At 45.6% G+C, this 123,053-nt stretch overlaps 2 protein-coding genes and 2 long non-coding RNA genes across 7 annotated transcripts; 1 reads left to right on the top strand and 3 right to left on the bottom strand.

Moving 5' to 3' along the window:
* Nucleotides 1-8,032: 8,032 nt before the first annotated feature.
* Nucleotides 8,033-10,723, bottom strand: LOC122426662. The gene is made up of 2 exons (XR_006265209.1): nt 9,867-10,723; nt 8,033-8,999 (listed from the first exon to the last, which is right to left on the bottom strand). It is a non-coding gene; the product is annotated as an uncharacterized LOC122426662 (long non-coding RNA).
* Nucleotides 10,724-18,567: 7,844 nt separating this feature from the next.
* Nucleotides 18,568-41,227, bottom strand: LOC122426661. 3 transcript variants are annotated; one of them, XR_006265206.1, is made up of 5 exons: nt 40,662-41,084; nt 33,074-33,283; nt 26,254-26,304; nt 20,109-20,225; nt 18,568-19,012 (listed from the first exon to the last, which is right to left on the bottom strand). It is a non-coding gene; the product is annotated as an uncharacterized LOC122426661 (long non-coding RNA). The 3 variants fall into 3 exon arrangements; XR_006265208.1 differs by lacking the exon at nt 40,662-41,084 and adding an exon at nt 36,540-37,398; XR_006265207.1 differs by lacking the exon at nt 26,254-26,304 and having other exon boundaries at nt 40,662-41,227.
* Nucleotides 41,228-41,231: 4 nt separating this feature from the next.
* On the top strand, nt 41,232-47,269 carry PLA2G2E (phospholipase A2 group IIE). Of its 2 annotated transcripts, none has more exons than XM_043445750.1 (4): nt 41,232-41,757; nt 43,094-43,232; nt 43,409-43,515; nt 45,343-47,269. In XM_043445750.1, exons 2-4 carry the CDS (start codon nt 43,132-43,134, stop codon nt 45,483-45,485), a joined length of 351 nt encoding a protein of 116 aa, XP_043301685.1. In that variant the 5' UTR covers nt 41,232-41,757; nt 43,094-43,131; the 3' UTR covers nt 45,486-47,269. The 2 variants fall into 2 exon arrangements, with proteins under 2 accessions (XP_043301685.1, XP_043301684.1); XM_043445749.1 differs by lacking the exon at nt 41,232-41,757 and adding an exon at nt 41,948-42,181.
* Nucleotides 47,270-51,266: 3,997 nt separating this feature from the next.
* On the bottom strand, nt 51,267-83,852 carry OTUD3 (OTU deubiquitinase 3). The gene is made up of 8 exons (XM_043445162.1): nt 83,498-83,852; nt 75,818-75,966; nt 70,720-70,832; nt 64,825-64,947; nt 59,640-59,771; nt 58,863-58,959; nt 57,132-57,316; nt 51,267-56,277 (listed from the first exon to the last, which is right to left on the bottom strand). Exons 1-8 carry the CDS (start codon nt 83,716-83,718, stop codon nt 56,101-56,103), a joined length of 1,197 nt encoding a protein of 398 aa, XP_043301097.1. The 5' UTR covers nt 83,719-83,852; the 3' UTR covers nt 51,267-56,100.
* Nucleotides 83,853-123,053: the final 39,201 nt, after the last annotated feature.

Below are 123,053 nucleotides of genomic sequence, written 5' to 3'. Positions count from 1 at the left end.
GTGGGTTGGCATTTCCTTCTCCAGGGGATCTTCCTGACCCAGGGATGGAACTGTCTCCCACATTGTAGGCAGACGCTTTACAGTCTAAGCCACCAGGGAAGTCTGGCAAAGTAATGTCTCCACTTTTTAATATGCTGTCTAGGTTGGCCATAGTTCTTCTTCTAAGGAGGAAGCGTCTTTTAATTTCATGGCTGCAGTCACCAAGAGTAGTGATTTTGGAGCCCCCCCAAAAATAAAGTCTCTCCCTGTTTCCATTGTTTCCCCATCTACTTGTCATGAAGTGATGGGACCAGATGCCATGATCTTAGATTTCTGAACATTGAGTTTTAAGCCAACGTTTTCACTGTCCTCTTTCACTTTCATTGACAGGCTCTTTAGTTCCTTGCTTTCTGACCTAAGAGTGGTGTCATCTGCATATATGAGGTTACTGATATTTCTCCCAGCAATTTGATTCCAGCTTGTGTTTCATCCAGCCTGGCATTTCCCATGATGTACTCTGCATAGAAGTTAAATAAGCATGGTGACAATATACAGCCTTGACATACTCCTTTCCTAATTTGGAACCAGTCTGTTGTTCCATGTCCAGTTCTAACTGTTGCTTCCTGACCTGCATATAGGTTTCTCAAGAGGCAGGTCAGATGTTCTGGTATTTCCGTCTCTTGAAGAATTTTCCACAGTTTGTTGTGACCCACACAGTCAAAGGCTTTGGCGTAGTCAATAAAGCAGAAGTAGATGTTTTTTTGGAACTCTCTTAATTTTTCAATGATCCAGCGGATATTTGCAATTTGATCTCTGGTTCCTCTGCCTTTTCTAAATGCAGCTTGAACATCTGGAATTTCAAGGTTCAAGTACTGTTGAAGTATGGCTTGGAGAATTTTGAGCATCACTTTGCTAGCATGCAAGATGAGTGCAATTATGCAGTAGTTTGAGCATTCTTTGGGATTGCCTTTCTTTGGGATTGGAATGAAAACAGAACTTTTCCAGTCCTGTGGCCACTGCTGAGTTTTCCAAATTTGCTGGCATATTGAGGGCAGCACTTTCACAGCATCATCTTTCAGGATTTGAAATAGCTCAACTGGAATTCCATCACCTCCACTAGCTTTGTTCATAGTGATGCTTCTTAAGGCACTCTTGACTTTGCACTCCAGGATGTCTGGCTCTAGGTGAGTGATCACACCATTGTGTTTATCTGGGTCATGAAGATCTTTTTTTATATAGTTCTTCTGTGTGTTCTTGCCACCTCTTAATATCTTCTGCTTCTGTTAGGTCCATATCATTTCTGTCCTTTATTGTGCCCATCTTTGCATGAAATGTTCCCTTGGTATCTCTAATTTTCTTGAAGAGATCGCTAGTCTTTCCCATTCTATTGTTTTCCTCTATTTCTTTGCATTGATCATTGAGGAGAACTTTCTTATCTCTCCTTGCTATTCTTTGGAACTCTGCATTCATATGGATCTTTCCTTTTATCCTTTGCCTTTAGTTTCTCTTCTTTTCTCAGCCATTTGTAAGCCCTCCTCAGACAACCATTTTGCCTTTTTGCATTTCTTTTTCTTGGGGATGGTCTTAATCCCTGCCTCCTTTACAATGTCATGAACCTCCATCCATATTCATCGGGCACTCTATGAGATCTAATCCCTTGAATCTATTTCTCACTTCCACTGTATAATTGTAAGGGACTTGATTTAGGTCATACCTAAATGGTTTAGTGGTTTTCCCCACTTTCTTCAGTTTCAGTCTGAATTTGGCAATAAGGAGTTCATGATCTGAGCGACAGTCTGCTCCCATTCTTGTTTTTGCTGACTGTATAGAGCTTCTCCATCTTTGACTGCAAAGGATATAATCAATTTGATTTCAGTATTGACTATCTGGTGATGTCCATGTGTAGAGTCTTCTCTTGTATAATTGGAAGAGGGTGTTTGCTATGACCAGTGCTTTCTCTTGGCAAAACTCTATTAACCTTTGCCCTGCTTCATTCTGTACTCCAAAGCATAATTGGCCTGTTACTCCAGGTATCTCTTGACTTCTTACTTTTGCATTCCAGTCCCCTGTAAGGAAAAGGACATCTTTTTTCGGGTGTTAGTTCTAGAAGGTCTTGTAGGTCTTTATAGAACCGTTCAACTTCAGCATCTTCAGCATTCCTGGTCAGGGCACAGGCTTGGATTTCTGTGATATTGAATGGTTTACTTTGGAAACGAACAGAGATCATTCTGTCGTCTATGAGATTGCATTCAAGTACTGCATTTCAGACGTTTGTTGACTATGATGGCTATTCCATTTCTTCTAAGGCATTCTTGCCCACAGTAGTAGATATAATGGTCATCTGAGTTAAATTCACCCATTCCAGTCCATTTTAGTTCATTGATTCCTAAAGTGTCGATGTTCACTCTTGCCATCTCCTATTTGACCACTTCTAATTTTCCTTGATTCATGGACCTAACATTCCAGGTTTCTATGCAATATTGCTCTTTACAGCATCGGATTTTACTTCTATCACCAGTCACATCCACAACTGGGTGTTGTTTTTGCTTTGACTCTGTCTCTTTATTCTTTCTGGAGTTATTTCTCCACTGAGCTCCTGTAACATATTGGGCACCTACTAACCTGGGTAGTTCATTTCTCAGTGTCCTATCTTTTTGCCTTTTCAACTGTTCATGGGATTCTCAAGGCAAGAATACGGAGGTGGCTTGCCATTCCCTTCTCCAGTGGACCACATTCTGTCAGACCTCTCCACCATGACCCATCTATCTTTGGTGGCCATACACAGCATGGCTCACAGTTTCATTGAGTCAGACAAGGCTGTGGTCCATGTGATCAGTTTGGTTAGTTTTCTGTGACTGTGGTTTTCAGTCTGCCTGCCCTCTGATGGAGAAAGATAAGAGGCTCATGGAAGCTTCCTGATGGGAGAGACTGAGGGGGAAATATGGTCTTGTTCTGATGGGTGGGGCCATGCTCAGTAAATCTTTAATCCAATCTTCTGTTGATGAGCAGGGCTGTATTCTCTCCCTGTTGTTTGACCTGAGGCTAAACTACGATGGAAGTAATAAAGATAATGGTGACCTCCTTCAAAAAGTCCCAGCACGCACTGCTGCACTCAATGTTCCCAACCCTGCAGCAGGCCACCGCCAACCCACGCCTCCACCGGAGACTCCGGGGCACTCCCGGGCAAGTCTGAGTCAGTCTCTTATGGGGTCACTGCTCCTTTCTTCTGGGTCCTGGTGTGCAGAAGCTTTTGTCTGTGCCCTCCTAGAGTCTGTTCCCCAGGCCTATGTAAGTTCTGGCAGCTCTTTGGTGGGGTTAATGGCAACCTCCTCCAAGAGGGCTTATGCCATACCCAGGTCTACTTTTATTTATTAGAACAGATAAAAATCCAAAAGTATGACAATGCTCTATTGGCAAGGCTGCGTGGGGAATCAGACCTCTCATGGACGGCTGGTGGGAGAGCGCAATGCCCACAGAGACTAAATTGCCAATATCTATCAAAATTAGATACGCAGTTATTCTCTGGTTCAGGAAATACACCCTATGAAAGTACATAAGCACTTGCACAGTACTTTGTGAGCAACTTTCATCATTGCTACATTGCTCTTAATTGGGTTGGAAATACACCCAAGTGTCCATGCAGATAGGAAGAGTTAGATAAGCAAGGGTACAACTTCAAATGGAATATGATATACCTGCTTAATGAGGGACATTTCCTCTGTTACAATACAGAAAATCTCCAGGATATGGTGGCAAGCAAAAAGAGCAGAGTGGAGGAATATAAATGGTGTGCTACATTTATGTAGGAAAGGGTGGGAATATGAATATGTGTTTGCTAATACTGACATAAACATTTAAAGAAAAGATCAGAAGTTAATTTCAATGCTTGCCTATAAAGAGCAGTGCCGTCAGGGAGGGAAATGTGGTGGGCACAGAGGGGAGAGATCTCTCAATATATAATTTTTCATATTGTTTTGTTTTTTAGCAGTATGAATGTACTTCCCATTTAAAAATTAGCATCATCAAACACATACAAACATTTCTCTCCCTAAGACAAACACCAATTATTAGAGACACTATAGTCTAATCCAGGGATTGGAAAACAGCCTGGCCAAATCTATCCACTGCCTGTTTTTGTACAGCTTGCAAGCAAAGAATGGCTTTTGGTTGAAAAAACATCAAAAGAAGAATAATATTTGTGATACATTAAAATGACATAAAATTTAAATTTTAGTGACAATAAATAGTCTCATTTGGTTTCATTTTGTCCAAAATCCATTTCATGTGGCTGCTTAGATGTTACAACAGCATAGTTGAAGGGCTGCAACAGAGAATGTGTGGCCTTCTGCAGGAGAAGCATGCCAATCCTTCGTCAAATCTGGTGCTTCCCAAACTATCTTTGGTGAAAGACCAGACCTTCTGGTCTTTGATCTGCTCAGATCACTACTTTCACAAAATAAAACACTTACAAAATATAAACCCAAATGTTCTACTATTTGACTCAATGAATATAAAATTCCTCTGTCAAATTGCCAAGACCAGATAGTTTCACAGGTGAATTCTACCAAACATTTATAAAAGAGTTAGTACTTATCCTTCTTAAACTATTTGAAAAAATTGAAGAGGAAGGAATACTTCTGAACGCATTCTAGAGACCATCAGCATCACCCTGATGTCAAAACCCAACAACGATATCACAAAAAGAGAAAATTACAGGCAAATATCACTGATGAACATAGATGCAAAAATCCTGAACAAAATATTGGCAAGCTGAATTCAATAAAACATTTAAAAGATTATACACAGTGATCAAGTGGAATTTATCACAGGGATGCAAAGATAGTTCAATATTTGAAATTCAATTGAGATGATATGCCATATTAACAAATTGAAGAATAAAAATCATATGATCATCTCAATAGATGCATTAAAACCTATTGACAAAATTCAACATTGATGTATGATTAAAAAAAAAAAACTTTCCACAAAGTGGGCATAGAGGGAACATACCTCACCATATTGATGCTTTTGACTGTGAACAATTAATGCTTTTGAACTGTAGTGTTGGAGAAGACTCTTGAGAGTCCATTGGACTGCAAGGAGATCTAACCAGTCCATCCTGAAGGAAATCAGTCCTGAATATTCATTGGAAGGACTGATGCTGAAACTGAAGCTCCTATTCTTTGGCCACCTGATGCAAAGAAGTAACTCACTAGAAAAGACCCTGATGCTAGGAAAGATTGAAGGCAGGAGGAGAAGGGGATGACAGAGGATGATGAAAGATTGTTGCTGAGCCGTGAAAGACACTGGGATTCTTGGCCTCCGGAGGAGAGGAATTCAATCTGGGGCCAGTGAAAAGGCTTGATCACTCAGAGCTTTTTTTAAAGTATAAAAGAGATAGACAAAGCTCCTGACATATAAACCAGAAGGGGGCAGAAAGAGTGCCCCCTGCTAGTCTTTAGCAGGAAGTTATATACCTACTAGCAGGCTGCTAATTAGAGAAAGGAAATGTCTCAAATCTCAGAGAGTGGCACCAGGCCCCTCACCTACAACATGCATTTTGAGATAACATTGGCAGAAGGTGAGTCATCCCAGGCCATAAAATGATTGACATGAATCTTGAAGAAAGGCAGGTTTCTAAGCAAATACATAGTCTCATTAACATAGCTTAAGAGAATATTTGCAAGAGTAAAACATACTGGTTTGTTGAGTAAAACATATTGATTTGTCAAGTCAGTTCTGAGTCTTAGGCAGAACCAACTTGAAGAAAGACAGAATCTAAGGTAAATGCATAGTTCACTAACATAGCTTAAGAAAAAACATTTTCATAAGAAAAACGTATTGGTTAGCTCAAGGTTTGAGAAAAGTTCAGCTCAGGTGGAACCAAGTGTCGTCATGGCAACACAGAATTTTAAAAGAAACTTCCTTTTAATTTTGTATAGAGCATGGAAAAAAAATCTGACACTTGCAGCCTATTTTCTCCATTTGGGGGCCCCTAGCCTTCCTGCCTGTTACCTTCTCAATGAGATGGTTGGATGGCAACACCGACCCGATGGACATGAGCTTGAGCAAGCTCCAGGAGTTGGTGATGGATGGGAAAGCCTGGTGTACTGCAGTCCATGGGGTCACAAAGAGTCGCACATGCTGAGTGACTGAACTTAACTGAACCTCAGCGTAATAACGGCCAAACCTACAGGGCTTCCCTGGTGGCTCAGAGGTAAAGAATCTGCCCGTTAGTGCAGGAGATGCAAGTTCAAACCCTGGGTGGGGAAGATTCCCCTGGAGAAGGAAATGGCAGCTCACTCCAGTATTCTTGTCTGGGAAATCCCGTGGACGGAGGAGCCTGGCGGGCTAGGGTTCATGGGGTCGCAAACAAGTCAGGCAGGGCTTAGCAACTAAACAAGAACAATGGCAAACCTATAGCTAACATCAGACTCAACAGTGGAAAGCTGAAAGTATTTCCTCTTACATCAAGAATAAGACAAGGATGCTTACTCTCACTACTTTTGTTCAAAACAGTATTGGAAGTTCTAACCACAACAATCAAACAAGAAAAAGAAATAAAAAGAATTCAAATTGGAAGGGAAAAAGTAAAATTGTTACTGTTTGCACATGGCATGATACTATATATAGAAAACGCTTAAGATCCCACAAAAAAAACCACATCAAACTAAGAAATGAATTCAGTGATGTTATGAGATACAAATTAATGTGCAGAAATATGCTGCATTTCTATACACTAACAATGAACTATCAGAAAGAGAAATTATGAAAACCAATCCCATTTACAATTGCATCAAAAGAATAAAATACTTAGGAATAAATCTAACCAATGAGGTAAAAGACCTGTAGTCATAAAACTATAAGATATTGATGAAAGAAATTGAAGATGACACAAAAAAGGGGAAAATATATGGTGCCCACTGGATTGGAAGAATTAATATTACTAAAATGACCATACTACTCAAGGCAACACAGAGAATCAATTCAATTCCTATCAGAACACCAATAGAATTTTTTCACAAAACTAGAACAAATAATTTTAAAATTTATGAAAAACAAAAAGACTCTGAATGGTCAAAACAATCTTTAGAAAGAACAAAGCTAAAGAAATCAGGCTCACTGATTTCAAACTATACTACAAAGCTACAGAGGGTAAACACTGTATGTTTCCAAAATGTCTGATACTGGCACAAACACAGATTCATAATCAGTGGAACAAAACAGAGAGCCTAGGAGTAAACTTATACTTAGATGGGCAATCAGTCTACAGTGGAGATGACAAGATTATATAACGGGGAAAAAGACTCTTCAGTAAATGGTGCTGGGAAAACTGGACAGTTGTGGGCAGAATAATCAAACTGGACTGCTTTCTGATACCATACAGAAAAATAAACTCAAAATGAATGAAAGACTTAAATGTAAGCCCTGAAACCATAAAATTCCTGGAGAGAAACATAGGCAGTATGCTCTTTGACATCAGTCTTAGCAACTTTTTTGGGTCTGTCTCCTCGGGCAAGGAAAACAAAAGCAAAAATAAATACATATCAAATGGAAAAGCTTCTGTGCAGCAAAGCAAACTATCAACAAGATGAAAAGGCAGCCTACTGAATGGAAGAAGATATTTGCAAATGACATATCTGATAGGGAGTTAATATCCAAAATATACAAAGAACCCATAAAACTCAACATTATAAAAACAACCTGATTAAAACATGGGCAGATAACATGAATAGACATTTTTCCAAAGAAAACATACAGACAGCCAACATCACTACTCATCACAGAAATGCAAAGCAAAACCACAATGAGGTATCACTTTACATCTGCAAAATGACTGTTATCAAACAGACAACAAATAGCAGGTGTTGGTGAGAATGTCGTGAAAAGGGAGCAGTTGTACACTGTTGATGGGCATGTACGTTGGTGCAACCACTGTGGAAAATAGTACGGAGGTTCTTCAAATTATTAAAAATAGGACTACCATACAATCCAGCAATTTCACTTCTGGGTATTTTTCTGAAGAAAACAAAATGACTAATTGGAAAAGACATTTGCATCCCTATGTTTATTGCAGCATTGCTTACAATAGCCAAGAGACGGAAGCAACCAAAGTACCCATCAAGAGTTGAGTGAATAAAAAGGATACAGTTTACTTGTACAATGGAATATTATTTGGCCTTTAAAAAGAATCTTCCTATTTCTGACAACATCAATGAACCTATAGGGTATTATGCTAAGTGAAATAATTTTGACAGAGAAAAACAAATACCATGTGATTTCACTTGAAAGTGGAATCTAAAAACAAAACAAGTGAACAAACATAATAAAAGCAGAAACAGACTTATACACAAAGATTGCCAGAGGGCAGGAGTGTGTTTAAATAGGAGATGAGGGAAATAGAACAGGGACTAAGAGGGGCAAACTAAAGTCCAGTTACAAAATAAATGTCATGAGGATGAAATACACAGCATGGAGAATACAGTCAGTAATATTGCAATAACTTTGTAGTGACAGATGGTGAGTACATGTAACATAGTGATGATCTAGTAATGTACAGTAATATCAAGTCAGCAGGCTGTGCCCCTAAAGCTAACAGGGTACTTCAATTAAGAAAAAGAAGAATTTTCCTCTTTGTCTTTGATGGTCTTAATGCTCATTGCAATATGTCTATTTATCAGTTCTCCCTTATCTTTCCTATATGCATTCTTAGGTCCTTTCACCTTTAAGTACAAGAATTTTATATTGCTTCTTTGAATATTTCCTTTCCGCCATTTTTCCTCTTTTCTTCTGAGACTTCTATTATCTGGATATTGACAAATCTATCTTCCACATGTCTTAGATTTTATTTTCTATTTTCAATATTTTCTCTTTACATTTCTTCCTAGGAGGATTTCTCAATCTATAATCCCTGTGTCAGGGATGTCCCTGGCGGTCCAGTGGTTAAGACTTCACTGTTCAATGCAAGGAGTGCAGGTTCAATTCCTGGTTGGTGAGCTAAGATCCCACATGCCTTGTGGCTAAAAACAAAACAAAACATAAAACAGAAACAATATTGTAACAAATTTGATAAACACTTTAAAAGTCAATAAATAAAACCCGTGTCATTTTTCATCTGATTCTCCCATTTCAACCACTCTATTCTTCAATACTAACATTTACACTTAGATTTTGTTTGAATGATTTCTTGTTCTTGACTTACAGGGCTAATATCTTCCCTTATCTACATACGTAGATACATACATGTCTAACATGCTCATTTTACTTTTCTGCTCATCCATCCTGATAATTCTGCTGAGATGGTCTGCGTTGTCAAGAACGTCTCCTCCTTAGTGGGCGTGGCTTGTGTGCGTCGAGGAGAATCTAGGCCAAGAGGAGCGGATGAGTCCTGGTTTTGGTGATTGCCATTTGCCACCACCCAGGCAGGTGCTCTGCCCAGGGTTTCCTCATTAAACACCCGAGAAAGAGCAGCCGTGGCAGGAAGTCACGTCCTGAGGTTGAAATCAACCATTCCTGGGATTGGGGGATGCGGTGGAGGAGGACGTGGTGAAAGATGAGATGAAAGAAGGAATGATGTCTGGTCTGGTCGCTGAGCAGCCTGTATTGTTTTCAACAGTTTCTCACCCCAGCAGGGTTTTCGGACAGCCCTACTCTTACCTCCCTGGGTCGGGAAGATCCCCTGGCGAAGGAAATGCAACCTACTCCAGGACTGTTCCTTGGGAAATCCCATGGCCAGAGGAGCCTGGCGGGCTACAGTCCGTGGGGTCACACAGTTGGACTGAGCAACTGAGCACGCACGCACTATTACCTCCGGAACCTGAGCACCTCATCTCCGGCTTCTGGGGTGAAGGGGCAAAGGAGAGGAAGAGGAGAACTTAGGAACCTACCCAGCCCGTTCCAGAACTAGTCATCCCCTGCTCCAGGGCAGAGCTGGCCTGTTCCACACACCCACGCCGAATAGCCCAGATCAGCTTCATGCCTCCTTGCAGGACCCTGCGTCAGCTCTTCAAATCCACGTTTCTCCCTCAGATCTGTAGTTTTGCCAGACTGGTGCTGGCAAAGGAAGCCAGCAGCCTGTGCCATTTTTCAATCTTGGCAGAAGAAAAGGGGAAATATACAGTGCACTGTCTTATGTATAATTTAAAAGCATACACACAGAGACACTAAATACTTTTCAAGGAACCACAGATCTAAAAAAAAAGAAAATGTATGAAGGATACTTGGTGGTGGAGATGGAAGAAGAAATGGGGAAAAGGAATCAAATAAAACAGAACTGGTGTCTTACACAGAGCGCTATAAGGAGGAACTATGGTCCAACTGGTCAATTATAAATGCATTAATCCTTTGATCAGCAAAACCACTTCTGGAAATCTCCCCTATAAACACACACACACACCTACACACACAGAGAGTATTGCCTGAGCAGCATGTAAGTGACAGGGTGAGAATTCAAGCCCAGAGCTATCTTGACCCAAAGTCTGTTCTGTCCACTGTCCGTGATAATAGAAATCTCTCCTGGGGTGTTGGTGTGAGTGACCGCCAACACACAGGTCAGCTTGTACCCTGCGTCCTAGTTTATATCATCTGGCCAGAATAAATACCCGTTTCTCAAATAGTACTATCTCTTGGCTATATCAACAGAGATTGTACCTCATTCAAAACTCATTCTTCTTTTGATTCTGTCTTCAGTTTGGGGTTTTTTAAATTTATTTATTTTAATTGGAGGCTAATTACTTTACAATATTGTAGTGGTTTTTGCTATACATTGACATGAATCCGCCATGGATGTACATGTGTCCCCCATCCTGAACCCCCCTCCCACCTCCCTCCCTATCCCATCCCTCAGGGTCATCCCAGTGCACCAGCCCTGAGCACCCTGTCTCATGCATCCAACCTGGACTGGAGATCTGTTTCACATATGATAATATACACGTTTCAATGCTATTCTCTCAGATCATCCCACCCTCGCCTTCTCCCACAGAGTCCAAAAGTCTGTTCTTGACATCTGTCTTCAGTTTTAAGATGGAATTAAATGGGCACACCCTGCCGGATAGTAAGTAGAATAAAGTCAGGGTCATGCTGAGTGGCTGAAAAGTGACCATCTGAGATTTAAAATAGTCTCTACATGACGTAACTAGGTGAATAAGTGAGTGAATGGTAATAGAAACCTCCCCTGGTTCACTGTTAGCAAGGGGCCTGGCCTGGATGCAGCAACCGCAGAGGGTCCAGGACACAGGTGGGGCTGCAAGAATCTGGGGAGACACATAAAAGGTGCCGACCACAGTCACCACCGTGGGCCCCTCAGACCCACTTAAGTCCTTCCTCTATACCCAGCTTTCCCACCACAGCATGGGGCCTCTGCTATCTTGTGATAAGAAGATGCCCGCACTTCTACACTGAAAGGGAGGAACAAGGCCAGTGGGTCCGAGTCCTTCAAATGCAGGTCTCCTAAAACATTCTCATTAAGAAGGGTAGCAAAGGGCGTCCCTGGTGATCCAGTGGTTAAGAATCCGCTTGCCGATGCAGGGCACCTGGGTTCCATCACTCACCGCTCTGAGCAGACGCCACATGCTGCAGGGCAACTAAACTCGTGTGCCCCAGCTACAGAAGCCCGAGTGCCCCAGACCCTGCGACCTGAAACAGGAGACGCCGCCACAGTGAGCAGCCAGCGCGCCGCAGCCAGAGAGGAGCGCGCCATCACTGCCGCTGCCGGCCGCCCAGGCGCAGCGACGGAGGCCCACAGAAGCCAGAGACGCAGTAACATGCTCCAAAAGGCCAGTGAAATAGCCACTGCTGCAGCTACTTCTCAGGTCTTAGCTGATACCCATCATGCCCTTCCTCCCACACCCATTTCAGATTTTCCTCATTCTCTTTGGCTTGTTTTTGCTCATGTGGCAAATGCCACCTTTACTCAAAAGGATAACCCTGAGCAAGCAATCCACTGACCCTAGAGGTGACTCAGGGCCATCTGGGCAAGGAAATTCCAAAGTCACGGGCATCCAGATCATCGTCTAGAAGGACGACCATAGGCTCTGCGCAGGCACTTGGCTTGGCCTGCCCAGTCCTCATCCCAAAGAGGGGCGCTTGGTCTACCCAGGTCTGATAATGGGACTGCTACCTGTCTTGGCTCATGAAACTCTGAGAATGGACTCAGAGAAAAGGATTTGCCTCAAAGAAGAGGCTCTTGCAGGAGAGGATGAACATTTAGGGAAAAAATCAGCCCCTTTCCTAGTCACCTTCCCCAAAGCACGACTTGACTTTATTTCCATGGTTTTTGTTTGTTTGTTTGTTTTTGGCCAATGAAGTGGTGACTCTACTGGTCTCTGAAGACCTGGAAAATCAAGTCTAGACTATCTGAGCTTCCCACATTTAGTTCAAGCCTAGCCCAGGAAACTTTTCGAGGGCAAAGCTTCACTCCGTGATGAATCCCATTCCCTAAGGGAAAGAAATCACATCCACCGCATTGGGCGGCCTTGAGGAGAGGAAAGAGCCTGCTGACTGACAGAGGGACTTGCCCACTTTGCAGCTGGGTCACGGCAGGGAAGTAGTTTCCATTCGAATGAGGGCGTGATGAGAAGAAGGGTGCTCAGAAATCAGGATGCTGACGACGCAGTGACAACCGCAGCAAAAACAATGCGTCTCAACAACTCCCACTTCCTGACGTTTACTTTGAGTCACATCCTCGGCCAAGCATTTTAACTGCATTTTCTCATCTGGTCCTCTTAGCAACCTTACAAGGTAGATAATATTGTTATTTCCACTCTCCATCCATTCAGTAAGACATTTATTGAGTGTTCCATGTTCCAGGCATAAAACCAGGCACTAAGGATTTAACACAAACCAATCAGGCTATCATGGCAAGCAGAAGGGGAAAAAGTGAAAACAGTGACATATTTTCTTTCCCTGGGCTCTAAAATCAAAGCAGATGGTGACTGCAGCTATGAAATAAAAAAATGCTTGCTCCTTGGAAGAACAGCTATGACAAACCTAGACAGCGTACTAAAAAGCAGAGATGCCAATAAAGGTGTATAGTCAAAGCTATGGTTTTTCCAGTAGTCATGTGAGAGTTGGACCATAAAGAAGGCTGAGAACCGATAGAATTCATACTTTTGAATTGTGATGAGGAAGACTAAGAGCAAGAGGAGAGAGGGTGACAGACGATGAGATGGTTGGTTGGCATCACTGACTCAATGGACATGACTTTGAACAAACTCCAGGAGACAGTGACGGACAGGGAAGCCTGGTGTGCTGCAGTTCATGGGGTCACAAAGAGTCAGACACAACTTAGCTACTAAATAACAATAACAAAGGAAGGATCAAGACGGCAGAGTAGGAAAACCCTGAGTTCACCTCCTGCCATGAACACATCAAAACTACATCTACTTATAAAGAAACTCTTTCTGAGAACAATCTGAAGACTAGCAGAATGGCTCTTCCACAACCAAGGTTATAAATACAGAACCACGCAGAGTCTTGTAGGGGGGGAGAAGATAATCTAGTCAGGACCTACACGCCTAGTGAGCACCCCGGAACAGGAGGGAGGTGTCAGGGGCTTGGGGACCCTCCCTAAGGACTGCAGGTCTCGAGCCCCGTATTAGACACCCTGGCCCTGGGGTCTGGCCCTGGGAAGATGAACCCTCTTTAGGCTGGTGTGAAAATCGGTGGGGCTTATCCGAGGGTTACAAGAAGCTGAGACCCTGCTCTTAGAGACTGTGCACACAGATCTGCTCGTTCCCAGGCCCGGCACAGAAGCAGCAGACTGGAAATTGTCGGTGCTCCGGCCAGCCTTCCAGGGCCAGGCCAGTGCACTCCCCAGCCCACACCAGCCTCCTACTCCAGCCTGACCTATGCCCGCCCTGCGCCCCATCCAGGCGATAACCATCATCACACACACCAGAGAGACAGAGAGCCAGCCCAGAAGTACAGCTCCAGCCCCCCAAGCTGGTCCTACACCCGCCCTCTCAGCCAAGGCAGGGACTGCCATCCCGTGCCCAGGGAGAAGGCGGTGCAGCTCAGAACTGCTGCTCTAGGCCCTAGGGCCCCGCCCCCACCCCACCTCCAGGCAAAGCAGAAATCTCTGTCTTTCCAGGGAGAAGTTCATCTCCCTGGGGCTCCTCCTCTAGACCCTCAGGGACCAGTCAAACAGGGCAGAGACTGTCTCTGAGCCTGAGAGAATCTCCCGCATCTCTAAAGTTCCACCTTTAGTCTCTCCAGCACCAGCCACACCTCGCACCATGGTGCTGGCCACCAGTGCCCCCCAAGAGAAGACACTGCCCATGCTCACCTGAGACCCCACCAAAGCCAGCGGGCACACAAAGACTGCAGAGAGAGACTCCCACACAAGGACGCTCCTTCAAGACCCAGGCAGTAAACCGGCCCTCCTAAATCCACAGAGACGACAGAGCAATCACACAAAATAAGATGACAGAGGAATATGTTCAAAATGAAAGAACAAAATAAGAAACCTAGAAGAAAAAAAAGCCCTAATGAAATGGAGATAAATATCTATAGTGAAACAGATCACCAGCCCAGGTTGGATGCATGAGACAAGTGCTCTGGGCTGGTGCACTGGGAAGACACAGAGGAATTGGGTGGAGAGGGAGGTGGGAGGGCGGATCAGGATGGGGAACACATGTAACTCCATGGCTGATTCATGTCAATGTATGACAAAACCCACTTCAATACTGTAAAGTAATTAGCCTCCAACTAATAAAAATAAATGGAAAAAAAAAAAAAAAGAAATGGAGATAAATAAACTGAGCAGTGGAGGACCCTGCATGACTCTCAGAGACTCGGAATGCCTTCTCAGGGGACTGAGTGACTGAACCACAGCAAATGTGACTAAGATACCATATGATATTTGTCTTGGTCTGACTTACTTCATTTTATATGATAATAGCCAGGTGTATCTATGTTGCTGCAAATGGCATCATTTCATTCAAATGTATACTATTTTAAGCCACCAGTTCAGTTCAGTCCCTCAGTCATGTCCGACTTTTTGTGACCCCATGGACTGCAGCACAGCAGGCCTCCCTGTCCATCACCAACTCCTGGACTTACTCAAACTCATGTCCGTCGAGTCGGTGATGCCATCCAACCATCTCATCCTCTGTCATTCCGTTCTCTTCCCACCTTCAGTCTTTGCAGCATCAGGGTCTTTTTCAATGAGTCAGTTCTTCACATCCAGTAGCCAAACTATTGGAGTTTCAGCTTCATCATCAGTCCTTCCAATGAATATTCAGGACTGATCTCCTTTAGGATGGACTGGTTGGATCTCCTTGCTGTCCAAGGGACTCTCAAAAGTCTTCTCCAACACCACCATCGATTCTTCAGTGCTCAGCTTTCTTTATGGTCCAACTTTCACATCCATACATGGCTACTGGAAAAATCATAGCTTTGACTAGATGGACCTTTGTTAGCAAAGTAACATCTCTGCTTTGTAATATGCTATCTAAGTTGGTCATACCTTTTCTTCCAAGAAGCAAACATCTTTTAATTTCAAGCCTGCAGTCACCATCTGCAATAATTTTGGAGCCCAAAAACAAAGTCTCTCACTGTTTCCATTGTTGCCCCATCTATTTGCCATGAAGTGATGGGACCGGATACCATGATCTTGGTTTTCTGAATGTTGAGCTTTAAGCTTTTTTCATTCTCCTCTGTTACTTTCATCAAGAGGCTCTTTAGTTCTTCTTCACTTTCTGCCCTAAGGGTGGTGTCCTCTGCATATCTGAGGTTATTGATATTTCTCCCACCAATCTTGATTCCAGCTTGTGCTTCATCCAGCCTGGCATTTCACACGATGTACTGTGCATATAAGTTAAATAAGCAGGGTGACAATATAGAGCCTTGACGTACTCCTTTCTTAATTTGGAACCAGTCTATTGTTCCCTGTCCAGTTCTAACTGTTGCTTCTTGACCTGCATACACATTTCTCAGCAGGCAGGTCAGATGGTCTGGTATTCCCATCTTTTTCAGAATTTTCCACAGTTTGTTGTGACCCACACAGTCAAAGGCTTTGGCATAGTCAATAAAGCAGAAGCAGATGTTTTTCTGGAACTCTCTTGCTTTTTGATGATCCAACTGATGCTGCCAATTTGATCTCTGGTTCCTCTGCCTTTTCTCAATCCAGCTTGAACATCTGGACATTCACGGTTCATGTACTGTTGAAGCCTGGCTTGAAGAATTTTGAGCATTACTTTGCTATCATGTGAGAGGAAAGCAATTAGGCAGTAGTTTGAGCATTCTTTGGCATTGCCTTTCTTTGGGATTGGAATGAAAACAGAACTTTTCCAGTCCTGTGCCCACTGCTGAGTTTTCCAAATTTGCTGGCATATTGAGTGCAGAACTTTCATAGCATCATCTTTTAGAATTTGAAACAGCTCAACTGGAATTCCATCACCTCCACTAGCTTTGTTCATAGTGATGCTTCCTAAGGTCCGCTTGACTTCACATTCCAGGATGTCTGGCTCTAGGTGAGTGATCACACCATCGTGATTATCTGGGTCATGAAGATTTTTTTTGTATAGTTCTCCTGTGTATTCTTGCCACCTCTTCTTAATATCTTCTGCTTCTGTTAGGTCCATACCATTTCTGTCCTTTATTGTGCCCATCTTTGCATGAAATGTTCCCTTGGTATCTCTATTTTCTTGAAGAGATCGCTAGTCTTTCCCATTCTATTGTTTTCCTCTATTTCTTCGCATTGATCACTGAGGAAGGCTTTCGTATCTCTCCTTGCTGTTCTTTGAAACTCTGCATTCAAATGGGTACATGTTTCCTTTTCTCCTTTGCCGTTTGTATCTTTTCTTTTCACAGCTATTTGTAAGGCCTCCTCAAACAACCATTTTGCCTTTTTGCATTTCTTTTTCTTGGGGATGGTCTTGATCCCTGCCTCCTGTACAGTGTCACGAACCTCCGTCCATAGTTCTTCAGGCACTCTGTCTATCAGATCTAATCCCTTGAATCTATTTCTCACTTTCACTGTATAATCATAAGGGATTTGATTTAGGTCATACCTGAATGATCTAGTGGTTTTCCATACTTTGTTCAATTTAAGTCTGAATTTGGCAATAAGGAATTCATGATCTGAGCCACAGTCAGCTCCCCATCTTGCTTTTACTGGCTGTATAGAACTTCTCCATCTTTGGCTGCAAAGAATATAATTGATCTGATTTCAGTGTTGACCCTCTGGTGATGTCCACGTGTAGAGTCTTCTCCTGTGTTGTTGGAATAGGGTGTTTGCTATGACCAGTGTGTTCTCTTGGCAAAGCTCTGTTAGCCTTTGACCTGCTTCGTTTTGTACTCCAAGGCCAAATTTGCCTGTTACTCCAGGTATCTCTTGACTTCCTACTTTTGCATTCCAGTCCCCTATAAAGAAAAGGACAATTTTTTCGGGTGTTAGTTCTAGAAGGTCCTGTAGGTCTTCACAGAACCATTCAATTTCAGCTTCTTCAGGATTACTGGTTGGGGCACAGATTTGGACTACTGTTATGTTGAATGGTTTACCTTGGAAATGAACAGAGATCATTCTGTTGTTTTTGAAATTCATCGAGGTACTGCATTTCGGACTCTTGTTGACTATGATGGCTACTCCATTTCTTCTAAGGCATTCTTGCCCACAGTAGTAGATATAATGGTCATCTCAGTTAAATTCACCTATTCCAGTCCATTTTAGTTTACTGATCCCTAAAGTGTTGATGTTCACTCTTGCCATCTCCTGTTTGACCACTTCCAATTTTCCTTGATTCATGGATCTAACATCCCAGGTTCCTATGCAACATTGCTCTTTACAGCATTGGACCCTGCTTCTATCACCAGTCACATCCACTGGGTGATTATTTTCACTTTGACTCCATCTCTTCATTCTTCCTGGAGTTATTTCTCCACTGATCTCCAATAGCATATTGGGCACCTACTGACCTGGGGAGTTTACCTTTCAGTGTCCTATCTTTTTGCCTTTTCATGATGTTCTTGGGGTTCTCAAGGCAAGAATACTGAAGTGGTTTGCTATTCCCTTCTCCAGTGGACCATGTTTTGTCAGAACTCTTCACCATGACCTGTCCATCTTTGGTGGCCCTTCACAGCACGGCTCATAGTTTCATTGAGTTAGACAAGGCTGTGGTTCATGTGATCAGATTGGTTAGTTTTCTGTGATTGTGGTTTTCAGTATGTCTGCCCTCTGATGGAGAAGGATAAGAGGCTCATGGAAGCTTCCTGATGGGAAAGACTGACAGAGGGGGAAACTGGGTCTTGTTCTGATGGGTGGGGCCATGCTCAGTAAATCTTTAATCCAATTTTCTATTGATGGGTGGGGCTGTGTTCCCTCCCTGTTGTTTGATTTGAAGCCAAACTATGGAGGAGGTGATGGAGATAATGGTGACCTCCTTCAGAAGGTCCCATGCACTCAGTACCCCCGACCCAGCAGCAGGCCACCGTCAACCCACGCCTCTGCCCCAAGTCTGGGTCAGTCTCCTGTGGGGTTGCCGTTCCTTTCTCCTGGGTCCTAGTGCACACAAGTTTCTGCTGTGCCCTCCAAGAGTCTGCTTCCCAGTCCTGTGTAAGTTCTGGCAGCTCTATGGCAGGATTAATGGCGACCTCCTCCAAGAGGGCCTTTGCCATACCCAGGTCTGCTGCAGCCAGAGCCCCTGCCCCTGCAGCAGGCCACTGCTGACCCACACCTCCTCAGGAGATGCCCAAACACGGTTCTGGCTCAGTCTCTGTGGGGTCTCTGGTTCCTGGTGTACACAAGTTTGTTTGATCCCTCTGAGCATCTCTGGCGGGTAAGGGGTTTGGTTTTAAATGCTATCTCGCCCCTCCTACCGTCTTGCTGGGGCTTCTCCTCTGCCCTGGGACGTGGGGTGTCTTTTTTGGTGGGATCCAACATTCTCCAGTGGACGGTTGTTCAGCAGTGAGTTGTGGTTTTAGAGTTCTCGCAGGAGAAACGAGCGCACGTCCTTCTCGTCCACCATCTTATGCCACAAAAAGTGGTGTCTTCAAGCCACCAAGTTTGTGGTAATCTTCAAGCAGGCATAGGAAACTGAAAGCAAACACAGAGACTGATAAACAGAGGTGGATAACAGAGAGCTCCTGGGGAGGAGAAGGAGATGGGAGGTCCCTGTGCTTGACTGGCAGCTGGGGTTAGGGCAGGCCTTGGACGGTTGAACAGAAGGCCAATTCCCAGTGGTTCAGAGCCTGCTGAGTGCCACCCAGAATAGCAGGCATGAGGGGAGGTGGCTGGCACCTGGGCAGCTTCCTGGATGGGCAGTCCAGAGACTGGGCCTTGCAGAGAACTGGGGAAACAGCATCACCATGGCTGGTGGTCGACTGACCAATCCTCTTGCCACCGTTCAAAGTCCACCCGGACGCTGACCCACCCCTGCTCTGCTTCCTCTTCCTCTGACACCGTTGGCTTCGATCTGGTCTTGGACATGGGCTCAAACTCTGGATCCTCTGCCTTAAGGGCTGAGGAAGGACTTCCTGACTCCCAGGACTGCTAAGCAGATTCCCCAACCATTCCGCAAGGTTGGCGGTGGTGAATTTCACTGGGTTCTGCACCCTAGGTGTTACACCTCCTCCCCACCACACAGACCAGCTCATTCATCTCCATGGCTCGGCCAAAGAACTAAGGAGAGCCTACCCAGTCCCAAGACAGAAACAACCAGGGCTGGGCAGCAGGCAAACTCCCAGCCAGGCTCGAGAGGACCCCTACCTGCCCCCTGACTCAAGGACGAGGAGGCAGGGGTGGGCGGATGGATCCCATCTGGTGGCGAGGGAGAGGCAACGCCCACAGTAGAAGCCCAGGGGCATCTGCTCAGTTGCCCTGGGAATCGGGAAGTTGCCCTGCCCTCTCTCAGACCCTAAGGAGAAGACTTCAAACCTGAGCCCTTGTTTAAGACCAGAATGAGACTGATGCCGACCATGGAAGGAACGGCAAAGCGGGGCACGGGTTTGCTGTTCAATGTGGAGAAGCCACGCACAGCTTCTCACAATGGGAAATCCTCCCAGCGTTGCAGCTGAGCCCTGAGACGCTGGACAGCCTCATCTCAGCGGCTCAGCCGTGGTTCAGCGGTGGCTGGTCTGTGGGCAAATTGTACCCACCCCCCAGCCCTAGGAACAGGGAAGGAAAGGTGTACCTGTCGCTGCTCCATCCGTGGTTATTTCTTCTTCACACTTCTGATTTTGTACATTTGTTCTGTCCCGCTTTGTCTTCCCCTCTGGCTTCCCTGGTGGCTCAGTGGTAAAGTATCCGCCTGCAATGCAGGAGACCTCGGTTCAGTCCCTGGGTCAGGAAGATCCCCTGGAGAAGGGAATGGAAACCCACTCCAGTTCTTGCTTGGAGAATCCCATGGACAAAGGAGCCTGGTGGGCTACAGTCCATAGAGTCGCAAAGAGTCAGACACGACTAAGGGACTAAGCCCGCACACCCTTTGTCTTTATTAAATGCACAGATTTTATTATTAGATATTTTCCCCTCTTAAATCAGCTCTTTGACTTATCAGTTGTACTATTTTTCTTTTTTACTTATTACAGTCTGCTATCTCTATTGTGTCCTTCCTACATTTCTTTCTATTTTGTCTTTTTCTAACTTCTTGCCCAGAATGCTTATTCATTTCATTCTTCCTCACTTATAAATGCATTTAAGGCTATCAATTTTCTCTGTACAGTTTAATCTGTAACTTGTAGTTGTGAAATGTTGTTTTCATTATTATTTCCAGTATTCTGCAATATTAAGAATATCTTCATATATATGAGAGCTATTTAGAAGAATTCCCTTTTCCAGTGAATGGAAGCTTTTCTTTCTTCTTTTGTTAGTTATTACTGCTTCCTATTGTGTTGTAGACCAAGTCTAGACTATTTCTACTTTTTTAAAAAAATGATTGATTTTTTTAATTTTGTTTGTTCATTTATTTATAGCTGGGCTGGGTCTCCATTGCTTTGCAAGGGCTTTCTCTAGTTGGCAAGCAGGGACTACTTGCTGCGGTGCACGGGCTTCTCACTGTAGTGACGTCTCTTGTTGTGGAGCACGGGCTCTAGGCCCACGGGCTTCAGAACTTACAGCGCAGGTGGGCTCAGGAGTTGGGGCACACAGGCTTAGTTGCTCCACAGCATTTGGAATCTTCTCGGACCAGACATCAAACCCATGTCCCCTGCACTGGCAGGTGGATTCTTATCCACTGCACCACCAGGGAAGTCCCTAATTGATGCTTTCTTTGGCACCTAACATATGATCAGTTTTTGTTTGCGTCCCACACATCCTGGACCAGGAAGAATAACCTCTGTTTATTGGGCATAAAATTAGATATATGAGATTCTTGATACAGTCATTCAGGGAACATTTCTTAAGCATTTGCTATGTTCCAGCACTGTTCACGTGCTCAGCTCACACCAGATAAAACAGATGTCTGGCCAAGCTTCCTGCTCTGGGATGAGGGGATGGGTAGGAGGGAGGAGACAGTGAATGAATAAATATAATTAAAAGTAAATTATATAGAAGGAAGAGAAGATGGAAAAGATGCTGATGATAAATAAAAGCTATGCAACTTGAAAATTTTAAGCACTAATATGCAGATGACACCACCCTTATGGCAGAAAGTGAAGAGGAACTAAAGAGCCTCTTGATGAAAGTGAAAGAGGAGAGTGAAAAAGCTGGCTTAAAATTCAACATTCAAAAAACTAAGATCATGGCATCCGGTCCCATCACTCCATGGCAAATAGATGTGAAAACAATGGAAACAGTGACAGACTTTATTTTCTTGGGCTCCAAAATCACTGCAGATGGTGACTACAACCATGAAATTAAAAGATGCTTCTCCTTGGAAGAAAAGCTATGACCAACCTAGATAGCATGTTAAAAAGCAGAGACATTACTTTACCAACAAAGGTCCATATAGTCAAAACTATGGTTTTTCCAGTAGTCATTTGATTTTGAAGCCCAAGTAAACAAAATCTGTCACTGTTTCCACTGTTTCCCCATCTATTTGCAGGAAGTGATGGAACTGAATGCCATGATCTTCATTTTTAAATGTTGAGTTTTAAGCCAGCTTTTTCACTCTTCTCTTTCACCTTCATCAAGAGGCTGTTTAGTTCTTTTCTTTCTCCCAAAAGGATGGTGTCACCTGCATATCTGAGGTTACTGATATTTCTCCTGGCAATCTTGATTCCAGCTTGTGCTTACGGTGTATCTGAATTGCCTTAAATCCAGGTGCATTTAAATGAAGGGGGAAATGTGCATTTTAGAATAAATTAAGAATTAGGTAGTTTTCAGATTTTACTTTCTTCTTGGTAATTTGATCATGGGAGAGGATTTATATTCAAATGAGGAGCATCTCATGGTTGGAATTTGTTATTGGAGTATCTTTCTGATGTCATTTGAGCTCACTTCAGAACCTCCCATATTCTATGCTAGAGAATGAGGCTGAACATGAAATGGGAAGCAGAATGTGAAATGGATTTTCGGCTTTGGTTTTGGAGTAACGTATCAGAATTAGGTTCAGCTGTGGAATAATGGTGTCTTAAACAAGATGGAAGTTTATTTCTCTCTCACAGAAAAGAAGCTCAGAAGCAGGCAGAGTCCTCAGTGTAAACGTGAGGCCACAGTCACGGAGCATGAGCATCCTATGTCTCGCTGCTCTGGTATTCTAACTGTAGTATCTCATGGTTAAATATGGTTGCTTGAGTGCCAGCCATTGTGTCTAAGTTCCATGTACAGAACCTTAGACCAAGCCTGGGGGAACTCATCAAGTCAAGGGGGAGGCCTGTAATGGATATGGAAGAGTGGCCAGTGAGATGAGGAAAAACCAGGACACTGCGGTTCAAAAGAGAGGAAAGAGTTTCAAGAAAGAGGATAAGAATCTGATTCTGTTTAGGGCTACCGTGTCCTCTTGTTGCCTGATTTGCTTTCTGTTCTCAAAAAACATTCTGTTGAAAGATTCACTCTACAGAAACATGTAACATTTCTCATGACTTCATCACTTTTAATTTTAAAAAGTCTCTTTCATTTATTTATTTTTTATGGTACCAATAGCCTTTATTGTTTGCAACAGAAAGTGGAAGAGGGGATACGGCAGATGTGGTTCTTGGGGCAACTCCACAAACTTGGTCGCTGTCCTAGAAAAGCTCTTCCCTTTCATTTAAATCATAGTGTATTCTTTCTCTTCACAGCTATTGAAAATATCAGGCACAAGGGAATTTAAAATGCTGGGAAAACACAAACACAGCAGACCTTATTCCCTCAAAACTGCTCCGTCCTGGAAATTTTCTGTTTGCCCTTCCAGCCCTGTCCCCTGTCTTGCCTGCATCCTGGGAGGCTGACCTCTACGGCTGCATCAATAGATCCCCTTGCTTCCTGTTGGATTTGGCCCCGGGGAGGACCAGCAGGAGAATCGGAGGAGGGAGAGAGTGAGGTCAAGGTGTTTACTCTCCTGGGGCCCTCTCTGTGGGCTGGACGTGTCCCTCCACTGAAGCCCACACCCCCGGCTCCTCCCCTCACCCTCCTGTTGGCCCAGTAACTCTGACTTTGACTTTTCAGATGCAGCCTTGGTAACAACTACCCCACCATAACAACTTTCTTGGTATTTCCCTACACCTGCCCACATCTCTGCCAGAAGTCCCTTTATTAAAGTCTCCTTGAGTCACAATTTGATGGGGCCACCTCTTTTCCACTAGGACTTTGATATACATTCCAATCAGCCAGCCTCACTCCCATGGACTTCACAACACGGCTCTTCCTAAGGTCACCAGCGATGACCATGTTGCTGGTCCAATGGTGAATCCCCAAGGCTCGTTTTAGGGGGCCTGTCACAGCATTTCACACGCTACCCCTTAGCCTCCTCGGCCTGCTTTCTTTACTTGGCTTCTACCACTCTCCTGGTTTCCCTCCCAGCAACTCCTTGTCATCTTCCTCCTAGCCTCTTCTGCAGCTGCCCCAGGGTGTCTTTGATCTCTTCCCACCTCCATACTCACTCCGGTGATGCCATCAACTCCCACAGTTTTTCAGTATCATCTGTTGCCTAACGACTCTCAAGTTCATACCTGCATTTCTATAAATGGAGATGCCTTTATTCAGCTGCCTACTCAGCACGTGGATGTCTAGTAGGCATTTCAAAGTCAACACAGCCAAGAGTGAACTTCTGACCTGCCCCCAGAGAGCTGCTTCACTCCGTCTTCCTATCTCAGTTCAGTTCAGTTCAGTCGCTCAGTCATGTCTTACTCTTTGCGACCCCATGAACTGCAGCATGCCAGGCCTCCCTGTCCATCACCAACTCCTGAAGTTCACCAAAACTCATGTCCATTGAGTTGGTGATGCCACCCAACCATCTCATCCTCTGACGTCCCCTTCTCCTTCTGCCCTCAATCATTCCCAGCTTCACGGTCTTTTCTAATGAGTCAGTTCTTCGCATCAGGTGGCCAACGGATTGGAGTTTCAGCTTCAACATCAGTCCTGCCCATGAACACCCAGGACTGATCTCCTTTCTATCTCAGTCAACAGCAATTTCCACTTCTACGGGTTCAGGCTAAAAGCCCTGGAGTCATCCTTGGCTCCTCATATCCTTCATCTGATTGTTTCTCCTTTCAAATTATGTTCAGAAACTGCCCACTGCTCACTGCCTCCGTGGTTCCTGCTTGTCCGAACCACCGCCATCCCTCACCTGTGTGGCGCCCTCACCTGCATGACTGCGTCTGTCTTTGCTTCCTACAATCTCTTCTCAGCACTTTGGTTGGAGCGACCACTTCATGTGCGAGTCACATCATCTCTCTTTGCCTCGGAATAAAAGACAAAGTCTCACTGTGGGCGACGGGGTCCCACACGGTCCCCGTGCTATGCACTCTTGCTCGGTCTGCTCCGGACACCCTGCTCTCCTGGCTGGTCTTCCAACGTGCCAGGCACCCCCCGGCCCTGGGGCACTGGCCCTGGCTGTTCCCTCTGTCTGCTGGGCTCTGGCCCCAGATGTCCGTGTGGTTGATGCCCTCACGTCCTTCAACTTGTCTCAAATGTCGCTTTCTCAGTGAGCCCCCCTCCAAACCTATTTACAATTACAGTGCCTCCCCCCATCCCATTCCTCTTAACCCGCAGTATGCTTTTTCTATTTTCATAGCGTTTGTCGCGTCCTAACATACTATATAATTTATTTTTTAAAAATCTTCTAGATATTTTTTCAGTCAGCTCAGTCGGTCAGTTGTGTCCGACTCTTTGCGACCCCATGGACTGAACAACAATAACAAGATACATCTTAAAATCAGTATCATTTTACAATCGTCTGACACGTAGGATCCTTGACCTAGTTGTGTAAAACTTCCCATTGACCACTCAGATAAGAAGAACCAGCATCAAAGCATATTAGATTAAACAGAAGACTCTTTTACCTTGCAAGCTAAAAGCTAAGGGGATTATGGCTATTATTTTTCACTGGCTCAGTCTCAGCTAGAGGATTCCAGATCTCATTTTTCCTTTTATGTTTCTAGGCCATCTCCCAAGATCTCAGTCTTTCTCTCAAAGCAGTGGTTCTGCAACCGCAGTGAGCATCACAATTACCTGCAGAGCTTGTAAAAACAAGTTCCAGAGCCCGGACCCTAGGGTTTCTGGTTTAGAAGGCCTGCAGTGGGGTCTGGGAATTTGCCTTTCTAACAACTTCCCGGATGTTGCCGATGCTGCTGGTATCTCGTTTTTGCTTTTTGCTCTTTTCCGGTTTATCTGTCTGCTTATTTAGAGGCTGTGCTGGGCCTTTGCTGCTGCGCCTGGGCTTTCTCTGTAGTTGCGGCAAGTCGGGGCTACTCTTCATTGCGGTACGTGGGCCTCTCGCTGCCCCGGCTTCTTGTTGGGTGGAGCGTGGGCTCTAGAGCGCCGGCTCGGGAGCTGAGGTGCATGGGCTTTGCTCCGAGACACGTGCCATCTTCCCAGACCAGGCATTGGCAGGCGGGTTCTTAACCACTGGACCACCAGCGATGTCCAAGAGACCACATTTTTTTTTACGTTACTTATTTTAATTGAAGGATAATTGCTTTACAATGCTGTGTTTGCTTCTGCCATGCATCAACATGAATCAGCCACGGATATCCACACGTCCCCTCCCTCCGTCCCGCGCCTCTGGGTGGCCACAGAGCACCAGTCTGAGCCCCCTGAGTCATCAGGCAAATCCCCACGGCCCCCTCTTTCACGTAGGATGGTGTACACGTTCCCGTGCGACTCTCTCCATTCGCCCCACCCTCCCCCACTGTGTCCACAAGAGAGACCACAGTTTGAGAATCCCTATTCTCAGGAAATCTCTCCCCCAGACTCACCTGCCTGACTTCCTTGTTTCTGTTTCCCTTCATCCACTGCTCTTGTTCACACTGAAAACAAAAAACAAGCCAACAAAAACCCTGAGGCATACTCCGCAAATCATTCTGGCTCCTGTTTTAATTTCTCAAGCAACTGGACCCCTAGAGACAGAGGGTCACAAAAATGCAGGCCACCTTAATTGCCTTAGCCCTCAAGTTGAAAATAATTTAATTGCATCGTTTCCATGCCTTACTACAGGCAGATGGCATGTTATGTTTAGTAAAATTGTCCATTCCTTTTTATTTTTTCTCCATTATAAAATCTACCACCTTTTCATGGTGGATCTAGAATCGGACCATGGCCTGACTTCTGACACTGATAAACCCAGAGCTAACTTGAGACTTTATGCAGGATTGACCACACTAGACAAGACCTCCAAATTCAGGGCTGATCCCTTCACAGCAGGGTTTTCAACCCCAACACTACTGACATTTGGGACTGGATGCTTCTCGGTTGCGGGGGCTGTCCTGGGTAGTGTAGGATGCTTAGCAGTGTCCCTGACCCGCACCCCCTGGATTCCAGTAGCATCCCCCAGTTGCCAACCAAATACCCCTGCAGACCCCAAATACACCTCCAGGTGTCCCCTGGAGGACGCTGAGAACAGTCCTCTACAGTTTGGTGCCTTGGCTCTGAGGCCATTCAAAACAACATAAAGGGAACGGGATTTTGATGACCCATCTACACTGACCACTTCAGCCTTTAGAGCTAAAAGACAAAGCCTTCGTGCTGTAGAGAGGCACTGCTCACAACGTACCGTGTGTGAAAACCTCCCAGGGAATCTGCTTAAAATGCAGATTCTGGTTTCTGGTCTCACATTTAGGGCCACTATGGAAAATAGTATGGAGGCTCCTCAAAAAAGTAAAAATGGAACTACCATATGATCTAGCAATCCCCAAACTGAGTATAAATCTGCAGAAAACAAGAATAATTAAAAAAGATACCTACACCCCAGAGTTCGTAGCAACACTGTTTATAATAGCCAAGATACGGAAACAGTCTAGGTGTATAACAACAGAGGAATGACAAAGATGTGAGACATATACACAGACAATGGAGCTAGACACACACAATGGTATACCGCTAACCATGAAAAAGAATGAAAAGCTTGCCGTTTGCAGCAACGCGGATGGACTTGGAGGGTGTTAGGTTTATGAAACACGTCAGACAAAAACAAATACTGTATGATTTCCCTTACATGTGGAATCTAGAAAATAAAACAAACCAGTGACTGTAACAAAAAAGAAACAGACACAGATATAGAACAAACTCAAGGTAACTAGTCAGCGGAGGAAAGAGGGAAAGACAGGAGTGGGGGATTAAGAGCTACAAACCACTATGCATAAAATAAATAAGCTACAAGCACATATTGTACAGCACAGAGAATATAGCTAATTTTTTTTAACTTTAAATGGAATATGATCTATAAAAAATATTGAATCACTATGTGTACATCTGAAACTCACATAGTTTATAAATCAACTATATTTCAATTTCAAAACTAATTTTTTTAAATGCAGATCCTGATTCTGGAGTGGAACCTACCTGCGTACTTGAAGTCCAGCCCAACTCAGTGAATCGGAATCTGCCTTTTAAGAAAATCCCCAGAGGATTCATATGCATGTTATGTTTGAGAAGGACTACCTGTAAAAACACATTCAAATTCAGCTGAAGCTTAAGTGCTGGTCTGCAGGGCTGGCTGAAGAAACACAGGAAATGCAGCAAGTCCTACCCCTAGGGTCTGTAGGACGTGCCTATGGAAGACTCATTCCCCCACCGTGAATCATCATGAATCCTTGTTTCAGTTGTGAATACAGCCTGAAGATCCCACAGCTCTCCAGCACCTGCTAAAGACCTCTGCTATCCCACGTGCCTGTGCTAAGGCTGGCTCCAAGTTCAAGGTCAAGGTAAGTTATGTGGTTCACGCTTTTGCTAAGTCCCTCCTCATATACTTGCCCACGTCTGCTAAGAGTGTCACCTGAAGCTCCGCCTGAAACGCAACAGGAGCTTGCCTCAAATGCCGTCTGTATTTTGCTTCCTAGTTCTATTCTTTATTTATTTATGTTCCTAATGAAGATCAGATATGGGTTTCAGAGGAAGGTCATTAAACAGTATTTTTCCCTTCCCTTGTGGGTGGTGTTTGTAGTGAACTTTAAATTCTATCTCTTATTAACCCAGATCCAGACGAACATCTTATTTCACCTGACTCATTCTTTTTTTAACATTTTGAAACATTTTAACACAAATATTGTAGAATTTTACCTCTAAATTTACGGTTCCTATGCCACATATTACTTTCTACTGGGTCAAAGATATTTCTGCACCTAATTATCTCCTCTTTGGGATGACAGACCTGCAGGATAGACTACAGACCTGATTTGTTCTTCATCTGGCTATAACCTTGCACGTAAGAGATGTGCAATAAACATTTCTCTAATGAATGATCATGACTGTTGTGCCCCCTTAGTCTGTTTTTTATGAGTTAAGTAATTATTCAGCTCCTTCTGGTCGTGACATAGAGCCTGCTTCTATGGGGTACCCTACCCTGATCAGACCCTCTCCCACATACAGAACTCTGAAACTATGTCTGGCAGATCTTATGTCATGTGGTCTAATTCACTGACAGATTTTTCCTTGTCGAGTTCTGGCCTTTTGTTACTATTTGAGTACTCTTATCTTATTTGCTTTCATCTGTTCTTAGATCACCTTTGTTCTGTTATCTCAGCAGTTAAGGAGTTTATGGACAAATTATTTCAGATCTCAATCTGACGATGTTTTGTGTCTAACATCAAAGTGTAACAAGGTGACCGTGGGTAGGAAAAGACTTGAAGATATTTTAACCCTTAGTGAGGAAAAACGAGAAACGGATGCGCCTGAGCTTGGCTGTTGGTGTTTCACACATGGAGTCATTTAACACGAAGCAGCATACACTTGGGAGGTGTGATGATAGGGATGGTAAAGATGGATGATGACGATGATAAAGATAAGGAGGAAGGGGGCGGGTCATTAATATGATCTTTCTTACGGCGCTCAAGTCCATATTGCTTTAACTTTCCAAATCAGACCCATGTGGCTCACCTGACCCAGGCTGGTGGGCAATTTAAGTCACGTTTTGGAGGAATCTCTTCCCCCTCCCTTGGATTTGTCCCGTAGTCCTCAGGATTTATTCAGGCCAGGGCATCTGGGAAAGAATCTTGGTACACCATGGCTGTGCTTCCTAGCGGCCACTTGGCCCATATGAAGAGCTGAGGCTTTTCTCTCTCCAAGCCATGGTTGAGCCCACAGACCTTTCTTGAGGTTTCTAACCTCTGCACCTGGTGTTCACCCTCACCTCCATGTTCCACCCAGATACTCATCCTAGTGTCTCCCGAGTACAGGTAGGACCAGATATCTGCTACCCATGGAAACTTTCTGGGTTAGTCTAGATGCTTCTCAGTTTCAAACGACAGAACCTGAAGTCAAAGTAGCGTAAGTCTTAAAGAGAATTGGTTGACTCACATAATTTGAAGGTTCAGAGTGGAAATCAAAGACTGTTGGATGCAAGAATCTCAGCACAACTCTCTCTGTCTCTCTCTGTCTCTCTCAATCGCTCTCTCTCTGTCTCTGTCTCTCCCCACTTCCTCCACCAGCCACCATCAAGCATACTGGCTTAATTCTACACATACCTTCTCCCATGTAGTCAAGGAACATGGTCACTGCCTGGTCTTTATAGCTCAAGGTCCCAGAGAAAGGGGAAACCCATAAATCAAATCTAAGGAAAGATTCTGATTGGTCCAGTTTGGGTGCCTATTCCTGGAAATATCCCTGTGTTTGGACATCTTGGGTCATAAGTCCACTCTAGTGGTATAAAATGCAGAACACCATGACAAACAATTGTACAGGGTCATTTGGAATGGAGGGGAGACGGCTTTTCAAAGCAAAAAGTGTTTATTGCAAAGTGGAGAGATGTTAACACAAACCCTCCCCCACTACACCCTGCTCAATTCAGTCGCTCAGTCGTGTCCGACTCTTTGTGACCCCATGAACCGCAGCACGCCAGGCCTCCCTGTCCATCGCCAACTCCCGGAGTCTACTCAGACTCATGTCTGTTGAGTTAGTGATGCCTTCCAACCATGTCGTCCCCTTCTCATCCTGCCGTCAATCTTTCCCAGCATCAGAGTCTTTTCCTATGAGTCGGTTCTTCGCATCAGGTGGCCAAAGTATTATAAATACACACACCCAGTCATGTAAACACACACACACAAGACGCCTGGTAAGGTAGCAAGACCTCATGAATGGTCTCTATAGGACACTAAGGACGGCATGGCTCCGCTCCATCAGCTGTAAGCCAGTGCACTCTTCCGCGGAAGATACAGCGTCTCAGGAGAGGGTCTGATTGGCTGGCTTGTGTCACGCGCTTGCCTTTGGGGGTGGAGCCTCATTGTGATTGACAGTTCCACCAGGCGCGTGTTGAATGAGAGAAAGAAAAAGGAGAGGAGAGGGGGACTCTGAGCAGAGAAAAGCAAAGATGTCCACAGGACTTCCGAGCCTCTGGGCCTCTGTACCCACAGCTCCTACCGTATTTCCCTCCTCGGGGCTCTCCCAGCAGAGCCCTGCTCACTCTTTGAGGCCCCAGCTCAGCGGCCAGCCCCTCTCTGCAGCTCTCCTTAAAGGCCAGGCTGGCAGAATGAATTGTTCCGTCTTCTGTGACTCTCTCTGCTCCATCCACAGTCTGTTACAGCCGCTCACACATTTGCTTATCTGTCCCCTGGGATCAGCAGGACTCTTTTCATCATGGCAATCAACAGTGTTAGAACCTAAACGTTTGCTAAACTGAATGTGTTGGATTCCTTCTCTCTCTTCGTGAGGACTTGGGAACCATTCATTTGCACCTATGTTGAGTATCTCCAGGCAACACGGGGAGTGTTCTGCTGCCCTGGCAGCTTCTCTCTGACTTCTGGCAGCATCTTCATCCGGGTTTTAAGACCTGCTGAGCACAGCGGAGCCGCTCTGCTTTGTCTCTGAGATGTGCTCTTTGTTCCTGCGTCTTACCTTTCCAGTTCTTCTTCCTAAGGTTGTCATTTCTCTTTGTCTAAGGGCGTCGAATTGCTCTGTCTTCTGGCTAACAGGGAGGCACCTGGCCGATCCTTAGGATGCTGACTTCCTGGATATAACTTGTGCATCTTCCCAACAAATTAGAACAGCAAAATTTATATCTTTACATTAAGACTCTAGGGCTTAGGGCAGAAATCTCCAGAATTACCCAAATCCAGTTGAGGTTCTTCTGGATTTTTCTCTGGGAGTAGTTTCAGCTCCACAATTTTATTGAATCAGTTTGGATTTAGTATTTTCCCCCAACCACACGATAATGCACCCTTCTCTCTACCCACTTCCAATTAAATAGGATTTCTGAATTTACTCTATGTGGTTCTAGAAATACCCATGGAAACATAGTACTGAAAGCAGCCGGCTGTGTGTTTCTGCAGCATCCATTTAACTTCTTGGCAGCGGTCGTTTAGTCGCTAAGTCATGTCGGACTCTTGAGACCCCATGGACTGTAGCCGCCAGGCTCCTCTGTCCATAGGATTCTCCAGGCAAGAATGCTGGAGTGGGCTGCCATTTCATCCTTCAGGGGATCTTCCCAACCCAGGAATTGAACCTGCATCTCCTGTGTCCCCTGCACTGCAGGCAGATTCTTTACTTGCTTAGCCATCTGGGAAGCTCAATCAATTGTTACAAAATAGCTACAAATGATCAGGTCACCCCATATAGAAACTGCTTGCAGTGCAGGAGACCTGGGTTCAATCCCTGGGTTGGGAAGATCCTCTGGAGAAGGGAATGGCAACCCAATCTGAAGTTCTTGCCTGGAGAATCCCATGAACCAAAGAGCCTGGTGGGTTACGGTCCATGGGGACATAAAGGGTCAGACACAACGGAGCGACTCACATTTTCACACTTTCCCTGTCTTCCCCCCGTCCTGGGGCATAGGCTCCTTGGTAATGTGACTGCTGGTCCTCCCACTCAGAGGTGGAATCTGTGTCTCCACTCCTTGCATCTAGACTGGCTCTGGGACTTGCATCGACCGGTAGAATGTGGCAGAAGGGCTGCCATGGGTGGGTTTCAGGACAGGATCCTCAAGAGGGAGACCAGCTTCTGCCTTTGCCCCCTGGGAACACCAAGACTCCCGCGGAAGGAAGCCGGTCAAGCCAAGTGAAGGATGAGTTGCCGCATCTCTCATCCCGATGCAGAAAGAGAGTCGAGGTGTCCCAGCTGATGGCCGGTACCAACTACCAGATCTGGGGTGAGGCCATCTTAGACCTCCCCACCCAGAGGACCCTCCAGCTGATAACAGCCCCATGAGCAGGTCCAGGAGAAACCAGCAGAGGAACCACAGAATCAATCCCCAGAAATATGAGAAAGAGGAAATCGCTGTTGCTTTACACCACGGTGTTTTGGGATGGCTAGTCACCAGCAATAGACAACTGGAAACTGATATCTTTCACATCCGGGATTTTCCTTGCTAAGAGTCCCACCAGGTCCAGGACCATGGCAGGGCACAGGTGTGGTTTAGAACTGCAAGAAAATGGAACAAACTAGGGATTCCCTGGAGGTCCAATGGTTAGGACTCAGTGCTTTCACACCGTGGGCCTGGGTTCAACCACTGGCCAGGGAACTAAGATCCTGTGAGCACTGAGGTGTGGCCAGAAAGAAACCAAAAATAGATAAAAAATTAGAATACATGGAATCTCAGGAAGAGCGGTGGGTTGGTGGCAGAACCCAAAGTCTCGTTTCTCACCTCCCTACCTGGGATTCTTCCCTCCAGCCTGTGATTCAGCTTCTTAAGGTCCGAAGGAGTAGCATTCCTGAGCGCCAGGGCAGTGGTGACATCCAGTGACGGATTCCAGGAGTGAGGAAGTTTGCAGAGTTCCAGGCCCTCCAGATCACAAACCAAGAAGCCCCCAGTGTTGGATTTTGGGTACCTGGGTACCTCCCAGGGGGGCCGAGCAGCAGACTCTGGAAGATCAAAGCACAAAGGGTCAGAGGAGGCGGCTGAGGTCAGCTTCAGTGCATCCACTCCCACCGACTCACGAGACCCTGAGCCTGGGGGCAACTGAGTGAGCAAGGGACGTCAGCCCTGTCCCTGAACTCACCATGGGGAGGCAGCATGGAGCAACAGTGTCAGAGCTGCCTGTGAATGGGGTAGCCTTGGCTGATGACTACCTTGCCAGGATACTGAGTGTAAGTTCCCTGTCTGTGAAACAGAAAGACTGAGACCCACGCCACAGGGCTGTGGCGAAGGTCAGAGGTAAAGCCCCTGGAACGACATAGGAGGTGCTGACCTGAGATGGCTTCACCATCGGCCCTGGCTACCCGGACAGGCAGGCCAAGGAGGCCCTGCCCAGGGCCCCACGCTCTAGAGGACTCCACGTGTCACACACACACACATAATCACATGCACATAAACTCATGTACACAAACAGACACACAGAGAGACACGTAGACACACACGGACACGTGCATACATGCGTGCATGCCCACTGGCAGAGGAACACACAGACACACACACTAAATGTGTGGAAGGCCCAGGAGTGTCTCTGCACCCTGGCAAGCACCCAGCCCTGGGGCAGGACATTCCCAGCCCTCAGCATCCTCCTCACATCCAGCGTCATTCAGGCCCCAGCGAGCATCCTCTGCCTGTGGGCAGTGCGGTAGCCAGGTCATCAGTGGACGCTTCTTCCCAGGGAGGCCACGACCTCATCAGACTCTCCTCTCAGAGGGGATGGAAGCACTAGTTCTTCATTTTTTTTTTTTTGTCAATTTTTGGCTGCACTGGGTCTTCGTTGCTGCCCATGGGCTTTCTCTAGTTGTAGCGACCAGGGGCTGCTCTTCATTGCAGAGCATGGGCTCTAGGCATGCAGGCTTAGTTGCCCCGCAGCATGTGGGATCCTCCCGGACAAGGGATCGAATCCACACCCCCTGTGTTGGAAGCACAGAATCTTAACCACTGGACCACCAGGGAAGTTCTTGCCTAACAAAGTACCACCTCCCATGAGTTCCAAATACCCTTTGCCTGTGTCTGTTCATTTTCAAACCACAGGTCTGGAGGTGCTCGTGAACTAGTAAACTATCCTCCAAGGACCATTTGATGAGATCAAACAATACACATTACTTGTACATTTATAAAAATGGAGGTGATTGTTGGGTAACATCACTGACTCAATGGACATGAGTCTGAGCAAACTCCAAGAGACAGTGAAGTGGACAGGGAAGCCTGGCTTACTGCAGTCCATGGGGTCGCAAAGAGTCGGACACAGCTGAACAACAGGACGTATCACTGTGTCATGAGAGCCACTTCTTATATCAGCAGCTGAATGACATTGAACATTAGAATTGGGAATGGTATTATTCTTATTAAAATATTTGGCACGTGTGACTAAATTTTCACCAAAAACTTTCACAAAGTCAACTTATTCAAATAATTTCATTTAAAATTTTGTAGATCATGTGCTATCATTGATATTTTGCATTTTAAATTTCATAGAGAATTTAGAGTACTTTGGAGGAAAAGCCTTTTTAAAAAGTTGTTGTTGTTCAGTTGCTAAGTCATGTCTGACTCTTTGTGACCCCAAGGACTGCAGCATGCCAGGCTCCTCTGTCCTTCACCATCTCCCAGAGTTTACTCAAATTCATATCCATTGAGTCGGTGATGCTGTCCCACCATCTCATCCTCTGCTGCTCGCTTCTCCTTCTGCCCTCAATCTTTCCCAGAATCAGGGTCTTTTCCAATGAGTCGTCTCTTCCCATCAGGTGGCCAAAGTATTGGACTTCAGCTTCATTATCAGTCCTTCCAATGAACACCCAGGACTGATCTCCTTCAGGATGGACTGGTTGGATCTCCTTGCAGTCCAAGGGACTCTCAAGAGTCTTCTCCAACACCACAGTTCAAAAGCATCAGTTCTTCGGTGCTCAGCCTTCTTTATGGTCCAACTCTCACATCCATACATGACCACTGGAAAAACCATAGCTTCGACTATACAGATCTTTGGCAGCAATGTCTCTGCATTTTAATATGCTGTCTGAGTTTGTCATAGCTTTTCTTCCAAGGAGCAAGTGTCTTTTTTAGTTCCATGGCTGTAGTCACCATCTGCAGTGATTTTGGAGCCCAAGAAAATAAAATCTGTCACTATTTCCATTGTTTCCCCATCTATTTGCCATGAAGTGCTGGGACCAGACCCACTCCAGGTCTCTTGCCTGGAGAATCCCATGGACAGAGGATCCTGGTGGGCTGCGGTCCATGGGGTCGCTAAGAGTTGGACACGACTGAGTGACTTCACTTTCACTTTTCACTTTCAGGCATTGGAGAAGGAAATGGCAACCCACTCCAGTGTTCTTGCCTGGAGAATCCCAGGGACGGGGGAGCCTGATGGGCTGCTGTCTATGGGGTCGCACAGAGTCGGACACGACTGAAGAGACTTAGCAGCAGCAGCAGCAGATGGGACCAGATGCCAAGATCTTAGTTTTCTGAATGTTGAGTTTTAAGCCAGGCTTTCACTCTCCTCTTTCACCTTCATTAAGAGGCTCTTTAGTTCCTCTTCACTTTCTGCCATAAGGGTGATATCACCTGCATATCTGATATTTTTTTTGTCTTTAGATTTACTTTTTTAGGAAATGTAGTTAGATTTCATACACTTTGAATATAATTACATCTTTAAAAATTTTTTTAGATCATTACTGTCAGAGGAACACAAATTAGAGAACATTTTGAGTATAGCATAGTTGATTTTGCTGAAATGAAAGCAAGAGAAACATATTTTATGGAATAAATATGTAATAATTTGTGAAGTGTGTCTGTCTTTATAAGTCATTCAAACATCACCAGCCCATCAACAGAGCACATGAGAATAACCAAACTCAATTGATTTGAACATATTTCTGATTTTCAGTTTTATAAAAACTGTGGCCTTCCATATTTTCTTCAATTTATTGCTGGGAAAGTATATCTAGATGGAAAGGTAGAACGTGCTTTATTTCCCAGTCTGTTGGCTTGATGGATAACTTTTAAATATTTAGGCACACAGTATGAGGACTCATCAGCCCCGAAAAATGTTAAAGTTTTAGGAGTAAGACTGACCACTACCAACCAGGACAGGGTTTTGGGGCCTCAAGGAAAGAAGGGGAGTCCAGGCAGGAAGGGGCTTTGCCAGGGAGGCCCCCAAATCTGTGTTCACGAGTATTCCTGCTGCTAACAGCAACAATATTCGTGCTGTACCTGCAGGCTCCTCTTCCAAGCACTTGGCAGGCTTGTGTTTGTTTTTCTTGGCTGTGCTGGGTCTCAGTCACTGCGCAGGCTTTCTCCGGTTGCAGCAAGCGGGGCTACTCTCCACGCGGGGTGAGGGCTTCTCGTTTCGATGGCTTTGCGCATGCGGCTTCAGCATTTGCAGCACGTGGGCTCAGGAGTTGGGACTCCCGGGCTTAGTGGGATCTTCCCGGACCACAGATCGAACCTGTGATCCTTGCATTGCTGGGCGGATTCTTAACCACTGGGCCACCAGGGAAGCCCCTGCGGGTACTATTTCATTAACTCTCCTAACAATGCTATGAGACGGATGCTACTGATGTCCCTACTGTGCGGATGAGGAAACAGAATGTGGGAAGTGAGGTCATTTGCCCGAGAATACCCAGTTAGTAACACCAGGCGGCCTGACCACGAAGCCCGCAGCATCATCTGACCCGGACGCTATGGTACCTGCAGCAAAGGGGCCCCTCCCAGTGGGCAGGCTTGCATGTCCCCACCCGCCCCCCACCACCAAGCACAGGCACTTACAGACATGCCCCCCGACCGGTGCCAGCATCACCCAGGAGCTTATGCAGCGCCCCGGCCCGTACCTGTGGGGGCGTCCCTGCTCCCCCTCTCCCTTGGACCAGCGGGGGCACTGAAGCTGTCTGGGGCGGAGACTCTCGGCTTCCTCTCCCTCCCGTGACCCTGCACCTGTCCAGCAACGGGTGGTGCCCGGCGCATTCATCACCCTCCCTCCTCCGCTCTGCCACCCACCTGCGCTGTCCCAGGTGTCCTGCCCCCACCCCATCCCCTGAAGCGGGGCCCGCCCTGGAGTCCACGGTACCCCGCTCTCCTGCCTGCTTCTCTTCCTTGCTGCTGTCTCTCCCATTCATTCACCTCTCAGCAGCCAGAGTCATCTTGTCCAAACATAGGAGCAAGTCATTTGTTTCAAACCCTTCAAACCTGGCACTCCACCGTTCCCTGGACAGAGCTCAGCAAGGCTCAGCAGAGCCGCTTTACAAGGATCCTGGCGACCTTATAGACAACAGGCCCAGGCCAAGGATTCTTGTTCTTTACCCGCCATCATAAATGGGAGGACCCAACTCTGTGATGGCAGTTGTACAAAGCCTGTTCCCACTGGAGGGCGGCTCCTCGTTGGGATGAAAATATCACCGAGTCTTTCAGAAAGAAAGTGAAGTTGCTCAGTCGTGTCCCACTCTTTGCGACCTCATGGATTGTAGCCCAGCAGGCTCCTCCGTCCATGGGGTTTTCCAGGCTGAGGTCTTGCAGAGAGGGGCCTTATTCTCATGGGGGACCGCAGGCCCTCTCCTGAATCAGGCAAGCTCTAGGCCACTTTTCCAGCAGACTCAAGTCAAAGGCTGGCTGTGAGGTGAACGGGAGGTCATGGTCCCGGGATCAGCTCCCCAGTGAATCATGCCCTTCAAGACCCACGCACCACCAGCCCAACTCCCCAGGCTTCTTTCAGCCCCTCCCAGGCACCAAGCCCTTCAGACCACAGGACTTTTGCACAGACTATCCTTCCATTTAAACTCTCCCCACTTCCTTATTAACATCTTGAGATTCCTGCTAAATCATTTCTTCCACAGGGAAGCCCTGCCCAGATCAGACATCCCCACTAAATGCTCTCATAAACCCAAGGAACATTTGATCAGACTACTTATTCCTATTTGAAAGTTTCCATTCAGTACACAACGACTAATGTCGGTCTCCCTGCTGGACCGCCAGCTCCATGGGGGCAGAGACTGGGTCTGGCTTTGCTCTCCCGTGGAGCCCCAGCACCTAGAAGATCCTCAGTCTAGTTTATTGACCGAAGAGCAATGAATTCTTTCAGATGAAGGGGATCGCACTTCGCTGGGAGAGGCTGTAGGATGATTCAGGCTCCGGGGTAAGCCTGGAAGTCATGAGATTGAACAGATGACGAGCTCTCCGCAAAGTGCTTGCAACTCTGTAGGAACTTAATAAACGGTGGTTGTTTTGCCTTTTTTTATCGTGATGAGGGTGACGATGATGATGTTGAGAAGGAGGAGGATGGTGACTTCTCACTACAGGGACAGCTTTACGCCAAGAGGAAGACACCATTGCCAAGAGACGGGGCTCTGTTTCCTGTTTCTCCATCATGTAAGTTAGAATCTGGCAAGTGGGGGCAATAACCGCACTGAAATGCAGACAGACCCGACCCAGCTGCGCGCTGGCCTCCAGCAGGGAGGAGGGCTTTGAGCTCCTGGGCCAGCAGCTGCCTCCTCTGTGAGCAGGTTAAGGAGGGACCCAGTGTTTGTGAATTCCTCCCATGGGCATGGCACCCTGCAAAGAGCTTTCCACATTTCATTTCCTTTTCATCTGGTCCCAAACTCTGAAAAGTAGGCCTAATTATCCCCCATTAGAGATGATGCAGCAGAAGACGGGATGGTTAGATAGTATCACTGACTCAGTGGACATGAAAACTCTGAGCAAACCCCGGAAGATAGTGAAAAACAGAGGAGCCTGGCGTGCTGCAGTCCGTGGGGTCATGAAAGAGTTGGACACGACTTGGTGACTGAACAACACAGATGAGGAAACTGAGCTTAGCTGGTGATGGAACTGGCCAAGGTCACACAGTCTGTAAGTGGTGGAGCTTAGGTGGACACTCAAGCCCCTGTCTTGGTGAGGCAGAGATCCAGAGCTTTCAACCACATTGTGCTACAGGTGAGAAAACCATAAAACCAACCACATTTCCTGAATCCCTAGAATTCTCCTCCCAAACGTCCCTACTTCAAACCTCGGCTGGGGACACCTCCTCCTGGAAGCCTGCCTGGACTTCCCTGCCTGACTCTGGCCCCACAGTCCTCAGGTTTCTGCCACAGGTGCACCCTGGCAGAGCTCACAGGGGCCCCATCCTGGCCAGGCCAGGACTCAAAATGGCTCAATAAAGGGACTGTCTCAGAAACCCGGCCCTTCCTTCCTGGGAAACACCCTTGACGCTGCTGGAGGAAGGGCTGTGGGTCAACCCTTCCCCAGGAATCAAAGCTAATTTTCAGTTATTTAGGAGGTAGCTCCCCTGTGAGTCACTGTTTGGGATATAATGACCCAGGCCAGGAGCCCGGGGCTGCCAGGAGTGCCCTCGTTAAAATCAGAAGGCAAAAGTGAGAAGGGGACGCCCCCTCCCCCCGGAGACGGTGACTCGGCACGGCTGGGTGACCCTGGCCAAGGGGACCCGCCCCTCTGGCTCCTTTCCCCCCAAGTCTTCTCCCAGTGGGTGAGCACAGCCCGGCGTGGAAAGGGTTCCAGGAGTCCTGAGCAGGAAACGGGAGGGGCCGGAAGCAGGGCCAAGCAGAATGTATGTCAGAGTTTACCCAGCTTTACTGTCCAGGGTCAGAAAACCTTTAATCCCAAATCACTGCCTGAGATCCCTGCCACCAGCCTGCCCCACCCCGCCCCAAGGTGACACCTCCCCAGGGACTCTATCCCTGACGGGATAGGGAATACTGAGTTGGGCCAGGAAATTTGAGTTGGAAGTCCTCCCCATCTGCAGGCTAGGCCCAGCCTCCTCCCCTGGAAAGGATGCTGAAGCCAGACCCCCAGTCAGCTCCCGAAGGGGAGGCCCTACAGCCAGTGGCTCAGCTCGAGGCTACAGGATGATTTTTACTGTGGACCCTTGGCCACTCTCCCTGTCATGGACCCTCTCCTCATTTAAAAAAAAAAAAAATTGGAAAGCAAATGCTGTGACTACAACGGTATGAAGCTAAATATAACCCAAGCTAGATTATAGTCACTCTGACTTTAAAGGATGGAGAAGATTTTGAGGGCCTCTTTCCCTGGTGGTTCAGATGGTAAAGAATCTGCCTGCAATGCAGGAGAGCCGGCTTCAGTCCCTGGGTGGGGAAGAGCCCCTGGAGAAGGAAATGGCAATGCGTTCTATTATTCTTGCCTGGAGAATCCCGTAGACAGAGGGGGCTAGCGGGCTGCAGTCCATGGGGCCACGAAGGAGTTGGACAGGACTGAGCAATTAACACTTTCACTTTTTTCAAAGATATCACGGGTGCCCGGCAGCCTGCCTACTGTTGGTATTGCCTCCTGTAAGCCCTTTGAACTGTCTGGGCCCCCGTTCTGGCTCACCAGCTCCTTAGGCGTGTGTCTCAGTTTGCTCCTCTGTAAAATGGGAATGATCACCGTGACTGAGTTATGAGGCTGTTTGAAGGTTCCTGGAGATCCCGCTGGAGAAGAGCTTGGCATGGTCCTGCCGCAGAGTAAAGACACGGGTGCGGGGACTGCTGAGCTGGCTGTGAGCGTTCCTTCTTTCCCATGAAGGAGATGGCTTCTTTCCCCATAATAGGGACAGGAAAACCGAGATTCCACACAAGGAAATGTAACAAATGGTGGAATCAGGACTCCAGGGGCACAGACCAAGCAGCTCCCAGGCCCTGGACGTTGACGGAAATAGCTGAGCTGGTTATCCCAGCAGACCAGGAACACGGAAGGCAGGGGGAAGTCGCAGGCCAGGTCCCAGCATCTTGCATCCAGTTCCGCCTGAGTGGACTCCAGCCAGCAAACGAGGCCATGGTGAGTTGGGGGTCGGTGGGACCCCGACATTTCTGATCACAGCAGAGCCGGGTCCCCTCCTCTGTCCTGCTGACCTCCAGCCACGCCCTGAAGCCCAGCCTCCATGGGCTGTCCTGACTCCAGCGACAGCAGCCTCTCTCGGAGCCCAGCCAGAGTAGGAAGCTGCTGTCTCCCCCATGCGGGCCCTAAGATGACATCAAAAGGATGGAAGCTTCCAGTCCCTGCTGGAATGTGGGTTTTCCAGCTGACTCAGACCGAGCCTGTTTCTACGGGAGCCACACTACACCACCGCTCAAGGGTTTTGGGGAGACAGAGTTCACAACCGGGAGGATTTTTGCTGCCCGTCAAACAAGCAGGAGCACGCCTAAGAAAGAACAACAAGGATAAACCCCCAAGCCCAGCTGGCTCAGCTCCCAGCCTTCGGACTCTAGGTTCTTGGACTCAGGGCCCCCAGGTGCCCAGAGCCTTGTCATTTAGCCAAGCTGCCCTCACGGTCTGGGTCCCATGGGGGCTGGTTGAGGGGCAGGGCGGGGAGTCAGAGCCAAGCTGAAGTAGCCAGCGGTGTGGACACGGGACAGGCTCGCCCTTGGGGCTCCCAGGACATCTGAGTTCAGCCTCTCTGAGCCTCGGGAGCGGCGTCGGTAAAATGAGGGTGAGAAAAACACCCCATGAAGGAAAAGCCCCTGGCACGGCCCAGGCTCCCAGCTCCGTGGTGGGGGCGAGCTCAGGGATTCTGGGGAAGAGGGTGGTGATGGGAAGGGCGGGGAGGAGAAGGCCCAGAGGCTGGCCCCACCGCCTGGCTCTGGAAGCAGAGCCGCGGGCCCCAGCCTGGCCCCTCCCCTGGGGACTTGGCCAGAGTGTCAGAGCTGGAAGCATCGTTGCATCACTGGGTGCTCAGGGGTTAATGATGGGGAGTGGACAGGACCCGGGTATTTAACTAATCGGGGAGGTGCCTGGAGATCAGAGGGCCCCTGCTGGCTTCAATCTCTCCCGAAGTCCAGCTTCTCTGCCCCCTGCTCCCCTCCCCACCCCCAGGATGAAGTGGCCCCCTCTTCTGACCTTCCTGTGCCTCCTGGGTAAGTGACCTTCCTGCCAGCACTCCCGCTCTGCCCCGGCTGGGAACACTCCTGGGGGCTCCGGAGCCAGGCCCCAGGGAGGGTGTCATCGGTCACCCTGAGGCCGGTGCTGGCCCAGGAAGAACTGGCCAGTGGAGAGGGGGCCAGGGGGCACGGCTGCAGCCTGGATGGCCTGGGGGGGGAGCAGGGGAGAAGGGCTGGCAGGGGCCCCAGACAGCTCCTGCTGCCGCGCTCCACCCCTCACCCGAGTTTCCCTTTTTGCCTTTAAACTGCCTGGGTGGGCGGGCCCCCACGGCTGCAGCAGCGGGACCCAGAGGAACTGGGGAAGTCTGGGTGGTCAGGAAGCTTATCCAGCGACATCTGATGGGACTTGATGGGGACAGAGTGCTCCTGAGGGGCGGGGGTGGGGGCTGACACCTGGGGAGAGGATCAGGAAACCGGGATGGGAGCCTAGAGGGTGAGTGGGGGGGTTGCTGGGAGACGGTGGAAGGAAAGCGGGGGTGGGAGGTCAGGTGGGGACACGATGTGGGTGAGGACCAGGAGATCAAGGTGCAAAGACGTCACAGGGACATCGCTACTGATTAGCGCTGTCGATCAGTCGCTCGTCGTGTCCGACTCTTTGCGATCCTGTGGACTGCGGCACACCAGGCCTCCCTGCTCATCACCAACTCCTGGAGTTTGCTCAGTTGAGTTTGTCCATTGAGTCTGTGATGCCATCCAACCACCTCATCCTCTGTCGTCCCTGTCATATTACTGATGAGCACTGTCCTCATCGGGAGTGAGGTGCTTGGGGAGGTGGCGGTTCCCGAGACGATCAGAGAGATGCCTGCACTCAGATGTGTGGGGACTGCAGCTGGCCGCAGAGGGTGGGGCCCCGAGGGAGCTGATGCCCTCCCCGCTCCGTCCCCGCAGCGGCCCTGGCTGGCGGGAACCTGGTCCAGTTCGGGGTGATGATCGAGAGGGTGACCGGGAGGCCCGCACTGCAGTACAATGACTACGGCTGCTATTGCGGCGTCGGCGGCTCCGGCTGGCCGGTGGACAAGACAGACTGGTGAGCAGGCGGCCCAGCCGGTGGGGAGCATCCTGGGCAGAGCTGGGGGCGCCTAGGGAGCTGAGACTTGACCCCCCTCCCTTCTGAGCCCCACTGGGCCCTGAGCCCCCCAGGCGGCCCCCGGCCCAGCCCAGCTGGGCTCACAGGCCCCTTCAGGCCGAGCACGACCTTCCCAGGTGCTGCTACGCCCATGACTGCTGCTACGGACGCCTGGAGAAGCTGGGCTGCGAACCCAAAATGGAGAGGTACCTCTTCTCTGCCACCAGGCTCAGCATCTTCTGCGGTGAGTCAGCAGACCTGGGGGTCCCCCAGGCCCCGGGGGAGGGGAGGGACTCCACCAGGAACCCCTCTCCTGATGGAGACCCTTGAGCCTGACCTGGGCAGGAGAAGCGGGTCTTCCATCGCCACAGCGTTAGGGAGAGGCGTGTCCCTGCGCCCAGACGCTCCCGTGGCACCCAGGCTGGAGAGCCCGGGACCCATCAGCTGCTGCCCTGGAACCCCAGGAACATCTCCCCATTCAGAGGTGACCCCCCAGCTCCAGCCTCTGAGGGGAGGAGCAGAGGGACAGCGCTGAGCCCGCCCCAGAGGAGCTGCACCCAGACAGCCCTCCCCCAGGTCTGGGAGGCCGCTAGGGGCAGGTCCCCAGGACAGGGCCTCGAGGGCAGAGCCCCAGGCGCAGAGGCTGGAGCTCGGACGTGGGACCGCAGACCCCACTCCCAAAGGCTGACCCACTGCACCGAGGCGCCTCTTTGCCAGGCCCCACGCCCACTTGGACCAGTTAGCGTTCTCCTCTGCTCCCGGCCTGGAGAAAGAGCCGGACCCGAATCAGAGTGTAGCGAAGGGCTCCACGCAGCCCAGCCCCATGGAGGGAACTCACACCGGAGAGCCAAACCTTCTTCCTGCTGCAAAGCCAGGAGCAGCCTGGAAGGCGGGGGGCAGGCCCAGGGCGGTGGGGCACAGCTCAGCGGGGGTGGGAGGGTCAAAGAAGACTCAGATCTCTGGGGCCTGTCTGGGGGTGGGGCGGGACGAAACCAGAGCCATGGAGGCAGGCTGGGCTCCGAGTTTCCTGTTCCCACCGCCACCCACTCAGCAAAGCGGCTTTGTCAGGTAATGAGCTCCCCGTCACTGGGAGTTCATACGAGGCTGGGAAGCCGCCTGTCAGGGACAGCATTGGAGGGTGAGTGAAGGGAGGGGTCAGATGAACAGGGACACAGGTTCTGGGAGTCCCCTCCCCACCGTGCGACTCTGGGCAAGGGACAGAAACCCTCAAAAGCTTCTGCTTCTTCATCTGTAAAAGGGAGACCTACCTCCCCCTGGCCCAGCCTAGCCCAGCTCCTGGTAAGAAGCCCCAGGGGAGCTGACATAGCTCTTAAGCCCTCGACAAATCTGAGTTCTGCTGAACGAGCAGCTGAGAGCAGAACCTGGAGGGGAAATGTGGCTGACCTTTGCGAGGGACCCTGAGGAAGCCGGACATGTCTGAGCGGGGGGACATCTTCGCGGGGACAAAAAGCAGCCGGAGCGCCTAAGGGCAGACAGAGGCAGTGGAGGCAAGAGGAGGCTTTGAGGCCCCTGGAGCCCACCGAGCTGGTGTCAGCCCCACTCCCCAGGCTGGGTGTGGGCCCTGAGATAAATGCTGGAAAAAGGGGCTCCAGCCCCGCTGAGGGAGGCAAGTGCAGGCCCCAGCTCCAGGCCCTCTGGGGCACGCCCAGGCCACCCGGGACGAGCTGTTGCCTTTCACTAGTTTTCTCTCTGGCTGATGGCTGGCGGCACCATCCATTGCGTGGGAGAAGGGGTCGCCCAGAAACACAGCCCGCCCTGGGCTGGGGCAAGGAACAGCGAACCAGGTGGCCTCCCCGTGGGGAAGGGGCTTGGGGCAGTGCAGTGGGTTTGGGAGAGGGAGGAACAGCAAGGACAAATCTCCAGGCTTCCAGCGTCCCTGGCCCCAGCGGGGCCTCGGCACCCTGCCCGTTCTCTCACCCAACCCTGGAGCATGCCCCCGGTGAGCATGGGCTTCCGGGTGGAGAACGTGGACCCCAGCGCGCTCCCCTGCACATGGCTGGGAGTGGCGGGCCCAAGGTTCCCGGGCCCTGACTGCCCTCGTCCCATCCAGCCGGCAGAACCAGCTGCCAGCGACGGACCTGTGAGTGTGACAAGAAGGCCGCGCTCTGCTTTCGCCGCAACCTGGGCACCTACGACCGCAAATACGCCCATTACCCCAACAGGCTGTGTACCGGGCCCACCCCGCCCTGCTAAGGGCGCGCTCTGCCTCCCGCCCAAGGCCTCCGGAGGGTTAGCACCAAAGGCTCTCCCGCCGGAAAACTCCTTTCCCAGAAGCCCATCCTTCCCTGAGAGGCCCCAGACTCAGCCCTGGACCGTCCCTGGCCTCCCTGGCCACAGCGCCCTCAAGAAGAGCCACACCGGGGGCGGGGCCTGGGACACCCAGAAGATTCTACAACCCATCCCCTGGGCTATCAGGCCCTCTTCTGAATATGTGAATAACGTTTGCCCAGGATTCTGACACCGGCCCTCGGATTTGTCCTAGGGCTTCATCAGTCTCCGGTTCCACTCACTCCTCTGTGTCTTGAGCACCCAGCAGCGTGCTAAGCACGGGACGCGGCGCGGGTCTGGCTCGGGCGGCCCCTGCATGCAGTTCCAACACCCTGTCCTTGCAATTTTCCGTTACAGTGAGTTTTTGTGATTCTCTTTTTTTCTAACGTCTTACCGTCTTATCCAAGATAATAATGGCAGTCTCTAGCAGGAATATTTCTGGCCATATGGCATAATGTGAAAAGCATGCAAAATACCAACCTAAAAATATTGTCCCCACCATGTCATCAGGCTTCAAATCCCTCCCATTAGAATTCTGGCTTAGAGTGAAAAGGGGCTCTCAAATAATCTTATCCAAAGCCCTCCCTCGGCAGAGGGGCACCAGGAGGTCAGAGAGGGAAGAGGGGTGTCCTCACCCCCAAGCCAGTGGGCCTTCTTCTTCATGAGTCGATACCAGTCACTGCCCCTCTGACTGTCATCACGGACAACCCAGAGTGCCCAGGGAAGGTCAGCTGTGCGGATACCCACGCCAGGCCCGGCTCCTGATACGGGGAGGGGAAGAGGCAAGATGTCTACATCCTACATCCAGCATCCTGAGGCTGACTTTGGAGCGAATTTAATGCACCAAAGGATTCCCATCAAACTGGAATGCAGCCTACCTGGCAAGAAATAGGCTTCAGCAGATTCTACTCCTAAATACAGACATGACACTCCACTGTCTGTAATATGCTGAGAAAATCTCCCAGGGTTGGGATGAGCCTATTCAGCGAGATAAAGCACGTGGAGACGCACCGCAGAGGCGCAGCTCACGGTGCTCAGGGAATCAACGCACACTCCCTCTCTCCATTTCTTGGCCTGTGTACAACGTCCAGGGCTCTGAGGGCAGGAAAGAGCCTGATGCCATCGAAAGGATGATCATCATAAATTTTAAAAGGTGAAGAAGTTCTCTGCCGGCCACACAAACAAGAGAGGGGCAGATGCGTGATTTGCTGCTATGACTGACTCAAATCCTGGGTGAAAAATCACCAGGAGATGAGGTCTTCAAGTGCCACGGGGACAGGTGGGGAAGAGAGGACCGCGTTTGTTAGGAAGCGTGGTCCGGAGGTGCCCTCTGGTGCCCATTTCATTCAGGCTGCCGGGAGGAAACAAATTTGGTTTAAACCTGGATTTCCCTTTGTCAGGGGGGCAAAGGGTGTTTCAGGGCTAGTGAAATCAGTCCTCTCATATCTTCAATAATAAACAAGCTGAGAAATAACAAGTCCTTAAAGACATCTCAGAATGATGGTGCCGTTGCACACACGAGAAACACAGGAAGAAGGATCTGACTCGGGAGAGATGAAGACAAGGTGGTGTTCTGGGCGTGAGGCATGGCTGCAAGGACCTGGGGACGCGACAGTTGTTTAACCATCGGACAGGGTGAAAATTAAAGCTTGAGAGCAAGCCTTGGTGCAGCCTGTCTTCCCAGGAATCAATAAACGTTTGGTGAATGAGTCAGTGATTCCGTCTAACTCCTGTTTGTGCGTCTCTATAGTCCACACACTCGATTTCCAGCTGTAGACTTGGTGGAGAGGACTGAACAGAGGAAAGCAGAACCCTGAATTTGATGTTGTTGCAGGTTCCAGGTAGAGCCTTCTGCCCTGCCAGGGAGCAGCAGCGTGTCACTCAAGACCTCACTGCGCAGGAAGCGTGTGAGAAATGCAGAATCGTGGACCTGGTCCCAGACCTGCTGGTTCACAAGACCCCCAGGTGGTGCATATGCACCCTGAAATCAAAAAGCACTGATAGACGGCCACTTCCCCGGCTTCCACACTTGTCAAATGGAACAGTGACACGTCCCAGGCAGGCTGGTTATAGCAAGGTTTTAATAAATCACCATGTATGAATGTACACAAAATAATGCCTAGCACCTTATAAAGAATCCCGTAAGTGAATGACAGTCATAGTAACAATTCCAAACATTTATCAAGCACTTGGCATTCACCAGGCACTGTTATAAAAAAAAAAAAAATGCTGTTTCTCAGTTCATTGAATGAGTGAATGAATGAATGAGGCATGGGACTAAATCAAGGCTGAAAGCTCTGTTACCTCAATGTTTCATAGCTTGCCTCTCCAATTTTGATGATAGGACTTGGGTGAGTTTTGCTTTTGTTCCTACCTAGCCCCTAGCATAAGCTATGAACCAAGTGTTCAATTAAATAACTTGCTGAATAAGTGGTTAGAAGTCAAATCACATTGGAATTTCCAAGTTAAAAGTCCAATTATGATTTCATGGACATTTGTCTGCTTCCTTAGGGTTCTTTGTAGTCTTTGGAGAGACTGCTGGAGAACTGAATACTGTATTAAATTTCATCCTTTCCCTCAATACACTTTCATACAAACGATGCTCCTGGCCCCTCGCTGAATGCTGGAGACAGACAAGTCTGGTGTGGCCAACCGCCAGACAGATACCACCAGCCATGCTACCCTAGTTGAGTGTTGTAATGGAGCCAAAAGCGGGCTCTCAGAACCAAATGTTCCTCAGCCCTTCATTCTCCATCGTCCACCAACACCAGCTTCGTTTCCCAGAGTTTGATTTCCATCCCATCACTCTCCTGCCCTGAACCATCTATGGCTCCCCATTGTCCACTGACCCCTGGCATTCAAGCTTGGTTTCATGAGCTTTTCCAGGCCTTTATCCCGCCACATGTATTTCTCTATGCTCCTCACCACTGCCAGGCCAGGCCCACCTCCCTTTGCAGTTCTGCAATAGCTTCCTTCAACCTAGAAGCCTCCCTCTTCACAGACTCATCGGCACGTTCACATCCACGTGCTGAGAGGCACATCTCAGATGCTACCTCTTCCATGATGTTTTTCCACTTGGAGGAGATCTCGCCCTCCTCTGAAGGACCAAGCAATGTGTTCTTACCTTTCCTAGGGATACTTACCCCAGTTACTTGGGCTCTCATTTTGGGTTCCTACATGGTGCAGACTGCCCTGAATTCAAATCTGTGATCTTGGACCCATCATTTATCCCCTCCTGTGTAAGATGGGGATGGGACCATCAGCCTCACTGGGTGGTTTTAGGGTTTAAATGAGACAACTTACTCAAAGTGCCTGGAGCCTCAGAGAGCTCCATCTGCGCTAGGTCACTTTGCATTTTTGTCCCCCCTACTGAATCCATCTGTTCCACTGAATCCACAGATACATGATCATGGTGATTTTACAGACGTGGCATCATACACATGATAAATACTGTACTGATTTACTTGAAGAGCCCCATGGCTCACTACTCGGAGACTCGTTTATCTTCAATGGACATGTGTTTGGAAATCGTTAACCTTTTGTGCCCTGAACGTATGTCCTATAGAGGCAATGAGGCAACTGGCAATTGGCTAGAGATGGCGTGCAGCGTTTCCCTGGAGGGCTGCTACCTGTGATGTGCGCCAAGGTCGTAAGTGTACACGGAAGCAGACTTGGAACACTGTAAATGTGGTCAGGAGGGATCAGGAATGCCTGATGTTTGGAATTCATTCAGCAAGTGCAGCAATAGTCTTCTGGTGGCAAACGACATGTGACAAGCATTTGAAGAAAGGAGTCCCCAGTCTGTCTCCAAATGAACCGTCCATCCTTAGTAAACTCTGTCCCTAACACATGGGAAATCCCACTCTCTCACTCGAGGGGTTTGATTATGCTGGCCCTTCGGTCCCAAAAACCTCACTCCCCATTTACACCTATTTCCCTTTTCATGCCTCATCTAAATGACACTTCCTCCACGGAGCCTTCCTTGGTTTCCCTTCTGAACTCACAGCCTCTTCCTATCAGTACTTCCTGTTAAGGCCTGTCTTCTCTTGGGTCATAGTTATGTGTCCAATTTCACTGCTGGGCTGAAAGGTTTTCGAGGACAAGGTCCATGTCTGATTCAATGCCCAGAAGTAAAGATTCCAATACAGCACAGGTTCAGTAAGTGATAAATTCCTGGATGCTTTGATTGGTGAATAAATTGAATGAAAGCTGAGTATCTTGATATAGCTAGGTCCCTCTACCTAGGGAATTTCAGACAAGTTTCTCCAAGATGGAAAAGTTTTTCTGCTGCCAAACCAGAATCCACCAATCAGCAGGACTGGCCTAGATCCTATTTAACACAGAAAGTTCTAAATCACTGCGTCACTGCGGTCTGAGGGCGCACTCTGTCCAGCAGTCCAGCTAAACCCATACTGAAGCAGAGCATTTACGACAAATTTTGGTTCTACCTCAAGGGGGACACGCACTTTCTGCCCATCTGGGGAAAGGTAACTTTAATCCTGGGTTTTTCAACCCTGCTTTCTCCTAGACAACCATGACCAGTTACCAAGAGGGGATACGGGAACAGCCACTTTCCCCTTATGGCATCTCAGTCTGGGACCATAAATTATCACTCACCCAGAGTAAGCAAGGTTGTAGCCTGGAGGAAAACCTAAACAACATACCATATTCCTTTAATTGTCCCCTCTGAGGCCTGAGGACACTTCCGCCCTTGCAGACTCACCCGACCTCACAGGTCACCAAGACCCAGGCAGGCAGCCCCAGGACCACCATGCAGCCCAGCAGGCGGCCCACGGCCCCAGCAGAACCACTGAGGAACAGTACCAAGGAGGCCATAGACGTTCTCCACCTGGGAGAGGGGACAGACCCTGCACCATGGCAGCATTCCGGTCCTGGTGGATCTTTCAGAGATTCTCAGCTGAGTGAACAGGGTCCGGAGTCTGGGCCTCACAGGCTCAGGAACTGGATAGCATCTGTGCACCCCAAGGTCTCCAGGTCACGGAATGAGGCAAACATCACACGGGGAGGACAGTGACCGGGAGGGAGGGAAGGGATGGCCTCGCCAGCGGCTGGAGAAGTCCCCATCCACCCAGGGTGGGACCGGACCCCTTTCGGCATCAAGGTACCGTGGGGCCCATTCACAGGCTGCTTGACGAGCACACAGAACAAGATCAGGCGGGAACCTAGAGGCCAAAACCACGAGGCCGCAGTGCGGCTGGCGAGACGGCGGCAACCTCGACCTCAGGACTGGCCCCGACAGTCTCGCCTAGGGGCCCGGCCCTCCGGTGCTCTGCGGCCGCAGCCCCCTCCCCTTCCCGAGCACCCCTTCCAGGTAAGCCTGTGCGGTCATACCACCCACGTGTGTCTGGGGGAAGGCGATCCCTCCTGGAACGGGGTCAAACCCAGCCCCAGAGTCCTGCAGAAACCCTCGGGGCAGCCAAAACACAGCTGCTCTGTATTTAGACAACGGCTAACTACGAGAGACGTTCTCAGACACCCAGCAGTAAGCGGAGGAGGGCCCGGCCAGTGTGTGCGGCCACACTCACCCGGGCGGAAGCTGCAATCAGCTGCTTGAGATCAGTGAGATCCTGAACAACTGTCCGCGTGTGGAACAGGCCCAGCTTCCTGTAAAGTCTCCAAGAAGGACCGGCAGGCTCTCCGCCTCGTGCAAACGGCAGTCAGACAGTGACAAAGACAACTGGAAGCTCTGTCTTTAAACCAGAATTTATTGGTATACAAAACCCCATCTCATAGATAAAGTGGCACATCTCCGCAGCTTCTATTGCACCAAGTATTGAAGATTAAAAACAGACAAAAAAGAAAACATTTGGTTCTGGAGACACTGCGAATAGCCAAGTACAGTACTTTGGTAAATAAAAACCAAAACGGTTCAGAGTAACACAACGCGAGGAAAGAAGGAAGAAATGAACTACGGACATCAGACAATGGTCACGTTTCCCTGTCGAGCTCCACGGATAAGGCGAGACTTGCTCAGTCTCTGGGTCATGACCCCACAGAGGTCTTGGGTATCTCCGGCCTGCAGCGAGAGCAAGTGTAGTGCAATCAGGAGAAAAAGAGAAGGTGGCTGAGCCACAGGGGCTCCAGTGTTCACAGACCCGCCTGCCCTCCCTCATAAAGGGGACTCACGCCCAGCAGCGCTTCCCCGTCAGCTCGAGGAGCACAGAGGTTTGCAGTCAGTCTCCTGGCTCTACCCTTCTCCTGACTGAGCTCAGCATGGCTGGAGGCTGGAAGGGTCGCTCCGGGGAGGCCAAGGGCCGTTTCCCCCACGAAGATGAACCATGGGAGGAACCCGCAGCCGCACTCCTCCGCTGTGGCCGAGGGACCTGTCGGGGATCGGAGCGCAGGCCGAGGTCTGGGGCCGCACTCACACCCCCATCACGGACGGCTGGCAACGGTGTCCCAGTGGATGCCGAGATGGGAAGGGGAGGGCGGGCTGCTGAGCTTTCACCAGCGGTCACGACCGCCCAGCGCTGCGGCTCAGTGAGCACAAGCTGCTCTGGACCGGGGGACGCCCTGCTTACACCGAGGTCACCACAGACGTTCATGCCTTCACAGAAGTCATTCCTCACTGGAATCAGCTCCTTCTCAAGTACCTTTGCAAGGATGCTAAACATTTTAATCGAGTTACAAAGTAGTCTGAACTACGAGAGCAGGACTCTAGAAGGTGATCCCTCAGAGGAAATGGGTAAGAGCCTGAGGTTTTCACAGGGCATGTTACCCTGGACACATGGGGACAGGCAGTGACCAGGCCCAGCTCCTGCCCGGGCCTGGGTTCTGGGGGCGCCTTCTGAGTTCAGTACTGTGCACGCACTCCATGACCGCTGCTCAGCGTCTCTGCTGCAGACCAACTGCCCATCCCCTCTCTCGTAGGAGATGGCAGAAGATCTGCTATCATTTACAATCGAGATCTTCAACTTAACAACATCAGTGGAAACATACAATTTGTTTTAGAGTCAGAAAGACACGCCTTGTAGAAAGTGCCATCATCAAATCACCTCAGAACCACCGTCGGAAGGCCCCGAGTTTGAGCAACGCTTGTTCTGAAAGCTGAGATGAACCAAACAGTGAATGATGAAAATGTCAAAACAAACAAACAAACAAAAACAAAAAAACTGCATCAGACTCTGAGTGTAAAGGTTTGCCATAGATAGACAGAGCCTTGAGGTAAAAAGGTGAAGAGCTACGTGCCTACCCCAGGTGGGGGTCAGAGAGGGCCACGGCCACGGCCCCAAAACCAACAAGCGCCGCTGTCACCCCGCCCACACCGAGCCTCCTGGCCAGGGAGAGCGTGAGTCAGCCCCAACCAGGAATCCGACTTTCCTTCAGCCGACTGCACGCTCTGAGCTGAACGTCTCACAGAGGTAAACCGACAGCGTTCCATGTGGACCCAGTAAAACCCAGGCAGTCTAGAGAGTTTCTCAGAATGAGAGAAACTGCACACTCGCGACAGGGACTCCCTGCGAGGCAAGCGCAGCCCTGTGCCAAGCCCACCTGACCCCCGCCTCTCGGCATCTCCCACCGGCAGAGCTCCCCGGGTGAGGAGGCGGCGCGTCAGAAACCACCCCCGCGAAGCCCGGCCCCAGGTGCCCCACAGCGGAGCTCCCAGAGCCCTCGGAATCACACGGGGTGTGGAAGTGCGTCCAGAGCTTATAGGGGGAACTACAGACAAGCTCGACCCTTCAGACTCTTCTTTCTGCCACAACTCTTCGACCAGACTTCACTCCTAAAAGCATATGCTATTACTGAAAAATTAAATATACATACACAACTTCTAACATCTCCTGGTGGCAACTATATTAATTTAGAAGTTATGGTTCTATGCTGTTTTAATACATCTACCTCTAGTACAAAGCTGTTGCCACTAAAATTTTATTTTGACCTTTAAAAAAATCTTTTTTTAAAAAAATTCATAAAACTTTTATGTACAGCTTATAAGACAAGTAAGCAGCTATGGACCACCACCCCATCCCCTTTCTCCTGACCAAAGCTACCAAGATAACCCCACAGAACAAACATCTAACAGCCACAGAGGTTAAGAAAACTTCACTTCTCACAATGCAGTGCACCTGAGTAACCGCACCAGGTAACCACCACTGACCAGTCATCCTAGGACTAATAAACACGCCAAGCCCCTACTTGGCTGCCAATAATGTGGTTCTCCAGAGCCTATCGAGGCAGCCAACTATCACATGGATTCCATCTACCTCATACTTTGGTGGGACAGAGGCAGGGAAGTTTAAATTTAAACCCTTAGCTAGAAGATATCACCAAAGTTGGATACATGTACCCCATCCCAAATAATTAACATACTCAACACAGGCCAATTATAACTGGAAAACTGTGAAATAGTAATGTAAGTAAACTACTGAAGCCACTAGATTAGTTTTTAAAACCATTTACCCAAGAAAAGGTGAAGCCTATCCTCAGAATTCGGTAATTCATAAATAAATGCGCCCAATATTCTATAGTAACTCTTTAGCAACTTCTAAAACCCAATAGAGCCCAAGGCCAGCTTCTTTAACCATGTAAATAAAGCAATCCTACTACTTCTGACGATAGGTCTCCCTCCGCTATTTCTGACTCCTAATTCTGCTGGATTCCTGGTAACACAATCTTCACTGTGTGAGAGGATCTGGTCTCCTGAATCCTCACAATACAAACATTCAAGAAACAGTGCTCACTCACTCAGAAATGCTCAGCCACAGTGGAAACCCAGGAGAACAGAGCCTAAAGCACTGGACCGCACTCCCTTGGAGTCGGCGAGGCAACAGAGATGGCTGACTTCCTTGTACTGAGCGCCAGAAGCTCTAACTCAGGACTCTGCAGTGTGCAAAGAAAAAATGCTATGCCGTTTCTAAGCCTGCTACATGTTATGAAGTACTGTACCAGGATGTCCTGGGAGCACCTCCAAGAGACTACTGAGGCTCCAACCACAAAAAGTTACCAAAGTCCAACAAACAAAAAATTAAAATACATTATCAAAACCAAAGAAAGCAAATTACTTGCTGATAAAGACAACCTGCTAAAGCCAAGGGCCGCCCACACAATGCTATGTCTACACATGTCAAACCTTCTTATCAGCTTCCCTTTGCCTTGGAACTCTTGTCATTTTGAAATCTCAGATGGAGGAGAAAACCAGTAGCTTACGTTTCAGTTCAGCAAATATTATTTCTCCAAATATTAGGTCTTCAAAAGGCAAAAACGGTCCAAGATTGGCCACTTCAAGGGTTAAAGTTCACATCCATCTAACTGTTTGAGGGATGATGCCTCCCACTGCCCAAACCTGACTATTTCAGCACCGTGGAGCCACTGCAGGGCCTCAGCCCAAGTGCTTTCTCAGCCCAGCTGGTCTACGCTAAGTCCCTGATGACTTCCAGAGGGTGCTGGAGAGTTTTTCCAAGAGCAAAATCCCAAACGGGGCTTAACTAGAAGAAGAAAGTGCAGCATTTTATGGGACTTAGTTTCACAATACTAAGAAACTAAAAAACAGCTCAAGTTACTTTTCCTCTGAAGGAATCTCTCTAAATCTAGGATAGCAAGGAAGAAAAGACAGTCAACTCACTTAAAATGTGAACATGAAAAACCTTAGCAGGTCTTCCAGACACTCTCTCCGTACAAAACAAAAAGAACTCTTCAGACTGCTCCTGTGCAAAACCTCAGACTCTGGCGATCTTTCCCTTCACAACTACAGATTCTGGACTGCATGCTTTCAGAATCCCAGACCTGTATCGTAAGCAGTCATACAGCATCTTCTTACCGTCAAGAAACAAGTATCAAACACTCAGCCACACTACCAATTTTCCAGCAAGGCCCAGGCCTAACTAACAGTCAGGCCTATTTATCATATGGCTTGAGTACAAATGAACCAGCAGTACCTGCAAACCCATCTGAACATCATGATCAGGAAGAGAAATGTGGTTGTTTAATTGCCAACCTGCATACAGGCCACAACCTCCCTATCACATTACTTTGGAAAAACACTTCCTGAATTATTCTCTGATTAACCTGGAGTAGAAGAAAGTTAATTCTAAACATGTACCTGAGTTGGAGATCATTTATAAACTATCCTGCAAATTAATGTCTGTTTGAAAATGAAACAGAAACAAAGGAAACTTGTCCTCTGAATTTCTAGCAATTAATCTAAACTACTTCATGAACAATTACAGCAAACTCACCCCAAGTGTTAAGGAAAGATCCCAGGGTCACCAAACTCTAAATCTTCAGGGCAAATAAAACCACACTTAAAAGTTTTTCTGTTTTGTTTTTTTTTTTAACCTAACTATCCACCCCTAAAACTCGATATTTTAATCACAGAACATGAATGGCTTCACTGTACTTTCATTAAATAAAACACATCACTGGACAAAACTCTGAACAAAAAAGAGGCAGCTTGAAGGAGACTAACTCGGTGAGTGATTCTGTGGGTTGAGTTTTGTTCTGTAAAAGGACGGCCTCACTGGAAAGCCTGGCACACAGCCCTCCACTTTCCATTCGCTCCTGACAACTCCCAGGAGGCCAGTCAGATGCTGAGAGCCGCGAAGGTCTTCACCAAGGTGACCTGGGCGCCGGCGTCCGCCTCGCTCCTGCCGCTGTCCCTGCGGCTGCCCCTGCCCTCCAGGGCCCTGTGGCGCTGCCTCTCCTCCCGTCGCTTCTTCCTCTCCAGTCGCTGCTGCTCCCGCCTCTGTTTGTTCGTGACCTGAAAGAGGAGACTGCCACGTGAGTATACCCCCGTGCTAGGCTCGCAAATAAAGTCAATTCCATTCTCCTCCTGAAGTAATTCAAAACGACCTAAAGAAACATTAACCCTAGGCCAGATGGAGACAATGCTCAAAAATGCCACAGGAGGCCTTTCTGTGCGTAATGCCCCAGGGAATCCTAAGAGAATCCTTCCAAGCTTACTGCATCTTAGCCTCTGCCTGTGACTTTTTACATTACCTTACATTCTGAGCTCAGAATTTCCTGGTAAAAATCTTAACAAGAAGTCCCAAATTCAGTAAATGTCACGGTGTCATATACCAGTGCTGGGCTGGGAAGGGAGAAGTACAACCTTTCTTAGAAGCATCTGACAACTTACCAGAAGATCTTAAAAAGATGCACTTATCTATGCCCTTTAACCTGTTAATTCTTCTTCTGGGACTCTAGCCAAGCAAATCATGCAAATACAAAGATTTACACACAAGGTATTCACTGAAGGTGGTGGCATTTACAACAAATGGGATGCAAGCACATGATCAGCCAAGAAAGCCACCCACACGCTGTGACAGGCAGGAGAAGGAGCCGATCTGTGTACAGAGCAGGAACTCAGAGCATACCTCCTTCCATGCGTCACTGGAAAGTCCAAACAGGACAAGTGGGGTCTTCATTTCGCGTCATGATATACCCCCATGCACTCCCCGTATCTCCTACAATAACCACTTTATAAAATCAAAATAAAATCACATAGGAACACGAGCTCCAAGTTCCTGCCAAATCAGAGGCCCGACTGGGCGACCTGACTCACCCGCTCCCTCCCTCCCTCACCACTTACCCTGGCCGCCCCGTCAGGCCTACCTTCGGGAGCTGGTTTTTGTTCGCGTTGTTTTCCTCAGCAGGGCCGGCCTGCACCCTCCTGTCCTCAGTCCCGCCTTCACCCACACCCTGAGTCCCGAAGGGTCTGCCGCCACTGCCTCCCTCTGCCCATGAGGGAGCACGCTGCGTCAGCACGCCGCCACTGGACTCAGGGTCCTCCTCTGCATCTTCCAAAGAAACACCGTTTGTTAAACTGAAAGCCTAAGACAGCTACACAGCGTGACAAGTGTTAAAGACTCAAAGTACCTGGCTCCCTACATCACTGTCATTCAGAGAGCAAGTTTCCTTGAGGCAAAATTCCAGTATCAAGTCAATACAGTGGGGAACATAAGGAAAAAATTATTGGTAAAATCTGGAAGATAAATTTTAAAATAACCCGTTGACCAGTCTTCTCATCAGGTTCCTACCAGCTGAGTGCTTTATCAGATTAAACCACTTTTCAACATGAATTTTTAGGGGGAAATCTTTCATTTGTACCCCTAAAACAGAAAGGAAATAAGCTCTAAAGCTGTGCTCTCCAATACAGTGGCTACTAGCCACATGTGGTTGTTTAAATTAAAAATAAAGTTAAATAAAATTTTAGATTTAGTTCCTCAGTCTCACTTAGCCACCTGTCAAGTATATACCATAGGCAATAGCACAGACTCTACATAGCGCTGCTTTAAAATCACACGGATCAGCTTTCTAAGAAGGTACAACAAACATATAAGGAGGATAATAAAATGCCCAATCAGAAAGCTACTAATGTAACGCCAGGAACAGCATCTGGCGTAAAATGTCTGGCAATGAGTACTGAAGCCATTCAAAATAAATAACTTGGAAAAACAGATGTTAACATTTCTTTTCCTTCCTCTGAATCACAGAATTAAACTCAGTTTAAGCAAAGAAAAATTCTGAATTATCACCAGTTCATTGACACTAGTAATGTAAGTATTTCCATTAGAAAGGTAATTTTTCTCTCCATTCCATTTCAGTTATCACTTTGGTATTATACTGGAATCTTCTTTCTAAAAGGATAAGTCTTCCTTGACACTGTCCACTCCTCCAAAACTGGCTAGGTGGCCTTCCCGTGCACCCCTAGCCCCCTGTACCCCAACGTCATCACTCACGATTATGCCAGTTTACTCACCGTGCCCTCCCCACCAGACCACACACTCCCTGAGGCAGAGCTAGCACCAGTGAAAACCACCCGCATACACATGGTGCTCAATAAACAACTGCGATATGAATAAATGACAAGAGTTAACTGCCTGCCACTTGATTAAAAATGAAAATTTGATACCATCTATTAATGCACATACGTGGAATCTAGAAAAATGGCACTGATGAAGCTATTTACAGGGTAGGAACAGAGACACAGACCTAGAGAAGGACTTGTGGAAAGGAGCGGGCGGGACACATGGAGATAACAGGGACGCACAGACGCCGCCCTGCGTGGAGGGGACGGCCAGCGCGGAGCTGCCGTGGGGCGCAGCGAGCCCGGCAGCGGTCTAGGGTGACCTATGACCTAGAGGGCTGGGACTGGGGGGAGGCCCCACAAGGGAAGGATGTATGGGTACTTAATAGTTTATGCACGCTGTTCTGCAGCAGAAACAAGTCCAACATTATAAGGCAATTATTCTCCAATTATTAATAAAATTATTAAAATTAAATATTTGAAAAATCACCAACATAATCATCTTGAAAGCTTAAGAATATCAATCACAGACTTACTATTTCTTCTCCCCTGGTTCATCTGCAGCATGGCAATTATCGCAGATTCAATATTGTAATTTTCAGCTTCCAGGTTCTGAACAATCAAATTAAAATCCTATGAAAGAAACAAAGGAACACATCAGAATCTGGGTGTACTTTCTTGTCCATCTCTACATCAACAATTTGACACACAAAACGATGTAATTGAGGCAAGGTTTCAAGACTTTCCATCTAGAAAATGTCTTAATATTCTCAGCAAGGTGAACACCTGAAATAACAGTTTAATAAAGTGAATTCGTACAAAACTGCACTAGTCAGAAAATAATAAATAGACATACTTTCTTCGGATTTTGAACAATACTGGGTAAAGTGGAGAAAACAAGACAGAAATGAATAAACAGCTCTCAGTAAGTTACACGACATAACTAAATCAAACTACATATATCATGGGCCTACTTTGGTTCATCGGTGTTGGCATGCTAGAGTGGGCCACAAAACAGTGTGGCAGTTTCTCAAAAAGTTAAACCTGTACAGACGGGTTTTCAACAATGCCTGTCTATAAACCTGGGGTCCCCAACCTCCAGGCCACGGACTGGTCCCTCTTATCAGATCGGCGGTGGCCTTAGATTAGAAATAAAGTGCACAATAAATGTAATGAACTTGAATCATCCCCAAACCACCACCCCCCAGGCCCCCGCGATCTGTGGAAAAACTGTCTTCCATGAAACCACTTCCTGGTGCCATAAAGGCTGGGGGCCGCCGCTGAGCCGCGGCCGCCGCGCGACGAGCACTCACGGAGCAGCCGGTTGCGCCGCAAACTTTCTGGACAGCATCTTCCACTGCATCTCGAAGGCCATCTTCAAAGTCCATGCCCTGTGCCTTGCTTTTCTCTCTTTTATTTGATTCGTCTTGATGAAGCATCTGAAACTAAAAGACACAGAAAGAGTGATAATCATGGAACTCTAGCAAACTATGTTCAGAATCCTGAACACAGGAAAACACTCTATCATCTCAAAACATTCAAATATATGAAAAAACATTCAGAAACAATCCTAAAGGAACAGCAAGCACTAAGCTAAATTTCATTCACACACTGAGATTCCAGGCCACAACTTGAAATACTAAGAAGAAAGGCCCAGGAATTTCCCTATTGGTCCTGGGGCTAAGACCCCGTAATCTAAATGCAGCAGGCCCAGGTCTGACCCCTGGTCAGGGAACTAGATCCCACATGCCACAGCTCAAGAGTTCACAGCCACAACTGAAGATCCTGCAAGGCGCAGTGAAAATCAAACATCCCACATGCCACAACGAAGACCTGGCGCAAATAAATTTTTTTTTTTAAAAGAAGGCCCAAGATATGGGATAAACTGTTCAGTAAAAATGGCATTAGAGACCAACATTTTGGCAATGACTGTTGACTTGGACAGCACACACCTGTCTCAGCTGGATTCTAGAGCTGTGAACCTAGTAACAGAATCAATCTTCTACACGAGCACTCAATGAGCTTTTTCAGCAGAACAGCTCACCGTGAAGAGACACACAGATGACTCCCACCTGGCTCCCTAGGCCCTATCGTCTCACCAGCAAGCTGTGGTGTGCTGGAGCCCCTGTCCACACCAGACCATCACAGGTGAGCATGACTCCGCCAACTTCCCGTGCTACCACCACACTCACGGGAACCTGTGGTCCCAATTTCAAAGCCACCAAGAGCCGCTCACTTGGTGTCCACTGGACTTTATTATGACCTAAGCCCACTTCAGAAAAGCTAAAGTCATCCGTCCATGGCTTCCAATCACTTTCTCCCTCTGCTTGCTATTAATGCAGCAAGTGGAACATAAGCAAGGACACTTTTGCTTTCTGCCTATAAAAGGGCAAGTAGAAGCCAGCAATGTGCAGTATATTCCCTAGAATGTGTAATAAAAAGTAAAACCTATTCTAAAATTTTACCCTAATAGTTTGGCTATGTGTATCAGGATTCTTTGAAATTTATCCAAAGGAAATAATGTCACGGATAGAAAGGATTTATGTAAAAGTGCTCATCCCACTGCCACGAAGGGTGGTGAATAACTGGAAACAACTACAGGTTTCTTAGTGTGGGTGTAGTTAAATTACCCACAAACGGAGTTTCATTCCCACTCAAGTAAGGAACACAACAAGGATTTTCACTACCACCATGATTATTTAACAGTGTCTTGGAGAACAGCAGTGCAATTAGCCCCCCAATAAAGAAAAACTACAAGTATAAAACTGAAAAGGAAGAAGAAAAGTTATCATTATTTGCAGATAATTCTACACCTTAAAAAGAGAGAGAGAACAAAGAAATACTACTTCAAACAAAAAGAATCCTGGAAAGTCATACAAGAATCTAGTGCCCAGAATATATAAAGAGCTTCTTAGAACTCAACAACCAAATCACAAAAAGTTCAATTAAAACCGGTGCAAAGGACCTGAATAGACATCTCTTCAAAGATAAACAAATGGCAAACAAGCACATGAAAAGATGCCAAACATCATTAATCATTACAGGATGAAAATCAAAACTACAAGATGCCACTTCACATCTTGTAGGTTGGCCGTAATTTTAAAAAGAAAGAAGGAAAAATAACAAGTGCTCGTGAGGATGGAGAGAAAGTGAAGCCCTCAATACACCGCTGGTGGGAAAGTAAAATGGTACAGCTACACGCTGCGGAAAACAGTGTGGTAGTTTCTCAAAAAGTTACAGACAGAATTACCACATAACCCAGCAATTTCACTCCTATATACAGTTGACAGATCTGAACTTCACAGGCCCACTTATACAGATGTTTCCAGTAGTAAATACTGTAGTACTACATAATTCACGATTGGTCAAACCTAAGGATGCAGAACTATAGATACAGAAGCTCAGATTTGCAAGTGAACTATAAATTACACTCAGATTTTCAGCTGTGCATCACTGGTACCCCAACCCCTTGTTCACAGGTCAACTGTACACCCAAAACGTTGAGAACAAGTACTCAAACAAATACTATACCCAAATAATCAGAGCAGCACTATTCACAACAGCCAAAGAACAGAAACACCCAATGACCCTCAACAGATAAAAGGATAAACAAAATGTGGTATATCAATAAAATAGAGTACTATTCAACCCTGAAAAGGAACTAAGTAATATGTGCTATGACATGGATGAACCTAAAAAACATCACGCTAAGGAAAGCCAGACATAAAAAGCCACACAGTGTGTGATTCCATTTATAAAAAATGTCCTGAAAAAGTAAATCCACAGAGACAGAAAGTAGACTGGTACTGGCTGGGGCTGAAAAGGAACGGGCAGTAACTGCTTAATGGGCTCCAGGCTTTCTTTTGGGGTGCTGAAAATTATCTGGAACTGGATAGAGGAAGTGTTTACTCAGCTTTGTGGGTGTATTCAGTGCCACTGAATTGTACACTTGAAAATGGTGAATTTTACATTATGTGAACTTTACCTCAATTAAAAAGAAAGAAAACTCTGTAGGATAGCTGGGTATATACATAACTAAAATTCTGTTACCAAATTTCATAAATACAAATGTAAAGGGAACAAAAGGCCCTTTCCTTACAAGAGGAACAGTAAACATAAAACATCTAACAATAAAGTCAGCAAAAAATGGGAAAGAGCCATATAAAAAAAAAAACGCTCCTGCAGATAACCAAAAAAAGTCAATGAAACAAATAAAAAGCTTATCAGGTTCCCAGCTAAGAAGATTCAACATCATACATATGTCAATTTCTGCTTGTTTATTAATTTAATGAGATTACAATAAAAGGAAATATTACCAGGACTTTTTAGCTAGACAAACTTATTCTAACATTCATATGTAAAACAAAAAAGCAAAAATATACAGGCAACCATAAAAAAAGAAAGTAATGATGGGTGGAAAATTCTACTAGATTTTAAAATATACTTTCTTAATTATGAACACATGAACATATGAACAGAAAAAAACAGTGGAACAGAATCGATGTCTAGAAATAGACCCAACTACATATGGGAATTTAGTATATGAAAAAAGCAGCAAGCTAAATCAATGGAGAAAAAGATGTATAATTATAAAAATAAACAGTTTGCGTTCAAGTAAGTAACCACAAAGAAAAATATAGTTGAATCCATACATTCACATCTGTATATCAATATAAGTACCAACTAGAGACATGACCTAATTTTCTTTCAAAAAATGAACATTCAGAAGTACTAAAATAAACTATGCGAGAATTCTTTTTAAACTCAGAATGGGAAAGAACTTCCTAATAATGACCCAAAACCCAGAAGACATTTACCCGATGTCTTGAAAATGAGATAAATTTAACCACATAAAAATCTAAAATTCCTTCATAGCAAAGACAATATGAGAGAATAAAAAGACAGATAACAGACTGAAAAAAATTCTGCAACTCACACCACAAAGAGAGGCTAATTTTCCTAGTATATAGAGGATTTCCCAAAAATCACTAAGAAGACTGATCAGAAAAAAAAATAAAAAACATGCATACAGTTCACACACAACGAAGGACAAACAGGTTTTAAACACAAGAAAAGATGTATAAGCTCATTAATAAAAAAATAGAAATTAAAACTATGTTAAGATTTCTTTTCCCCTAAGTGACACAGATTTAAAAACTTGATAACACACTGCACTGGCAAAGGTACAGAAGAGACACATTGCAAGTGGGAGTGTAAACTGGTAAGACTTCTACAGAGAACAACTTGGCAATACCGACCAAGTTATAAATGCACACATCCTCTGATGTAGTAAGAATCTTCTAGGAATTTATTCCACAAATACACCCGCGCATGTGTGATAAGACATGCATATAAGGCACTGTATGTTGTTTGTAAAAACCAAGTTTGAAAGCCATCTAAAAGTCCATCGAAGGGCCTATTTAAGCACCTTATAATGCATGCACACACTACACAGCTATGGAGCCGTAGGTTTCTTATGTCCTGCTGTGAATTACTCTGAGACACGTTCCATTTGAAACGTGCAGAGTCCAGAACAGTACGCAGAGGACGCTACAACTGTGGGTGAGGAGAACGTGTCCCGGCAAAGGCAGGATGCGCCACACACACCCACACCCACCCACACACACCCACACCCACCCACCCACACACACACACACACACACACACACACACACACCCCCACACACACACACACACCCACACACACACACCCACACACACCCACACACACCCACACCCACACCCCCACACCCACCTACACCCACCCACACACACCCACACCCCCACACACCCACACCCACACACACCCACACCCCCACACACCCACACCCACACACACCCACACCCACCCACACCCACACACACCCACACACCACATGACTGACTGGTAATGTGCGTCTCTAGGGAATGTCATGGCACGCAGGACGCGCCACCCACACCCACCCACACCCACCCCATGACTGACCGGCACCTGCGCATCTCCAGGTCATTTTATGGCACGCTGACACTGGCTGCACCACTGCTTACCAGAGGGGCACACAGGGGTGACAGAGTGACTTTCACTTTATTTTTTTAATTACAAAGAAAGTGTCTAATCATGTGAGGAGAGACATATGAAATAACGGGGAAAAGCTATACAAATACGAAAAAAGTAACAAAACTGTTGATTCTGTGTATGTTTTATTTTCTTCTTTACTTTTTCTATAGTTTCCAAATTTTAGATATGAAGCATGAATTAATTTTAAAACATGGAAGTAATTTTAACTGTTTATATAAATTATATTCATGCAATCACAGCCATCACTGTGAGGGAAAGCAGAAGAATGACAATTTCATCCACTGCCCTCACCCAAATGAACAGTTTAAAAAAAAAAACAAGCCCACAGATTCTTAAAGGCAACTTTCTCTTAAAATGCGACTGGTGCTGGGCTCCAGGGCATGGAGCTCCCGACCGGCCCCTGCAGGGCCGAGTGCACAGAGGCCGGCGGCCTGGCTCACCTCCGTCTGCAGGCGTGCCGGCGCCTCAGAGTTGTCGTTGATCCTGCGCACGCTGTCGTAGTGCTCGCCATACCGGTAGGCGATGTGCAGCTCCCGCCCGTTGCTTTTATCCGTACCGCGGATCTGCAGGCAGAGGGAGAGGAGATGCCAGCGAGGATCTGCACAGTGTCCACGTCGGAAGAGAAAGGCCACCTGCCTCCCCAGGACGCCCGGTCAACAGGCTCTCTATAAAAGCAACTGGGAGTATCACTGTGATACTCCTAAGCAATTTTTTAATTATCTTTCTCCCACTCATGTGTGTATGATTCCATGTACTTAATATGCAACTAAATGGAAATAAAGCCATTTGAAAAGGCATGTCCAAAAACCAGGGGCAAATTTACCATGAAGTTAAGTAAGTGTAAGTTTCAGGAGCATCAGGACACCTCAGCCCCTCAAATGCTCAGGTTCCTTTCAGAAGGCAGGCCCAGAGGCAGATGCAGATTTGAGAGCCTTGCATCTCAGACAACTAGGGGCTCTCTTTGAGGAAAAAAAAATATAAAATTAAAAATATAAAATTGCTATCACCCCTCCCAAGACCTTGGAAGGGGGCCATAAAATTGAAGGAACTGATACTTAGGCTTCACAGAAAATCCACCCTGTCCTTAAAACAAAAACAGCATTTTTCATCAAACACACATTGAGAAACACACAAATGTCCCATCTGTATCAATTTCAAAACAAAACTATGTACAGCCGAGCAGCACCACTGCACTGCACACCCAGAAGTGCTGCTCATGAGGTGGTCCGTGTGAATGTGCCCCTGGAGCACAACCCGACCAGAAGAGTGCTCCTGGGAGTCATGCAACACACACGCCCTGAAATGGAGCCTGGGCAACGCCCCCAAACCACCACCTCCACAGAAACTCTGCGGTAATCCCCACGCTGTCCTTTAGAAAGCAGAGACTGTCTGTTAAATCCCCCAAATATCAGTACCTCCTTATTTTTGCGCAAAGTCATAGGCAGTTAAGAAATTATTATTAAATAGCATCTGTGGTCTAAAAACATAGCAAAACCTTGGAACAAACAGGAACCACACAGGTCTAGAAGTCAGAATCACAGAAGTTTTCCCAGGTAGAGTATCTAGGTCTCAAAGTGCAGAGAGTCTGGTTTTGACACATACAAAATAGAGCACTGCTCATCTCCCAGGAAGACTACTGGAGAGGAAATTAGCCAATCAGAATCTGTGAGTGACATCATTCCTACAGCACTTACATATTTAAATAATAACAACACACTATGTATGCATTATCCAAAGGAAAAAATAACTTGAGCACCAGTCGCCAAATTGTTAACTGTGCTGCTCAAGGCGACGGAGATCACAGAGGACTTTCACTTTCTACCTTACACATGTCTATATGGTTTACATAAGTATATATTCCATCTGCAGCCAAAAAAAAAAAAAAAATAGTAGGCTCTCAGTATAAACCACCTCATTATTAAGAGCTCCTACTCTTGACAGTAGCAATCAATTCAGTTTTAACTCTCAAATTTTATAAGATGCTTCACTGGGGTAAGGGGTGATGGGGGAAACCTAGTGGATAGTTCCAGTATACAGAAAATGTATTTAGTTTGAAAACACATACTTTGAATATTAAGCAATTCATAAAAGGGGACACTAGAGAAATAACTGGATTTGAGAAAAAAAAAAGTCTAACTATGAAGAATATCTTCCACAACTACCTAGAAAATTAAGAAACTTTAAAAAAGTTATTAATGGAGGAATAGGCAAGCTATAGTTACTAAGTTGGCACAGAGTATACTGCTTCAAGAACAGGATCATTATGCTGTATATTCAAATGATTTTGATGACTTCTGCTAAGCAGTAAAGATTTAAGGACAAAAAACTGGGACAATGAAGGAGGTAACCAGTCTTCCTGCCTCAAAGACATCCTGAGGAAGAGAGCGCCTCAGTAAACATATGATAGCTCTCCTCGGAGGACACGTGATGACACTACCCCAGAGAACAAACAGCACACGCAGATATTGTTTCCTCCGGCTCACCGTGTCCCTGTAAAGAGTCCTCACCTGTCTAGGGAATAGCTAATCTACCCTGCTGTAGTGCAGCTGTTAGAAGGACGTTACGCCAGACACAAAAGGTGACATATTTCCGTTTATGTGACATTCTGAAAAGGCAAAACTGTGCTGTGCAACACCACGGACTACAGCCCACCAGGTTCCTCTCTCCTGGGGATTCTCCAGGCAAGAATACTGGAGTGGGCTGCCATGCCCTCCTCCAGCGGATCTTCCCAACCCAGGGACCAAGCCCAGGACGCCTGCATTGCAGGTGGATTCTTTACTGTCCAAGCCACCGGGGAAGCCCAAGAAAACTGGAGTGGGTAGCCTATCCCTTCTCCAGGGGATCTTCCAGACCCAGGAATCAAACCAGGGTCTCCTGAATTACAGGCGGATTCCTTACCAGCTGAGCTACCAGGGAAAACCCAAAGGCAAAACTACAAGAGACAAATGAGATTAGTGGTTACAAGAATCTGGGGAAGAGGAGATGGGACTAGTGACTACAAAGAGGCACGAGGTAACTTTTTGGGGTAGTGGAAATAGTCTACATGTAGGTAGCCAGACATCCTGGAATGTGAAGTCAAGTGGGCCTTAGGAAGCATCACTACAAACAGAGCTAGTGGAGGTGATGGAATTCCAGTTGAGCTATTTCAAATCCTAAAAGATGATGCTATAGAAGTGCTGCACTCACTATGTCAGCAAATTTGGCCACTCAGCAGTGGCCACAGGACTGGAAAAGGTCAGTTTTCATTCCAATACCAAAGAAAGGCAATGCCAAAGAATGCCCGAACTACCACACAATTGCACTCATCTCACATGCTAGTAAAGTAATGCTCAAAATTCTCCAAGTCAGGCTTCAGTAATATGTGAACCGTGAACTTCCCGTATGTTCAGGCTGATTTTAGAAAAGGCAGAGGAACCAAAGACAAAATTGCCAACATCCACTGGATCATCGAAAAAGCAAGAGACTTCCAGAAACACATCTATCTCTGCTTTATTGACTATGCCAAAGCCTTTGACTGTGTGGATCACAATAAACTGTGGAAAATTCTTCAAGAGATGGGAGTACCAGACCACCTGACCTGCCTCTTGAGAAACCTGTATGCAGGTCAGGAAGCAACAGTTAGAACTGGACATGGAATAACAGACTGGTTCCAAACAGGAAAAGGAGTAAGTCAAGGCTGTATATTGTCACCCTGCTTATTAACTTATATGCAGAGTACATCATGAGAAACGCTGGGCTGGAAGAAGTATAAGCTGGAATCAAGATTGCCGGGAGAAATATTAATGACCTCAGATATGCAGATGACACCACCCTTAAGGCAGAAAGTGACGAAGAACTAAAGAGCCTCTTGATGAAAGTGAAAGAGAAGAGTGAAAAAATTGGCTTAAAGCTCAGTGTTCAGAAAACTAAGATCACGGCATCTGGTCCCATCACTCCATGGCAAATAGATGGGGAAACAGTGTCAGACTTTATTTTGGGGGGCTTCAAAATCACTGCAAATGGTGATTGCAGCCATGAAATTAAAAGACGCTTACTCCTTGGAAGGAAAATTATGACCAACCTAGACAGCATACTAAAAAGCAGAGATGTTACTTTGTCAACAAAGGTATGACTAGTCAAAGCTATGGTTTTTCCAGTAGTCATGTATGGATGTGAGAGTTGAACTATAAAGAAATCTGAGAGCAGAAGAATTGATGCTTTTGAACTGTGGTGTTGGAGAAGACTCTTGAGAGTCCCTTGGACTGCAAGGAGATCCAACCAGTCCACCCTAGAGGAGATCAGTTCTGGGTGTTCATTGGAAGGACTGATGTTGAAGCTCAAACTCCAATATTTTGGCCACCTGATGCAAAGATCTGACCCATCTGAAAAGACCCTGATGCTGGGAAAGACTGAGGGCAGAAGGAGAAGGGGACGACACAGGAGGAGATGGTTGGATGGCATCACCGACTCAATGGACATGAGTTCGGGTGAACTCCAGGAGTTGGTGATTGACAGGGAGGCCTGGCGTGCTGCAGTCCATGGGGTCGCAAAGAGTCGGACACGACTGAGCGACTGACCTGAACTGCACTGCACTGAGGTAGCGGCAGCATTTACATGACTATGTCCAAACACAAACTATACACCAAAGAAGGGTGAATTTTGATATATGTAAATTATATCTCTGTAACTGACTTTACTTTAAAAAGCAAAAGCTAAGCAAAGGATTGAGCAATTTACAAAGGAATATATATGCAGATGGTACAGGAAAATGGGGTTCCCTGGTGGCTCAGACAAAAAACAATTTGCCTGCAATGCAGGAGACACCAGTTTGATCCCTGGGTTGGGAAGTGCCCTTGGAGAGGGAAACGGCAACCCACTCCACTATTCTTGCCTGGAGAATCCCTTGGACAGAGGAGCCTGATGGGCTACAATCCATGGGGTCCCAAAGAGTCAGCCATGACTGAGCAATTAAAACTTTCACTGTTCACAGGAAAACAATGAGGAAAAAAAGGTCATGTTACCTCTGTAATGATACGATATATGGGGATATAGTGTGCGTAGGCATGCACATACGGATGCATCTATGTGTGTTTGCATGCTCAGTCGCTCAGTCGTGTCTGACTCTTTCCAACTCCATGGACTGCAGCCATCAGGCTCCTCTGTCCATGGGATCTCCCAGGCAAGAGTACTGGAGTGTGCTGCCATTTCCTCCTCCAGCGGATCTTCCCGAACGAGGGATAGAACCAGAGTCTCCTGCAGCTCCCTCGTTGCAGGCATATTCTTTACCACTGAACCAGTTCTTAAAATGTGACACTGGGATATGTCTCTTCCCAGTTACATACAAATGTTTTTATATTTAAGAGTGTGTGTGAATAACACGGATACATGCTACAATTTTAACAGCAATTATCTCTAGGGAGTGTGACTAGGTGATTTTTATTTGCCTTTCTGGGCTTTTCTGAATTTTCAAATTATTCTGTAATCATTATGTTTTACTTTATAATTTAAAAAAAGCTAGAAATGGGGAAGTAGTAGAGAAGGGGAGTGAGGAGGTCTGATAGGAACCACACGTCCAGTGTCTGGGAGCTGAGCCACAAGATGAAAAGTGCAAGGAGGGCAAGCAAGGGGTGGTCTGTGGACATTTTCATCCCAACCTTTGACCTTCCATGCTACAGAATGTTTGGTTTGATGGACTGTTTGGGAGATCAGGTTAATTTAGAACACCAAAGGTAACTTAGAATAACAAAGGTAAGGGCAAAGGGGTATGAGGAGGGGAAGGGAGGACTAAGCAGCTCAACATCGTGCTCTGCCATCCCACAGCATAAACTGAACACCTGTTGTGAAATCTTACTTGCTGCAGAAACATCATCAGAATGCTAGGGATAGCTGGGGAGAGCACAGACATAGAGCTTGACGCCCTAGGCCATGAAATTTTGTTGTTCAAAAGTTCTTTTTTAGCAACAGTTTATTATAGTCAATTTGGTCTTTGTTTCTCTCCATCTAAAAAACAAAAACATACACATGGAACAGGTATATTCAAACTAGAATCTGTATGCAAATCCTGTGAATTCTCATTTAGAGATTTTTACAAAATTATCTTTGCTATTTCCACATTAGGCTCTCTGCCCCAAATCACCCAAGTAACTAACTGTTGACATTTTAAGTCTCTGAATCCTACTTCAGACTCCATTTGTAATGCAGGGTTTAATTCCAAGCCACGACAAGCTTGCTGAGGTTCACAGTCCAAGTTACCCTGCATAGTTCAATATCATCAGTCAAGCTCCATTATCTTAGGATATCCCCAAAGCTAATTTTTAAATAAAGGCTTAACATAAATTCCTCAACAGATGACCTACCTGCCACAAAGGGGCATTAAGTTGATGAATCACCACATTCAACTGATGATTTCTTGCAAAGGCTACAATTGCATCATTGCCAGCAAATGTTCCAGGCTTTGCCAAACTGGCCACTGTGTGGAAGGAAATAGCAGAGAAAGAAAAACAAAGTCTTTATAATGGAAAAACCCAAATGCAAACATGCTTTGGTATTTATTTAGTTCCAAAAATGAGAAATCAGGGTATATGCCTGGAAAAGTCCAATAGCTTTGTCAGAGTCTAGCAGTCTGTACATGTCCATAGTTCGTTCTCTATCTCATAGATCACTTTTAACCCTCAAAATAGCCCTCTGAAAGAAGTGAAAGAGGTACTATCATGCACACCATCTTGCAGACGAGGAAACTAAAGCACAGGGCAGTCTGTAACTGTGTCCAAGGTCACAAGTCAGTACACAACAGAGCTGAGTTTTATCCCAGGCATCCTGACTCCAAGATCTTGGCTCCTGGCCACTCCATTATACAGCCTGCCACAATTTGCCCTCAAGGAGTTTACAACCAGCGGGGGACAAACAACAAGAAAACAGACACTGCTGATATGCAGGTGCTTCAGGAAAGAAACGCACACGCGTAGTAAAGCATCTGGCCTTACACAAAGAGAAGTCTGACCTTTGCTCCTGGGAAAGAACCTCTAAAACCCTGGCATTTCCCAAGTGATAGGGGTGTCTCTGTTGTTCACAGTGGCCCCTCTGACTGACCACATCTGACTGTTTATGCTAAGTCTATGCACGAGGTGACTTTTGGTGGACCTCTCTGGTCAAGTCACACTAGAAAGACCTCAGGGACTAGAGAATGACTTCAACCACTTAGGCAATCAATCAACAAAATCTACATGAAGAAAGCCTAATAAAAAGTCTGGACACTGATGTTTGGGTGCGGTTCCCTGGTTGACAATACTGTGTACTGTGTAACCTTTTAAGATTCTCAGTTCACTCACTCAGTCGTGTCCAACTCTCTCCCATGAACCGCAGCACGCAGGCCTCCCTGTCCATCACCAACTCCCGGAGTTCACCCAAACTCATGTCCATCGAGTCGGTGATGCCATCCAACCATCACATCCTCTGTCGTCCCCTTCTCCTCCTGCCCTCAATCCCTCCCAGCATCAGGGTCTTTTCCAATGAGTCAGCTCTTCGCATCAGGTGGCCAAAGTATTGGAGTCTCAGCTTCAACATCAGTCCTTCTAATGAACACCCAGAACTGATCTCCTCTAGGGTGGACTGGTTGGATCTCCTTGCAGTCCAAGGGACTCTCAAGAGTCTTCTCCAATGATTCTACCCTTTGGTTAATTTGACCTGGATCCTTTCCTATATAACTGTGAGTATAACAGACTTCAGTGAGCTCTGTGAGTCCTTCTAGCAAATTATCAAACCTGAGAATGGTTCTGAGAAACCACAAATTTTCAGCTGGTGTCAGAAGTCAGGGGAGTCTTAAGTAAGACTGTGTCCTCAAACCTTGCAGCTTGGCTAACTCCAGGTGGGGAACATAAGCCAGTCTGAACAGTGGGGAGGGGAGGGGAGGTATACCAGATAAGCTTCTCAGCTGAGACAACTACACTGCTTCCCAAAGGGCAGGTAAAAGACAAACAGAAGAGGAATGGATGATGTTCCAAGCAGAAGCGAGAAAGAGAACACGATGAGTTTACAGACTGCACAGTACTGGCAGGAACTTAGAATGCTGAGATGGCAGGGTTGGGGAGCACAAAAATATACTGGGAAATGGCAAGAGGGCAGGGAAACAAGAAAATCACAGATCATAAAGGCTAAAGAGTCGGAACATTCTTGAGGTCAATGGGGAGCTGCCTACCAGTGTTAGACAGGGGAAGACCTATTTGATATATGTTTGGATCACCTCTCTGGCTTCCACATGGAAAGCAAAGTGAAGGGGTCAGGAGGCAATGAGACCAATTCAAAGAGTACTGGAGAAATCCAGGCAAATGGTCAAAGAGGCCTGACTCTCTGAGGTAGAAGTGAGGAAAAATACATTGAAGGAAAAGTGACAAGACTTCACAAGTGAGTAGTATGAGAAAGCATGAAGAACATTCAGGCTTCTGGTGGGTATCTGTTTAGTTAGGGAAAAGATGATGCTGATTCTCCAAAGCCACAGACCAAAGGAAAGACATGACCAGACACAAGGATAACCAGGTCCTAAAGAGTTAAGTGAGCCATTCAATTATTCCATCAACAAACATGAGTGTCGACTATGTGCCAGCCACTGCCACAGTGGGGAACAGACACAGTCCCGGCCCTCAAGAATCTCACAGTGTAACAAGGTAGACATTAAAAACACACAGCTATAAGAGCAGGAAATATAACAAGGCTAGGCTTCCACTGACACACAAGGAGAATGTACAGACTTCCAGGTTTCTTTTTCTTTCTGCTGTGGCAACCAGAGCCACTGTCCACATGATACTCAAACCATGGCGCAGCACCTGTACATCTAAGGCCCTGCCACACCCCACATCTACCACAAGGTCTTCACTGAAGAGGCTCAAAGCGGAATTTCAAGTCACAAACTAAAGATTCTCTTCACATACAATGTTTATTGAATCAATGACCCAACTCATTTTATATATCATTAAATAACAAAACTTGCTCCATATATCCATATTTAATCTATAAACCGGTGACATCTAATTAATTGGTGCCTGCCAGACAAAAAATGATCCAGGAAGAGGACCGTGAGAACTCAATGACTAGAATAAACCACTCAATGGAGTTTCGCTGCTGGGTCTCTCTTGCTGCTTTCCCAGTGATGAATGAGAAAAGCTTCTGGCTCAAATGTGTTCCTCCTGCTGCCTTTTAATTTATTAAAGCACAGCTACCCTAGCCATTCCCCAAGCAGAACTTCAAAATCACCTTTGTCTCTACCACCACCAGCCCCGCCCCCGCCCCCTCCAATGAGGCCTATCAATTACACTACCAAGCTGGGGGCTGGTCTGGACCCACTCATCATCCCCAGGACAGCCCTGGTGGAAAGGTGCTCATCCCTTCATCTACCAACGTGCAGAGCCCTCCACCTCGGCCTCTTCTCAGTCTCTCCCCCCACCCACTCTGGACTGGTTCCCAGAGTCAGTGCTCCAAAACACAGAATGATTCTCTTTCCTGAGACAGGTAAGACTGTGAGCCCTGTGATGAAAATGCTATTCGTAAAACATAAATATATTAGCACCTAGCACAGCAGACTCAGTAAATAATTGTCAGAATCAAAGCTTAAAACTCATAAATATTTTCTTACTAGATTTGAGCCTATTAAGGTACTAATATAAATCCCTGACTGCCTCAAAGAAATCAGATTGTGTTTGGGTTTGGGGGAGAAATTAAAACGACCTTACTGGTTTTTCTGATTATAAAAGTAATTCATGATCACTTAAAAATCAGAAAATCTACAGAAGGTAATTTGAATACTCATAGTCCCAGGATCCCAAGATGGCTGGCACTTACTAAAAACTTATTTTAATTGTATAATCTAATTTACTCTTTACCAAAACCCCCTATAAATTAGGTACTATTATCTCCTCTTAATAGAAGCTATCAAAAGACAGTGAGTGGTTTCTGAAAAATAACTGGAGCCAAGAGTTATAAACATAACTAACAACCATAAACTGTTAGAATCTTTCCAGACTTGCAGATGATATCACTCTAATGGCAGAAAGCAAACAGGAACTAAAGAGCCTCTTGATGAGGGTGAAAGAGGAGAGTGAAAAACGAAGCTTAAAACTCAACATTCAAAAACCTAAGATCATGGCAACCGGTCCCATCATTTTGAGGCAAACAGAAGTGGGGGAAGGGGACTCCTAGACTTCAAAATCACTGCAGATGGTGACTGCAGCCATGAAATTCAAAGACACCTGCTTCCTAGAAGAAAACCTATGACAAATGTGGATAGCATATTAAAAAGCAGAGACATCCCTTTGCCAACAAAGGTCCATAAAGTCAAAGCTATGGTTTTTCCAGTAGTCATGTATGGATGTGAGAGTTGGACCATGAAGAAGGCTGAGCACCAAAGAATTGAGGCTTTCAAACTGTGGTATTTGAGAAGACTCTTCAGAGTCCCTTGGACTACAAAATCAAATCAGTCAAACCTAAAGGAAATCAACCCCAAGTATACATTGGAAGGACTGATACTGACGCTCCAATACTTTGGCCACCTGATACGAAGAGCCAACTCACTGGAAAAGACCCTGATGCTGAGACAGACTGAAAGCAGAAGGAGAAGGGGATGACAGATGGCTGGATGGCATCACCAACTCAATGGACATGAGTCTGAGTAAGCTCGGGGAAAAGACAGGGAAGCCTGGCGTACTGCACTCCACGATGTCGCAAAGAGTCGGACATGACTTAGCGACTGACCAACAACAACAGACTTTTCCTAATTTGTTTTGTATACATACACCTTTTAAAAACAGGGTCAATTTGGACTGCACGGGTGGCGCAGCAGATGGGAATCCACCTGCCAATGCAGGGGACAGAGGTTCAACTCCCACTCTGGGAAGATTCCACACACAGCAGGGCAATGAAGCCCATGCACCACAACTACCAAGCCTGCAATCCAGAGCCCTCGAGTCGCAACCACCGAGCCTGCGACCACTGAGGCCTGTGCGTCCAGAGCCCATGCTCCTCGACAAGAGAAGCCCCTGCAATGAGAAAGCCACGCACTGCAGGGAAGAGTGGCCCCCTCACTGAAACCAAAGAAAGCCCGTGTGCAGCAGTGAAGATAAGGCACAGCCAAAAATAAATAAAATTTTTTTAAAAAATAGGATCAATCTTAAACACAGTGTTTTATAACCTGCTTCCCCCCTTCTCCCATCCCCTCCACCCCAAATAAAAAGTCACTTTTCGAGTTAATTAACATCATCATTTTTATTAATGGCACCCACATCTAAACCTACTGATTCCTAACTGCCTAGGCATGCTGCCTGTTACAGAGCAGACAAACAAGTATTTTTTGAATAAAACATGCCATACTTTATGTAATTCAGCCCTAGCTGGGGGGGTCAGGGATGCTGCCAGACCTAACTGCCCGCTGCATCACTCCTGGAGGCTCCGGCACCCACGGGAGCCTACCGTGCTTCTCAAAGGGAACGTCGTCCTCCACAAAGGGCTCAAAGTCCTCCCGCTGCTTCACCATGTACTCCACCGTCTCCTGTCGGTGCCGGAGATGGTTCCGCGAGTGTCCTTCCAACTGGTCCCCAAGGGCTCTGAACAGGCAATTGCTGTCAAAACAAAATGCTGGTCAAGACCTTTTAGAAATGAACTTAGTTCATCCAAAACAGTGATGCTTCATGGCAGGCCATCCAAGGAAACCTTTCACACAGAAAAGAGATAAAGCTTCAACTCTCTTGACTGTCCAGGATTCTTCCCAGATACCGGGGGCAGGAGAGCACTAGGGAAGATATTCAACCACATTACCTTTTTGAGAGGCAACAGACAAGAATCCTATTCCGCATTTATGAGCTGGCTGACTCAGGAAAGATACTGAACTTCTCTGAGCCTCCACTGCTTCAACAAGTGGAGTTGGTGATTTACTAACCACGTGAAGACAGGGTCCAGACACAATGGGCCACTCCACACCCAAGGGCAATCTATGACACCCAGACCTCCTTCCAAAATGCTAAATCGTATCTACGACCTCTTTTCTGAAAGCCCTTCCACTATGGCTTCCCAGCTAACTAACCATTCACCTAACAAGTATCAAAAACATAGCAATGTGCCAAGCTCCCAATAGAAGCGACCAAACTTCACATCCTGTTTCGAGTCCTGAGGACGCGGTTGAGAAAGGCGTGGGAAGGAAAGCGCTGGGACAGCCCACAGGGACACTCTCCCTCCTCAGCACCTCTCCTCACACTCAAGGAGCCACAATGCTGCTTCCACTTCTGCCAAATGAAAATTCTCCTAGTTTTCCTTTTGTTTTCTTCCTAAAGTGCTGGTAATAAATTTTAAGAGTTTACTTTCACACCCCTTAACGGCTTCTAAAATTCCAAACTACATCACAAACACAGAGCCCTGATCCACAGAGACTGAAACACAATCTGGTATCCTCAAAACTAAGGCAAGGATGTTCTGAAGCCAAACAGCTGCCCACTTTCACATCAAGCTGTTTACTCTTCCAAATGAAAATCTATGACATTCTAATTCCAAAATATAAACTCATCACTTCTCAAAGGACTTTAGACCTAAGTGCTTGGTGACAGAGTTTTTTTTTATTTTCAACTTAGAAAAGTGAGTTTTCAACAGAAAGTTGGAGAGGCAGGAATCTCTTCAAACGTATAAGGATTTGGGGGGGGTGGGCGGGAGGGCAGGGAAGAAGGGAGATTTAAAAGGCAACAGATTCTATAAACAAAAGAATCCAAGAAACTGCATCTATCTGGGGCAACATTCTAGAAGGGACTGGAACATAACAGTTCTTTCTACACACTAGAATGAGAGGTGTGTTGCTAAAATCTAACAATGGTGGTCTTTTTCAACCACGGGGGAAAAAAGGAAGCCAGTGGATAAGATGTTCTCAATTTTAAAGCTTCTCTCTCAAACTTTTCTTAAACCTTTACCAACTGCTACCACTAGTTTACTCCTAAATTCCATTTAAGAGGTACGATTTGGCAAAAAATTACATACGAAGTTATTTTACATGTGATATCTCAAAATTCATGGTGTTCTACAGAAAGTAACATGTTTTCTAAGAACTTTCAGTAACAGGGGCAAATATTCCACACACAAGTCAAAAAAGTAGGTATAAAGCTGTGTACACTGCATAAGCTCAACCATGTTCATCTGCATACTATGTACACAGATGCAGAAACACATACAAATGTATGCAGGGAAAAGCACTGAAACCATCACTTAAGCAGCTCTGACAACGTGCCGGGGCTGTTCCAAACACTTTACGTGTGTCAAAAGCATTTAGTCCTTACAGTTAGCTCTATGAGACAGGCACAGTGACTATTCCCCTACGGTAAGGTGCCGAAGGTCACAAAATCAGTAGGTGGTGCATCCAGGATTCAATGCCAGGCACCAAAATGTTAGTGACGTTATCCCTGGGTAGTGGAGTTAGGAGTAAGTGTCAAACTTACTTAAAATATTAAATATACTTTTCTATATTTAAAAAAATTTCCTTGAGCTCACTAAAAATAGTCAAAATGAAAAATCAAGATAGATGAATCACTTCCTTTTCTAACAGTTTCAAGGCAATGACACAGGAAATGTGAACAAACACTACAAATGACCTGGGTTCTCTTAGGGAACCCAGGAAGAGCACTCACCATCCTCATGAGAACAGGGCGGCCACTGGCCGAAGGGCCTTCAGGAGACCCCAGCTGTTTTCTGGGCCCACGCCCTCACCTACTACACTAGAGCAGTGCTGCTCCGCCCTCACACTGCTGATTTTCTGGACAAGCCTTTGCCCCACACTCTGGAAGATGCTCAGCAGCACCTCTGACCTCTAACGACTAGATGCCGGTGCACCACTACCACGGCTCTCCACGCCAGTTGTGACAGCCAAAAATATTTCCGGCCGTTGTCCTCCCCACTTCAGAACCACGTCGCTATCCCTACAGATACACATACAAAAGTCATCAATTATAGAAGTAGCATCCAAGGGCTTTGGATGCTCAATAATTTAGCATGAGACAATATTACAACATAGACATGAAAATAATTAATGGGCTCTTAGGGTGCAGTTGGGCTTCCCAAGTGGCACTAGTGGTGAAGAACCCGTCTGCCAACACAGGAGACATAAGAGACATGGGTTCCATTCCTGAGTTGTGAAGAGCCCCTGGAGGAGGAAATGGCAACCCACTCCAGTATTCTTGCCTGGAGAATCCCATGGACAGGAGAGCCTGGTGGGCTACAGTCTATAGGTTCGAAGAGTTAGACATGACTGAAGCGACTTAACACACAAAAAGGGTGCAGTAATAGTACAATATACAGAAAAATGGGCGGCGGGTCAGGTTTTGTTCCCTTGTAGCTCAGCTGGTAAAGAATCCACCTCCAATGCCAGAAACCCTGGTCCGACTCCTGGGTCAGGAAGATCCGCTGGAGAAGGGATAGTCTACCCACCCCAGTATTCTTGGGCTTCCGTGGTGGCTCAGCTGGTAAAGAATCCGCCTGCAATGCGGGAGACCTGGGTTCCAACGTGGGAGACCTGGGTTCGATCCCTGGGTTGGGAAGGTGCCTTGGAAAACGGAATGGCTACCCACTTCAGTATTCTGACCTGAAGAATTTCATGGACTGTATAGTCCATGGGGGTCGCAAAAAGTTCGACACAACTGAGTGACTTTCACTTTTGAGGTCAGACCACTGCTAGAGTACTAGATATAATTCTGATCAGTACATTTTAAGGTATGTTCAAGTGAGGTGATGTGGCTTTAAACCTAGTGACCTTCAGCCTGAAGAAGGCTCCAGGGGACATGACAGCGGCCTCCAACAGTCCATCATGGTGAAAGGGATGTTATCCTTGTACAATAAAACTAAAACCAAAACAAGGAAGCTACAGAGACAAAGACAAACAGAAGGCAACTTTGTGTTAGTTTTATACAGACAGACTGCACAGACTAAGGATTCTGTACATTTCGATTGTCAAGCCTCAGGAACTGTCCACTTACGTGCTATACAATATGGTTGCCACTATCCACAGGTGGTTACTAAGCACTTGAAATGTGGTTAATCCAAATGCGTGTGTGCTGTAAGTGTAGAATACTGGATTTTGAACAGTATTTTTAAAATGTAAAGTATCTCATTAAAATTTGTTACACTTACTATATGTTGAAATGATCTTTTAGGTAGAGTAACTTGCCATATGTACTAAAATTAATTTCATCCATTTCATTTTACTTTTTTAATATGGCTACTGAAAAATTTTCAAATTATACATGTGGTTCTGATTTCAATCAGGCAGCGATGGGCTCAATCACTGGTTCTCAAAGTGTGATCTCTGACTAGCAACTTGAGCACCGCCTGAGAACTTGTTCAAATGAAAATCCCGAGCCCTCCACCCCAGGCCTGCTGAGTCAAACTCTCTGGGGTTGGGACCCAGCAATCTAGTCTCTCCAAGGATTTAATTAGCCCTCCAGGTGATTCTGTTTTATGCTAAAGTTTGAGCAACACTAGGATCTAGACTCTAAATCAGCAGTTCACAATTAAACTGCACTTTACAATCACATGTGGACTTTTTTCCCCCCAATTATCCACAACCAGACCCCACTGCCTGAAATTCTGGCGTGGCTGATCTGGGGCAGAGTCCATTCACTGTATTTTTTCCAAAGTTCCCCAAGTGATTCTGTTGTGCCACCAAGGTGGAAACCACTGAGCAAGACCCAAAAGATGAGGCTGTTGTACAGGTGATGCAGGAACTAACGGATATTGTGGATACCCTTCTGTCCCTAAAATCCTACAATTTAAAAAACCAGGTAAAACTTTAAAAATAAAACAACTTGTCCAAGACAGAAATAAGTAGCTAAAATTAATGATTCTTTAATGCTTTAATATTAAACATTACTAGTTAGTCCTGTAATTTGAGGCTACATTTAGGAAGATACAACCAGATATAGTTCAGAGAAATGTTAGTATTGTACTGCCTAGTCCAATTAGAGATTCTATTTATGCTACATTCAATCATGTTTTTAAGGACCACATCAAGGTTAAAATATTTCCTGTTTTGAAACTGAATCCAATTTATGTGGGTCCACCCTCCGGACAACACAATAAATATGAAGGTGGCCCATGAAGCATTACACCACCCCATAAGCAGCTCCCTGATTAACCCATGCTACACTGATCCAGCTCACATGAAGGCTACATTGCGGAATACCAGCTGGTTTATGCCCAAGCACTCAAAGGTTCCAGTATGCTACAAATGCCACACTGCCAACAATGAATACACTTATATAGCGAGATACTATCTCAGGCTATTCAATATTCTTATCAGACCAGGATGGAAAGTCAGAAGAGTGGAGACTTGATTATTTTTTCATTACCTAACTTCATATTTCACCAAGAGTACTCAAGAAATATCAACACACAAAATAATCCATTGATATCTGCTAACCCGTAACATACACAGGAAGCACTATCCACTGCACAGTGATAAGCCTGTCTTCACCATATCCAAAAGTGATAAAATACTAAAGAGGACTAAACAGCCCACTGCATGGCATCCATGGGAAGAACTTGTGAGTGAAAAGGGGTTCACTTCATGGAGCCCACAGAGGAGGAATTACCATTATCATTTTACCTAACACTGCCCAAAGAACAGGGACGTCAGAAGGGACAGACATGAGCACTGCAGTCAAGCTGGCCCCCAGCCTTGTCATACTCAACAATTTGCAGATCTCTCAAAAATAAAGTGCTCCTGTGCCTTTACACATGTTACTCCTCAGTCTGGGATGCTCTCTTGGCATATTTTTATTGGCCCTTCATGACCCAGTCTGAGAATGACCTTCTCTGAGGCATCTAACACAGAGTAGGTTTCGATGAACATGTGTTGAATGAACGCAGTTTCCCTGGCCACTTCAGGGAGTGTAGGCCACTTCCTTCTCAATAGTACGCTATAATCAGTCACTGTAAAGAATATATTAACTTGTATTTTAATTATTTATACCATTCATTCTTAAAGTATGGCCCAGTTGGGGAAGGGAGGATGTCTCTGAGACCTTTTCAGAGTTCAGACTCCAAAACTAATATGTTAGTTATCCTTTTCACTCTTAATTCTCTCACAAGTGTACAGTGGAGTTTTCTAGAGGCTACTTGATATATGATATCTGATGTTATCACTCTGAAAGCTAATATACTGTGTTTTTGTAGCATGTTTTTACTTTACTTTCTCATATAGTAAATATTGAGCCAAAGCTCTTTGGAGTCCTCATTCATTTTTAAGAGTATAAAGGGATCCTAAGACCAGAATGTTTGAGACCTGCTGTCCTGTTTCTCTCTTACTAGGCAATGTACTCCCAGCATCTTCTTCAACCAATGTTTGCCGAATTAACTACAGAAATATGCTCTCTTCAGGGGCAGGGGAGCAGAAGTAGTACCCCCCACGTCTCCCATAGCACTATGAAAACTCCTCAAGATTTTACAACTCCCTGTGCTGCAACTCCTGCTCATAAGCAAGCTTCTGCTGAGGATGTCGGCGTCCTGGACCCGCTGACAGTGGGAATACCATCCCCAGCATAGCGGACACAAGCAATCCAACCATTCATAAGGAAGAGTCAGACTCCAGCTCGGTCCCACCAAATTCAACTGGTACTTCAGTTTATATACCAATGTCTTGTGCTTATGAGTGCCTAGTGTCCACTCATTTAATTTCTTTAATAGTTTATCTAATAAACTATATTTGACAAAAATCAAGGTATTAGGCTAAAAGCAAGACCCAGCAAAGCAACCTTTTAACTGTAGCGACTCCAGTAATAAAACACCTCTTTGAGGGGACCTGCTAAGGGCCTAGGTGGCCTTCCTCTATGATACTCTTATCATCATTTATTCAACAAAAACGCACTGAATGCCTTTAATGTACCAGGCACTGTGTTAGGGGGTGGCGAATAAATTGCAATCAAGCTCTAAATCCAATCTGCCTAAAACACTGCACATATGTAGGAAAACTGGGAAAGGTAACTTAAGGCCAGGTCATAAACAGTCTTGATTAATAAGGTGAGACATAATGTAATCCAAAAAACATTTTCCTGCCCCTCTTCCACGCTTAAGGCTAAGGCAATTCTGTATGGTCTTTAGCTTCATCTTATTCTTGCCTCTTGGCCTAGCTGAGCCCCCAAATGAAGGAAGAAACAATAGCCAGGCTGTTATTAATACTGCCTCTTACACAGTGCCACACTCCAGCAACCAGACTCCCTTTTACCTACCCCCACAATGCGGATGCTAACTGATCTCCTCCCCTCTCCCTACCCTTTTTCTTCTTTCCTCCACACTCCTGGATCCATATCCCTCTTACTGGGGTCATTTTTCCTTCCCATCATCCATTCTCTCCCTCCTACTACCCCGTTTACCCCAAGTTCTTTTTAAAAAGCTGGACCTACAAAGTTGGACTTAGATTCCTGTCTAAACCCCTCAAGCAACCCTGGGTAAGCGCCACTGCTTACAGAGGAGAAACTGAAGTCCATGCAAGGAAGAATTAAGAAAAGCTGCCTTCAACTTAGCAAACAACAGGCCCTCGCAGACCTAATTTGCCGAGTGTGGCAGGAGGGCAATACCCAACAGTAACGGCTCAAAGGATTCCCAGCGTCCTGTCAAGTGGGGCTTACACCTGCTTGCGTCTGTCTGACCGTCATTGTGACAGCTCTTCGCACGGCCCTGCTCTCTGACTGGCGGGCTCCATCTCATTCCCTCAGGTCTCGGCCTAAAAGTCACCTTTTTTTTTGGCGGGGGGGGGGGGGGGTGACTGGCTCCCATCTCATTCCTCCAGGTCTTGGCTTAAAAGTCACCTTTTGGGGGTGGGGGATGACTGGCTCCATCTCATTCCTCCAGGTCTCGGCTTAAGAGTCACCTTTTTTTGGCGGGGCGTGGGGGGGGGGAGGGCTTCCCGGGCACCGATCTAAGGAAGACCTGCTCCACTATTCTCTGTCAGGACCCCATACAGTTCGCCACAACGAGGACCACTGGGGACGCCTCGAGCTTCTCGAGAGAAGGCGCCTGGCGGGCTCGCGCTCATCCCGCGCTCCGCCGACGCACGGAGACGGTCGCCAAGCCCCGGCGCGACCCGCGGCGCCGCCCCCCGACCCCGCGCTCCCGGGCCCGCCTCACCCGTCCCCCGGCACCTCCCGCAGCTTCAGCCCCAGGGCCTGCAGCTGGTTGGCGAAGCTGACGAACTCCTCCTCGCAGCCCCCGCCGCCGCCGGACTCCGGCCGGTTCCGCCGCTCCTTGGCCAGGGCCCGGCGCGCCGCCCGCTCGTCCCGCTTGCGCTCGGCCTCGGCTTTGCGGCTGCCGCTGCCCGGCCGGCCCTTGGAGGCCTGCTTCCGGGACATGGCCTCGGCCCCCGCGGCCCGCAGCCGCAGGAGAAAGAGCCGCAGGACCGCTGGGGCGGCCGCCTCAGGGGCCAAAGCAGGCGAAGCGGCGCGGGCTACGGAGCCCGGCGACGGCGACGCGACCACCGCGCCTGCGCGGGCTTGAGGGAGGGGGGCGGGGCGGGGAGGGAGAGGCACCTCGGTCACGTGACGGGACCCCGCCCCCTCGGCCTGACCGGGCTGACAAGCGCCATAGAGAGCTCGCTGGGGAGAGCTAGAGGGGCACCCATGTCTGTTGGCGCCGCTCCGCCGCCTAGCGGTGAGCGGTCCTCCAAGTGCGGCGCCGCTGGAACCGGAGAGAACAGAATGGGGGAAGGTCAGAGCGAGCCTTGGTTCCAAAGCCCATAAGGAACAATAAATAATTAAGTCGCTCAGTCGTGTCCGACTCTGCGACTCCACGGACTGTAGTCTACCCGGCTCCTCCGTCCATGAGATTCTCCAGGCAAGAGTACTGGAGTGGGTTGCCATTCCCTTCTCCAGGGGGATCTTCCCAACCCAGGGAGGGAACCTGGGTCTCCCACATAGCAGGCAGATTCTTTACTATCTTAAAGCTGAGCGCCGAATAATTGATGCTTTTGAACTGTGGTGTTGGAGAAGACTCTTGAGAGTCCCTTGGACTGCAAGGAGATCCAACCAGTCCATCCTAAAGGAGATCAGTCCTGAGTGTTCATTGGAAGGACTGATGCTGAAGCTGAAACTCCAATACTTTGGCCACCTGATGGGAGAAACTGACTCATTGGAAAAGACCCTGATGCTGGGAAAGATTGAAGGAGGGAGGAGGAGGGGATTACAGAGGATGAGATGGTTGGATGGCATCACCGACTCAATGGACATGAGTCTGGGTAAACTCGGATTTGGTGACGGACAGGGAGACCTGGTGTGCTGCAGTCCATGGGGTCCCAAAGAGTCAGACACGACTGAGCGACTGAACTCTTTACTATCTGAGCAACCAGGGAAGCCTGATGGCTCAGCCCACACCCTTGATTTAATCCGGCCCTTCTCTCCTACTCTGCCTTTTCTCATAACTCAGAGAGAAGTAGCCCTTGTCCAGAACCAGTAGCTCCTCTAATAATCTGGATTCCATCCTAAGGCCACCAATCTAGGTTTGCCTGAACCAAGGGTTTTCACTGGACACAGGACTTTCGATTTTAAAACAGGGACAGTACCAGGCAAACCAAAGTAGCTGGGTAACCCTAATCCACATCTAGCTCCCCTAAAAGCTCACTCCGTCAGTAATCGCCTCTCCCCTGCAGAGTCCTCCTTCTACCTCATCCCCGGCTCTCTTTCTTAATGCTGTCTCTTCCCACAGGTGTTGCCACAGTGTTGTCTACCTCTTGACCCTCCAAACAGCCTCTTTCACCATTTCTGGAAATGTTCCTAAAGTTTCTGCCCTTCATAATTTTATTTTCTCACTCTACCTACAAGTTCCCCTTTGGGAATAGCCTCTGCTTCCTCAGTTTCAACTAGCATATTTCTCTTCAGCTCTTGTGTTACATGCAGGCGTAGCATTGAATCAAAGAGGCACGGCTATTGTCCTCAAGGAGCCCAGATCCCAGTGAGATGTATAGGCAAGGATATAGCAGTTTCCACGCTGTGTGACATATGTTATCAAGAGTGCAAAAAGTGGAGTGAAAAATGCAAAAAGGTTTCCCAGAAGAGCTGTGTTCTGGGCTGAAACTCACAGGATCAGTAAGACTTGGCCAGACGAAGACGGTTAAAAGAGAGGGGATTCTGTGTCCAACACCAGAGCTCTGTTTTGGGAACTGGAGGAAGTTTAATTTGACCAAGGAGCCCAGAACTTGAGTTATGGGATAGGAAATGAAAGGATGGGTCAGTTCTGAGCCCAGCCTTGCAGGCTAGCTGAGAGGGTTTAGCCCAAGTCCTTAGAGCCATGGGGAGCCACTGAGCATTTTCATCCAGAGCTGACATGAGGAGGCGTACCTTTAAAATAAATCTTTGGCTTTAGTTAGGAGAATGGATTGAAGGTGGGATGCCAGGCAGGAAGTTCCTGTAGCTATCCAAAGACAGATGATGGTGATAAGATGCTGAGTATAGGATGGAAAGAAAGAGGAGTAGATTGGAAAGATGGATTCATGTGCTAGAAAAAGCTCATGAAACAGAATTGGACTGAACCGTTGTGGAATGTTTCACATGCTTCTCTGAAGTTCCTGAAATTCCTCCTCTACAGATCCCCCTTTTATTCTCAGAAAGAACGTGAATTATGCCTGACCCTGTCTTTTCTTGCAATAGACATTCCAAGGCCTGCAGCAACCCCTCTGCTTATATTTAGTTAAGTTGGGAGGCAGTGCTAGGAGTGGGAAACCCCTGGACAGAATGGTAGAGACCCAGATTGTGGTCCAAGTCTATCACTAACTCACTCCATGATCGTCGGTGAGTTGCTTAACCTTTTCCTCACCTATAAAATGGGAGTAACAGTGAAGACCACATACAATCATAATGATAGTAATGATAAACTTTTATAGTGTTTACCACGTACAAGGCACTGTTCTATTGCTTTACAAATACTACCTTCTTCAATCATTACAACAACCCAGTGAAATTTGTGGGGCGTTTTGAAACTGGACTTTTTTTTTTTTGGAGTGATTTCACACACTAGCAAACTAATGCTCAAAATTCTTCAAACTAGGCTTCAACAGTCCATGAACCAAGAACTCCCAGGTGTTCAAGCTGGATTTAGGAAAGGCAGAGGAACCAGAGATCAAATTGCTGCTGAATCACACAAAAAGCAAGAGAATTCCAGAAAAACATCTACTTCTGCTTCATTGACTACACTAAAGTCTTTGACTCTGTGGATCACAACAAACTGTGGAAAATTCATCAAGAGATGGGAATACCAGACCACCTGACCTGCCTCCTGAGAAATCTGTATGCAGGTCAAGAAGCAACAGAACCGGACATGGAACAACGGACTAGTTCCAAATTGGGAAAGGAGTACATACACCAATATTCATCGGAAGAACTGATGCTGAAGCTGAAACTGCAATACTTTAGCCACCTGATGCAAAGAACTGACTCATTGGAAAAGACCCCAATGCTGGGCAAGACTGAGGCAGGAGGAGTAGGGAATGACAGAGGATGAGATGGTTGGATGGCATCGCCAACTCGATGGACATAAGTTTGAGCAAGTTCCGAGAGTTGGTGATGGACAGGAAAGCCTGGTGTGCTGCAGTCCCTGAGGTCGCAAAGAGTCAGACACGACTGAGCGACTGGACTGAACTGAGTATTCCTCATCTGGAGGAGGACATGGCAACCCCCTCCAGTATTCTTGCCTGGAGAATCCCCATGGACCGGGCAGCCTGGCGGGCTACAGTCCTTGGGGTTTCATAGAGTCAGAACAGGACTGAGCGACTGAACTGAACTGAACTGACAGCTGATTGACAATGTTGTATTCATTTCAGGTATACACCAAAGTAAATCTGTTATCCACATACATATATTCACTCTTTTTCAGTTCTTTGCCCACATAGGCCATTACAGAGTATGGAGTAAAGTTCCATGTGCTATGCAGTAGATCCTTTTGTTATCTATTTTATATTTAGTAGTATGTGTGTGTCAACCCCAATCTTCCAACTCATCCCTCCCCTGCCTTACTACCTGATAGCTATAAATTTGTTTCCTACATCTGTAACTCTGTTTCTGTTTTGTAGGTAAATTCATTTGTACCCTTTTTTAGATTCCACATGTAAGTGATATATGATATTTATCTTTCTCTGTCTGACCTACTGAAACGTGTGTTATTTTTAATCCCCACCTTGTAGGTGAGAAATCTGAGGCACAGAGAGGTTGAGTAACTTGCTCAAAGTCACACCGCCGGGAAGTGGCAGAGATAGGATTTGAAACTGGGCCACCTAGCTCCAGAGTATATGCTCTTAACCACTGTGTTATACCACACACATAACTTTTTCTTAAACTATGGAGAGCCCTCTACAAAACACCTGAATTTATTTCATTATTAACTCCCTTACACTGCCCATAATTATTGTTGATACAGGCTTTCTATGATATCTGTTGTCAGATATCACTACTATCTGATTTTCTAGTTCACTTTCTCTGCGTTAAAGTGGATCATAAAGATTTAGAGCCTGGTAGGCCTGGGTTTCTATCCTGGTTTCATTTTAGATGAGTTCTTTAACTTCTGAACCTCAGCTTTCTATTCTGTAAAACGACTAAGATAACATTAGAATGGGAGGAAGCGTTGGAAAAATGACATTAAAATGTAAAGCCCCAGGTCAGCAGTAGGTACCAGCATAGTTCAGCCGTTTGAATCGTCCCTCTGTTTGTGGAAAACTCCTGGGCTCAGGGCAAAGAGTGACATTGCAAACCTCAGAAACCAGGAAAGAAGAGTTTCCACAAAACACGGGGAAAGGTAAAACACATGGAAATACTGACAGAATTGCAAAGACTTGCCCATTGAGCACAGGTTCACGTGCCCAAGGCATAGTGAGGTCAAGCAAACCGAGATATCAGTGTTTGGAGCAGAGAAAGCTTTATTGCAGGGCCATGCAAGGAGATGGGAGTGCGTGTGTGCGTGCATGCACACTCAGTCACTCAGTCATGTCCTACTCTTTGCAACCCCATGGACTATAGCCCACCAGGCTCTTCTGTCCCCGGAATTGTCCAGGCAAGAATACTGGAGCAGGTTGCCATTTCCTATTCCAGGGGATCTTCCTAGGGATCAAACCAGTGTCTCTTGCATCTCCTGCTTTGGTAGGCAGGTTCTTTGCCACTGATGCCACCTAGGAAGCCCTGAGGAGATGGGTGACTTGTGCCTCCAAAACTCCAAACTCCTAGAAGGGTCTCAGCAAGCCATTTTCAAAGACAAGGTGAGTGAGGGTCTTCGTTGGTTTTTCCAGCCTTCTTAGTGTAGGAATCCTTTGTTCTTCCAGCTATTCACACAGGTCAGGTCACAATATTCCTGAAACCATCAATGTGACAAATCTTATTCTCTGTTCTGCAACTTTTTTTCTCTATATGAGTAGAAAACTGTTATATCCTTGTATAGAAATGAATGAAAATGAAAACACAACAACCCAAAACCTATTGGACACTGTAAAAGCAGTGCTAAGGGGAAGGTTCATAGCATTACAGGCTTACCTCAAGAAACAAGAAAAAAGCCAAATAAATAACCTAAATCTACACCTAAAGCAACTAGAGAAGGAAGAAATGAAGAACCCCATGGTTAGCAGAAGGAAAGAAATCTTAAAAATTAGGGCAGAAATAAATGCAAAAGAAACTAAAGAGACCATAGCAAAAATCAACAAAGCTAAAAGCTGGTTTTTTGAAAAAATAAACAAAATTGACAAACCATTAGCAAGACTCATTAAGAAACAAAGAGAGAAGAATCAAATTAACAAAATTAGAAATGAAAATGGAGAGATCACAACAGACAACACTGAAATACAAAGGATCATAAGACACTACTACTAGCAGTTCTATGCCAATAAAATGGACAACTTGGATGAAATGGACAAATTCTTAGAAAAGTATAACTTTCCAAAACTGAACCAGGAAGAAATAAAAGATCTTAACAGACCCATCACAAGCAAGGAAATCGAAACTGTAATCAGAAATCTTCCAGCAAACAAAAGCCCAGGACCAGACGGCTTCACAGCTGAATTCTACCAAAAATTTAGAGAAGAGCTAACACCTATCCTACTCAAACTCTTCCAGAAAATTGCAGAAGGTAAACTTCCAAACTCATTCTATGAGGCCACCATCACCCTAATTCCAAAACCAGACAAAGATGCCACAAAAAAAGAAAACTACAGGCCAATATCACTGATGAACATAGATGCAAAAATCCTTAACAAAATTCTAGCAAACAGAATCCAACAACATATTAAAAAAATCATACACCATGACCAAGTGGGCTTTATCCCAGGAATGCAAGGATTCTTTAATATCCACAAATCAATCAATGTAATACACCACATTAACAAATTGAAAGATAAAAACCATATGATTATCTCAATAGATGCAGAGAAAGCCTTTGACAAAATTCAACACTCATTTATGATTAAAACTCTCCAAAAAGCAGGAATAGAAGGAACATACCTCAACCTAATAAAAGCTATATATGACAAACCCACAGCAAGCATCACCCTCAATGGTGAAAAATTGAAGGCATTTCCCCTGAAATCAGGAACAAGACAAGGGTGCCCACTCTCACCACTACTATTCAACATAGTGTTGGAAGTTTTGGCCACAGCAATCAGAGCAGAAAAAGAAGTAAAAAGAATCCAGATAGGAAAAGAAGAAGTGAAACTCTCACTGTTTGCAGATGACATGATCCTCTACATAGAAAACCCTAAAGACTCTACCAGAAAATTACTAGAGCTAATCAATGAATATAGTAAAGTTGCAGGATATAAAATTAACACACAGAAATCCCTTACATTCCTATATACTAACAATGAAAAAACAGAAAGAGAAATTTAGGAAACAATACCATTCACCATTGCAACAAAAAGAATAAAATACTTAGGAGTATATCTACCTAAAGAAACAAAAGACCTATACATAGAAAACTACAAAACACTGATGAAAGAAATCAAAGAGGACACAAACAGATGGAGAAACATACCATGTTCATGGATTGGAAGAATCAATATTGTTCAAAATGGCTATTCTACCCAAAGCAATCTATAGTTCAATGCAATCCCTATTCAGCTAACCAACGATATTTTTCACAGAACTAGAACAAATAATTTCACAATTTGTATGGAAATACAAAAAACCTCTAATAGCCAAAGTAATCTTGAGAAAGAAGAATGGAACTGGAGGAATCAACCTGCCTGACTTCAGACTCTACTACAAAGCCACAGTCATCAAGACAGTATGGTACTGGCACAAAGACAGAAATATAGATCAATGGAACAGAATAGAAAGCCCAGAGATAAATCCACGAACCTATGGACACCTTATCTTTGACAAAGGAGGCAAGGATATACAATGGAAAAAAGACAACCTCTTTAACAAGTGGTGCTGGGAAAACTGGTCAACCACTTGTAAAAGAATGAAACTAGAACACTTTCTAACACCATACACAAAAATAAACTCAAAATGGATTAAAGATCTAAATGTAAGACCAGAAACTATAAAACTCCTAGAGGAGAACATAGGCAAAACACTCTCCGACATAAATCACAGCAAGATCCTCTATGACCCACCTCCCAGAATATTGGAAATAAAAGCAAAACTAAACAAATGGGACCTAATGAAACTTAAAAAGCTTTTGCACTACAAAGGAAACTATAAGTAAGGTGAGAAAGACAGCCCTCAGATTGGGAAGAAAATAATAGCAAATGAAGAAACAGACAAAGGATTAATCTCAAAAATATACAAGCAACTCTTGAAGCTCAATTCCAGAAAAATAAATGACCCAATCAAAAAATGGGCCAAAGAACTAAACAGACATTTCTCCAAAGAAAGACATACAGATGGCTAACAAACACATGAAAAGATGCTCAACATCACTCATTATCAGAGAAATGCAAATCAAAACCACAATGAGGTACCATTACACGCCAGTCAGATGGCTGCTATCCAAAAGTCTACAAGCAATAAATGCTGGAGAGGGTGTGGAGAAAAGGGAACCCTCTTACACTGTTGGTGGGAATGCAAACTAGTACAGCCACTATGGAAAACAGTGTGGAGATTCCTTAAAAAACTGGAAATAGAACTGCCATATGACCCAGCAATCCCACTTCTGGGCATACACACTGAGGAAACCAGATCTGAAAGAGACACGTGCACCCCAATGTTCATCGCAGCACTGTTTATAATAGCCAGGACATGGAAGCAACCTAGATGCCCATCAGCAGATGAATGGATAAGGAAGCTGTGGTACATATACACCATGGAATATTACTCAGCCGTTAAAAAGAATTCATTTGAATCAGTTCTAATGAGATGGATGAAACTGGAGCCCATTATACAGAGTGAAGTAAGCCAGAAAGATAAAGACCAATACAGGATACTAACGCATATATATGGAATTTAGAAAGATGGTAATGATAACCCTATATGCAAAACAGAAAAAGAGACACAGAAATACAAAACAGACTTTTGAACTCTGTGGGAGAATGTGAGGGTGGGATGTTTCAAAAGAACAGCATGTATACTATCTATGGTGAAACAGATCACCAGCCCAGGTGGGATGCATGAGACAAGTGCTCGGGCCTGGTGCACTGGGAAGACCCAGAGGAATCGGGTGGAGAGGGAGGTGGGAGGGGGGATCGGGATGGGGAATAAGTGTAAATCTATGGCTGATTCATATCAATGTATGACAAAACCCACTGAAATGTTGTGAAGTAATTAGCCTCCAACTAATAAAAAAATTAAAAAAAAAAAATAAAATAAATGCTGGAGAGGGTGTGGAGAAAAGGGAACCCTCTTACACTGTTGGTGGGAATGCAAACTAGTACAGCCACTATGGAGAACAGTGTGGAGATTTCTTTAAAAAACTGGAAATAGAACTGCCATATGACCCAGCAATCCCACTTCTGGGCATACACACTGAGGAAACCAGATCTGAAAGACACGTGCACCCCAATGTTCATCGCAGCACTGTTTATAATAGCCAGGACATGGAAGCAACCTAGATGCCCATCAGCAGATGAATGGATAAGGAAGCTGTGGCACATATACACCATGGAATATTACTCAGCCATTAAAAAGAATTCATTTGAACCAGTCCTAATGAGATGGATGAAACTGGAGCCCATTATACAGAGTGAAGTAAGCCAGAAAGATAAAGAACATTACAGCATACTAACACATATATATGAAATTTAGAAAGATGGTAACGATAACCCTATATGCAAAACAGAAAAAGAGACACAGAAATACAGAACAGACCTTTGAACTCTGTGGGAGAAGGTGAGGGTGGGATGTTTTGAAAGAACAGCATGTATATTATCTATGGTGAAACAGATCACCAGCCCAGGTGGGATGCATGAGACAAGTGCTCGGGCACTGGTGCACTGGGAAGATCCAGAGGAATCAGGTGGAGAGGGAGGTGGGAGGGGGGATCGGGATGGGGAATACGTGTAAATCTATGGCTGATTCATATCAATGTATGACAAAACCCACTGGAAAAAAACAAATAAATAAATAAAGGAAAAAAAAATAATTGCTGAAGGAAAAAATGCTAAAAAAAAAAAAAAAGAAAGAAAACTGTTATATCCTTAAAGGTCAGAGCCTTGAGAATGGGCTCTTGTGTATTTCAGGCTGTAGTCAACTTTCTTAACTGGAAGCAGAAGCAATAGAATCAAAGGTTAAAGTAAAAGAAGCAGGTCTAATATGGAGTCAGGTTTATTCTTCCCTATTACAGCCCTTCTCGTAAAACCTTTTCTTGCATAAGCCCTTGACCTGTCAGGCCATGCCTAGAATTTTGAATGAGCTTGTCTTTCTTCTGTCATCACAGGCCCGTGTTTAACAATGTCTCCCTTTGAGTGAAAATCAATACTGCTTATAAATTATATCTAAAGGCCAAAGGAAGGGAGGACTAGTGAATTAAAATGAATGTTCTAATTCTAGCTTCACCAGAATTAATTAAAAGAATCATCGAACCTCATTGACTGGCATTTAGTCCAAATTAGTTCTTTTAAAAAAAGTGTGACTAGAGACTTCCCTGGTGGTCCAGTGGCTAAGCCTCCATGCTCTCAATGCATGGGGCCCAGGTTTGATCCCTGGTCAAGGGAACTAGATCCCATATCCTGCAACTGTAAATATCCCTCATGCCACAAGGAAGATTGAAGAACCTACGTGCTGCAACTAAGACCCAGCACAGCCAAATAAAGTAAATTTTTAAAAAAATTTTTAGTGTGACTAGTCAGTCCTAATGGAGAAGGCAATGGCACCCCACTCCAGTACTCTTGCCTGGAAAATCCCATGGACGGAGGAGCCTGGTAGGCTGCAGTCCATGGGGTCGCTAAGAGTCGGGCATGACTGAGCAACTTCACTTTCACTTTTTCACTTTCATGCATTGGAGAAGGAAATGGCAACCCACTCCAGTGTTCTTGCCTGGAGAATCCCAGGGACAGAGGAGACTGGTGGGCTGCTGTCTATGGGGTCACACAGAGTCGGACACGACTGAAGTGACTTAGCAGCAGCAGCAGTCAGTCCTAAAGGAAATCAACCCTGAATATTCATTGGAAGGACTGATGCTGAAGCTGAATTCCAATACTTTGGTCACCTGATTCGAAGAGCTGACTCATTGGAAAAGCCCCTGATGCTGGGAAAGACTGAAGGCAGGAGGAGAAGGGGACCACAGAGGATGAGATGGTTGGATGGCATCATTGACTCGATGGATATGAGTTTGAGCAAACTCCACGTGATGGTGAAGGACGGGGAGGCCTGGTGTGCTGCATCCACGGGGTCACAAAGAGTCAGATGTGACTTAACGACTTAACAACAGGAAAGTAGAATATTAGTGAAGAAATGTAGGTTTAAGACTTGCAAGAATATACAGTGAGGGTGTGGGGAAATGAGAAATCTCACACACTACTGTTGGGAGGTAAACTAGTTTGGCCACTTGGAGGGCAATTTGCAGTCTCTGATAACATTTAAATGCCTAGTGACTTAGAAATGTCACATCTCATTAACTATTCTAAAACAAATCTTGCACACGAGCACTAGGAGGTGACAGTGGTGAGTAAAAGAAAATAATTAGAAATAGAGTAAAAATCCGTCAATAGGAAAAGAGCTTCTTCAACTATGAAGTAGTCACTTATGAAATACTATGCAACCGTTTAAAAGAATGGTGAAGGGAAAATGAGGTAGGTCTAGATGAACTCACGTGGGTAGCTTTCCTGAATGTTGGTGGAATGAAAAAGCATGTGGCAAAGCAATCCATTCCATGTAATCTTTGTATAAAACAACAAAACAGAAGAACAATATGTCTTCTACTATACACGTATATGGTCACTCCTTGGTATATGTGGAAAACAGCTCCAGGACCCCAGGAGCACCAAACCCACGGGTGCTCAAGTCCATCATATAACACGGCTGTAACACAGGCCTTCCTGTGTAGCCGCGGTTTCCCCACTCGCAGATTCAACCAACCTTGGATCCACCATTGGTTGAATCCATGGGTGGGATCCTCCCAGATACAGAAGGCTGACTGTTCTTTATTTTTTTTTTTTTCACTTTTGGCTCTGCTGGGTCTTTGCTGCTCTGCATGGGCTTTCTCTAGTTGCTTCTCATCGTCGTCGCTTCTCCTGATACAGAACACGGGCTCGCGAGTAGTTACTACATGCAGGCCCTAGAGCATGGGTAGTTGCCCCATGGCATATGTGGAATCTTAGTTCCTCGACCAGGGATTGAACCCGTGTCCCCTGCATTGGCAGGAGGATTCTTGACCACTGGGCCACCGGGAAAGTCCATGCTGGCTATTCTTAAATATGTAAAAGAAAAAGGTCTGGAACGATAAATAGCAAATTGACAGGAAGGAGGAGGGAGGAAAGCATGATAGCACACTTAACTTTATATGTTATTTTTTTAATGAGTGCAATATGGTTGCATATTATGTATATAACAAAATGAACACAATTGTTTTTACTAGACTAATAAACTCTATTCTTTCCTTCCCATGGAAGCTCAGTAGAGTTTTGGGGGACCTGCTTTATCAGGTAAGGTGAATTGGTGACAAGCACATTGCTTCTCCCTCAGTCTTTTAAGCGTTCTTAGCATCTTGCTTCCTTGCCTTTCTCATTGTGCCACCCTCAGATCAATCTCATTTTGTTGCTAATTTGCTCTTCCTGTGAGGACCTGGCTTTTTTTTTTTTTTAGTCTCTCTACAGCCTGCAGAATCTTAGTTCCCAACCAGGGATAGAACCCATGCCCCTGTACGGTAAGGGCAGAGTCTTGACCACAGGACCACCAGGGAAGTCCCAGGACATGGCTTTCTAAGCAAAATCAAATGTCAACTCAGCCGTGTCCAAACTATCAGAGTTTTTTTAGTACTAAATTTGGGTTAACGACACGTCATTCCATTTGATGGGCATGCAGCACATATGTAGACATCGAATGCTCGGGACAAAGAACGTCCCCTCGCCCCGCCCCGCCCCCCAGAACCACTCTGCATGTTCCCCTGGGCAAGGTGGGTGCTCCGTGCAGTTGACTGGTTGGCAGAGTCTCAGGGAAGGACAGGTTCAGGGCAGAGAGCATCAGGGCAGGTCTTTCATTTCATCCTTCGCGCTTACTGTCGTGACAATGCAACACAGTCTGATTGCCTTCTATTCCGTCTCTTAGCAGGCCACAGGGAAGAAGGTTATTCAGCAGAAGTCTTGGAACGTCCCTCGTGGTCTTGTGGCTAAGACCCTGCGCTCCCAATGCAGCGGGCCTGGGTTTGATCTCTGGTCAAGGAACTAGATCCCACATGCCACAACCAAGAGCCGGCGTGACACAGTCAAACAAGCGTCTTAAGTCCGTTTTTTTCCGTCTCTCTCGGCGTCCTGCGTCTGGCGGCGGCGGCGGTGTGCGTGTGTGCACGCGCGCGGGCAGCCTAGCCACCCCTCTGCCTCTTCCCCGTCGTGGCCCCTGTCCTCCGTGCTGGCTGGTCGCCCGGCTGCCTCCCGTCCTTCTCGTTCTCCCCTCTCATCTTCCTCTGAATCTCCAGTCCTCCTCTGTTTCACTCCCTCGGCACAGGGTAGACGAAAAGGAAAAGGCTTTCGGGTGGTCAGGCTGAATTAAGTCCAGATCCCATGTCTGCAGCCAGCCGCCCGTGTGACCAGCCCTGCTTTCCATCATCTTTCCAGGCTGCGGTTTCCTCATCCCAGAAGTGAGGGCAGCGGCGGCTGCTTCTCTGAGTCTTTCTGAGATGTTACTGTCACAACCCTAAGAGAGTACCCGATCCATTAAATATTAGTTCCCTGCCTCCTCTCTCCCTTACTTCTCTTTTTTTCCTACCTCACCACTGCCAACTCTCTCCACTTTCCCTTAAATGGCTAGAAAACTGATATAAATATATAAATATGTATATAAATTATATATATATATTTATTTAAAATATATTACATATACCAAATTACATTTATATGTAAAGTGAATAGTTTAATATCCTACATTGTTAATTTTTCTGGCAACTAAATAGAATATATTACCTGGCTCTTGAGGGGATTAAAAGACAGGTTTTTCAGCCTGAATGGGAGGGGAATCGGGGTGAGGACGGATTCATGTATATGTACGACTGAGTCCTTTTGCTGCCCACCTGAAACTATCACAACATTGTTCATTGGCTATGTGTATGTTAGTCACTCAGTCGTGTCCGACTCTTTGCAACCCCAAGGACTGTATCCCACCAGGCTCCTCTGTCCATGGAATTCTCCAGGCACAAATACTGGAGTGGGTTGCCATCCCCTTATCCAGGGGATCTTCCCAACCCAGGGATTGAACCTGGGTCTCCCGTACTGCAGGCGGATTCTTTACCGTCTGAGTCACCAGGCAAACCCGTTAATCAGCTATACTCTGATATAAAATTTAAAAAATTTTAAAGGAAGTAATACTGACTCTTAAAAAAGTATTTCACTGTTATGATATAGACCAAGTTGTCCCAATTTCTTTGAAAAGAACATTCACTTAATAATAAAGTGATACTCTAAAAATAAAAATTTTTTTAAAGACAGAAGTTTTTATTTCCATGCCCCTCACTTGACTTCTCCATTTTATCAGTGCCCCTTGAAAGTGATGAGAGGTGATGGGTGTGGGAATGGAGCCCCCACTCCTGGAGGAGATGCTCATACTCATTCAAAATGACTTTGCCAGCCCTTGAGCTGCAGGACTTGTCTGTACGGCTCCAGAACAATTTCTCTGTTTGGTGTCTCTGTGCCAACGATCCTACCTGCCCGCAGTGTCCGTGGTTATCATCAGACACCTGGGCAAACCACCTGGAGCTGCTTCATCGGCACGTGTGCCAGGACCCCACCCTGCGGCGCGGATTAACTCACAGGCATGCCCCGGGCAGAGGAGCCCTGTGCTGCAGGGCCCACAAGGGGGCAGCAGAGAGACAGCTTTCTCTCCCTTCCCAGACAATCTGCAGGGAAATTGTTGTGATAGGAAAAATAGAACCTGTTCATGGGAGAAAATCTGAAAAGTCGTTAAACATTTTTTCTTTTTACTCACCCATAATCCTGCTCTCAGAGAGGTAGAGATTGTTGCCATTTCAGTGTATCAGGTTGACTCATATGAGATTGCTGACAATTGATCTTTTTGTAACCTACAAAAAAAAGTTTCATGTGGTTTAACATTTCCTCCCATCTTTTCTGTTATGAACATAAATGCATTTTTAGATACAAAATTGAAATGAGACTATATGTGCATGTGTGTGCACTTTAAAAATCTGCCTTTTATAATGAAATATTAACGATTACAAACATGGATTAAGAATAATGCAGTCTACACTAACATGCCTGACCCTCCTCTCTTGGGAAGTAAAATGTCACATACAACTGAAGCCCATATCCACTGCTCCCCCAAACCTGCTCCCTCCCCAGTTCCTTGGAGTAACCACACTCACAAATTTGTTGTTCATCATACACAGGTTTATATCACTATACAATATGCATTATGGTTTAGCATTTTTAACTTTACATAAATGATACCAAAGTGAGTATATCATTCTATGACTTGCTTGCTGAACATTATGCTTTCAATATATCATTTTTATTGAACTAGTTGGTTTACAACATTGTGTTAGCTTCCAATGTACAGCAAAGTGATTCAGTTATATATATATTTATTTTTTTCACATTCTTTTCTATTACTTATTACAGGATGCTGAATATAGTTTCCTGTGTTATACAGTAGGACCTTGTTTATGTATAATAATTTATATATAATTTTTATATATTTTATATATAATATTTAGTTTGTATCTGCTAATCCCAAACTCCCAATTTGTCCCTCCCCATCTCTTTTTCCTTTTGGTAACCATAAGCTTCTTTTCTATGTCTGTAAGTCTGTTTCCGTTTTGTAAATAAGTTCATTTGTGTCATATTTTAGATTCTGCATATCAGTGGTATCATATGGTATTTGTTTTTCTCTTTCTGACTTACTTAACTTGGTGTGATAAACTCTAGGCTGATCCATGTTCTGCAAATAGCACTATTTCATTCCTTTTTTTGGCTGAGTAGTATTTCGTTATATATACACACCACACCTTTATCCATTCATCTGTCAATGGACATTAGGCTGTTTCCATGTCTTTCCTATTGTGAATAGTGCTGCATTGAATATTGGGGTGCATGTTTCTTTTCTAATTATAGTTCTCGCCACAGACATGCTCAGGAGTGGGTTTGTTGGCTCACACGGCAGCTCTCTTTCCAGTCTTTAAGGAACTACCGTACTGTTTTCTATATTGGCTACACCAATATACATTCCCACCAACGGGGTAGGAGAGGTCCCTTCACTCCACACCCTCTCCGGCATGTGTTACTTGTAGACTTTTTAATGATGGCCATTCTGACCAGTGTGAGGTGGTACCTCGTGATAGTTTTAATTTGCATTTCTCTAACAGTCAGCGATATTGAGCATCTTTTCATCCGCCTATTTGTCGCTGTGTGAACATTATATTTTATTGACTTTATCCATGTTGATACATGTCACTTTTGTTGATTCATTCTCAGATTTTTGCTGTTAAATATTCAGGGTTGCTATCTACCTCTCTCCACTAGACTGGGCTCTTCCATGCTGGAACTCTGTATTAATCACCTATGGCCTTAGAGGCTCCATTAATGGGTGTTGAGTGGAATGGACAAATGCAGGAAGTGAATGAATAAGGCCCGCTGTGCTAGAAAATTTAGCCTGGGTTCCTCTGCTGGGTACCCAAGGCAGAGCGCACTGGTGGTAAGAAGGTTCTCGTGTCTGGGAGAGTGGACATCAAGGCTGCTTGTGTCATGGTGATGTCACATCTCTAGTGCCAGACTTGGGGTGCTAGGACCTGCCATCCAGAAGCGAAGGGCGGAGCAGGAACATCGGGAAAAGCTCCCGGAGGATCCTGAGGCCATTCCTGAAAGATGATGGGTCCCTTTCACCATGGCAAGCAAAAGCCCACATTTTTAGATAAAGGCATTGAGAATATGTCAACATGTCTCAGAATTCTCTGAGAATTTGTCTCCAGTGTTTTTGACAACTAGAATATATGATTGGTAGGAAATGGCATTGCCGGAACCTTAAAACACAGACCAAAAAAAAAACTCAATCCCTTTAGTAGCTGAAATCTTCTTAACTCTGAGGAGTTTAAATTATCTGTAAAATGAACTGAAAAATACAAGGATGACAATAAACCAGAGCAGCAACGAGGCATAGCAGCAAGAGTTCAGGGGCTCTGGAATCAGAGTCGAGTTAGAATCCTGAATCTTCCGCTTCTTGAACATGTGACGCTGGGTAAGTTAGCTAACCGTTCAATTTCTGTCTCTTCATCTGCAAATTAAATGCCCACTTTGCAAGTTGATGGATGTAAACTGCCTGGTCTATACCGATTATCCTATAAAAGGAAGCAGCTTTTATTGGCAGACTGGTTTGGCAAGAAACTGTTTCTGACACTTTAAGCTGGGCCTGCTCATTGAGAGAGAAAGAAAACGCCTCACAGTTACAGAAACCCAGAATCTCATGGTGCCAGCTGCTGCCAGCTGCTGCTCTTGGAAATGGCTGTCCTCAACCCTCTCCAAGAATATGTCTGTCCCTTGAGGAAGGTACGTCTCTGATATCCCAGTAAGCTACCTTTTGTTCTGTGTCCATTTCTCTTCTTAGAGAAGATGAAGGGGGGAAAGGGTGTGTATCAACAAATCTTAAAAAAAAAAAAATCTGCCAAGATCACCTAAGAATCCTATGTGAAATCTCCAGGTGCAAAAGCCTCCTGAAAACAAGACATGTTGGGACCTTCGACCTTTTGCTGCAGTCCTGCAGTGCTTTGCACCTGGACAAACATCTCTGCCTGGAACTCGAAAGAGAAAGAAACTATAAGCGACTGAAAATAATTGGGTGCGTGCACAGATGGGGCAAATTTGGACAACAAGACACAAAGAGACCAAAAAGTCCAACTGCCACTCCTGAAGATCTGGGAGCAAACTCAGGGTACTGAACATACCCCCTGCACACACATCACCAAAGGGGTGGGCAGACCACCTAAGCCACCCCTCAGGCTCCACCCCTGGACACAGCGCATATGAGGAACCAGCTTGCCCCTCCTTGGGGAGCGAGCCAGCAAGGGGAACTGTTGTTTGTTCTCATTCCACCCTGCTGCAGGAGGGGCCCTAGGAAAGCCTTGCCTGAATTTCTTGTCTGGCCTTTGATCAATTTCTCTTGATTAAGGAGGCCAAAAACCCTAGTCAGTAACAAAAGGAGGTAAAATCTGGTGGTTCCACCTACCTACTATTCCCCAGGCAAACATCTTCTTTTTTCCAGTTAGATGAAAAAGGAATTGCGGTCAAAATGACCCCCGTGGAGTAGATCTATTCAAAGAAACGAGCATTTAATTTTTGTATTTACAGTTATATACAGACACACACTTCATTTAAATTAGCCTTTATTTTAATTTGTTCAGCTACAGTCGCTAGGACACCACTTGACTGGGTGCTGAGCTTTGAAAATAATCATTACAGCATTTGTTATCATGGGAAAAAATTATAAACAACCTAAATATCCACCAAGAGTAGATTTGTCAAATGAACTGTGATGTTGTCATACCATAGAATATCTGTAGACATTCCAAATAGTCTCATCAAAGATGAGCAATCAAATGAAGTGAAATGGAATAATGTATCTGTAGTGTGTTATTACATGAAAAAGGCAGTTTGCAAAGAGATAAAACTCCCCTGGTAGCTCAGACAGTAAAGAATCTGCCTGCAATGTGGGAGATCTGGGTTTAGTCCCTGTAGGAAGATCCCCTGGAGGAGGGCATGGCAACCCACTCCAGTATTCTCCCCTGGAGAATCCCCATGGGCAGAGGAGCCTGGTGGGCCAGAGTCCATGGGGTTGCAAAGAGTCGGACAGGACTGAGCGACTAAGCACACACAAAGATCCTATTTCTGTTTATAAAAAAAGACACACACATACGTGCCTAAAGACTGAAAGAGTAGACACCAAAATGCTAAGCAGATTATCTCTGGGCTCTTGAAAATGGAGGTGATTTGTATTTTTCTTTTGTTTGCATTGTTGCATGTTTGTATTTTTCTGAATTTCAGACATTGAAACTTTATTACAATGGTAATAAGAAAAACATTCCTGAAAACATGTCTTTGGGACAACCGGTTCTTTGCTCTTATCCTGTCCCTGAAGCTTCCCGCTAGCATCAGAACTCACAGTGGAGCAGCCTCTTACTGGGAAAGGTCAAATGCTTGGTTCTCCAGCAGCTGACCCTAACTTTGATTCCTGCAGGCGTGTCACTTGCGACATTATCTAAGGGTATTCATTGTAACAGAAAATGAGTAGCTGTCATATCCACTGCCTTAACTTACCCAAAAAGAAAATTGGAGAGTAGGCACTTGGATTTTTAAGAAAAGCATTGAGTACCTCTCCTTGGGCTTTCCTGGTGGCTCGGGTGAAGAATCAGCCTCCCAACGCAGGAGATGCAAGGGACACAGGTATGATACCTGAACAAGAAAGATCCCCTGGAGAAGGAAATGGCAACCCACTCCAGGATTCGTCCCTGGAAAATCCTATGGACAGAGGAGCCTGGTGCACCATAATCCGTGGAATCGCAGAGTGACTGAAGTGACTAAACAACGCCTCTCCTTAGGGACACCTACGCTTACAGCTGTGACGTTGGCATTGCTGTGACATCAGGAATTTGAGGTGGGCTGGCCATCATAAGGATGACTGGGTCATTTTTATTTATAAGCTGAAGAAAGCTACCAACCCTTTGCTGTAAACCTAGAACCTGCCCCTGTCCCCTCTAAGAGAGAGAGAAAGGACAAGCCCACCTCGTTCCATTGTGAGTCCATTTTCTACTCTTTATAATCTAGATAGGGTTCAGGAGTTTTGCCATCATAAAGTGGTAGCCAGGCTGGTCTCCGTGCTGAACGGTGGTAGTTTACAAAGCCCAGGAGAGCAGTGTATTTGGTTACAGACCAAGTGAAGATGTAGAAGCATCACGAGAAGTAATATGACACCCCCTTCGCCGATTCACAATTAAATATCTCCTCCAGCTCTAACATCACCTCCTATAGGAAGCCTTCCAAGGTTTCACAAGTTACCGGTAGACCAAGGACTATCATCTCTCTATCCTCAGACTGTTGTTGCTGCTGTTCAGTCACTAAGTCGTGTCTGACTGTCTGTGACTGCGTGGACTGTAGCCCGCCAGCCTCCTCTTTCCTGCACTGTTTCCCAGAGTTTGTTCAAATTCATGTCAACTGAGTTGGTGATGGTAACTAACCACCTCATCCTCTGCTTCCTCCTTCTCCTTTTGCCTTCAGTCTTTCCCACCATCAGCTCTTTGCATCAGATCCTAATTCTCAGATAAGGCCCTGACATTTGAGAAAGAGTGAATGAATGAATGAATGACCAATACATGGTGAGAATGTGAGAATGGATAAATGAATGCACCTGTACTTTGCAGATATGCCTACCCATTTTACAAAAATCTATGGAGGATTTCCTGTGTGCCAGGCTCCATGACAAGCACTGGGGTACAGAGTGAGCAAGACAGACCGGCTCCCTGCTTACAGGAAGCTTCTATTCTAGTCAGGGACATAGTCCATCCACAAGAAACAAATATGTCCCTGATTTCAGATAATGAGAGTGCTATGGAGAAAACACACAATTTTATAGGAGACAGAGTATCTGGGGGAGCAGGGTTGTTGGAGGGTAAGGGGAGCAGGAAGGCCTCTTTGAGAAGGTGGCATTTGAGCTCTGAATGACTGGGAGGGCACTTGTTCTCAAGTGCTTGTTTAGCTCATTTCAAGAGCTTTATTCTTTCTTTTCGGCAGTGCTGCAGGGCATGCGGGATCTTAGTTCCCCAATCATGGATCAAACCTTCCTCCCCTGGTGTGGAAACGCAGTCTTAACCACTGCATTTTCAGGGAGGTCCCAAAAGCTTTATTCTTGAAAATAAAGTTTCAAGAGCATGTCTGATATTTTCGCTTTTTTCACAGTGGAGACTGCATGCTGTTTATCACTGTGAGGTGGCAGGATTCAATGGCAAGCATGTGGGATTTGAAAATGGACCACCCAGGTCCAAGTCCAGCCTCTACCGCTTATCAGCTATGGACCTTGGGTATATTATTTAAGTACTGGAGCCTCTGTTTCCCCATCCAGAAATGGGGATGATGGTGGTGATGATGATATTTACAAAACAGATAACTAGCTGTCCACCAAAATCCCATGCTTCCTCTTCCATAGTGTGAACCGCCCGACCATGGTCTCCATTTTCCAGCCCCTTTTGCATCCAGATGCAAAGACAAATTCTACCACTGAGAAATGTGTCACTTCCAGACCAGGGTCCCTGAGCCATCAAAGAGGAAAACCACGCAGTGAGCAGGAACACCCGCGGTGGACTGGTAAGGGAGGGGAATGACAAACTTTTGATTGTGTTAAACCTCTGAAATGTTAGCTTGTATTTGTTGTATAGCCTCCAGTATTATAACACTAACTAATACAGCCTTAGAAGAGTCGTGAACATTGAATGAGGGTGTTATACAGAGCCTACTCAAAGTGCTTGCTGGAAGGATGTAACTAAATACAGGGGTTTGCCATGAAAAGGAACAAGTTGAGTCAATTTGTAGAGAAGTGAATGGATCTAGAGTCTGTCATACAGAGTGAAGTAAGTCAGAAAGAGAAAAAGATATTGTATATTAATGCATATATGTGGAATCTAGAAAAATGGTACAGATGAACCTCTTTGCAGGACAAGGACAGAGACATAGAGAACCGATGTGTGCACATGGGGCTGGGGGTGGGGGTGGGGTGAGCTGGGAGACTGGGGTTGACATATATACACCCGCATGTGTTAAACCTGCCGTGTGGCACAGGGCACCCAGATCAGTGTTCCGTGATGGCCCAGAGGGGTGGGATAGTAGGGAGGGAGACTCGATAGGGAGGAGGTGTAGGTATCCATATAGCTCACTCACTTTGTTGTAAAGCAGAAACTGATACAACATTATAAAGCCACTATACTCCCAATAAATAAAAAAATAAATAAATAAATATAGGGCTTTGAATCCTCTGAAATCAGCCTCGTGAGATTTTTGACCCCCCACCCCCTTCACCTTTCCAAAAGGAAACAGTTTTTACTATGATAGATAGATACTTATTTCTGAAAAGGTTAGTGACTATAGGGTGAGAAATATTGGGGCCCTTTCTCACTTGCTGTCATTTTTTTTTAATTTCTTGGGATGCAGGAGGAGAGAATCTTGCCCAACAAAGTGACCTCTTTCCTCCTGAGCCCAGACTTAGCAGTAGAACTTGAAGATCAAGAGCATCTCCCAAGATCTAAAACGTCTCTTCTCTCTTCCTCCTCCTCCTCCTCCTCCAGGACACTTCTGTGATGAGACCCCTGCAAGGCTTTTAGTTCTCAGACATCTAAGAGGGAAGAAGACAACCATATGTCTCGTGTTTTCATCCACCTGGAAATGAGGTCATCAATATCATGCTCCTAGGACAGCAAGTGGCACGTGGTTGGAATTCAGCACTGATGTATAGCTTGTCTCAGCCAATACTAAAAACAGCTCTACTGGAGTGATTTTCCTCACTGGACCAATGTGAAAGCAGAGGCTGGTACCTGTTTATCTAAACAGTACATGTTTTATCTAAATTTAATTCTTACAACCATATACAGAATGCATGATATTGGTATTATTGTACACTTTTTCCATCAAAGCCTCTCCACATTCTGAATTAAAGCTTGCTTATTTCTATCTTACCCCATTTCCTAGGGTAGAGCCCTTTTGAGTCTCAGCTAAAAGTGGGAATGGTTTACCAGGATCCTGACGCTTGATGGGATTCAAGATTCTACTTTAGTTCCACTAGCTCTGAGAGAGCTACTTATTGATATCAGCAAATGGGTGGAACAATACAAGTGACCCTGAGTGTAAGGCTCAACTCTTTTGGATCCTGTCTTTTCTCAGATCTCAACCAATACTGCTCACTATCTTGTTAGCTATTTGACACTTTTAGGATGTTTTTGTATTTTATACAACTCAGTTAAGTATCTCTGTTACAGGGGAGAACTGACTCCACCTTGGATCTGTTCCTGTTACTTTAACCTTTGCTTCTTATTGCCTTGTTCGCTGAAAGGACACTGTTTACACAGAATGGCCTGCCTTGGGGAACCCTACCCCTCTGCCTGAATATTAAGGCTCCTTTGCTCAGGACCCTGTCCACCTGTGGATAGCTACAGGAAGGAAGAAATTAACACACCCCCCTCGCAGAAGCTTGCCATTCTAGGATATATTTGCAAGATCAATGGCCTTTTTACTTGGCTTCCTCACCTCTCCCTCCTCACCCCTGTTCTACAAAAGAACCTGGCTTCCAGATCCAGACAAGACGGTTATTTTGAGACATTAGTTTGCCATCTTCTCGGGGCCAGCTTTCCAAATAAAGTTGTATTCCTTCCCTCAACATGTTGTCTCTCGGATTTATTGGCCTGTCATGTGGTGAGTAGAGCAAGCTTGGCCTCAGGTAACATCTCCAGCTTCCGGCTATTAATGGATACAAAAGCTTAAGAACAGTTGTACTCAGAGATCACAAAACTTTTAAATAGTACAGGCAGGATTGGGGTAAGAGATATATCTGTTTCAAACCCTAGATTCTTTCTTCTACATTGCACTGCTCAGTCTAGATAATGATATCGAATGACAGAAGATTGATAGATAATAGACAGATAGATAAAGATAGATCGATAGATCAATAGATGGATAGATAGATAGATACAGACAGATAGAAACTTAACATGTATGAAGCTCCCTGCTCTGTCAGGCACTCTATTCTAAAAACTTTAGATTTTTTAACTCATTCAATTTTCACAACAATCCTGTAAGTTAGGGACTAACATTATTCCTGTTTTACAGATGAAGAAATCCAGGCACAGAGATATTAGTAAATTAGCCCAAAGCCACACAAGCAGCAAGGGTTGAGCTGTGGGGATTCAAACCTGAGAGTCCAACTCTAGAGTCTGTGCTCCTAAACACAAAGTTTTAAACAGAACTTTCGTGTCGTCAAGGGTCTCAGAGTCACTTATCTCACCACAAAGATTCAGGCACAAATGTCAATCCAAGGACTCTCGGTTCTCCAAGATGGAGCTCCACGCTATTTCCACCTATTCCCGCCCGAGTCTGTACAGAACAAAGTCTTCAGTTGCAGGTAACAGGAAGTGTTGCTCTGAAAACAAATCTTCAGTTCTTAAGCTGCAACCATCCTCATCGCTTCTGTTAGATGTTATTCTCCAAGGGAGACCGGGACAGTTTACAGGCTAATCAGTACTCTGCCAGCCTCATAAATTGGGAGACAGGGGTGGGGCAGTGAAGGGGAAAATGTTTTATTGTCCCCATTTTGCAAAGGCAGGTTTCAAGCCAAAGCAGGTGAGTCATCCACAGAGATCAGAATCCAACGCCCGTTTCATTCCGCCCCCCTGAATTCCCTGAAGCAGTGGGGGACTTTACCCCAATGGAGAAAAAGCCACTTGTCTTCTAAGAAATATGCAGAGTAGACACTGGACTGCCAGGGAAAGGGTGATGGGAGGCAGATGCATGTCAGGCCCATGAGTCTCCCTAAGGATTGGGTGATCCCACATCTTGAATTTTCAGGACATTAATAACTCTCCAAGTTACTACTAACTGAGCATTCCCCACTGTGTTAAAAACCTCTTCATGTATGATTTATTTAATTCTCACATAACCTTGTAATGAGGATTCTATCATGACCCTCACTTTCAGATTGGGAAACTGAGGCCTGGGGAGGTTAAGGCCCTCGCCATAGCCATCTAGTTAAGAAGCAGCAGGACTTTGGTCCAACACTCTGAAGTCAGTGATGTTCCATCGCCTTTCCTTCCCCACCTACAGATGTGCTTCTAGATATTAAGAGACAGAGTGGGAACAGACGGCTTCCCTGGAGCCCAGGCTCACTTAGAGTCATCTGAGGAAGCTAAAACCCAGTGCAGACAGCACTGGGAAGGGGAGAGGGTGTCTCTGAAAATAGCAGGTGGGTGCGTGCTTGTCCACAGGGTGACGCAGACACGCCTGGAAACACCTGCTCCGTCACCCAGATGGGGCCAATGCCCCTTGTGTCATGCTCTCTCAACTGTTATTGTGTTCTCGTTTCTTCAGAGTTGTGCAAAGGTCACATCCCATGAGGGGGGCTCCTGAGGACTCCTATTCCCACCTTGTCTGAGCAAGAAGCTTGGAGAGTGTTTAGCCACTGAGGCCCACGCACTAGAAAGGCTTCTCCAGGACAAGGTAAGTGCCACCTCAATTGCATAACTTTGGAAGGGTGTCTGTGCCTCCAGACAGACTTGCTATCTTGACATGTTACACTAGCTTAGTGTTTTTTTTAATTAATTAATTAAATTTTTTTAAAAAATTGGCTGCACTGGTTCTTCATTGTGGCACGCAGGCTTTGCTAGTTGCGGCGTGCAGGCTCTAGAGTGCATGGGCTCAGTTGTTTCCCCTCAGCATATTGGATCTTAGTTCCCTGACCAGGGATTGAACCCATGTCCCCTGCACTGGAAGGCAATTCTTAACCCCTGGGACCACCACTAGCTTAAATTCCACAATTAAAGCTGTCCTTTTTGGGTAAAAAAGAAGGGAAACGTCTTTCAAAATGTAAGCATTCCCAGGAGGGTTCTGAATTTTGCCAATTTTAATTTTTTTCTCACATAAAAATGTTTTCCCCTCCAAACTTTCACCTGCTGAGGATCTGACCCATAAAGAGTCTCGATAAGTATAGTATTTGTTTACGATCCAATAAATGATAAAAAATTAGGAATCAAATAAAGAAATCACAGTCTAAAGTTAGAGAGAAAACTCAAAGGAAGCCATGTTTCAACCACTCTCTTTCCTTTTTAATGAAGTGATCCCATGGCGTAGTTGTATTAATTTGTTCTTTGAGGGAAGTATATAAAGATAGAGACAGAGATAGATAGAGATATAGAGATACAGATACAGCTATATAAGTTTTATAATGTTTCACAGAGAGCACAATGACTAAAGTGCATGCGTGTGCATGCCAAGTCACTTCAGTCGTGTCCGACTCTGCGACCCTGTGGACTGTAGCCCGCCTGGCTCCTCTGTCCATGGGATTCTCCAGGCAAGAATCCTGGAGTGGGTTGTCATGCCCTCCTCCAAGGGATCTTCCCCACCCAGGGACTGAACCCACATCTCTGTGTCTCCTGCATTGACAGGCAGGTTCTTTACCACTAGCGCCACCTGGGAAACCCACTGTAGCTAAAGATGTTTTACCAACTGAACCTTTTTTTTTTTTTTGGCTGCACCATGGGACGTGTAGGATCTCAGTTCCCCAAACAGGTATTGTAGGCAAGCCACGGCAGCAGGAGCCCTGAATCCTAACTACTAGGTCATCAGGGGACTCTTAGCACCAGAGAAATATTTTAAACCACTGGATCCAGCTGACTGGCCTTGCTAGCATTCATCCATTCTTTAGAATAAACTACCCAGTGAAGCTGTCTTTCGTCAATCATCTTTCTGGGCATTTCAGCATCAGCAAGAAAACATATCAAAGGGGCTCAGTGCAGAGCCTGGGATAGAGCAGAGACTATATTACAGCTGGTATCACTGGCATTTGGAGACTTGAACTTGGAGACTCGTAACATCCAGTCTAGAGTATTTTAATATTATCCAACTCTGTCTCTTAAAGATCAGGAACACTGATGGAGAGGTAGTACACACCTCCACTGATGGAGGGGTGTGAACGTTCCCTGCAGCCTGAGGACGCAGGGCACAGAGCAGGCCAGCAAGAGAAAAAGCATCACCCAGAAACTTCTCCTACCCCGACAGGTTCATCAGGACTGTGGACAGCTAGGAGAAAGGTAGCATGGGGTGTCAGGGGAAGAAAAGAAAACAGAACAGAACAAATAGAAAACATGGTGGGAGAAGAGAGAAACTGCAGGTTGGTGCTCCATCTGTAAAGCTGATGGACGATGTCGATGATGTTTAATGTCCCTTTTTTCTTTATGATGGGAAAGTAGGGAAGAAAGGGTGAGGGAAGCAGAAAGAGGGTATATAGCGGTGAAGAATGATCCAAAAGCCTAAAAGAAAGTGCTGAGCCCTTGAGGGCTACATTGCTTATCCCATTGTTCAGTCGCTAAGTCAAGTCCAACTCTTTGTGACCCCATGGACTGCAGCACGCCAGGCTCCCCTGTCCTCCACTATCTCCTGAGTTTGCTCAAATTCATGTCCACTGAGTCAGTGATGCTATCTAATCATCTCATCCTCTGATGCCCCCTTCTCCGTTTGCCTTCAACCTTTCCCAGCATCAGGGTCTTTTCAAAGGAGTCAGCTCTTCACATCAGATGGCCAAAGTGGCGGAGCCTCGGCGTCAGTCCTTCCAATGAGTGTTCAGGGTTGATTTCCATTAGGATGGACCGGTTTGATCTCCCTGCTGTCCAGGGGACTCTCAAGATTCTTCTCCAGCACCACAGTTTGGAGGCATCAATTCTTCGGCGCTCGGCCTCCTTTATGGTCCAGCTCTCATATCCATACATGACTACTGCATATCCCATGCATGGTATCCAGTCTACAGATAGTGCAACACAACAAAGCAGGAAAAATACCATCCTGTCGTCTCAGCCTGAATTTTCCACAAAGACCTCGTCTGTTCTGAATTCACGCCAAGCAACCGACACAGTGCCCAGGATCTGGTGGGTGCCCCGGAAGTAATTGTTGTCTCAGATACTATTATGCTTTCACTTTATAAAATATGTGGGGAAAGACCAAAGAGTATAAAGAAAAAAAAATGAGCATCATTCATGAGACCATCACCAATAAATACTAATAGGAAATGATACCTATATTTCTCTGAGTGACTATTATGTGATAAGCATCTTCCACGATCTTCCTCATTTAGTCCTTTACTTAGCCACTGTGCATATGTCCAATTTCCTTCCCTTTCTTTTCTTTCTTACAAGAGTTGATTTATTTGGCCGTCGGTCTTCCTTGTGGAGTGCAGGACCTTCCGCGCAGTGCAGTTTCCCAAGTTGTGGCGCCTGGGCTCAGTAGTTGCAATGTAGCGCTTAGTTGCTCCACGGTAAATGGGACATTAGTTCCCCAACTGGGATCAAACCCATGTTTCCTGCTCTATTAGGCAGATTCTTGACAACTGGATCACCAAGGAAGTTCCTAAGCTTTTCTCTGTACATGATTACATAAGTATTTCCAACAGTTGTGCTAAGCCCTGTATATACGTTTTCTTATTATCATTCCTTCCACTGTTATTTCAGTCCTCACAGCAAACTTGTGAGATACCTGTTTTCTTCCTCCCGTTTTACAGATGGAATCACTGAGGCTCAAGAAGTGAGGTACCCAAGATCACAGGGCTGATAAACGTCAGGCCTGGGATTTGAACCAAGGCTGGGCTGGCAGTACTGCCTAGGATATCATCCATCATTTGTTTTCTCTCTTTCTGTCTGCTTCTCTCTTTCCTTACTATAAGATGTGACTGAGGAGTGGTGACCTGAATGTTCCCAGGGGGTCTTAAGACAGGCTATCAACACAGTATAATGGCTAAACATGTGTAAGCTGTGTTTATTGCTTTAAATGGCTCAAGAGACCCTTGATCCACGCCACCTTTCTGCCAAAGAGATAGCCTCGTGATATCCAGTGATCCGACCAGAAAGGTATGGGTGGTGCCAGGGTCCACCCAGGGGTTCCACTGTGGAAAGCAGAGACCAGGATACCAAGAACACTAATCTCATCAACATATTTTTATGACTGACTGGACAGTTCAGCCAGGTAGAGGAGAGAACTTACTGATGTCCTGAACCTATAATTGACAGATGAAATTGAGGAATGTCCTGTTGAGCTCGAATTTAGCCATCTATTTAACCACCGTCAGCACTGTAGACATATGCATATATTTAATTATGGAGACATGCTAATGATAAAATATTTTCTATTCTTTATCTGAAATTTAATTTTAACTGGGCATATTTGGAACATACTTATGCTAAAGATTTTTATGTGTCTGAAATTCAAATTAAACTGGATGTTCTTTTTTTTAATATTTATTTGCTTGGGTGCATCAGGTCTTGGTTGTGGCATGTGAGATCTTTCTCTGTGGTACAGGGGTTTCTCTAGTTGCAGCGTCTTTCTAGTTGTGGCTTGGAGGCTTCAGAGCCCAGGGGCTCAGTAGTTGCAACACATGGGCTTAGTTGCCCTGGGACATATGGGATCTTAGTTCCCTAACCAGGGATCGAACCCATGTCCCCTGCATTGAAAGGCAAATTTCCAGCCACTAGACCACCCAGGGAAGTCCCTAAACTGGATGTTCTGTATTTTTATTTGTGAAATATGGCAACACTAAAGAAAGTTCTTCTTTTAAAGTTTACTTTATTTCTTCTTTTCCCCTTCATTTCCTATTTCCTCTTCTAGTCTTTCTACTGTGAGCACCTGCATTGATTTTATTTAAGATAAGTCCATGTAATTTACCTTTCATTGGTTTTATTTTGATATATATGTAAATTTGAAGCTGTATCCTATTAATGTTTTAAATCCACACAAATGGAAATGTTTATAAATCTCGTTCTGTCCCTACTTGTTTCCTTAACACTTTCTTCTTGAGATCCACCCATGTTATCATATATACATCTGGATCATTAGTTCTGCATTTTACGTAGTATTTCACTGAATGCATAAGCCAGGTTTTACTTAACAGTCCCCTGCTGGGGCCACCTGGGTAGCCTCCACCTCCTGATTTCACAAACATCTCTGGGTCACACTGTGTGCACATTTATTTGGTGTCAAGTCAATCGTGTAGTATTTATTTGCATTTCTCTGGTTATCTTACAGACGTGCCTGAGAGAGTTTCTGAGGAGCATTATTAAGCGTGGGAAAGCTAGTTCATAGAGTATGTGTGTGCTCAGTCGCTAACTCGTGTCTGACTCTTTGCGACCCCATGAACTGTAGCCCTCCAGGCTCCTCTATCCATGGGATTCTCCAGGCAAGAATACTGGAGTGGGATGCCATTTCCTCCTCCGGGGGTCATACACATGTGTGATATTCAAAATATTTAACAATCACTGAAATGCAGACACTGGGAATTCCTTGGCAGTCAGTGGTTAGGACTTCACGCCTTCAGTGCTGAGGGCCTGGGTTCAACCCCTGGTCACTATGCAGTTTAAAAAAACTGCAGACACTGACCACCCAGAATGGACATTCTGCATGAGCCACACTGATGCTCCTAAACTCAACCTCTGCCGTGAATATCCATTAACAGCTTCATCAGGCAACCGGCAGTGCTTAGTTGCTCAGTCACGGCCGACTCTTTGCGACCCCACGCACTGTAGCCCGCCAGCATCCTCTGTCCATGGGATTTCCCAGGCAAGAATACTGGAGTGGTTGCGATTCTCTCCTTCAGGGGATCCCAATCCAGGGATCGAACCTAGGTGTCCCACATTACAGGCAGATTCTTTACCGTCTGAGCCGCCAGGGAAGCCCAGGCAACTAGAGTTATTCAGAAACAGCTCTGCCAAGCTCCACCCCCACAACAATGAATGAAAATCCTTTTTCACATGTCATCCCCATTACAACTATCTAACTTCTGACTTTTGCTGATTTGATAGGTATCAAGTTCTCTCGTGGCTATACTTGTATTTCTTGGGTTATTAGTGAGGTTGAACATTTCTTCACATACATTTTAGCCATAGTTTTCTTTTGTAAATTGCCTGTTCACACCTTGTACCTATTTTTCTCTTGGATTTCCACTCTTTTTTCCTCCAGCTTTTTTTTAAACTCCAGTATATAGGAGTTTCTTATATACGCTAGAACAGCTCTGTCCAATAGAGATATAGTGTGATCCACATATGCAATTAAAATTTTTTCTAATAACCATATTTAAAAAATAAAAATAAGCAGATTAAATTAATTGGGGCAATATATTTATTATAATATATATAAAATACGATCTGTAGCCTGCAAGGCTGCTCTGTCCATGGAATTCTCCAAGCCAGAATACTGGAGTGGGTAGTCTTTCCCTTCTCCAGGGGATCTTCCCAACCCAGGGATTGAACCCAGGTATCCCACATGCAGGCAGATTCTTTACCATCTGAGCCACTATGGAAGCCCCATCTAAAATACTATCATTTCAACATATAATCAATATAAAGATGGTTGAGATACATTACATTCCTTTGTGTATGCTGAGTCTTTGAAATCTGGTATGTATTTTACAGTTATAGCACATCTTCATTCGTATGCAGTTCAGTTCAGTTGCTCAGTCGTGTCTGACTCTTTGCAACCCCATGAATCGCAGCATGCCAGGCCTCCCTGTCCATCACAAACTCCCAGAGTTTACTCAAACCCATGTCCATCGAGTCGGTGATGCCATCCAGCCATCTCATCCTCTGTTGTCCCCTTCTCCTCCTGCCCCCAATCCCTCCCAGCATCAGGGTCTTTTCCAATAAGTCAACTCTTCGAATGAGGTGGCCAAAGTATTAGAGTTTCAGCTTCAGCATCAGTTCTTCCAATGAACCCCCAGGACTGATCTCCTTTAGGATGAACTGCTTGGATCTCCTGGCAGTCCAAGGGACTCTCAAAAGTCTTCTCCAGCACCACAGTTCAAAAGCATCAATTCTTCGGCACTCAGCTTTCTTCACCGTCCAACTCTCACATCCATACATGACCACTGGAAAAACCATAGCCTTGACTAGACGGACCTTTGTTGGCAAAGTAATGTCTCTGCTTTTTAATATGCTATCCAGGTTGGTCACTTTCCTTCCAAGGAGTGAGCATCTTTTAGTTTCATGGCTGCAGGCTCTTCTGTCCATGGGATTTCACAGGCAAGAATATTGGAGTCAGTTGCCCTCTCCTTCTCCAGGGGATCTTCCTGACCCAGCGATCAAGCTCACGTCTCCTGCATTGGCAGGTGGATTCTTTACCACTGACCCACAAGGGAAGCCTAATTTATATGCAGCTAAGTCCATTTTTCTGCTAAAATTTGTGCTTCAGTTTCTTGTTTTTGAAATCCCTACCTATGTCAATGTGTCCAAAAATAGACAATGGTGCTTTTCTTCTATTAGTTTTATAGTTTTTTTCTTTCACTAATAGGTATTATGTTCACTGGAGGATTTTTTTTCATATTGTAAGAAATAGAGATTCAACTTTTGTTTTTTAATAGAGTGAGGTGATTTCCCCAACACCATCTACAAAAATTCCTATGCAATAGTTACTCCATGGGACTCACTTTGGGACACAGAGCTGCAAGAGCTAAACTTGCTATTATAACAATGGGTCTAAGATAAAAGTCAAAACTGAGTTTCTACTCCTGTGTGTGTTATTTACTCATTTGTGTCCAACTCTTTTCGAACCCATGGGCTGCAGCCTACCAGTCTCCTCTGTCCATGGGATTCTGCAGGCAAGAATACTGGAGTGGGTAGCCACTCCCTTCTCCAGGGAATCTTCCCAACCCAGGGACTGAACCCAGGACTTCTGCGCTATAGGCAGATTCTTTACTGCCTGAGCCTACTCTTGGGTGACTTTAAATCAGAGCAGGTACTAACACTCGAGTTGGGATTCACAGGTATACAACACAGATTTCCTTTTAACATTTATCTCATTTTCTCCTTAGAAATGGATGGAGAGCCTGGGAACTGTGTAAGGCAACCAAGTAGGGTTAGGCAGAGAATAGAGACTCAGACCCGAAAAAGCAAGGTGTGAATCCCGTTCTATGACTTCTGTTGTGTGACCTTGGACACAGTTCTTGACCTCTCTGAATCTTAGATCCCACCTCTGAAAATCAGACACAGGTATACCTCCCAAATGAAGTGCCACTGGGGAATGCCTACCAGCATGCCTGACACAGGGAAGGTGCTCTTTATGCCTGTTAGATTGGAGCCAATTGTTGAGGCAAAAACAGAAGTGTCCCCGTGTTGAGAAGATTAGAACCGATGGGGATAACAGCCAGACTAGGAGTACTGATAGAGGACAGAAAAGAGCATGGGGTAATCCCGTGCACATAGGGCAAAGCAGATCAAAGGAATGAAAGTTAGAGAGGCAAAGTGTTAGCGAATTTTAAGACCAGTAGGAGCTCCAAGGCCAGAAGTGCTGACTGCCAATCTCAGGGCTGAGTGGATCAGCATGGGACCCACCCCAAGTCTCCCAGGGCATAGGAAAGAGCCACAAAAGACCCATTTATGAATCAGCTTTCTTCCTAGACTTCAGCAAATGAAACAATATTTCCCTTATTCACCATCAAAGTGTAATGTGAGGTAAAATGACATTTTGTATGTGACAGGGCCTCACTGGAATCTCACAAAGTATTCATTCAATGGGATACACCAAAGTTTGAAAGTAAAAGAGATATAAAGATTGTGGTGTGGCTCAAAGTCAGTGTCTATATTGTGAATGTGCAGTGAACTCCCTAACAACCTGGCATAAAAAGTGCTCATCCTCTAATGAGAAGAATGGGTCCCCCCCGCCCACCTGCCTGACTATCAGGAAATTCCATCTTGATCCTGTTTTGACCCTCTTCTCCCCAGGTTTGTGCACATGTCCTTGGGAGCTTGTGCAACCTAGAACATTTGAAGAGAGACTCTGATTATCAGCTCACACTGCACTCTGCTAGGTCCACTGTCCCAGCCTCCCTTGAAGGGGACATGTACACTGCCTTGGAGCCAGGCTTGAACGCTGGAGGTCATTGCTCAGGCAGAGAGTCTCTATGTCTGGAGTCGGAATTCTCTCTTCTCAGTCCACCAGAAGTCCTGCCAGATCATTTCTCTGAAACCCAAAAAATCCCTCTGTCCGGCCCTTCTTGTTCGCTGAGAAAGCTCTCCCAAATTCCTCCTCTCTCCCCTTCGTACTAAGGGCCACCTCTCCCAGCCCTTGGAGACCTACCCAGACAATCCCACGCCGGTCACCAGGGGAACTCAAGCCCTCACTGGGGGGTTGTAGGGGTGGCTCTGGTTTCAGGGGGCCAGGGAACTTCTGCTCTGGCTACCTTCTTGAGATGAAGGAGGGAAAATTCTCCATGGTGATGAGAACAGAAACACAAAATAGTATCTCAGTAAATGATCCCCAGTACACAAACGTTCTGTCCTTCACACTCTTTCAATAACGATTTAAGGTGAATTGTTTGGATTGAGTTTCACTTCTTTTTTTTTTCTTTTTTTTAATTTATTTTTGTTAGTTGGATTGAGTTTCACTTATTTTTAAGAGACCCATTTGTTTTGTAAGCAAACCGTGCCACAGCAAGAAAACGTACACTGCTGACCACATGTTCTGACCTTGACCCCAACACCAAATGAACTAAGGTCTCCCTAGCTACTGGCTCGATTGCTTTAGGAATCAGATAACTTCCTTAAAGATGAATAGGTACCACTGATCCCATAGTGTGAAGGAAAATGCTCCAAAGCCCCCTCTTTGCCCCCTCACTCCCTTGCACGCGTTCTTACATTTGGAAAATATTCTCTCTCCTTCTTCCTCCTTTTGGTCTATTTTAGAGCACAGGGCCACTGCCAAGGAGCAGCTAAACAACCCTGATGATTTTTCCTGTGACGTGGGCTCAAGACTGGGGCCAAGGCTACAAAGCAGGACTTTACTCTGAGATGGAAATAAATGTTCTTGGGGCCTCTGTACAGAGGAGGGTGGCTTGATTGCTGGGGAGAAGGTTTTATGCTTTTTTTTTTTTCATGAAAGAGACCAAGAAAATCAAGGTTAGTGGAGAAGAGAGACAGAGGAAGTGGGTGGAGCTCATTCCTAGGGAAAACGGGAATGCTCCAGGATTGTCAAAGTTGGCCATGAACTTGAAAGTCAGTGTAGTTCAGAGGGAAACACAAATACCTTGAAATAGGTCTGGAGGCTGCCCAGAAGCTACCCCTGTAGAGGGGATGGGGGCCATAGAGGAGGTTATAAAAGTGGTTGAGGAGAATTTGAGATTACCCGTAGTACATTAAGATTTAGGGCTCAGATGGTAAAGAATCTGCTTGCAGTGCAGGAGGCCCAGGTTTGATCCCTGGGTTGGAAAGATCCCCTGGAGAGGGGAATGGAAACCCACTCCAGTATCCTTGCCTGGAGAATCCCACGGACAGAGAGGAGCCTTGTAGGCTACAGTCCAGGGGGTCACAGAGGGTTGGACATGAACGAGCAAACCAACACTAGGGTACGAGTGCTATATTCATGTGATACGAGTTTGATTAAAATTGTTTAATTTAGCAGGAAATTATTTTTAAATTAATTTTAAAATTAATTTTAATTTAGCAGGAAAAATATGTGAGACTTGGAGTTGTAAGTTTTGGATTTGAGACCCATCTTGTCTACTAAGAGATGTCCTTCCATCATTTTTTATGCAATTTTTATATGCCAAGGAATATGCCAGGCCCTGGGAGTACAAGGATGAAAAAGAGTCATCGTCCTAAAGTCTAAGAACATGACTCGGTATGTGTGTGTGTGTGTGTGTGTGTGTGTGTGTGTGTGTGTGTGTGTGTGGGCGCGTGCGCTTAGTCGTGTCTGACTCTTTGCTACTCCGTGGACTTTAGCCTGCCAGGCTCCTCTGTCCATGGGATTACCCCTGCAAGAATACTGAAATGGGTTGCCATTTCCTCCTCCAGGGGATCTTCCCGGCCCGGGGCGCCCCGAGGCTCCCGCATTCCAGGTGGGTTCTTTACCACTGAGCCACCTGGGAGGCCCAGAACGTGACTTACTAGATCTCAACTGACTTGTCTCTATAATTTGTATGAGCATTTCTACTTCACAGGGTTGTCAAGAGTATTCAATTAAAGTATAAAAATATACTTCTGTTAACTATAAAACACTGTACAAATGCTCTTTATATATTTATTGCAAGTCTTATTCAAAGGAAGGTTTGAAAAAGTAACATTAAATCTTTGCTTTAATAATTTTTTGAAATAATAAAAACTTTATTAAAGCAGTTTGAAAGATGCTACAAAGAATATCAACATTGGCTCTCCAGGATTAAGAAAAAAACCCTGAGCTGTAACATTTGCTAATTTCTGTGGTGTAAATAGTCCCACTACAGCTGATTGCAAGCTACCAACATGATGTTACTGACGACAGACTAGGAACGATATAAGCCTAATGGACTCCAGCACAAAACTGAGAAAGAAATTTTTTACCTGAACCATTTGAGAATAAACTGCTGATGTGATGCATCACCCCCAAATACTATAACATGTATTTCCCACAAACACAGACATTTCCTCATCAAATTAAGCAACATTAACACTATAAAAATCAGGAAATGAACACTAATCCAGAGACCCCATGCAAGTTTCACCAACTGTTCCAACAAGATCTTTATACCAAAAAGATCTTGGTGAGAATCATATGTTGCATTTAGATACCTAGTCCCTTTAGACTTCTGAAGTCAGAACTAGCTCCTCAAATTTTCCTTCACTTTAATGATTGACATTTTTATAGATTATAGGCCATGTATTTTATAGATGTTCTTTGATATTCTATATCAAGGAATTGACTGATAATTCCTCATGATTCTATCTTGGTTTTGCATCATTGGCAGAAATACTATCAAGGCAGTGCTGAGTTCTCATTGGATCCTATCAAGTGGAACATCATTTAGTTCTAGCCCTTTACTGATGATGTCCATTTTAATCTCTTGATTACAGTGGTACTTGCCAGGTAGATTAGATTAAGATTGTTCTTAGATTATTAGATTAGATTATTCTTCACCCTTTTGCAGTCATTAAGTATTGTATGTAGAGGTCTTTTGCAGCTATGTCAATATCCTATTTCTCATGACATTTTCAAGTTATTTCTTTATTGATTAGATCTACATAGACTCATGGCTTCCTATTTTATTTCATGAGCTTGAATCCATTGTTATCATTACTTATTTCTGTACCAAACGCTACCTGACTTGGACATTGGGACACTGTTCTGTGAAAATATCCTTACTTCCTGGAATCTGATATTCTTAGCTCACCACTGTCTCCATCCCAGTCGTGGATTCGGCCATTTCTCCAAGGTGTCCTGTTTCCTTGGGCTCCCTGGTAAAGTCCTTAGTGGAGAATGGCATTTAGAAACCAAGATCTGCGTCAGCTAGTTGTGCTCATTGCTGTGAGGGTGTCACTGCTCCCAGGCCCTCTCAGAGGAAAGAAAAGGAAAGCATACACACTTAAACCTAGATTTATTTCTGTGTGTGTATATATATGTGCATATATATGTATAGCCATGGGTTCACAGTTCAGTTCAGCCGCTCAGTCATGTCCGACTCTTTGCGACCCCATGAACCACAGCACGCCAGGCCTCCCTGTCCATCACCAGCTCCCAGAGCCCACCCAAACCGATGTCCACTGAGTCAGCGATTCCATCCAGCATCTCACATGTGACCTCCAATTCCAGTTCGAAACTTCAGAGTTTATTCTAATTTTCTCACTTCCCATACTTGTATCTTTCTCCTCCAACAGTGAGAAATTAGGTCTTATTTTTTGTTTTTGAGATATAACTCACATACTCTAAAATTCACCAGTCTAAAGTTTACAATCCATTGATATTCACGATATTCACAAAGTTGCATAACCATCATTAGAATCTATATCTAGAGCTTTTTCATTACCCCAGAAGGAAACTACAAATGCATTAGCAGTCACTTCCCAAATCTCTCCTCTCTCTATCCTTTGTCAAACACTAATCTACAGTCTGACTCCACATATTTGCTTATTTAGAGTGTTATAAATGGAATCAAGCAATATGTGACCTTATCTGTCTGACTTCTTTAGTGTAGCATGGTGTTTTCACGGTTTACACATGCTGCAGCATGTGTCATTATTTCATCTATTGTCATGACTGACTAACCTGCCATGTATGGGTATTTCATTTTTTGTCCATCTATTACCCTATTCCCAGGTGGTGCTAGTGGTAAAGAAGCCGCCAACTAACGAAGAAGACATAAGAGATGCAAGTTCAATCGCTGGGTCAGGAAGACCCCCTGGAGGAAGGCATGGCAACCCACTCTAGTATTCTTGCCTGGAGAATCCCATGGACAAAGGATCCTCGTGGGCTACAGTCCATTGGGTCACAAAGAGCCAGACATGACAAGCAACTCAGCACAGCACACACACATTCATCAGATAATGCACAACCGGGTTATTTTTACTTATTTGGCTGTTATGAATAAAATGCTACTATATCATTCATTTACAGGTATTAGGTGAACATCAGTTCAGTTCAGTTCAATCACTCAGTTGTGTCCGCCTCTTTGCGACCCCATGGACTGCATGCAGCACGCCAGGCCTCCTTGTCCATCACCAACTCCCAGAGTTTACTCAAACTCATGTCCATTGAGTCAATGATGCCATCCAACCATCTCATCCTCTGTTGTCCCCCTTCTCCTCCCGCCTTCAATCTTCCCCAGCATCAGGGTTTTTTCAAATGAGTCATTTCTTCGCATTAGGTGAACATACTTGTATGCAATTGCTGAGTCATATGGTAATTCTATATTGTATTTTTTAAAGAATTGTCAAAATGTCTTCCAAAGTGTCTGCATAATTTTACTTTCTCACCAGCAATGTAGAAGGGTTCCAGTTTCTCCACATCTTCTGCAAACTGTTACTATCTGTTGTTTTTTTAACCATAGTCATTCTAGTGGACGCTAAGTGATATTTCATTGTGTATGTGGTCTGCCTTTTCCTAATAACTAATGGATAAATTCACTGTCCCACAACCAGCTCTACCTGTTGCTTCTTGACCTGCATACAGGTTTCTCAGGAGGCAGGTAAGGTTGTCTGGTATTCCCATCTCTTATTTCCATTATTTTGAATGAATATGTCATCCCATTGCCCTCTGGCCTCCTTGGTTTCTGAAGGGAAATCAGCTGTTAATCTTGTTGAGGCTCACTCATATGTGATAAGCATCTTCTTTCTTGCTGCTTTCAAGATATTCTCTTTGTCTTTGGCTTGTAGCAGTTTGATTATAACATGTACTGGTGTGAACCCTTTGAGTTTCTCCTTGGAGTTTCTTGGATGTGTAAAATGTAGTTTTCATCAAATTTGAAAAAAATGCCAGCCGTTGTTTCTTCTAACACTCTTTCCATTCTCTCCCCACTCTCCGTCTGGGACTCCCAGGATTCATACCTTGGTACATCTCATGGTGTTTCACAGCTCTCTGAGACTCTGTTTGTTTTCCTTCATTTTTTTTCCTTTTTGATCCTCCAACTGACAATCCTGGTTGATGTATTGTCAGGTTTGCTGATTCTTTCTTCCACTTGCTCAGATCTTCCAGTCAGCCCTTCTAATGAAGTTCTCATTTCAATTATTTTTATTTCAATTATTTTTGGCTCCAGGATTTCTATTTGGTTCTTTTTTTTAATTTTTCTATATTTTTATTAACATACTATACTTGGTGACACATTGTTCTCATGCTTTTCTCTATTTCCTTATTCATAATTTCCTTTAGTTCTTTGAATATATTTAAATAGCTAATTCAAAGCCCTTTTCTTGTAACTCCAGTATCCGGAGTTTCCTCAAGGAAGGATTCTACAATTGCTTTTTTCCCCTTGTGTATAGGCTATACTTTCTCGTGTCTTTGCGTGCCTGTTAATTTTTGGTTGAAAACTGGATGTTATAAATAATATAATGTGGCAAGTCTAGATATTAAACTGCTCCTCTCTAAAGTTTACTGTTGATGTTTGTTATTGTTTTTGCTATTGCTATCTGTTTCATGACTTTTATTAACTAATTCTGAGAAATCTTTATTTGTTGCTGTGAGTGGCAACTGAAGTCCTTGCATAGTAACCTTAATGGTCAGTTAATAATTAGAGAAGAGGTGGCAAGAATACACAGAAGAACTGTAGAAAAGAGATCTTCATGACCCAGATAATCATGATGGTGTGATCACTCACCTAGAACCAGACATCCTGGAACGTGAAGTCAAGTGGGCCTTAGGAAGCATCACTATGAACAAAGCTAGTGGAGGTGATGAAATTCCAGTTGAGCTATTTCAAATCCTAAAAGATGATGCTATGAAAGTGCTGTACTCAATATGCCAGCAAATTTGGAAAAGTCAGTAGTGGCCACAGGACTGGAAAAGGTCAGTTTTCACTTCAATCCCAAAGAAAGGCAATGCCAAAGAGTGCTCAAACTACTGCACAATTGCACTCATCTCACACGCTAGTAAAGTGATGCTCAAAATTTTCCAAGC

This window comes from Cervus canadensis, chromosome 24 (genome assembly GCF_019320065.1).
Source record: "Cervus canadensis isolate Bull #8, Minnesota chromosome 24, ASM1932006v1, whole genome shotgun sequence".
Taxonomy (NCBI): Eukaryota; Metazoa; Chordata; class Mammalia; order Artiodactyla; family Cervidae; genus Cervus; species Cervus canadensis.
This window is presented reverse-complemented; position numbering and strand designations above follow the sequence as displayed.

Excerpts from the sequence above, each read along its gene's own strand:
- PLA2G2E (XM_043445749.1), top strand. The coding sequence starts at position 42,142 with ATGAAGTGGCCCCCTCTTCTGACCTTCCTGTGCCTCCTGG. Across the intron at positions 42,182-43,093 it reads GACCTTCCTGTGCCTCCTGG|CGGCCCTGGCTGGCGGGAAC; the intron begins GTAAGTGACCTT and ends CCGTCCCCGCAG. Across the intron at positions 43,516-45,342 it reads CAGGCTCAGCATCTTCTGCG|CCGGCAGAACCAGCTGCCAG; the intron begins GTGAGTCAGCAG and ends CGTCCCATCCAG.
- OTUD3 (XM_043445162.1), bottom strand. The coding sequence starts at position 83,718 with ATGTCCCGGAAGCAGGCCTCCAAGGGCCGGCCGGGCAGCGGCAGCCGC. Across the intron at positions 75,967-83,497 it reads CGGGAGGTGCCGGGGGACGG|CAATTGCCTGTTCAGAGCCC; the intron begins GTGAGGCGGGCC and ends TTGTTTTGACAG. Across the intron at positions 70,833-75,817 it reads CGTTCCCTTTGAGAAGCACG|TGGCCAGTTTGGCAAAGCCT; the intron begins GTAGGCTCCCGT and ends CCTTCCACACAG.